The 144,179-nt window shown below is 33.3% G+C and overlaps 8 protein-coding genes and 5 long non-coding RNA genes across 18 annotated transcripts; 8 read left to right on the forward strand and 5 right to left on the reverse strand.

Annotated features, from left to right (window-relative positions):
- Window positions 1-31,879: 31,879 nt before the first annotated feature.
- On the forward strand, window positions 31,880-34,210 carry Tfb5 (transcription factor B5). Its single transcript, XM_075296526.1, has 2 exons — window positions 31,880-32,021; window positions 33,973-34,210. The coding sequence occupies exons 1-2, from the start codon at window positions 31,987-31,989 to the stop codon at window positions 34,157-34,159; spliced, it is 222 nt and encodes a 73-aa protein (XP_075152641.1). The 5' UTR covers window positions 31,880-31,986; the 3' UTR covers window positions 34,160-34,210.
- Window positions 31,950-35,392, reverse strand: LOC142226476 (meiotic nuclear division protein 1 homolog). Of its 2 annotated transcripts, none has more exons than XM_075296523.1 (4): window positions 35,312-35,392; window positions 33,705-33,928; window positions 32,710-32,965; window positions 31,950-32,235 (listed from the first exon to the last, which is right to left on the reverse strand). In XM_075296523.1, exons 2-4 carry the CDS (start codon window positions 33,926-33,928, stop codon window positions 32,092-32,094), a joined length of 624 nt encoding a protein of 207 aa, XP_075152638.1. In that variant the 5' UTR covers window positions 35,312-35,392; the 3' UTR covers window positions 31,950-32,091. The 2 variants fall into 2 exon arrangements, with proteins under 2 accessions (XP_075152638.1, XP_075152639.1); XM_075296524.1 differs by lacking the exon at window positions 35,312-35,392 and adding an exon at window positions 35,277-35,304.
- On the forward strand, window positions 34,252-34,799 carry LOC142226477 (zinc finger HIT domain-containing protein 1). Its single transcript, XM_075296525.1, has one exon. The coding sequence runs from the start codon at window positions 34,252-34,254 to the stop codon at window positions 34,717-34,719; it is 468 nt and encodes a 155-aa protein (XP_075152640.1). The 3' UTR covers window positions 34,720-34,799.
- A 3,075-nt stretch (window positions 35,393-38,467) lies between the features above and the next one.
- LOC142224195 (uncharacterized) lies at window positions 38,468-39,533 on the reverse strand. Its single transcript, XR_012719062.1, has 3 exons — window positions 39,198-39,533; window positions 38,769-39,132; window positions 38,468-38,704 (listed from the first exon to the last, which is right to left on the reverse strand). It is a non-coding gene; the product is annotated as an uncharacterized LOC142224195 (long non-coding RNA).
- A 1,615-nt stretch (window positions 39,534-41,148) lies between these two features.
- On the forward strand, window positions 41,149-41,750 carry LOC142224196 (uncharacterized). Its single transcript, XR_012719063.1, has 2 exons — window positions 41,149-41,496; window positions 41,554-41,750. It is a non-coding gene; the product is annotated as an uncharacterized LOC142224196 (long non-coding RNA).
- A 7,788-nt stretch (window positions 41,751-49,538) lies between these two features.
- Window positions 49,539-50,325, reverse strand: LOC142224197 (uncharacterized). The gene is made up of 2 exons (XR_012719064.1): window positions 49,816-50,325; window positions 49,539-49,748 (listed from the first exon to the last, which is right to left on the reverse strand). It is a non-coding gene; the product is annotated as an uncharacterized LOC142224197 (long non-coding RNA).
- A 1,291-nt stretch (window positions 50,326-51,616) lies between these two features.
- Window positions 51,617-62,860, forward strand: mAcon1 (Mitochondrial aconitase 1). The gene is made up of 5 exons (XM_075296527.1): window positions 51,617-51,793; window positions 58,674-60,133; window positions 61,008-61,179; window positions 61,246-61,749; window positions 61,824-62,860. Exons 1-5 carry the CDS (start codon window positions 51,761-51,763, stop codon window positions 62,013-62,015), a joined length of 2,361 nt encoding a protein of 786 aa, XP_075152642.1. The 5' UTR covers window positions 51,617-51,760; the 3' UTR covers window positions 62,016-62,860.
- A 4,746-nt stretch (window positions 62,861-67,606) lies between these two features.
- png (pan gu) lies at window positions 67,607-68,830 on the forward strand. The gene is made up of 2 exons (XM_075296528.1): window positions 67,607-67,851; window positions 67,938-68,830. The coding sequence occupies exons 1-2, from the start codon at window positions 67,693-67,695 to the stop codon at window positions 68,616-68,618; spliced, it is 840 nt and encodes a 279-aa protein (XP_075152643.1). The 5' UTR covers window positions 67,607-67,692; the 3' UTR covers window positions 68,619-68,830.
- Window positions 68,831-73,842: 5,012 nt separating this feature from the next.
- Window positions 73,843-95,306, reverse strand: bur (GMP synthase burgundy). Of its 5 annotated transcripts, none has more exons than XM_075296532.1 (11): window positions 95,114-95,306; window positions 94,935-94,980; window positions 83,571-83,678; window positions 83,188-83,492; window positions 82,446-82,746; window positions 81,904-82,370; window positions 81,652-81,844; window positions 81,405-81,576; window positions 81,095-81,324; window positions 80,625-80,816; window positions 73,843-75,408 (listed from the first exon to the last, which is right to left on the reverse strand). In XM_075296532.1, exons 3-11 carry the CDS (start codon window positions 83,658-83,660, stop codon window positions 75,307-75,309), a joined length of 2,052 nt encoding a protein of 683 aa, XP_075152647.1. In that variant the 5' UTR covers window positions 83,661-83,678; window positions 94,935-94,980; window positions 95,114-95,306; the 3' UTR covers window positions 73,843-75,306. The 5 variants fall into 5 exon arrangements, with proteins under 5 accessions (XP_075152647.1, XP_075152646.1, XP_075152648.1 ...); XM_075296531.1 differs by having other exon boundaries at window positions 94,935-95,056; XM_075296533.1 differs by lacking the exon at window positions 94,935-94,980.
- Window positions 85,769-86,141, forward strand: LOC142226482 (uncharacterized). Its single transcript, XR_012719684.1, has 2 exons — window positions 85,769-85,897; window positions 85,957-86,141. It is a non-coding gene; the product is annotated as an uncharacterized LOC142226482 (long non-coding RNA).
- Window positions 95,307-96,768: 1,462 nt separating the features above from the next.
- On the forward strand, window positions 96,769-97,152 carry LOC142224198 (uncharacterized). The gene is made up of 2 exons (XR_012719065.1): window positions 96,769-96,881; window positions 96,939-97,152. It is a non-coding gene; the product is annotated as an uncharacterized LOC142224198 (long non-coding RNA).
- A 493-nt stretch (window positions 97,153-97,645) lies between these two features.
- Mcm10 (minichromosome maintenance 10 homolog) lies at window positions 97,646-100,333 on the forward strand. Its single transcript, XM_075296535.1, has one exon. The coding sequence runs from the start codon at window positions 97,765-97,767 to the stop codon at window positions 100,168-100,170; it is 2,406 nt and encodes an 801-aa protein (XP_075152650.1). The 5' UTR covers window positions 97,646-97,764; the 3' UTR covers window positions 100,171-100,333.
- Window positions 100,334-104,739: 4,406 nt separating this feature from the next.
- On the reverse strand, window positions 104,740-115,824 carry Ret (protein kinase receptor Ret oncogene). The gene is made up of 8 exons (XM_075296534.1): window positions 115,085-115,824; window positions 114,415-114,580; window positions 114,240-114,337; window positions 108,545-108,933; window positions 106,990-108,283; window positions 106,761-106,901; window positions 105,622-105,812; window positions 104,740-105,557 (listed from the first exon to the last, which is right to left on the reverse strand). The coding sequence occupies exons 1-8, from the start codon at window positions 115,694-115,696 to the stop codon at window positions 104,945-104,947; spliced, it is 3,504 nt and encodes a 1,167-aa protein (XP_075152649.1). The 5' UTR covers window positions 115,697-115,824; the 3' UTR covers window positions 104,740-104,944.
- Window positions 115,825-144,179: the final 28,355 nt, after the last annotated feature.

The following is a 144,179-nucleotide window of genomic DNA, read 5'->3' on the forward strand; positions in this document are numbered from 1 at the left end:
TCGCTAAAGGGGTTAGGAGTTTCCAATGTGTGCTCGTTATTTTGCATGTGACCAAAAATATGGGTATGGGTGAAAAAGGGGTTGTGTGCCAAAAATTTGTATGAACTTCATATGATAAAGCACAGTGTTGTTAGATGTTTAGTAGAGAATTTAAAGAAGAGAAATTGTGCCCAAATGTGCATGAAGCAGCAACGTAACCTAGTGGATATATACCGATCCACACTATATTCGATGCACCTATTTAAGGACCTAACATGCCTTTAGATTTTGAATTTCAGGCAAATCGAATAACAATTAGGATGTTCAAAAGGTCAAATCGGGAGATCGGTGTATAAGGGAAATAGCAAACATGGACCGACACACACCATCTTGGCCACAATTATGTGTGGACTTAAAATTTCTTTAGATTTCCAATTTTAGGCAAATCAGATAAAAATTGCCGTTTCTAGAGGTCCAAGAAGAAGGCTACACCAAACCGTGGATCCATACACACCATCTACCGCACACAAGTTTATGAACCCAAAATACCTCTAGATTTTGAATTTTATGCAATTCGGATATCTAAACTCCCAAAAAGTCAAATCCGGAGATTGGTCTATATACGCACCATATTCGGCTTACGTATGTGTGGACCTAAAATACCCCTAGATTTTGAATTTTAGGCAAATCGGATAAAAATTTTGGTGTCTACAAGCTACGAAGTCAAATCGGGAGATCGGGCTGCATGGAGGCCATACCAAACCATAGACCGATATACACCTTACTGGACACACTTATTTATGCATTAAAAATACCTCTAGATCTTAAAATTTAGGCAATTAGGATAAAAATTGGGATGTCTAGACGCTCAAGACTCCAAATTGGGAGGGTCGGTTAGTATGGGGGTTATATCAAAATCTGGACCAATATAGCCGATCTTCGTACTTTACCTGTCTGAAGACAACACTGAAAAACAGTGAATCCACCAGAAAGAAAACTTTCGGTTTATTTTAGTAAATTTGTAATACTTTGAGAACATTTTAACTAAATAGTATTACAAACGCTGGCATCACGCCGATATCACAAAAATAAGTAAATATTTTTCGACAAATTTAAGAATTTTTTTTACTTGTTAAAGAAAATTTTGTAGTTTGAAAGAATTTGAGTTCAAAACTGCAAAAATATTGAACTATAGCGTGATTACAACAGACAGACAGACGAACGTGGTTTCGATGTGTTACAAACGGAATGACAAACTTGTTATACCCCCATCACCACTCTGTTCTCACATCACATGTCGTCCTTGGTTCTAAAAGCAGTGAATTCACTTTACATCGCGAAGCCCTTTCCGATCCTAAACAGGAAAAAGGACACAAATATCGCTCATAGGTTAGGAATAGTGACAGCCCTTTACTTCAGTCTCACTTAGGGTATGGTCAGCAAAAATGTTCACCAAAATGTTTCCAATTACAATTTTAATTGATTTTTCAAAATATTCAATCAAAAATTTAATTGATTCAACAATTTTTATACCCTCCACCATAGAGGTATATTAACTTTGTCAATCAGTTTGTAACACATCGAAACCACGTTCGTCTGTCTGTCTGTTGTAATCACGTAGTAGTGGTGAAATTCTGAGTCGATCTAAGCATGTCCGTCCGTCCAAACAAGCTATCGACTTGAAACTTGGCACAAGAAGTTGTTATTGATGTAGGTCGGATGGTATTGCAAATGGGCCATATCGGTGCACTTTTACGTATAGCCCCCATATAAACGGTCCACCAGATTTGGCTTGCGGAGCCTCTAAGAGTAGCGTATTTCATCCTATCTGGCTGAAATTTGGTGCATGGTGTTGGTATATAGTCTCTAACAACCATACAAAAATTGGTCCACATCGGTCCATAATTATATAGTCCCCATATAAACCGAGCCACAAATTTGGCTTGCGGAGCCTCAAAGAGAAGCAAATTTCATCTGATCTTGCTGAAATTTGGTACATAGTGTTGGTATATGGTCCCTAACAACCATGCAAAAATTGATCCACATCGGTCCATAATTATATATAGCCCCCATATAAACAGATCCCCAGATTTGGCTTGCGAAGCCTCTAAAAGAAGCAAATTTCATCCGATCCGGCTGAAATTTGGTACATGGTGTTGGTATATGGTCTCTAACAACCATGCAAAAATTGGTCCATTTCGGCCCATAATTATATATAGCCCCTATATAAACCGATCCCCAGATTTGGCTTGCGGAGCCTCAAAGAGAAACAAATTTCATCCTATCCGGCTGAAATTTGGTACATGATGTTGGTATATGGTCTCTAACAACCATGCAAAAATTGGTCTACATCGGTTCATAATTATATAGCCCCATTTTGGTAGGTTAGGTAGGTTAGGTGATACCACATTGGTGAACTTCTCTCTTATCACTGAGTGCTGCCATGTTAAGCTCAATGACAATAGCCCCCATATAAACCGATCCCCAGATTTGACCTCCGGAGCCTCTTGGAGGAGCAAAATTCATCCGATCCGTTTCAAATGTGGAACGTGGTGTTAGTATATGGTCTCTAACATCCTTGCAAAAATTGGTCCACATCAGTTCACAATTATATGTAGCCCCCATATAAACCGATCCCCAGATTTGACCTCCGGAGCCTCTTGGAGGAGCACAATTCATCCGATCCGATTCAAATTTGGAACGTGGTGCTAGTATATGGCCGCTAACAACCATACCAAAATTGGTCCATATCGGTCTATAGTTATATATAGCCGATCTCCAATCACACAAAAATTGGTCCATATCGGTTCATAATCACGGTTGCCACTCGAGCCAAAAATAATCTACCAAAATTTTATTTCTATAGAAACATTTGTCAAAATTTTATTTCCATAGAAAATTGTGTCAAAATTTTATTTTCATAGAAAATTGTGTCAAAATTTTATTTCTGTAGAAAAGTGTGTTAAAATGTTATTTCTATAGAATATTTTGTTTAAATTTCATTTCTATAGAAAATTTTGTCAAAACTTTATTTCTACAGAAAATTTTGTCAAAATTTTATTTCTATAGAAAATTTTGTTAAAATTTTATTTCTATAGAAAACTTTGCCAAACTGAATTATATACGTATTTAATCGGTATTTTTATACCCTCCACCATAGGATGGGGGGTATATTAACTTTGTCATTCCGTTTGTAACACATCGAAATATTGCTCTAAGACACCATAAAGTATATATTCTGGGTCGTGGTGAAATTCTGAGTCGATCTGAGCATGTCCGTCCGTCTGTTGAAATCACGCTAACTTCCGAACGAAAGAAGCTATCGACTTGAAACTTGGCACAAGTAGTTGTTATTGACGTAGGTCGGATGGTATTGCAAATGGGCCATATCGGTCCACTTTTACGTATAGCCCCCATATAAACGTATAAACGTAGCCCCCATATAAGAGAAGCAAATTTCATCCGATCCGGCTGAAATTTGGTACATGGTGTTAGTATATGGTCTCTAACAACCATGCAAAAATTGGTTGACATCGGTCCATAATTATATATAGCCCCCATATAAACCGATCCCCCGATTTGGCTTGCATGGCCTCTAAGAGAAGCAAATTCCATCCGATCCGGCTGAAATTTGGTACATAGTGTTAGTATATGGTCTCTAACAACCACGCAAAAATTGGTCCACATCGGTCCATAATTATATATAGCCCCCACATAAACCGATCCCCAGATTTGACCTCCAGAGCCCCTTGGAAGAGCAAAATTCTTCCCATTCGGTTGAAATTTGGTATGTGATGTTAGTATATGGTATCCAACAACCATGCAGGAATTGGTTCCTATCAGCCCATAATTATATATAGCTCCCATATAAACCGCTCCCCAGATTTGACCTCCGGTGCCTTTAGGAGGAGCAAAATTCATCCGATCTGCTTGAAATTTGGTACGTGGTGATCGTATATGATATTTAACAACCATGCCAAAAGTGGTCCATATCAGTCCATAATCATATATTGCCCCATATAAACCGATCCCGAGATTTGGTTTTGGAGCCTCTTGGAGGAGCAAATTTCATCCGAGCCAGTTGAAATTTGGTACATTGTGCTAGTATATGGTCGTTAACAACCATGCCATATCGGTCTATAGTTATATATATCCCTCAGATAAAGCGATTTCCAATCACACAAAAATTGCTCCATATCAAGTTCATAATTGTATATAGCCCCCATATAAGCGACCCACATATTTCAATTCTGGCTCTCTACGTACCGTGCAAAAAGTCCATATCGATTCGTAATTATTTGTAGACTTAACTATACATAACTTTTTTGTCTAATATATACCACGTATGGACTAACTCACAATTTAGAAAACGATTTAATATCCCACAACCCAAGTATTTCGATTGTGGATGACAGTCTTTCGTAGAAGTTTCTACGCAATCCATGGTGGAGGGTACATAAGATTCGGCCTGGCCGAACTTACGGCCATATACACTTGTTTGATTTAATATATACCACGTATGGACTTACTTACAATTTAGAAGTCGGTGTTAGGAGGTTTTAAGATATCTCGCGATCGGCAAGCGTTGCCGAAACTCAAGTAATTCGATTGTGGATGGCAATGTTTAGATGAAGTTTCTACACAGAAAAAAATTTCACCAAAAATTTTATAATTAAAATTTTAATTGAGTTTTAAAAAATATTCAATTAAAAATTTAATTGAATCACACACGGACCATAAAAATTGTATGAAACTGAAAGAAAAAGTTCCAGATTTTACCCCTCGTAATCATTTAAATAATGGTGGTAAAAATCTACAAATTTAATATTTCAAATCAAGGCTTTATTTCATCAATAATACGATATGTTTATGATTTCTCCAAAACTCAAACAAAATTGGTTCTAGAATCTGATCTAGTCTTCATACACACAAAAAATTTTTTTTCTGATTCAATCACGAAATTAATCGATCCAATTAATTTTTTAATTGAAATGTCTTCAATCACAGAATTGATAGTATCAATTAAAAAATTAATTGACAGTCAATTAAAAAATTAATTGACCCAATTAAAAATTTAATTGATACTATTAATTTGTGTGATTGATTTTTATTTCAATTAAAAAATTTGTAGATTCAATTAAATTTTTAATTGAATATTTTTTAAAACTCAATTAAAATTTTAATTGGAAAAATTTTCCTGAAATTTTTTTCTGTGTAGGTAGAATTTTGAAATATATCCTGAAATTCTATATATATATATTATCAAGTAACCCGATACGCCGAAGAATTTTCAAAGGAAACAATTATATTTGATTCATGGTGGTGGATATTTAAGATTCGGCCCGGCCGAACTTACTACTGTATATACTTGTTAAACACTCGGAAATGTCACCAGCATTACTGAGCGGGGAATTCACCGAGGAAAATCTTTTTGGTTTCCGGTCGAAACTGGGATCGAACCACTGCACTACGGTGACCCCCGTCTCATTCCACTCATGGAAAGGCACATAGAAATTCCTCTTTTTCAGAATGTTCAAACTTTATTTTTCTGTTTTCAATACATTTTAAAACACAGCCATATATTTAAGACAGCCCCTTCCTCAAATTCATATTCGGATTACGATGTAACCAGGGTCCTAACCAGAATTTGATTTTGAGGAAGGGGCTGTCTTAAAATGTATTGAAAACACTGTGCTTATCCAGCAATTGAATGTTCGCAGCATCTTTGGGTGATTTTTCCTTTGTTTGCCCACCAAGTGTCACATGTGTCATACCACAGACATCCGGTATACCCTGACGAACCCCTTTTTTTGTTGTCGGAAACGGTTGGTTTTTGAAAATCACATAAAAAATCACTCAGCCAGTCAAGCTATCAACAGTCACAATCATTACTGTCTATCTTTCCGTTTTGGCCATAAAATGGCAAATCCTTCCATATGGCGAACGTAATATGAATATCATTGGTGGTTTGGATTTGTGACTTTTTAACCACTCTTTGAGGGTAATTTTTATTAGAAATCAGCATACTCATGAAAGGTGTTTGGAATTGTCCTTTTGATTTCTTTCCAACTAAGACCTTTGTAGATTTGATGATAAGACAAACAAAAAAATTGAAAAAGTCAACCAGGTAACTGTAACAAATGGAAACTTTGCAGGGTTTTGGAGGATGGATGTAGACTTTTTTATTTCTTTGGGTGTCAATATTTTAAGATGGCCTTACTTATATATCTTATCTCTGGATATTATGTATCCAACTCTTTGCATGACAAATGAGATTTAGAATTGTATACACTCATACCCTGGTCGAGGTATTGATTAAGATTCAAAAACAGGAAGAGTCCATGTATAAAGAAGTAAATATATGGATCATACGCTTCGGCAATAACCATCGGAAACACGAATCCACAAGAAAGTAGAATAATAGTTGGCTAAAAGCTACATTGAGATGAAGTCAAAGTCTCAGGGTAGTTTATAGAAACAATCCTAAGAAAGGTGCTAGATTTCCTTTTTGGCTTTTGGAACACATATGAGTATAGAAAGAGGAAGAAAAGAGCTCTTGAGAAATTAAATGTCATTAAGGTAGTCGATATCAAGAAAAAGAGCTGCCTCGACTGAATGTGTACATAGTTGTCAAATCTGTATGATGAAATGGCATGTGAAGAGATGACAAGTGATGTGAGGTGAGTCACTGCCTTTTTGGACAGTAACTCTTAATTGCCGAAAGTTTCTTGAAACGGAGATGGCTGCTAAGGTACCATATCGGGTAAGGTACCATTACGACGAGCTGCCTCGACTGAATGTGTCCATAGGTGTCAAATGGCATGTGAAGAGCTGGGATAGCTCCGACCTTGTCTCTCTGGGAAATATTCTCTCGTGTCCATTTATGAGTGTTGATCTTACACCAACGACACAAATTCATAGGAGTTGGAACGCTTCCGTCTGAACCAGTCTCAGTGCCGTCTGTATACCCCCAATGCTTCGGTCGTCCATCCGATGAACAAAAGAGCACAATTTTTTCTAAAGTCTAACCTCTTCGAATAACAACCTATCACGGTTCGCAGCGCGGTGTTCTGGGTCATCTGCAGGTTTCATTACATGTCACTGACGGTCGGAGTACTGATGTGTGCTGGGTATCATCTCAAAGAATGTCTTATTGACAGATATATCGTCAAGGTCATCTTTGTCAGCAAGTGCTTTCAGGATTTTGTTGCTGCATCCAAAGATCTTATCGACCAATTCCAGATGCTTTTATATTTAAAGGACTGCCAATCTAACGACACTCCAAGAGTTTTAGGATTCCTGGCAGTTGTTACCTTTTGGCACAAATGTGGATTTCTGTGTCTTCTGACACAAATGTGGATATCGAAGTCCATGTTCACATCTTTAGACCAAGATAAAAAGATTAGCCGAGGAAAGGGGGATGGCTCTCATATCACTGAAGGCCGGAGTCCTTATGTGTACAGCGTATTCCGCCAAAGAACTCCCTATTGGCACATATATCGTGTGGATATGTAGATATGACCTCATCGCCTCCGTCGCCTATCTTGGCCAATTCTTTACTAAAGTCTACTCTGATGGAAGTGAATCCCTCCTAATTTTGGCAGGCTTAGAATGTTCTATTCTTCCATACAAGGAGCTAGAAGGTCAGGAGATTTAATGGTCACATTTGTCGCCTGGATAATAATGTCTTTGCCTCACGCGTTGCAAGCCAACGACTTCAGGATTTGTTGCTGCACCCAACCTTCTTGGCGACCAATTCCGCATGCTTGCTATAAAGGAACTGCCAATCGAACGGCACTTCAAGAATCTTAGGATTCTTTGTAGTCGCTATTCTCTGCAACAAATGTGGATATCGACAAGGTCAATGTTCACCACTTTAGTCCAAAATTAAAGGGTCAATGAGAACATTTCGGCAGATAAAAACATCTTGTTGCCGATAAAAATGTTCCAAGTTCTGAAAAAAAACCTTGATTTTTATCTTGCTCTTGATCTCTAACTTCACAGCCTGAGGTATGCGGAGATGAAATAGGAGATGGGTGTTAAGGTACCATACCTAAGCTAGAAATCTTGTATTTCTCTGGGTAACCTTCTGTCGCCTTCATTGGACAGCGTTGCTTCCTGGACCATTGCCGTCAGTACCTGTCTCAGTACCTGTTGAATCCCCTCACCACTTCTGTCGCCCATAAGATGATAATCTGAATTAAATTCAGTATAATTCTCTCCTAACGTCTACTTTGATAGTGGCGGATTTTTTATACGTTTGGCATGATTGGGAAGTTTTATGCTTCGGCAGAGTTCTGAAGTGTGAAGAGTATTTTCTAATAGAATGCCCCATAGACACATATGCTGCCAGATTTGTACTATCAGTCAACCCCTTCAGGATTTTATCACTATATCCAACGTTCTTGGCGACTAATTCTGCATGCTTGATATAAAGGAACTACCAATCCAACGGCACCCAAGAATCTTAGGTATCTTGGCGGATGGTACCTTTTGGCAATAATATGGATTTGGAGGATCGCTTCCTTAGGCTAAGATAAAAAGGTACATAGAGGATAACCCCATGTTCTACCAGCCAGAGCTTATGGATTTGGATTTTGTTGCTGCATATAAAAGACTCCCAAACAAACGGCACTCTCAGTGAGTATCCTCTGGCACAAATCTGGATAACCATTGGTTGTTAGAGACCATATACAACAAAAATTGGTCCACATCGGTCCATATTTATATATAGCCTCCACATAAACCGATCCCCAGATTTCGCTTTGCGGAACCTCTAAGAGAAGCAAATTTCATCCGATCCGGCTGAAATTTGGGGCATGGTGTTAGTATATGGTCTCTAACAACTATGCAAAAATTGGTCCACATGGGTCCATAATTATATATATATATATATATATATATATATATATATATATATATATATATATATATATATATATATATATATATATATATATATATATATATATATATATATATATATATATATATATATATATATATATATATATATATATATATATATATATATATATATATATATATATATATATATATATATATATATATATATATATATATATATATATATATATATATATATATATATATATATATATATATATATATATATATATCCCCCATATAAACCGATCCCCAGATTTGACTTCCGGAGCCTCATGCAAGAGCAAAATTCATCCGATTCGGTTGAAATTTGGTACGTGGTGTTAGTATATGGTCTCTAACAACCATGCAGGAATCGGTCCATAATTATATGTAGCCCCATATAAACCGATCCGGTTGAAATTTGGTACGTGGTGAAATTTGGTACATTGCGGCAGTATATGGCCGCTTAGAACCATGCCAAAATAGGTCCATATCGGTCTATAGCTATATATAGCCGATCCCCAAAAATAATCTACCAAAACTTTAATAACTAATTTATTTTTTTAATAATTTTTAATTTATTATTAAGCGGTAGTCTGTAAGGATTTATATCCATAGACTTAAATAAATAAAAAAAAAAAAAAAAACTTTATTTCTATAGAAAATTTTGCCAAAATTTTATTACTATACAAAATTTTGTCAAGATTTTATTTCTATAGAAAATTTTGTCAAAATTTTATTTCTATAGAAATTATATATAGTCCCCATATAAACCGATCACCAGATTTGACCTCCGGAGCCTCTTGGAAGACCAAAATTCTTCTGATTCAGTTGAAATTTGGTACGTGGTGTTAATATATGGCCTGAAACACCCATGCAAAAATTGGTCCACATCGGTCCATAATTATATATAGCCCCCATATAAACCGATTTCCCGATTTGGCATGCGGAGCCTCTAAGAGAAGCAAATTTCATCCGATCTGGTTGAAATTTGGTACGTGGTGGTAGTATATGTACGATACTTAACAACCATGCCAAAAGTGGTCCATATCAGTCTATAATCATATATAGCCCCCATATAAACCGATCCCGAGATTTGGTTTTGGAGCCTCTTTGAGGAGCAAATTTCGTCCGAGTCAGTTAAAATTTGGTACATTGTGCTAGTATATGGCCGTTAACAACCATGCCTAACTAGGTCCATATCGGTCTATAGTTATATATAGCCCTCAGATAAATCGATCACCAATCACACAAAAATTGGTCTATATCAAGTTCATAATTCTATATAGCCCCCATACAAGCGACCCCCATATTTCAATTCTGGCTCTCTACGTACCGTGCAAATGTCCATATCGATTCGTAATTATTTGTAGACTTACCTATACATAACTTTTTTGTCTATTATATACCACATATGGACTAACTCACAATTTAGAAAACGATGTTAAGAAGTTTTAAGATACCACAACCCAAGTAATTCGATTGTTGACGACAGTCTTTCGTAGAAGTTTCTACGCAATCCATGATGGGGTACATAAGATTTGGCCTGGCCGAACTTACGGCCGCACCCTAAAAAAAATCGCTTCTCTAACATATGTTCCAAACATATTTTGCAGAAGCACATATATTATTGGATACTGCCGAAACATTAATATGTTTGTTTTATGTGAACATATTATATTATATGTTTGGACGCATTTTGAGCCCAAAAATATTATATGCTTGGAAGATTTTTCCCCAAAGAAGATTGTGCTCATTCCCTAACATAATTTTCACTTCCACGAAATTTTTAGTTCTTGGTACCTTTTTATACCCACCACCATAGAATGGTGACGGGGTATAATAAGTTTGTCATTCCGTTTGTAACGCATCGAAATATCGATTTCCGACTATATAAAGTATATATATTCTTGATCAGGGAGAAATTCTAAGACGATATAAGCATGTCCGTCTGTCCGTCTGTCTGGCTGTCTGTTGTAATCACGCTACAGCATTCAATAATGGAGCTATCGTCCTGAAATTTGGCACAGCATCGTCCTTTGTCTGCGCGCAGGTCAAGTTCGAAGATGGGCTATATCGGGCCATGTTTTGGTATAGCCCCCATATAAACCGACCTCCCGATTTGGGGTCTTTCGCTTATAGAAACCGTAGTTTTCATCCAATTTGCGCGAAATTGAAAATCTAGAGATATTTTGGGACCTTGAAGAGGTGTGCCAAAAATGGTGAGTGTCGGTCCATGTTTTGGTATAGCCCCCATATAAACCGACCTCCCGATTTGGGGTCTTTCGCTTATAGAAACCGTAGTTTTCATCCAATTTGCGCGAAATTGAAAATCTAGAGGTATTTTGGGACCTTGAAGAGGTGTGCCAAAAATGGTGAGTGTCGGTCCATGGTTTGGTATAGCCCCCATATAAACCGACCTCCCGATTTGGGGTCTTTCGCTTATAGAAACCGTAGTTTTCATCCAATTTGCGCGAAATTGAAAATCTAGAGTTATTTTGGGACCTTGAAGAGGTGTGCCAAAAATGGTGAGTGTCGGTCCATGTTTTGGTATAGCCCCCATATAAACCGACCTCCCGATTTTACTTCTTTTGCTTATAGAAACCGTAGTTTTTATCCAATTTGCCTGAAATTGGAAATCTAGAGGTATTTTTGGGCCATAAAGAGGTGTGCCGAAACGGTTAGTATCGGTCGGTATTTTAGTATAGCCCCCATAAGAACGATTTCCCGATTTAACTCTTTAGGTTTCTAGAAACCGTAGTTTTTATCCGATTTGCCTGAAATTGTAAATATTCTCGTATTTAAGGCTCACAAAAACGTGTTTTTATCGGTCCATTTGGTAATGCCTCCATATAGACCAATTTCACTTCTTGTGAGTATAGAAGGCGCACTGATCATGAAAATTGCTTGAAACTCAATGTAAAATTTCCAGATTTTATTTTTCGGGTGAAATTCTACAGATTTAAAATTTCAAATCAAGACGTTATTTTATAATTTTCTTGCACACTTACAAGAGATGTTAATGATTCCTCTAAAACTCAAACAAAAATGGTTCTTATAAATCCAGAATCTGATATAGTCCTCATAGGTGAAATCTTTAAATGTATCTTCGGGAAGTGTCCTCAAGTCCTCAAGCCCTCCTGAAATTTCAAAGGAAATCCTAATATTTGGTTCATGGTGGTGGGTATTTAAGATTCGGCCCGGCCGAACTTACTGCTGTATATACTTGTTCTGTAATAATGTTGAAGAAATTATTCAATTTTATAAATTTTTCAAATTTTACCTTTCGTCTGGACGGAGAATCGAACCGAGGACCATACAGTTTGTAAGCCAACACATGATCCACTGGGCTACGTAGCAGTTATAGTCACCAGTAGACAATTATCGTTATAAGTTACATTTATATAGCATAGTTTGCAGCGCCCACGAGCCCATGCAAACATAACATTATTTAAAAGAAACATACATTTGTTGGCCACGTGGAGCAGTGGTTAGCATGTCTGCCTTGCATGCAAAGGGTCGTGGGTTCAAATCCTGCTCCGACCAAACCAATTTTTTTTTTGTAATTTAGACATTTATACTATATTAAATTTTTATAATGAAACCACGAAATGTGGTTATTAAAGATTTACAGTCAGAAACAGTGCTTGATATAAACGAAATGGCTTTTGACTAAAATGTTATTTTTTTTTTTTTGCAAAAATAAAAATTTTATAACAAAAAACTGTTTTTGGTGTAAAAGTTTCAAATTTTGGAAGAAAATCAAAAACTCTAACAAAAGAAGTGTATAAACATACATAAATAATTTTATAATGTACACTGTTAGAAAAATATGTTTTTCATATGTTCCGATATAAACAAAATGTGTTTCGGGCACAATTTTTAAACACAATATATTTAAGTGCAAACATGTAATGTTCCTAAACTAACACTAAATGTTTGGGACACATATGTTAATATGTTAGAATATATTATGTTTGGGGCATGAATGTTTTATAAAAATAATATGTGTGAATTTAAACATATATAAATTTACAAATTTCGAGTAAACATATATATGTTGTGATATTTTATTCAGAGAGCGACAGAGAGAGAGAGTATAGAGAAAGAGAGATGGAAACCGGGAGGGTTGACGAAAGATATCAACATAACACAGCGAGAGAATCAAAAGAGAGCAATTTCTGTGAAACTGCGTATGTTGTTTCGGAAAAATGTTTTATAAGGCCAAACATTTGATATGCTTAAGTCTGAATATTATTTAATTTGAATATTAGGATGAGTATTCGGAGTAAAGAGAATAGACATTCGGAACGAAGAGAATGGACATTTGAAAAAGAAACAGCGTGTGTTTTCGTCTTGAGAGCAGCATTTTATGTATGTGTGGACATGTGCTTTGTTTATCATTTTGGCATTATGGTCACAATTTTTTTTCTTGGTTCGTTAAAAGAAATCGGAACGTATGCTAATAATATAATGTTAAATAATGTTATGTTTGCATGGGCTGGAGGGCGCTGCAAACTATCCCTGCAAAAAAATTTGGAAGTTCTTCTTAAGGCACAACTTTAAAAGCACTTCCAAAATTGTCCTCCCAAAGATGTTCTTTATTTTAACTGCACAGGAAGTTCATTTGAGTCACTTTTTTATAACTCGATTTTTTCATATTTTTAATGGGAAATTTAAAATTTTATTGTTTCAAATGGGTTAGAAACAGATTAAAAATTAATAAAATAGTGCATATTATTTAGGTTAGGTTAGGTTAGGTTAGGTGGCAGCCCGATGTATCAGGCTCACTTAGACTATTCAGTCCATTGTGATACCACATTGGTGAACTTCTCTCTTATCACTGAGTGCTGCCCGATTCCATGTTAAGCTCAATGACAAGGGACCTCCTTTTTATAGCCGAGTCCGAACGGCGTTCCACATTGCAGTGGAACCACTTAGAGAAGTTTTGAAACCCTCAGAAATGTCACCAGCATTACTGAGGTGGGATAATCCACCGCTGAAAAACTTTTTGGTGTTCGGTCGAAGCAGGAATCGAACCCACGACCTTGTGTATGCAAGGCGAGCATGCTAACCATTGCACCACGGTGCATATTATTTAAATTTTGTCGAAAAAAATGCTAAATCCTTTCTAGAAAAATTGCGAATTTTTAAAAATATTTGATGTCAAACGTTCTAGACAAGCGTTATAATGCGTTAAAAATCATACAAAAATTGTAAAAATTATTTATTTGTCAAAATATCACAAAATTTCTTTATTCACATCCAAATCACTGGATGCGCATCACACGTTAGGAAGTGATGCAAATTCAGTGCAACGGCAGTTGAAATGGAGGACTTCCATCCTATGACAAGCCCATGTTAAAATCATCGCTTCTGCGCCAATTTTGCACCACTTCCGAATCCAAAAAGAAAATTTTCACTACTTTTCTGGCGACGCCTTTTTTGCTGGGATGCTATATAAATGTAACTTATAACGATAATTGTCTATTGGTGTCTATAACAGCTACGTAGCCCAGTGGTAGTGTGTTGGCTTACAAATTGCATGGTTCCCGGTTCGATTCTCCGTCCAGGCGAAAGGTAAAATTTAAAAAAAAATATAAAATTAAATAATTTCTTCAACATTATTTATATTACAGAAAAAGGTGCCAAGAATTAAAAATTTCGTGGAAGTGAAAATTATGTGAGGGAATGAGCACAATCTTCTTGGGGAGAAAATTCTTCAAGCATATAATATTTTTGCGCTCAAAATGCTTCCAAACATATAATATGTTCACATAAAACAAACATAATAATGTTTCGGCAATATCCAATAATATATGTGCTTCCTGCAAAATATGTTTGGAACATATGTTAGAAAAGCGATTTTTTTTGAGGGTGTATACATAAATTTATTTAGGCGTGAACCGTTTTTTAGTAGCATTTAATACAATTTTAAATGCCTTTAAAACTTATCGTGTTGTGTACTTAATTTCATTTTTACCTTTAAGGCCGTTAAAACATGTGTGTCCATAATGCCATAATAATAAACAAAACACTTGTCCCCACATATTCATAGAATTCTCCTCTCAAGGCGAAAACACATGATGTTTTTTTTTAATCCCTATGCTCTTGGTTCCGAATGTCTATTCTCTTTACTCCGAATACTCATTCTAATATTCAAATTAGATAATATTTAGACTTAAGCATATCAAATTTTTGGCCTTATCATAACAACCGTTTCACAGAAATAGTAAACATATATATGTTTACTCGAAATTTGTAAATTTATATATGTTTACATTCACACATATTATTTTTACGAAACATTCATGCCCCAAACATAATATATTTTAACATATTAACATATGTGTCCCAAACATTTAGAGTTAGTTTAGGAACGTTACATGTTGGCACTTAAATATATTGTGTTTAAAAATTGTGCCCAAACACATTTTGTTTATATCGGAACATATGAAACACACATTTTTCTAACAGTGCGTATATACTTGTTTTGTTTAATATATACCCCGTATGGACTAACTTACAATTGAGAAGACGGTGTTAAGAAGTTTTAGGATACATTGCCATCGGCAAGTGTTACCGCAACCCAAGTAATTCGATTGTGGATGACAGTCTTTAGTACAAGTTTCTATGCAATCCATAGTGGAGGGTACATAAGATTCGGCCTGGCCGAACTTACGCCCGGATATACTTGTTTTTTTTTTTATTTATTTTTTTTTAATTTTGGTAGATTAGTTTTGCCCCGAGTTGCAACCGTGAGGATAATACCCTTTCTTCAGGCATGCCTTTTTTACTACTTCGAGAACGGAGAGTTTGTACGGTCTCTTGCTACTCATTCCCTGACATAGCAGTCCATCCAGTATGGAACCCTTCATATGTTACATTATGGGGTCGTCTACAACCAATATTTCTGGTACACATATTTTCACGAAAATCAAGGCCATTATACACATTATAACCCAAGAAAGCCATCACCACATCCTTCGAAAATCTATAAAGTGGTATAAATTCCTCGCTTTTATTTCACTACGAAATTATACTTGTACATTCAACAACTCTAAAACAATCTGGTATATTCTCTCACTGTTATGCAACCTTTATTAAAAATTGTAACTCTTCTTATCCTTATCTTAAACTTTCCTGTTAATGTTTATGTGGTCAATTGCCTGTGGTAATTTTTATTGCTGTTCGCTAAGCAGTTGGACCTTTATCAAAAACTCAACAGGCTTTCGACAACAATTGGACAACATTGTATTTGTTGGCTTCTTGGAAATACAGAATAGAATAGAAAAAACCCACAACAAAAAACAAACACGAACATAAATCTTCAGAATAAAAGGACATTATGTAGCCCCCCCACCTTCTGCAAATAAGGGAACAATTTATAGTACGAAAAAGCAAGAGGAAGGAAGGAAATCTTTAACTTGTACTTAAATACCTACAAAGACATTTTTGTCGATTAATTTAACTTTCTCCTGGCAAGAACAAAATAAAATAATTAGAGTTGTCCAGATAATGGTGGAAACAATTACCAATGTAACTCATTAAAGCATCCCAATAAGAATTTTGGGCATAACATAAATGCTTCGTACATTTACTACAAGTTTGCTATAAAAAACAAGTATATACAGCAGTAAGTTCGGCCGGGCCGAATCTTAAATACCCACCACCATGAACCAAATATTAGGATTTCCTTTGAAATTTCAGGAGGGCTTGAGGACTTGAGGACACTTCCCGAAGATACATTTAAAGATTTCACCTATGAGGACTATATCAGATTCTGGATTTATAAGAACCATTTTTGTTTGAGTTTTAGAGGAATCATTAACATCTCTTGTAAGTGTGCAAGAAAATTATAAAATAACGTCTTGATTTGAAATTTTAAATCTGTAGAATTTCACCCGAAAAATAAAATCTGGAAATTTTACATTGAGTTTCAAGCAATTTTCATGATCAGTGCGCCTTCTATACTCACAAGAAGTGAAATTGGTCTATATGGAGGCATTACCAAATGGACCGATAAAAACACGTTTTTGTGAGCCTTAAATACGAGAATATTTACAATTTCAGGCAAATCGGATAAAAACTACGGTTTCTAGAAACCTAAAGAGTTAAATCGGGAAATCGTTCTTATGGGGGCTATACTAAAATACCGACCGATACTAACCGTTTCGGCACACCTCTTTATGGCCCAAAAATACCTCTAGATTTCCAATTTCAGGCAAATTGGATAAAAACTACGGTTTCTATAAGCAAAAGAAGTAAAATCGGGAGGTCGGTTTATATGGGGGCTATACCAAAACATGGACCGACACTCACCATTTTTGGCACACCTCTTCAAGGTCCCAAAATAACTCTAGATTTTCAATTTCGCGCAAATTGGATGAAAACTACGGTTTCTATAAGCGAAAGACCCCAAATCGGGAGGTCGGTTTATATGGGGGCTATACCAAACCATGGACCGACACTCACCATTTTTGGCACACCTCTTCAAGGTCCCAAAATACCTCTAGATTTTCAATTTCGCGCAAATTGGATGAAAACTACGGTTTCTATAAGCGAAAGACCCCAAATCGGGAGGTCGGTTTATATGGGGGCTATACCAAAACATGGACCGACACTCACCATTTTTGGCACACCTCTTCAAGGTCCCAAAATATCTCTAGATTTTCAATTTCGCGCAAATTGGATGAAAACTACGGTTTCTATAAGCGAAAGACCCCAAATCGGGAGGTCGGTTTATATGGGGGCTATACCAAAACATGGCCCGATATAGCCCATCTTCGAACTTGACCTGCGCGCAGACAAAGGACGATTCTGTGCCAAATTTCAGGACGATAGCTCCATTATTGAATGCTGTAGTGTGATTACAACAGACAGCCAGACAGACAGACAGACAGACGGACAGACGGACATGCTTATATCGTCTTAGAATTTCTCCCTGATCAAGAATATATATACTTTATATAGTCGGAAATCGATATTTCGATGCGTTACAAACGGAATGACAAACTTATTATACCCCGTCACCATTCTATGGTGGTGGGTATAAAAACTTGGGAAATTTCATTTGTTTTCTTCCTACTTTGTGATGTTGTACTGTCCTGAATAGGGTGACCAAATGCAGAGATTTTAGCATCCAATCACTTTGCTCGGATTTCATTACCACATTGAAGAGCCACTGGCCAACCTCTAGGAAAGAAACCTTGGACACACATTTTTGTGGAAATCAAACGGTTTAAACATCTTCAATAATAGAGGAAGTAAGTGACCCTACTTCCAAGAACAAGGATAATAAACAGAATGGTTAAAATTGTTTTAAATTGCCTCCAGTGTACTACGTCGATTAGCCGATTAAATCCCCCGGACCTGTCGGAATTTACTTCGGCGGAAATTTAAATAGTGACTGAGATAATTATCTTCTGGTTATCAGCGATATACCAAGGCACTATCAACTGTTCATATTCACTTCAGTTTCAGGTGGAAATATTACCAACAAAAGAAATAGTAAGAGGTCATTTGGTCTGAAAAATCTTACTTATCGTTGAACAACTCAAAAACAGCCCTAAACTTGTCTACTAATCTCTCTGCAAAATGGCTGAACAGTTTAATATTGAAGTGAACCACAGAAACATATCAGTGAACTGCAAAGTGGATGAATTATTAAAATAGGAACTACTTAAAATCTTCCAGGGCAACTAGAATCGGTTCATATGCCTGTGGCGACCTACAAGCTCATACTGCCTTAAAAGGCTACGATGATGGCTAATGACAAATGGGAGAAATTTGAAAATTGCGAAAACATCAGGTTTCAGTCATTGGTCGCCGATGTGTATTAGCTGATCCATATTTCATCGACTGTCACGAAACTATTCCAAAACTCCTCGCATTGCACTGAAACAACTTCATCTCCTTCTCTAAAATAATTTCAAAGTTCCGCTTGCTGTTTAAACACGGCACTCATAGCACTGACAACTTAGTGATACCTAAATTTTTATGAAGGACATGTTAGGTTAAGTTAGGGTAGGTGGCAGCCCGATGTATCAGGCTCCCTAAGACTATTCACTCCATTGTGATACCACATTGGTGAAATTCTGAGTGCTGCCCGATTCCATGTTAAGATCAATGACAAGGGACCTCCTTTTTATAGCCGAGTCCGAACGGCGTTCCACATTGCAGTGAAACCACTTAGAGAAGCATTGAAACCCTCAGAAATGTCACCACCATTACTGAGGTGGGATAATCCACCGCTGAAAAACTTTTTTTTTGTGTTCGGTCGAAGCAGGAATCGAACCCACGACATTGTGTATGCAAGGCGGGCGTGCCAACCATTGCACCATGGTGGAATATGAAGAACATTGAGTACCTACTTTTTATACCCACCACCATAGGATGGGGGGTATAGTAACTTTGTCATTCCGTTTGTAACACATCGAAATATTGCTCTAAGACCCCATAAAGTATATATATATTCTGGGTCGTGGTGAAATTCTGAGTCGATCTGAGCATGTCCGTCCGTCCGTCCGTCCGTCCGTCCGTCTGTTGAAATCACGCTAACTTCCGAACGAAACAAGCTATCGACTTGAAACTTGGCACAAGTAGTTGTTATTGATGTAGGTCGGATGGTATTGCAAATGGGCCATATCGGTCCACTTTTACGTATATCCCCCATATAAACGGACCCCAAAATTTGGCTTGCGAGGCCTCTAAGAGAAGCAAATTTCATCCGATCCGGATGAAATTTGGTACATGGTGTTAGTATATGGTCTCTAACAACCATGCAAAAATTGGTCCACATCGGTCCATAATTATATATAGCCCCCATATAAACCGATCCCCCGATTTGGCTTGCGAGGCCCCTAAGAGAAGCAAATTTCATCCGATCCGGCTGAAATTTGGTACATGGTGTTAGTATATGGTCTCTAACAACCATGCAAAAATTGGTCCACATCGGTCCATAATTATATATAGCCCCCATATAAACCGATCCCCCGATTTGGCTTGCGAGGCCTCTAAGAGAAGGAAATTTCATCCGATCCGGCTGAAATTTGGTACATGGTGTTAGTATATGGTCTCTAACAACCATGCAAAAATTGGTCGACATCGGTCCATAATTATATATAGCCCCCATAGAAACCGATCCCCCGATTTGGCTTGCGAGGCCGCTAAGAGAAGCAAATTTCATCCGATCCGGCTGAAATTTTGTACGTGATGTTAGTATATGGTCTATAACAACCATGCAAAAATTGGTCCACATCGGTTCATAATTATATATAACCCCCATATAAACCGATCATCAGATTTGACTTCCGGAACCTATTGGAAGACCAAAATTCATCTGATTCAGTTGAAATTTGGTATGTGGTGTTAATATATGGCCTCAAACTCCCATGCAAAAATTGGTCCATATCGGTCCATAATTATATATAGGCCCCATATAAACCGATCCCCAGATTTGACCTCCAGAGCCCCTTGGAAGAGCAAAATTCTTGCCATTCGGTTGAAATTTGGTACGTGATGTTAGTATATGGTATCCAACAACCATGCAGGAATTGGTTCCTATCAGTCCATAATTATATATAGCTCCCATATAAACCGATCCCCAGATTTGACCTCCGGTGCCTTTTGGAGAAGCAAAATTCATCCGATCTGCTTGAAATTTGGTACGTGGTGGTAGTATATGATATTTAACAACCATGCCAAAAGTGGTCCATATCAGTCCATAATCGTACATAGCCCCATATAAACCGATCCCGAGATTTATTTTTGGAACCTCTTGGAGGAGCAAATTTCATCCGAGTGAGTTGAAATTTGGTACATTGTGCTAGTATATGGTCGTTATCAACCATGCCTAACTAGGTCCATATCGGTCTATAGTTATATATGGCCCTCAGATAAATCGATCCCCAATCACACAAAAATTGGTCCATATCAAGTTCATAATTGTATATAGCCCCCATATAAGCGACCCCCATATTTCAATTCTTGCTCTCTACGTACAAAAAGTCCATATCGATTCGTAATTATTTGTAGACTTAAATATACATAACTTTATTGTCTAATATATACCATGTATGGACTAAATCACAGTCTTTCGTAGAAGTTTCTACGCAATCCATGGTGGTGGGTACATAAGATTCGGCCTGGCCGAACTTGCGGCCGTATGTACTTGTTTTAAAATGCCTCAGCTATGTCACTCACCTTTAATAGCCACTCGGTCAAAACGAGCTCGTGGATGTTTATCATTTTATCCTTTGAGGTAGACGTATTCGGGAAAAGTGTCCATGGGGACACTTAATAGTATTATTTACATGAGCCGCGGTGGTGGTTAACATGCCTACCTTATATACAAACGGTCATGTATTCAATTCTAGTTTCGAGCGAACATCCTTCTCAGTAATGCTGACGACATTTCTGAGGTTGTCAAAGTTTGGCTAAGTACATTCACCGTAATGTGAAACGCCATTCAGACTCGGTTATAAAATGCACGACCCTTGCTACTAAGCTAAAAATAGAATCTGGTAGCACTTATTGATAAGAGAAAAATTCGCCACTCTGCGCTATCACAATGAATTGTATAGTCTAAGTGAAGTTATATACAGACGCAAGTTCGGCCGTGCCGAATTTTAAATACCCACCACCATGAAAGCCCCTCGTCATAGTGTCAAATCGGAAGATCGATTTGTATTTGGAGCTATATCAAAACCTGGACCGATATAGCCCATCTTCGAACTTGACCTGTATGCATTAGTGTTGTACTCGGTACTTTTGAATTGAGTACTCGTTACTTTAACAAAAAAAGTAAAAATACATTTTTGGTACTTTTCATATTTTCTTCTTTTCAATGTTTAGAAAAGCGGATTCCACCTTCTAGATTTATTTTAGTGTTATAAATTTTTAATTAGAATTTTCTAAAATAAATCTACATTTACTTTGATGGTGGATTTATGTTTTTTTTTTTTTTGGTTCACATATTACAGTAGGTTAGGTTAGGTTAGGTGGCAGCCCTATGTATCAGGCTCACTTAGACTATTCAGTTCATTGTGATACCACATTGGTGAACTTCTCTCTTATGACTGAGTGCTGCCCGATTCCATGTTAAGCTCAATGACAAGGGACCTCCTTTTTATAGCCGAGTCCGAACGGCGTTCCACATTGCAGTGAAACCACTTAGAAAAGCTTTGAAACCCTCAGAAATGTCATCAGCATTACTGAGGTGGGATAATCCACCGCTGAAAAACTTTTTTGGTGTTCGGTCGAAGCAGGAATCGAACACACGACCTTGTGTATGCAAGGCGGGCATGCTAACCATTGCATCACGGTGGCTCCCATATTGCAGTAGAAATATTTGCATTATATTTTTCTTATAACCCAACGACTTTTCGTTAAATATCGATTTTGGTCAACATCTAAAGTCTATTAGACGATTTTCAAAAACATCAAAGCTCGATTAACCGAATTTGAAGATGACAAAGATCGACTTCGATTTTCGACAACAAGTCAATTTTCGACTATTGTAACCCAATATTGCTTATATTGTCATTTATTCGAAGCCTCTACCACACGCGAAAAAAGATACAAAAATTCTAGTCCGATCTCGCTGAAATGTCGGCAGTAGCAAGGAAGCCACATTTCTGAGGGTGCGGTGGATTACCCCTCTCAGTAATGCTGGTAACATTTCTGAATGTACCCAAGTGGTTTCACTGCCATTCGTACTCGGCTATAAAAGGAGATCCCTAGGCATTGAACTTAACATAGAATCGGGCAGCACTCAGTGATAAGAGAGAAGTTCACTACTGCGGTATCACAATGGACTGAATGTGAGTCTGGAATATCGGGCTGCCACCATACTTAAATTAACCAAATACTCTAGCTTCAGGCGATGAGGCTAAGTATTTGTCCGGTCACTATCGTATATCATTGCATTTAACCACTCATATGCACACACAATTTTTTGATGCAATAACAAAATTAATTGATCCAATAAAATTTTTAATTGAAATTTCTTCAATCGCGAAAATGATAGTAGTAACCTGAAACTTTTAATTGATTACGTTTTCAACTTCAAGCTTCTTTTTAATTTGGAAATATTTTGGTGCTATTTTTTTCTGTGTACGTATTTCACGTCCACCCATCCCTATAGAAACATTTTACGTACTACAAGATGATGGTCACCTGAAGGGCAATATAATATTAAAACTTTTCCCAGGCAATTTCATTTTGCTTCAATACCAGTAAAACTAGTGAGCAACAACAAGTCCACATCCACACATTGGTCATAAGTGTTAAATGGAATGGAGGGTGCGTGCGTGTGAATTGCTTAAATCGAATACGACTGCAAGGATATTTTATATGTGTACTGTATAACAATTACATAAGACCCCACACAAAGGATACACTAAGCTCCAATTCTGGTTGCCCATTCGGTTAGCATCAGAGGCACATAATCAAAAAGATAATATAACCAGAAAAACGAAATCATGGATAGAAAATTATATAGTTAATTTACTTTTTATTAGGAAACATTCACAGACACCAAGAGATATGTACGAATAGAGCAGCCTGAAGGGTGTCTGCAGTTACAGGACCAGTAGTTTTCCGTTCCCCTGCATAGTAACGCAAGCAGAAAAATCATCCCATAATTTATGTGGTCAATTTAGTTAAATACGACGTACATAAATGCTGCATAGGAAGATTTATTTGTTATCAATATACACTTGCCACTCGGTGGGATACCGAACGGACGGACAATGCCCCAGCAAGGAATAATAAAAGATTTTGCAGGTTGCCCCATACATGGAAAATCGCTTTTATAGAAGAGGCCGTATATAATAATTAAATATATTTCGCATAGAAGGAAAAAAATCTCTTTGGCAAACAAAATTCAAGAGAAAATTTCACTTCAAACCAGAGGCTGTTGTATTATACTCGTATTCCTATTAATGCTTCTTTAATTAAATTTCAATCAATGTTGATGATACCAAGAAGTATTTTTCAATATGGAATGTTATTTAAAATGGGCGGATTATAGAAATTTTAATTACCAATGCCTGAAACGAAGGCTTACTTTTTATAAAACCTGCACCACACTGTAGAACAGGATATTATAAGTTAATGCATATATTTGCAACATACAGAAGGAGACGAGATAGACACAGGGTGTCTTTGGCAGTAATGCTCAATATTCTATTTCTATAAACAAGTAATACGGCCGTAAGTTTGGCCAGGTGGAATCTTATGTACCCTCCACCATGGATTGCATAGAAACTTGTATGTTACTAAAGACTGTCATCCACAATCGAATTACTTGGGTTGCGGTAACACTTGCCGATGGCAAGGTATCTTAAAACTTCTTAACACCGTGTTCTCAATTGTAAGTTAGTCCATACATGGCCGATTAAATACGTAAATAATTCAGTTTGACAAAATCTATATATATAAAATTCAATCTACACAGAAAAAAAGTGTCTTGTAAATTTAAGGGTCATTTTAACTTCCACATAGTTCAACAAATTTACTGTAATATAGTTCATTTTTCGTAACCACAACGAAAATTAACTTAGCTGAAGGAAAACATAAAAATTCAGTAAATGTTTTTTAGTTCACTAACTAGGAAGTGGGAAGGATTTTTCCTTAAATAAATTTCCAACACAGTAGTTAATGCATCGTTGATTCTATTATAAAAATACATGGGCAATATAAAAATCTTACTACGAAATGTGGACAATTTATTAAGAAAAAATTTTGTATGGAAATTTTTTTTGTAGTAAAAATTAACTTAACGACATTACCGATTCGTATGATGGCTACCTATAGATTATTTCCCTTTTTATTATAAGTTGGAGTGTTTTTCCTCACATTGAAAATTTTAGATAAAGTAGAATAAAGAGTAGTTAATATAATCCTTGACGGGTGCATATCACTTTTTATGGATTCCTCATAAATTTGGTATATATTTTACCTTAACTTATAGATAGAATTCCAACTAATCAATAAACGTGCTACTGGAAAATAAGAATAGCCCAAACCAAGTTTTTTATAAAGATTATTTATAATGGATTATTAAAGAAAACTTATCATGAAAATTCCGATTTTAGCCTCTAAACTCGAACTTAATATCCTCCTTAAATACTAAATGCTCTACTGACAAGTGGAAATTATGTATAATTTTATAGTATTTTTTATTTCAAATATATTCTGAGAATAATTCCATGGATATGACTAATAATGTACCTACTGGATGGATTTTTCAATGTGGTAGGTTTTTCTATAAACGGTATTTTGTCCCTTTTTGATAAAACCAAAATTTCAATTTATTAAAGATAATTATTTTCACTTGCAGGTAGACAGGCCTTGCAATGGTAATTTTTTGGAATATTCTTACTGTTTAATGCTAACTAAGCTCATATCCTTATTGGCTCTAGGAAATACTCTTGAAAACCGTAAGTTTAAAATCAATATGTACGATAGAATTTGATAATATTTTTCTTATATTTTGTATAACTTTGCAATTTCAGATGCTTATAAGACAAATCCGCCCAACAAAAGTTAGCCAAAATCGACGAAATTGGACAACAATTCAATGAATATAGCAACTTGTGCCACATATATCTTTCATATGGATAGAAAACATGGAAATTTAAATTAATTAGTTTAGTCCTAATAACATAGAATATTACTCGTTTGAAGAAGCAATTACTAACTACCGACAAGTAACTGCATCCAACGTACGAATAAAAATATTTTCTTTATTTATATCATAAGCCATAGCTTTGTGCAATATAATAATAATTTTTTGAAATAAAATACTCGTGGTTATAGAAAATTGAATTGACCGAATCGGCTGAACCGATTTACTTGAAACTTTCAGAGATCGTAGGGGGCGTTCATGTGGTGAAAATAGGGTACCTCATTTTTGGACTCCTGGTCGCGGAGGGGGACCTCCCCTTTGTTGGACTTTTTGAAAATTGAACCAAAGTTGACCGATTTGCTTGAAATTTTCATTGAAGGTTGGGGTTGGCATCTAGATAAAGATCCGCTACTTTATATTTAGATATTTGGTGGCGGAGGGGGATCTCCCCTTTGTTCGACTTTTTTTAATGTACAGTGAAAAAACTAAAATTCTCTAAATTATTTGAGATTTACAGAGAACATGCGGTGAAGTTATGGAATTAATATGGGGTACCTGATGATTTCATATGTGGACGGGGAGGGGGACCTCCCCCTTGCCCTACTTTTTGAAACTTGGAACAAAATTATGCGATTTGCTTGAAATTTTCATTGAATGTTGGGGTTGCCATCTAGACAAAAATCCGCTACATTCTTTTTCGATATTTGGTCGGGGAGGGGGACCACCCCTTTGCCCGAATTTTTTTGTTTGAAAGTACAAACAAAACTAAACTCCCCCGACTGAAATTTTACCGAAAAAATTGGTTATGAAATTTATATCAGTTTCTCGATTTTTTAATAAAAATAAAAGGGCATAGGGAGACATCCGCTTCTCTTAAGTACATACAGAGAAACAATTAAACTTTTACCGAGTTACTTAAAATTTACAGAGGGCTGGGGAGAGGTTACGATATTAATAGTTGATACCTGATTTTGTGATATTTGGACGGAAGAGAGGCCGCCCTTTTAGGCTTATAATTTGCTTGACATTTTCTGGGAAGTTTACAAAAGATACGCTACATCACTTTTCGATATTTAGTCGGGGAGGAGGTCCTCCTCTAAAACTGCAAAAAAAACAACAATTCTTAAGTTTTCTTGAAATTTACATAGACAGTGGGGGAAGGTTATGAACGAAGAGGCAACCTTCCTTGCCCCACACTTGAAACAAAGTTTAAAGCATTTTCAGGGAAGGTTAGGGGTGCTATTCACTACGGTGTTTGTCGATATTGTATCGGGGAAAGTGACGTCCCTTTAAAACAATAGAGCAAAATTTAAACATCGCCGATCTACTTGAAATTTACAGGGAACGTGGGAGGAGGTGATTAAATTTATACATGATTTTTAAATTAGTATATGATTTTTCGATATCTGCACCCTCACAAAAAATCGCTTCTGTAACATATACTCCCAAATATATTTTGCTTCAAGCATATACATTTTTGGGTATTGCCCAAACCTTTATATGTTTGATCTCTTCCAATATATAATATGTTTGAAAGCATATTGGTCTAAACAATATATGTTTGGGTAGTCTAAGTTCCAAACATTTTGTATTTTTGCATCCAAATTCAATAATGTTGTCTTCCAAAAAACTATATGTTATTATGTGAACATATAATATGTTTGGAAGCATTTTGCACCCAAAAATGCTTAAAAAAAATTCTCCCAAACAATATTGTGCTCAAAATTTTATTTATTTATTTATATATTTACAATCATAATGAATTATGAAAATAAACAGGTAATATAGGTGCTAACAACATAGGTTTTCGACCTGAATGCTCAAAATTTTGTTTCTGCCTAATTGTATATTCCCCCACATCTTTCTCACTTCCACGAGATTTTTTAGTTCTTAGCACCTTTTTCTGTAATACAAACATTGTAGAAGAAATTATTCAATTTTATGATTTTTTTTATTTTAATTTTACCTTTTGCCGGACGGGGATTCGAACAGCGGACCACACAGTTTGTAAGGATCAAAGAAGTAGCTGATCAATTGCCCAAGGAAAAATAAAATGTTAATTTTGTAATAACAAGCAACAACCACTAACTTAATTCAATATCGCTCCCTGTTAAATAGCGCTCCAAGCTACTAAACACATATATGTTTATAGGCTATTTCTAAATTAATATATGTTTGCATCCAAGCATATTATATTTACAAACATTTTATGTCCCAAACATAATATGTTCTAACATATTAACATATATGTCCCAAACATGTTATGCTAGTTTATGAACATTATATGCTTGCACTCAAAAATATTGTGTTTAAAAATTTGTGTTCCAAACATATAATGTTTATAGCCAAACATATGAAAAACAGTCTTTTTCATCCGTGTGGTTGGGGAAGGGGAAAATTTGAATAAACTATGTCGATTTACTTCGATAGAATTTATAGGGACCATTGAGTAGTTGTGAAATTAATATAGGGGTACGTCATAGTCCGATATCAGGTCGGAGTAGAGCGAAGGTGGGGAGAGGGTTCCCTTTTGTCCGTTTTTTTTTTCTTAAATTGAAAGTAGAGGGTTGTCCGTAAATGGGAACTCGGTACATAATTTTATGATTTTTGAACAAGCTTCTGCCAGACTTCTTTTTAGTAAAGAACTTAAATTTACATGAAATTGGCAGCCAACGTAGAGGGTGCATCATTTTCCAACATTTTAGCTAATGTTAATGTGGTAAAATTTTTTACTACTTTTGCTTTTCCGATTTATTGAATTGGAAACAGTAATTCTTTGTATGTTATGTTATTATAATATAGTGCTTAATTTTCAGATATGTTGAGGAGAAGGATACATTTCCACACTTAAAATTCACAAGAAATATAGAAGATTGTCCAACTACTTGAATACAGAACATTATTTAAAAAATTTGGAGGAAAGGGGACACCCTCTCCCCGACATTTTTTAAGACGAACCGTTTTACATATGCATATCCGCCGTATTTGTACCTATAAACGAAAAAGCAAGTAGTCCGATTTGTTTGAAAGAATTCAAATCTTTTCGAATTTGTTTTCAGCACGAAGGATATGGTTGACTAAGTTAACGCAAAATGTTCCTACAAAAACACTTCGGCGCAGCGAAGCGGGCCGGGTTACGCTAGTTTTCTATAAAAATAAAATTTTGACAAAATTTTCTATAGAAATAAAATCTTGACAAAATTTTGTATAGTAGTAAAATTTTGACAAAATTTTCTATAGAAATAACTGATATGGACGTCCAGTGGGCATATTCCCATTAATACCTCCAGGGCGGCAGTGGCCGTTTAAGATACCTTGCCATCGGCAAGTGTTACCGCAATCCAAGTAATTCGATTGTGGATGACAGTCTTCAGTAGAAGTTTCTACGCAATCCATGGTGGAGGGTACATAAGATTCGACCTGGCCGAACTGACGGCCGTATATAAATACTTGTTTTATTTCAGCTTAAAACATGCGTCCATCCAACCATCTTGCAGTCTATAGGGCTTTGCCCAAATAAATTTGACAAACATTCTTTTCCTCTGTTGGTTAAGCTACACTTGTAGTTTAGTCAATGTATGGTTTTAAGCTGAAGTAATAAAATTTTGACAAAATTTTCTATAGAAATAAAACTTTGGTAGATTATTTTTGGGGATCGGCTATATATAACTATAGACCTAGATGGACCAATTTTGGTATGGTTGTTAGCGGCCATATACTAGCGCAATGTACCAAATTTCAACCGGGTCGGATGAATTTTGCTCCTCCAATAGCTCCGGAGGTCAAATCTGGGATCGGTTTAAATGGGGGTTATATATAATTAAGGCCGGTATGGACCAATTTTTGCATGGTTGTTAGATACCATATACTAACACCACGTACCAAATTTCAGCCTCGTCGGATGAAATTTGCTTCCCTTAGATGCTCCGCAAGCCAAATCTGGGGATCGGTTTATATGGGGGCTATATATAATTATGGACCTATTTGGAGCAATTTTTGCATGGTTGTGAGAGACCATATACTAACACCATGTAGCAAATTTCAACCGGATCGGATGAATTTTGCTCCTCCAAGAGGCTCCGCAAGCCAAATCTGAGCGTCGGTTTATATGGGGGCTAAAAGTAGTCCGATATGGTATAAAAACGATGTCAAAATTTTGTTTCTATAGAAAACTTCCGAAATGTTTGTCAAAATTTTATTTCTGTAGAAAATTTTGTAAAAATATTTCTATAGAAAATGTTGTCAATATTTTATTTCTGTAGAAAATTTTGTCAAAATTTTATTTCTGTAGAAAAATTTTTTTTAAAAATTTTATTTCTGTAGAAAATTTTGTCAAAATTTTATTTCTGTAGAAAATTTTGTCCAAATTTTATTTCTGTAGAAAATTTTGTCAAAATTTTGTTTCTATTGAAAATGTTGCAAAATTTTGTAAAAATTTTATTTTTATAGAAAATTTTGTAAAAATATTATTTCTATAGAATATTTTGTCAACATTTTATTTCTATACAAAATTTTTTCATAATTTTAGATCTATAGAAGTATTTGTCAAACTTTATTTCTATAGAACATTTTGTCAAAATTTTATTTCTATAGAACATTTTGTCAAAACTTTATTTCTATAGAAAATTTTCTCGAAATTTTATTTTTATAAAAAATTTTATTCTACAAAAAATTTTGTCAAAATTTTATTTCGGAAGAAAATTTTCTCAAAATTTTATTTCTGTTGAAAATTTTCGCAAAATTTTATTTCCACAGAAAATTTTGCCAAAATTTTATTTCTATAGAAAATTTTGCCAAAATATTATTTCTATAGAAAATTTTCTTAAATGTTTCTTTGTATAGAAAATTTTCTCAAAATTTTATTTGTATAGAAAATTTTCTCAAGTTTTGTATAGAAAATTTGGTCAAAATTTTATTTCTATAGAAAATTTTGTTAAAATTTTATTTTTTCAGAACATGTCAAAATTTTATTTCTATAAAAATTTTTTAAAATTTTATTTCTATAAAAAATTCTGTCAAAATTGTATTTCTACAGAAAATTTTGTCAAAATTTTATTTCTACAGAAAATTTTGTCAAAATTTTTGAAATACGGTGTACGGTGAATTGCGAAACAAACAGCAGCACAAGAACTCAAATACAAAATCCCAGAAGATGGTTAGTGGCACTAACCGAAATATTGGAAATAAATATTAAAACAACTCAATAATCGATTGTTTCTATGACCTCAAGCCGAACAAAATTAATAATCAGAATAAAAATTTTATTTCTATAGAAAATTTTGTCCAAATTTTAATTATATTGAAAATTTTGTCAACATTTTATTTCTATAGAAAATTTTGTCAAAATGTTATTTCTATATAAAATTTTGTCAAAATTTTATTTCTATAGAAAATTTTGTCAAAATTTCATTTCTATAGAGAATGTTCTCAAAATTTTATTTCTATAGAAATTTTGTCAAAATTTTATTTCTATAAAAAATGTTCGTAAGATTTTATTTCTATAGAAACTTTTGTAAAAATTTTATTTCTCCAGAAAGTGTTCTCAAAATTTTATTTCTCAAGAAAATTTTTTTCAAATTTTTTTTCTATATAAAATTTTCTCAAAACCGTAGTTTTTATACGATTTGTTTGAAAGTGGATTTATTTTAGGGCCACAAATATTTGTGCCGAATATGATGTGTATTGTTCATGTTTTGGTATAACCCCATTGTAGCGATCTCCCGATTTGACGTTTTGAAGGCTAGGCGCCACAAGATTTAACTGATTTGCCTGAAATTAGAAATCTGTAGGTATTTTAGGTCTACAAACAATATGTTGTGTATCGGCCCATATTTTGGTATAGCCCCATATACTATTAAAAACAGAAATTAGAATAAAAATATCAGTACATAATTTTTTGCACTTTTCGAAGCACTGTATGCCGCCGACAAAAATGGATTGGCTTTTTTATGTGTAAGATAGTTTTACCACTAATAATCCTCCAAGTAAATGTCACCCCTAAAAATCGGCCTAAACCTTAAATAACCAAATTATTTTTTTAATAATTAAAAATATAAATGAGAACAAATATATGCCTGTTGAATCTTAAAAAATATAGTAAACAATTGAGTTTTATGCTCTTTAAAATTAGTTATTTTAAGTCAGTAACCGCGAAAACCGAAAAGCGTAACGGTTCTTTGAGAAGTGTTTTATTCCCACATGCTTTCAAATCACAAAGTTTGAATGCTCATTCATTCACAGAATGGTTTTATTGGAATTTTAATATACGAGTCACCCTGTAGGCAATTCACAATAATCTATTCCTTATTGTGAACTACCCTACTACTTCACCGATAAATTTGTTATCGAAAATCGACAAGCAACCAGTTTGACGGATGTCACATTTGTCCAAAACATTTTAGCCGACAAAATAACAAGAATATATTGGAATAAATTAATAAACAACTAGTTCCATTTTCATCCCTAATGTTTTTTATTGGGTAATCATGGTGAATGTTATGAAAGGAGTGCTCGTTGAATGGTAAGTAAATATTGTACATATTTGTCTTAAATAAATGAGTTAATAGCGGCAGAGGCAAACAAGCGTTTCCTCAAGTGGTACTAATATAGTCCATATCCTCAGGAATACCAAAAGCCTTATTTAGTTCGCGATCTTGTTTATCGAAATTCCGTTTACACCAAGTTTTTATCATAAAAATATTATCGGTCCAACGATTGGCAGCTTCCAGAATTTTCTGTGTAAAAATATTGTAAATACAGAATGTGTGTGTGTGTATGTTGCCTCAAACCTAATAAATGTATTCTCCACCATTATCCTATTTGAGTGACTTTACTCTTTGAAAGAAATTAAATACTATGTACAGACCAATTTATTTAAAGCAGACAGACATGGTTGTGACACTGATAAAGTTGGTCAATTGGTGATTTCCAGTCCCAAATTTTAAACTATGTGTGTCATATTAGCGTAATAAGTCTTTTTACATCGTAGACTGAGACTTGTTTTATATTCGGACAAAATTATCCCATTCAAACCTACCATCATTATTTTAGACAAAACAAGGCGAGCGTTGTGGCTTTGTCCTCCACCTCAGTGAATAGGAACCACTTATACACCAATACCAAAGTATTCATACCACCACTCCCTACCGTTTGTATTAAGTTTATCATCGGTGGAGTATACATATTCATAGAGAAGAAATGTCACATACCTTGGAGTCTCTATCCTTCGCCTTTATTTCTTCGTAGTCCACTTTTTCACCATATTTCGATTCTTGTTTGATTAGATTTTCTTTTTCCTCCTGCAAATCTTCAATTTCTTTCGTCAATGATTCGATAGTTGACTGGTCTTCTAAAGCTTCATTGGCTCTTTGTGCCCGCATTTGTGCCTTTTCAATACGATCTTGTATTTGAGATGTTTTTCGTTCTACCTCGGATAGTTCCCTTTGAAGTTGTATGAGAGCTTGGCTGGAGGGAATAAAAAAAATTAAATGTTTTCTCAAAAATTCAAATATTTGATATCTTTTCGCGGATTTAAAAAAATTTTTTGTGTTGAGAATTTTTTACAAAACCCAAGTTAATTCAAACTTCTAATAATTCGAACCTGCTTTAAGATCACTAATTTAGGATTGTCTTAGCTCTCTGCCTGAGAAATTTTATTAAACAAATTTTTATATGAAACATTTGAATTTGTGTTTAAATCTAACAAGGGTTGATTCGAATTCCAACGACCCAATTTTTTAGAAAAAAAATTCTTTTTCTTTCAAAATTATTCTTGTAGGATTATTTGTTAAAAAGTTTTCATCCAACTACAACAAACTTCGCATAATCAACATCAAAAAATATAATCGGTATAAGTTTAGCTTAGAGATGCAAAATTCTACTTTTCTGCTAACCGAGTTGAAATCAAGTCAAATCGCCCAATCCAACTTTGATGTTGTTCATAATCGACTTTTAACAGTAACCGACATTTTCAAAATTTTCTTAGTTCGGAAAATTTTCCTGAATTGATAAATAAATAAAAAAAATCGAAAGGTCGAAAATCTACTTTTTGCTTCTCATTAAATCCCTACTTTAGCTGCAATATAAATCTACCTCCATTGTCAACCAAATGGCCATAACAATAATAACCAGCTAACGATATTATCTATATAATCCGATCTCGAATGAAACACATAACCTTGAATAAAATAAAATTGCATCTTACCTTGGAAACGACCAATAATACAGACTACCGGCAACTTTCTCACATTGTACTTGACCATTGTCAACCAATTCTTGTAGAGTTAGCTTTACAGCTTGCATAACGATACCCTTTTCTTGGGTAGCCAAACGTTCCAAATCTTTCAGTTGATAAACATCGCCGGTTTCATGGAATAGTTCCAAAAGTTTTATACGTTTCTCTTCAGCCGATAACTTCTTTTTGGACATCTGAAAGATTTTAAAACAAAATGTTTTTTTCTACTTATTTACAGCGATCCTGCTATGAAACAATTTCTATTACATTTGGATGAGAAACTAGCTTTGGGACGTAAATTCATCATACAAGATTTGGATGAAAGTCATCTTTTTATATCAACAGATATTGTGGAGACACTACAAGCACGAGTTGATGAATTAATGGATCGTATTAGTTTTCCATTACATGAAAAAGATCCATAAATATATACATATAAAAGACGAAAATAATCCCAATCATCTCTCAAAACAGAAGTACATACAGAAATTTCTTTACAAATCTAAATTATTCAAATATGACTGGCCGAGAATCGAATCGCATTAAAGATGCCGAAAAGAAACGTGTCCTCGACGAAGCAGCCCGTCAAAGACGAGCCCGTAAAGCTCTTGAAGCCCTTGAACAAGACAATTTTCACGACGATCCTCATGCAGATTTGGTAATGTCGAAAAAAGTTCCCAAATTCCAGGATAATCTTAAGAATCCCAAAGAAAATCGCAAATCAAAACGTAAAGGACCCGAATACTATCGTGCAAAGTATCGTAAGAATTTTGTCCAACTTTTGGACGAAGAAAAACAATTTAATCCAGATCCACCTAATTATATGAGTGCCTTAGCACCACCACCCTCTAAGCCGCCAAGACATTTCTGTGCAGTTTGTGGTAATTTTTCGAAGTATACTTGCACAGCCTGTGGCACTCGCTACTGTTGCATAAGATGCTTGGGAACGCATCAGGATACGCGATGTTTGAAATGGACAGCTTAAGAAATACCAATATATCACATTTCATTTAGAATTCATATGGTAAATTTTAGAATTATCAAATAAATCATCATTCAACACAATTTATCGACAGTTTATTCAAGGAATGGAACAAATCTACTTCAGCATAAGTTGTTAAAAATAAACGATATATCGACATCTGAAAATCTCTAGCGGCCCGTAATTACGGAAATAGGTCTTTCCGACAAAAAGTGGTATATTACATTTTGTGTTTAGAATCGAAAAGTCTACACGCTGGCCAAAAATTGGACCAATCGGACCACTTGTACTAAAGTATATATAAGTCCAAGGAATTTTTATTGTAAAAATGGATTTAGTGTACGCTTTTTTGGAATATGGGTGTAAACACTCCAGATCTAAGTATCGGTAAAGATTCGAAAAGTCTAAAAGCTATCCAAAGCAGGAAATAATGTAGTAGCAATAAACACGAAATGTGCAGATTCATAGAAATACACGGAAATAGAAAGACCCAAGAAACCTAAATTATGTAATAAAATCTTAAAGCTCAGATATGAGGAAATGCTAATAGATCATTTCACTATTCAAAATATAAATGTGAACAAAAACTACGTACCGCGAATTATTTACAGTAGTAACATCCCTGTTTTAATATTTAATATCGATAATAAATATTATCGATAACGGAGAGCCATAGTACAGGAAAATGGGTAATAAAGGGCACCCTGCGACACAACACGTTGCGTCGCCAAATCTGCTAGTATAATGCGCCTTGCAGACTATCAGCCGTATTCATAAAAAAGTTGATTGACGTTTATGAACGATTGATAAATTATTTCGTGAAAAATAGCATTCATAAACGATTAATAGCATACCAAACCTTTAACAAGTCTTTGGTAAATTGTAAAAATTTATTGTAGGATGTACCCTTCTTTAACACTTTGATAAAATTGCAAAATGCTTTTTTTGGGCAATACCTATAAATTTATCGCTGTTTTATGCTATTTTGTATATCATTATATGCCAATGCGTATAAAATGGGCGATCTTTTCTTATAAAAACCCTATTTTGATGCCATTTTTCAAAATACTAATCCAAATAAATACCAACCAATATTATGTAAATTTAACGTCATCTTAAACTTCCTTTTGTTACTTTAGTGAAAAATGCGTCGAAAATTAGCTCGAGAAATTAAATAGATGAATTCCAATATATTTGTGATGTGTTTTTAATAACAATAGACTTTATATTCGAATACAATCCGGTTCGATTAATACTAATATTGATACTAACATATTGACTAATTATAAAATGATTGTATATTGTGAGTAATGCATTCTGTATAAATTAATTTAGCCTGAAAAAATATGTTTCGCCACAAAATCATTAAAATGTTGAGACTTTATTTTTATTAAGATCAACCGGTTATAATTGGATCTTCATCACTACGATGAAAATGACAAGATGTAACGACATGTGTTGCCACCTGATCACTAAAAACGCATGATAACTATAATAGTGTTATTAATGATTAATGAATACAAATTTTTATATAAGGCTTATAGAATAAAAAGAGCGTGATAGCTATCACTGGTTTAGAGTGCACGTTAATGATCCGGACGATAGTGGTCGCGTCGAACATATCCCATATATTGGCCACATTATAAGTAAGTCCGAAGGCATAATCGATACTGTTACGAAATCTCGTTATTTTGCCAGTGTCAAAAACTTGAGATTATTAAAGAGATTTTGTTTCTAAATAGCGTTTCTGATTTAAGCCTAGTACTAAGATCACGTTTTCGCACGAAAAACTGTTATACTCCATATAAAAAAAGTTAGCTCAGAATAAATGCAAAATCTTTGTTTTAAGCATTTTCAGACATATATTTATGCAACCCTGGATTTTTCGCACAAAAAATAGGCAGGTATATAATTTCGCATAAATAAGTTAACATCCCTGGGTTTGAGACCCTATTTACAGAGATAGATGAAGCTATTCGTTTTTCCCAGAAACGAAATTAGTACTAAGCATTACGAATTCGCAAAATTTTCTTCTATCGCTAGTTCCCGAACCACAATGATATATGATACGAAATTTTTACATACTATTCCTATGTATAAAGGTGAGTATTAAGTTCGAGTTTAGCCGCTAAAATCGCTAAAGTGAAAACTAAATCAGTAAGAAAAATGCATGAAATTATACATATTTGTTGCAACTTTTATTATAACTTAAAGGTGGGTATTGAGTTCAAGTTTTTTCACTAAAGTGAAAACTAAATCAGTAAAAACAGGCATAAAATTATACATATTTGTTGCATATTTTATTATAACTTGATGGGGAATAGCCCAAAGCAAGTTTTCACAAAGTTTGTATTCCTTAAAAAGTATTATTAAAGAAAAGTAATCGTGAGAAAATGGCGATTTTAGCGGCTAAACTCGAACTTAATACCCACCTTAATGGGGAAAAGCCCAAAGCAAATGTTCACAAAGGTTGTATTCCTTAAAATGAATTATTAAAGAAAAGTAATCGTGAAAAAATGAAGTTTTTAGCGGCTAAACTCGAACTTAATACCCACCTTAAGGTAATTAAATGGAAAAAAATTCTTGGCAAAATATGAAGTGGTTCAGAATTTATTTACAGATAAAAAATTTTACGTTTTGCGAATTCGTAAACCGGAACATGGGGGATATTTTTGAGTTGGGGGCTTGGTGCAGTAATTCCATAAATTTGTGGATTTTCGTTTGTTTTCAAGGCATATTAAAGAGGTAAAGTCATGCAATCAGGTGACTAATATCGACATTCATCTTGTCAAAGGCTTTGTTTACGTTTAGTTGGTTTGTTTACATTCTTTGTGTACATAAATATTACAATACAACAACACTACACCTACACGGATGAAAAAGACTGTTTTTCATATGTTTGGCTATAAACATTATATGTTTGGAACACACATTTTTAAACACAATATTTTTGAGTGCAAGCATATAATGTTCATAAACTAGCATAACATGTTTGGGACATATATGTTAATATGTTAGAACATATTATGTTTGGGACATAAAATGTTTGTAAATATAATATGCTTGGATGCAAACATATATTAATTTAGAAATAGCCTATAAACATATATGTGTTTAGTAGCTTGGAGCGCTATTTAACAGGGAGCGATATTGAATTAAGTTGGTGGTTGTTGCTTCCCAATAAACACAAACGTTTGAAAAATACTAAAATTCAATAATTTTTCAAACATTTTTTCAAAGGATTAGGGTAATATTCAAGTTGAGAAATTGTTGAGAAAATCGCGTTCTCAACAAAAAACAGACATTACCCTCAACAGTAAAATTCAACACAATAGCAATAATTTCTCAATTGTAATCCTCAAATTGAAATGCATCGCTACTCAATAATTTCTCAAAGAGTTTTCAATGTGAGAAAAATAAAAAATTACCATTGTTGCGAATACTTTCAAACCACAATTTGTATGAAAGTCAATCCTAGTTCTAACTGAAAGTCAATACTAAATTTCTAGGGATTTTGTAAATTTTATTATTTTTTCGTTAACAAATATAATAATCTTAAAAATAACATTAATAATATATGAAAATAATAATATTATACCAATCAAAATGTAATTATCTTATTAAACATATTAATAAATAAAACTATGAATACAACTTTAAATATCTTAAACATTTTTACATGTATAATTCCATTTCCTCCATAATTATATGCTGGCAATTTGAAATAATTGCTATCGAGGAACTTGCTGGCTTGTGTGTTAGAATAGATTCCAGCAAGAGGAAATCACAAAATATCAAACTGATGACGGGATGTAAATTGATGTAATGCACATTTTCATCCAGAAGTTCTTGATATAGGAATTGTTGCACTTTGTTTTAATTGGTTGCACTTTGTAAGTTTTCTGAAAACTTTTCTTTGTTGTTTCCTTCATCGGTTTTTCATCGGCCAACATCTTCCAAGAATATACCATTCAATGATTTTAGTTTTCTGCAAAACAATCGAGTTTTGTGATTTCCATTAAGTTTTCATTTCACTTTTTATTTTGACTTACCAATTTGTATTTCTTCCAACTGACCAGGTACTTCGTGATTTCCTCAAGAACGTTGGTATTACAAAATTGTTGTTATTAAAATACTGGCAATTTTCAGGAACTTGATGGCCAGATAATTGGAATAAATTTCCAGCAATTTCAATTCACAAAATAACAAATTAAACCGATGATGCGATATAAATTAAACTATCGATGTGATGCGAATTATCATCCAGTAGTTGTTGATATGGAAAAGCATAAATACCAAGTTTTTTTGGTTGCACTTTGATTTATGGAAACTTTCTCTTCTCGATAAGCCACTACCATTTTTCATCGGCCAGCCTCTTAATGTGTCCAAGAATCAGCATCCAAATATTTTAGTTGTCTGCAAAGGGATTTGAGTTTAGTGACTTCCTTCAAGTTTTCATTTCGTGTTTTAGTTTTACTTACCAATTATTATAAGCAATTTCAATTGATTATTAAAAAATTTCCACATTTTTGTATTTCTTCCACGAACTTTGTTGTCCAAAGTAGTATTGAAAACCATGTGGTTTTTTCGTTGCATTTCAGGGTAGTGTTTTGTCAAAGTTTTCTCCAATTATCTTCAACACATTTTCAAAGTTTTCGTCAACATTTTGCCAAATTGGTTGTAATTCGCAAACAATTTGAAGATGAATTGAAGATGAGCTTTTTCAAGTCAAGTTGAATTTATGTTGAAAATGATATTTACCCTCAAACTGAAGAGGTGTTGCATTTGAAAAACGCTCATCCTGTGTTTATTGGGTTGTTATTACAAAATTAACATTTTATTTTTCCTTGGGCAATTGATCAGCTACTTCTTTGATCCTTACAAACTGTGTGGTCCGCTGTTCGAATCCCCGTCCGGCAAAAGGTAAAATTAAAATAAAAAAAATCATAAAATTGAATAATTTCTTCTACAATGTTTGTATTACAGAAAAAGGTGCTAAGAACTAAAAAATCTCGTGGAAGTGAGAAAGATATGGGGGAATATACAATTAGGCAGAAACAACATTTTGAGCATTCAGGTCGAAAACCTATGTTGTTAGCACCTATATTACCTGTTTATTTTCATAATTAATTATGATTGTAAATAAATAAATAAATTTTTGAGCACAATATTGTTTGGGAGAATTTTTTTTAAGCATATAATATTTTTGGGTGCAAAATGCTTCCAAACATATTATATGTTCACATAATAACATATTGTTTTTTGGAAGACAACATTATTGAATTTGGATGCAAAAATACAAAATGCTTGGAACTTAGACAACCCAAACATATACGGCCTTATTCATAAAAAATCATTAACGCGCACTCTAAACCAGTGATAGCTATCACGCTCTTTTTATTCCATAAGCCTTATATAAAAATGGGTATTCATTAATCATTAATAACAATACCCAATAAACACAAACGTTTGAAAAATGCTACATTTCAACAATTTTTCAAACATTTTTTCAAAGGATTAGGGTAATATTCAAGTTGAGAAATTGTTGAGAAAATCGCGTTCTCAACAAAAAACAGACATTACCCTCAACAGTGAAATTCAACACATTAGCAATAATATCTCAAGTGTTATCCTCAAATTGAAATGCATCGCTACTCAATAATTTGTCAAACAATTTTCGATGCGAGTCAAATTCAAAATTAACATCGTTGCAAATACTTTTCAACCTGAATTTGTATGAATGATATCCCCACTTCAAATTGAAAGTCAAAGCCAAAAGTCTATGCATTTTGTATAATCCCAATAAACACAGGATGAGCGTTTTTCAAATGCAACAACTTTTCAGTTTGAGGGTAAATATAATTTCCAACATAAATTCAACTTGACTTGAAATAGCTCATCTTCAATACACCTTCAAATTGCTTGCGAATTACTTCCAACTTGCCAAAATGTTGACGAAATCTTTGAAAAGGTGTTGAAGATAATATGAGAAAACTTTGACAAAACACTACCCTAAAATGCAACGAAAAAACCATGTGGTTTTCAATACTTATTTGTGCAACGAAGTTCGTGGTCAATTGCAAGAAATAAAAAAATGGAACATTTTAGACAAATAACCAAATAGTTTATTAAAATAGGTAAGTGAAAATAAAAAATGAAATAAAACTTTAAGGAAGTCACTAAATGTATATCTCTTTGCAGAAAACTAAAATTATGGATTCCACGTTCTTGAAAACATTAAAAAGCTGACCGATGAAAAAATGGTGGACAATTAACTGGAACTGCTTCAAATAGTTTATAATAATTGGTACGTCAATATGAAAAATGAAATCAACACTTTAGAGAAGTCACTAAATTTAAATCTCTTTGCAGAAAACTAAAATCTTCGGATGCTACATTCTTGCAAACATTAAGAAGCTGACCAATGAAAAATGAGTGGCTTATCGACAAGAAAAAGTTTCCAGAAACATTACAAGTGCAACCAATTAAAATTGTTAAAAACAACAAATTGTTGAAATCAACAACTTCTGAATGAAAACCCTGCCAGCATTTCAAAGTTCCATTTCAACCTCATCGTTACCACAGACTCGTAAATGTCACTTCAACCATCATGAAAAGGTACATCAAAAAGTACATGCAAGTAATTTGCCATCCCTACTGTTAAAAAAGCCATTTTTTTTTTTGTGAAACGCCAAGCGCAACCAGCTTGTTATATTTTAATTAAATAAAAACGAAAATAAAGTTCTGAAAACATAGATTATACGCTTAAAATTGTGAAAGGTATATTGGTGAACAATTTGGTGATTTTCCAAATGGAATAAAGTGATTGTTTTTCAGATAGTTTACAGACACGCTGCCTCCATGGAATAAAAACACTGGTTGATAGACGCAGCAATATGTAACTCGCTACTTGTAACTCAACATCATCATTAATGCCAAAAATTATGTTAAATGTAATGTGATAGTGGTATAAATGTTATATTTTTAAGAATTTGTAAATGTTTAATCAAATTAATAAATATCTAAACAAACGTGTTTTACTCGACCACAATGATTCTTTTACAACTATCTTAAAATGCACTTTTTCTGATTGTTTGGAGGGTCCCTTATTGGCGTCGTTCTAAATTGATCTATAAAGGCACCTAATAATTGCACTCATGCGAAACATTTTTGTAGTAACTTGGCGTGGTACAACTTCTCAATAGTGACGGCGCTTTTCCGACGAGTTTTTGATGTCGTATATGATTGTTTTCGACGTAGTGGGGATTCTCAAAAGAGTCCCCAAATTCAAAAAATGTTGGCAGGGAATGTGCATCACATCGTCAGTTTAATTCATATGCTATTATCAGTTTAAAATGGATATTTTGTGAATTCGTTCTGCTGGAAATCAATTCTAACACGCGGTCCAGTACGTTCCTAATTTCAAATTGCCCGCATGTTAATAAATTTTAATGCTGTTTTATGACACCAAAAGGAAGGAAAACGAATTATCAATGCAAAAGTGTTTACTAATAATGTTTAAGATATTTAAAGTTTTGTTGTGTTTTTTATTTTGTTCTTATTTGTTGATATGTTTAATAAGATTATTATTTATCAATTGATATTGTAGTGTATTATGTAGTGTAGTGTATTATTATATATTTTATTTTGATGAAAATGAATAAATTATACAAAATTCATAGAATTTTGGCTTTGACTTTCAATTTGAAGTGGGGATATCATTCATACAAATTTAGGTTGAAAAGTATTTGCAACGATGTTAATTTTGAATTTGACTCGCATCGAAAATTGTTTGACAAATTATTGAGTAGCGATGCATTTCAATTTGAGGATAACACTTGAGATATTATTGCTAATGTGTTGAATTTCACTGTTGAGGGTAATGTCTGTTTTTTGTTGAGAACGGGATTTTCTCAACAATTTCTCAACTTGAATATTACCCTAATCCTTTGAAAAAATGTTTGAAAAATTGTTGAAATTTTGCATTTTTCAAACGTTTGTGTTTATTGGGATTTATTCATTTTCATCAAAATAAAATATATAATAATACGCTACACTACATAATACACTACAATACCAATTGATATAAAGGGTGATTTGTTAAGAGCTTGATAACTTTTTTTTAAAAAAAAACGCATAAAATTTGCAAAATCTCATCGGTTCTTTATTTGAAACGTTAGATTGGTCCATGACATTTACTTTTTGAAAATAATTTCATTTAAATGTTGACCGCGGCTGCGTCTTAGGTGGTCCATTCGGAAAGTCCAATTTTGGGCAACTTTTTCGAGCATTTCGGCCGGAATAGCCCGAATTTCTTCGGAAATGTTGTCTTCCAAAGCTGGAATAGTTGCTGGCTTATTTCTGTAGACTTTAGACTTGACGTAGCCCCACAAAAAATAGTCTAAAGGCGTCAAATCGCATGATCTTGGTGGCCAACTTACCGGTCCATTTCTTGAGATGAATTGTTCTCCGAAATTTTCCCTCAAAATGGCCATGGAATCGCGAGCTGTGTGGCATGTAGCGCCATCTTGTTGAAACCACATGTCAACCAAGTTCAGTTCTTCCATTTTTGGCAACAAAAAGTTTGTTAGCATCGAACGATAGCGATCGCCATTCACCGTAACGTTGCGTCCAACAGCATCTTTGAAAAAATACGGTCCAATGATTCCACCAGCGTACAAACCACACCAAACAGTGCATTTTTCGGGATGCATGGGCAGTTCTTGAACGGCTTCTGGTTGCTCTTCACTCCAAATGCGGCAATTTTGCTTATTTACGTAGCCATTCAACCAGAAATGAGCCTCATCGCTGAACAAAATTTGTCGATAAAAAAGCGGATTTTCTGCCACTGATTTTGGTAATAAAATTCAATGATTTGCAAGCGTTGCTCGTTAGTAAGTCTATTCATGATGAAATGTCAAAGCATACTGAGCATCTTTCTCTTTGACACCATGTCTGAAATCCCACGTGATCTGTCAAATACTAATGCATGAAAATCCTAACCTCAAAAGAATCACCCTTTATAATAATCTTATTAAATATATCAACAAATAAGAACAAAAAAAAAAAAAAAACAAACAACAAAACTCTAAATATCTTAAACATTATTAGTAAACACTTTTGCATTGATAATTCGATTTCCTTCCTATTGGTTCCTTCCTTTTATTAACATGCGGGCAATTTGAAATTAGGAACGTACTGGACCGCTTGTTAGAATTGATTTCCAGCAGAAGGAATTCACAAAATATCCATTTTAAACCAAAGATTTTAGTTTTCTGGAAAGAGATTTAAATTTAGTGACTTCTTTAAAGTGTTGATTTAATTTTTCATATTGGCGTACCAATTATTATAAACTATTTGAAGCAGTTCCAGTTAATTGCCCACCATTTTTTCATTGGTCAGCTTTTTAATGTTTTCAAGAACGTAGAATCCATAATTTTAGTTTTCTGCAAAGAGATATACATTTAGTGACTTCCTTAAAGTTTTATTTCATTTTTTATTTTCACTTACTTATTTTTATAAACTATTTGGTTATTTGCTTAAATTTTCCATTTTTTTATTTGTTGCAATTGACCACGAACTTTGTTGCACAAATAAGTATTGAAAACCACATGGTTTTTTCGTTGCATTTTAGGGTAGTGTTTTGTCAAAATTTTCTCATATTATCTTCAACACCTTTTCAAAGATTTCGTCAACAGTTTGGCAAATTGGAAGTAATTCGCAAACAATTTGAATATGTATTAAAGATGAGCTATTTCAAGTCAAGTTGAATTTATGTTGAAAATTATATTTACCCTCAAACTGAAAAGTTGTTGCATTTGAAAAACGCTCATCCTGTGTTTATTGGGTATTATAGTTATCATGCGTTTTTAGTGATCAGGTGGCAACACATGTCGTTACATCTTGTCATTTTCATCGTAGTGATGAAGATCGAATTATAACCGGTTGATCTTAATAAAAATAAAGTCTCAACATTTTAATGATTTTGTGGCGAAACATAATTTTCCAGGCTAAATTAATTTATACAGAATGCATTACTCACAATATACAATCATTTTATAATTAGTCACTATGTTAGTATCAATATTAGTATTAATCGAACAGGATTGTATTCGAATATAAAGTCTATTGTTATTAAAAACACATCACTAATCTAATGGAATTCATCTATTTAATTTCTCGAGCTAATTTTCGACGCATTTTTCATTAAAGTAACAAAAGGAAGTTTAAGATGACGTTAAATTTACATAATATTAGTAGGAATGCATTTTGTACGTCTATTTCTGCAGTTCTCTTATTTGGATTAGTATTTTGAAAAATGGTATAAAAATAGGGTTTTTATAAGAAAAGATCGCCCATTTTATACGCATTGGCATATAATGATATACAAAATAGCATAAAACAGCGATACATTAATAGGTATTGCCCAAAAAAGCATTTTGCAATTTTATCAAAGAGTTGAAGAAGGGTACATCCTACAATAAATTTTTACAATTTACCAAAGACTTGTTAAAGGTTTGGTAAGCTATTAATCGTTTATGAATGCTATTTTTCACGAAATAATTTATCAATCGTTCATAAACGTCAATTAACTTTTTATGAATATGGCTGATATTGTTTAGATCAATATGCTTTCAAACATATTATATATTGGAAGAAATCAAACATATAAATGTTTGGGCAATACCCAAAAATGTATATGCTTGAAGCAAAATATGTTTGGGAGTATATGTTACAGAAGCGATTTTTTATGAGGGTGTACACAAAATGTCAACTTAAGTGACCTGCCATTTTAGTTTGACTTTCTAAATATCATGGGGTGTACACACGTTTGCTCGTGACTTTACCTTTAATTATCGAAATCTGTTCAGTATAATAAAATAGGTTCAAATGAAATTCTTTTTATTTCTACATTAAGGTAAGTACTATGTTCACTTTTCGCGTTGAAATTTTCGTGGTTACTTTATTAAAACAGTTCAATATCCCTGCCAACATTTTTTGAATTTGGGGGCGCTTCTGAGAATCCCCACTACGTCGAAAACAATCATATACGACATCAAAAACTCGTGGGAAAAGCGCCGTCACTATTGAGAAGTTGTACCACGCCAAGTTACTACGAAAAAGTTTCTCATCAGTGCAATTATTAGGTGCCTATTTAGATCAATTTCGAAGGACGCCAATAAGAACCCCTGCAAACCAGGGCTGTGGAGTCGGAGTCGGAGTCTGAAGATTTGGCTGGAGTCGGAGTCGGAGTCGTAAAAATTTTGCTCGACTCCGACTCCGGCTAAACCAAATTTTTTAAAACACTTCACATTTTTGTAACTAAAAAAGTTTTTACGCAAATTAGTTTCCAATGCGTTATGCATTCGATCAATGTACACCACGATTGGAAATAAAAATCAACTTCCAATTACGGCTATCATTTTATGTTTCCTAGAATGTTAGACTAGCAAATGGGCTGGATCGATCCATTTTAATCCCCATATCAATTTATTTGAAATAATTCGAACAATAATTCGAATTTATTGTTTTTAATTTTATTTTAAGGCTATATACCTACACACATATGACAGAAAAAATTGTCAAAGCTGTTTTTTATAGAAAATTTTGTCACTATTGTATTTATATGGAATGTTTTGTCAAAATTTAATTTCTATAAAAAAATTATTCGAAATATTATTACTATAGAAAATTTTTTTCCTATAGAAAATTAAGTCAACATTTATTTCTATAGAAAATAAAAAATAAAACAAGTATATACAGCAGTATGTTCGTCCGGGCCAAATCATAAATACCCACCACCATGAATCAAATATACTAATTTCCTTAGAAAATTTCATGGGGGTTTGATGACAGATCAGTTTAACCAGTACGCATCCCGAAAATAAATGCAAAGATTTTACCTATCAGATTCCGGATTTATAAGAACTATTTTTGTTTGAGTTTTAAAGGAATCATAAACATATCCTGTAAATGTGCAAGAAAATTAAGAAAAAATACCTTGATTTGAAATCTAAAATCTATAGTACACCAACTGTTTTATGATTACGAGAAGTAATATCTGGCAAATTTACATTTATAGTAAATGCACCTTCTGTATCCTCAATATCTGAAATCGGTCTATATGGAGGCCTTACCAGCGTTGCAACAACGAATTTTTATTTTGGACCAAATTTTTCCAAAATTCGTACCAGGGGACCAGTTTTCTAATTTAAATTAAAATAATTTAAAAGTTACAATTTTTCTAAAATTTTTCTTCGAAAGAAAATTTTTTCAAAATTTTATTTCTATATAAAATGTTGACCTCATTCTATCTCTATCGAAAATTTTGTCCATGTTTTATTTCTATAGAAAACTTGGTCCAAATTTTATTTAAATAGATTTCATTTTAGCCAAAATTTCAATTTGGCCAAAATTTAATTTCTATAGAAAATGTAGCCAAAGTTTAATTCTATTGAAAATTTAGCCAAAATTTAATTTCTGTAAAAAATTTAGCCAAAATTTTATTTCTATTTCATATTTAGCAGAAATTTGTACAAAATTTTTGCATAATATTGTATCCCAAAATTTTTTAAGAAGCTTATTTCTATACAAAATTTTGTTAAAATTTTATTTCTATGAAAAATTTGTTAAAATTTTATTTCTATGAAAATTTTGTTAAAATTTTATTTCTATAGAAATTTTTGTCCAAATGTTATTTCTGCAGAAAAATTCCATTTGGTCTGACCATCGGACCAACTTCAATAATTTTTGGGGTCTATTTTGATCAATCGGACTAATGGGGCTAAGCCAAAAACATGGAAGGATACGTACAGTATTCAGCACATCTATTGTAGTTCTAGAATATAGACTCCAAAACGGAGGGCCGGTTTATAAGGGGACTATATCAAAAACTGGACCGATACACAATATATTCGGCACACCTCTTAATGGTCCTAGAATACCTCCAGATTTCAAATTTCAGGCAAATTGGATAAAAACTACGGATTGTAGAAGTCCAAGAAGTAAACTCGTAACATCGGTCTAAAAGGGGGCTATATCAAAACTTCGTCCGATAGTGACCATCTTCGGCACGCCTTGTAATGGTCCTATAATACCTCCAGATTTCCAACTTCAGACAAATTGGATAAAAACTACGGATTCTAGAAGCTCAAGAAATAAAATCGGGAGTTCTGTCTATATGGGAGCTATATTAAAACATGGTCCGATAATCACCATTTTCAGCACTCCTCCTTATAGCCCTAGAATACCTCTAGGTTTCCAATTTCTGGCAAATTGGATAAAAACTACGGTTTTTATAAGCCCAAGACCCCAAATCGGGCGATCGGTTGATATGGGAGCTATATCAAAACCTGGACCGATCTAGCTCATCTTCGACATGACAAACTTATTATACCCCTGTCACCATTCTATGGTGTTGGGTATAAAAATATTTTTATGTAGAAAATTTTGTCAAAAATTTATTTCTATAGAAAATTTAGCCAAAATTTTGCTTCTATAGAAAATTGTGCAAAATTTTATTTACACAAAAAATTTTCCAAAATTTCTATTAATAATTTTTTCAAATTTTTTTCTATAGAAAATTGTGCCAAAATTTTGTTAATATAGATTTTTTTTATACAAAATTTATACAACATTTTATGTCGATAGAAAATTTAGTCAACATTTTATTTTTATAGAAAATGTAGTCTAAATTTCCTTTCTATAGAAAATTTTGCAGCATTTTATTTCTTTAGAAAATTTTGCAAAATTTTATTTACTACACAAAAAATTTTCCAAAAATTTCTATTGATATTTTTTTAAAAATTTTATTTCTATAGAAAATTTTGTCAAAATTTGTTTAATATAGTCTTTTTATAGAAAATTTGGTAAAAATTTATTTATATAGAAAATTTTCTCAAACATTTATTTATATAGAGAATTTAGTTCAAATTTTGTTTCTATAGAAAATTTTGCAAACTTTTATTTACTACACAAAATTTTTTCCAAAATTTCTATTTATATTTTTTTTCAAAATTTTATTTCTATAAAACAATTTGTCAAAATTTTATTTATGTAGCAAATTTTCTCAAATTTTTTTCTTACTGATACTCACTGCTAAGTCGAAAACAGGTAAAAGTGACTCAAAGTTTGCTATATAAAAAATTATGAATGTTTCCCAAATATTGCACGAGATTTTGTAGAAGTCTGATTTCAGATTTTATCAAAATGTTGATCTAAATACAAAGTTGTGCAGAGTATGTTACAATCGGCCCGCCCGACTTTAGACTTTCTTTGCATTTTTATTTTTTGCTTTAATTGTGTTACGTCCCATAACGTTAGATTTAAATTTTAGGTACAGAGATTTTCTAGAAGTATATACAATTTTGTCTAAATCGATTCAGATTCAAATTCATGCATATGGGAATATAACCCTTTATAATAATTTTCGTCCACAAATACATATACTGTCGGTATCTTCTCATATTATGATGGGTATTTATATCATTATTTTATTTATTAAACATTGCCCTAAATTTGAAATAAAGAGTTTAATTGGTAAATATAAATGCGAAATTAAGACCTTTCTTGCACACATAAATAAATACGATACTTTATATCGATCCATATATATACCCCATATATATCCCCTCAATAGAACTACAAATTAGTGGTACTAAAATGAGATTTAGTTATATTACCCGGAGTCGACTCCGGAGTCGGAGTCGAGCTGATGAAAAATGCTGGAGTCGGAGTCGGAGTCGAGCAAAATTGGCTCGACTCCACAGCCCTGCTGCAAACTATCAGAAATAGTGAATTTTAAGGTAATTGTAGAAGAATCATTGTGGTCAAATAAAACACGATTGTGTAGATGTTTATTGATTTGATTAAACATTTATAATTTCTTATAAATATAACATTTTTCGTTTTATCTCATCACATTTAACATAATTTTTTGCATTAATAAAAGAATGATGTTGAGTTTTAAGTAGCAAGTTACATATTGCAGCGTCTATCAGCCAGTTTGTTTATTTTCGATGGAGACAGCGTGCCTGGAAAAATATTTGAAAAACGATCATTTTATTCTATTTGGAAAGTCGAAAATTGTTCACCATATACCTTTCACAATTTTAAGCGTAATATCTATGTTTTCAGAACTTTATTTTCGTTTTTATTTAAATAAAATATAACAAGCTGGTTGCGCTTGGCGTTTCACAAAAAATAAAATGGTCTTCTAACAGTAGTGATGGCAAAATACTTTCATGTACATTTTGTACTTTTTGATATGCTTCCCCCATCACAGTTCGCGATGGTTGTGGTGACATTTACGAGTCTGTGGTAGCAATGAGGATGAAATGGAACTTTGAAATGCTGGATAAAGCAGATAAATTAACTTAATTGATGCGATGTTTCTTCTTTCTCTAGATTTCGACAAGACTTTACAGGAATAAGTTTGGTTTCTTTTATAATTTCGATTATTTAAGGAAAAGTAATCGCGAAAATAAAGTGGTTTTCAACTCGAAACCCGAACGTAGTACCCACCTTTATAAAAAACAGTATCACACCGAATCATCGAAATTTAAAAAAGGAAAATTTTGCTTTCATTTCTCACCTTCATTTTTTTGAATTTGACAGCACATCTGAGAATCCTCACCACGTCGAAAACAGTCGTATACGATATCCAAAACTCGTCGCACAAGTGCCGACACTATTGAGAAGTTGTACCAAGTTATACGCTTTACAGACTATCAGTTATTCCGGACGGAATGTCGGTGTTTGTAAAGAATCTTAGAGTGTGTCGGATCGATACGACTTGTCGGCGATGACTAAATAATCGGTAAATGTGTTATCGATCCCATAAACATGCAGCAGTATCGATTATGCCTTCGGACGGTCGGATAAACACTCCGACAGAGGTTCGTCTATTTGTTGTGTGTTCGTTCAAGTTTTGCCCTTACACTGCACGAACAAATGTGATGACAACATGAAAAAATAAGAAGAAGCATAAACAAACAATGAAGTTGTACGAAGATCTATGGGTGAAACCATTTTTTACTGAAAAAATGGAAGAAAATAATTAAAAAATCCTGGTATATGTGTCAAAACATTCCTGAAGTAATCCACATTTAATATATTACAAATTACTTGATGAATTTAAAATACTTGTCGCCTGGTTTCCCATTGATTGGAAGTGGAATTTTTCCACGTTTTTGCCACAACACTGGTTTAGATTTATATATTTCTTTAATTTTCAACCAGAATTGGCGATCCATAATTAATTTCATTGCAGAAATGCCTGTTTTTAATGTAAAAATAAATTTGTCTTTAATAATGTTTGTCGAACATCCCCTTACACTCAATGATTTGTACCACCCAACCAGAAAAAATCAAAGTTGTTTTGATTTTATGCCAACACATTCCCGCGACAGCCGAACACGACCTTATACAATCGGATTTGTAGCCGCAACGTGTTGTGTCGCAGGGTTTATCCGACCGTCTAAGGTCCGCTTTATAATGTGCACAATACATGGGATATGTTCGACACGAGCACTGTCGTCCGGAATAACTGATATTCTGTAAAGCGCATTAATAGTGACGGCGCTTTTCCGATAAAATTTGGATATCGTATACCACTGTTTTCGATTTGGTGGAAATTCTAAGAAATGTCGTCAAATTAAAAAATTGTTGGCAAGGAATAATTAATAAAGAATTATAGAATTAATAATTCATTCCATAAAAACGACCCATTAGAAAACCGGCGGTTGCAACTGCACTTCGTTAGTTCTTGGCTCTCATCTCCAATTGGTACTAGTAATAATTATATTTCCATCACTGTTTCAATCAACGTCATTCTCGGGATAACTATTAAACGCCGTCATTTATTTGTCGACGGCGTCTGTTTATTTATCGACAAGTCTGTTGTCACTTGTGCAGTCAGTCGTCGTCAGTCAATTCTTCCAACTTGAGAAAGGTTGAAGAATTTTACGATTGGTCGAGAATAAAAGTCGGGAAAGGTTTTTAATTTATTTTCAAATCGAAAAGTCAATTGTGTTCTGGTAACATAATGGCAGCATCACTAAGATTACTTCAAACACAGGTAAGATATTTACACCGGCCGGAAAAATAGAATAGAAAGAAGTTCGTTCAAGGAATTTTTTAGCCAGTGCGCGTTGTTCAAGTGAAGTACTCGAAAGATATCAAATTGACAATCGACAGCTAAAAGTATTTGATAACAATATGAGATTAAAATGCAATAGTGGTGTTTATTAGAAATAGGCCTATCCTTCGACACACATCCAGTGCTGCTGGTTGTGCAATTATTTTCTTTAGAGCATTTGCATAAATCATATTCTAACCTCAATTTGATGTTACCTAACCAGTAAGTAAAGTTCTTCCTCTTCGACGTTGTTCGGTTCACTTGGTCTCGTTAAGAGGCCTTTTTTATTGACATCTTTGCTCTACATGTTGTTGTTGTTAGTAGCGGGTGGAAATTAGGGGAGAAGAGGTAAATGAACTTTGGTGTTTTTACTTTCATTTTTAGCATGTAAAAGACATGTGATAGAAGCACCGCCAATCGGTGCATATTTCATTCTCTGCTTTTGACCTTACCTCTTTAGATTTTATACTATTTGACGTTTTTTTGCTTATTCTTTTTATCTTGTTTGTCATTCAATGCGAATACACAATATAATGTTTATGCCATTTTTTAAACAAACACATATATTTTATTCTATTATTATCACACTTGCAGTACTTTCAACGGGCATTTATTGTATATATTTAAATAGTTTATTTATTTGCTCAGTAAACAAATAAGAGAATTTTACAACCGGCATATTAATGGATACCTTTTGTTATCGATAACAAGACGATTACAATTACAACGTATTTTTTAAGTGCGAGGGCACTAATTTTTTTTATAAATCAATATTAAAGGGCGATATGTACTTGTTATTTTAATTTAGCTAATTAGGTCTAACTTGTTTTTGAAATAAAACTCTTTTATTTCATATTCTCACAACGTTTCTCCACTATTTGGCGGCGTTTTTAAGGGATTCGTCTATTTAAACAAAGATTATTTACAAATTAAATTACAATTTTTTTCTAACAAATATTTTGCATGCAAATAAATTGTTTTGCCATGTATTTAAGGCCGGTATGCACCTTTAGCGGAAATTTCGTTTGCGTGACAATAACACAGTTTTGTTATGTATTTCTTATTGGAACAAAATGTAAACAATCGATAATAACGCTTTCTTAAGCCTGTTGCATGCCAATAATACAGTTTTGCTATGTATTTTTTATGGGATAACAACGCCTCACAAAATTTTTGGTAGCAAAAATACCAATGTATTTCTTATGAGTAGTTTCGTTAGAGATGCATTAAAAGTTCCATATATTTCGCATAAATTCATGTTTAGTTTTGAAAATAAAACTTTGGCATCTTTTATTTTTTTTGAAATCATAAAGTTAGTATAGGCCAAAAAATGTTAGTAATAGATCCTTTGTGTCTTTTTTACTAAAAGGTCGTGAAAATTGGGTGATCCAATTTCCAAAACGCTCCATCTTGGGTTCTCTTATGACATTGGGAAGGGGAAATTTTCATCCGAGGCTTAGATTAAAAAAAAGTTTAGTTTCCGATTTATACCATACATATGATCTGAGATCGATTTTCTTCCATTTTACAACAAAATTTGTGAAGATCATTATTAAAATTGGCAACTTTGCAAACCAACATATTACCGATATAACTTTTAATGCATTACAATTTCTTCATTTTTTGTTGAAATTTTGTTAAAATTAAGATTTAGTTTAAATTTTCAAAAAGAAACGTTAGAAGTCAATTCCAAAAATGTAATCTAGGGTCGACTATTTGCCTCAAATATTTATTTCGTAAAAGTTGTCTTTGTATCTGTATATATTTATAGAATAGTGATAGCAAAGATAATTAGAAAATTGTCATTTTCTTAACAAGCCCATATAAATCGACTACTCGCCAATGTGTTTATTTGATCCTTGTACAAAAAATGAACTTAGTACCTACCTTAACAAACAAAATAAACTTTGACAACAATTTACAAAGTTCAGTTGATAAGTTTTCCAAATTGATAAGAATCTCATCTTTGAATGAAAATGGATGAGAGTGAATTTTTGCGATCGATGAAAAGAAAATAATTGGACTTTGTTCAGGTGAGAATTAGTTCGTATTAACTTGTCGATTAAATGAATATGATAAGAGCCACTGTCTAGATGATTTGTTTACCGACCGACCGTATCTGTAAATATTAGCAAAGTTGAATTTTATATATAAAAAGGAACCTCAGAGGTATAATTCTGATTGGCATAACAACAACAACATAACAACAGACAAAAATATAAAAATATGTTGGGTGCCGCGAACGGTCAATGTTGTTATTATACAGGGTGTATATTTTGTTTCTTAGAATGTTGAATGCTACCGTCCCTTTTATTCATAGCTAATAATTATAGCTGTAGCTGGTCAAAATGTGAACTCTGCATTGTAGATTATGCAATCCACTGAAAATTTGTTGACAACATTTCATTTTAACGTGACACCAAAACTTATTGGTGTTCAATCAATAAATCGTAAAATAATCGCTTCTATAAATTAACCATGACTTCTTTAGACCGAAACAAATTGATCTTAGTATCCACATACATCATTAAAGGGAGCCACCCTGGTGCAATGTTTAGCATGCCCGCCTTGCATACACAAGGTCGTGGGTTCGATTCCTGCTTCGACCGAACACCAAAAAAGTTTTTCAGCGGTGGATTATCCCACCTCAGTAATGCTGGTGACATTTCTGAGGGTTTCAAAGCTTCTCTAAGTGGATTCACTGCAATGTGGAACACCGTTCGGACTCGGCTATAAAAAGGAGGTCCCTTGTCATTGAGCTTAATAGGGAATCGGGCAGCACTCAGTGATAAGAGAGAAGTTCACCAATGTGGTATCACAATGGACTGAATAGTCTAAGTGAGCCTGATACATCGGGCTGCCACCTAACCTAACCTACATCATTAAAGTATTTAAAATTCGATAAGTAACTACCATATTGAATATATATATTTAAACAAAAATATAGAAATATTAGATTTTGTATGCAACTCATCTTCCAATTTCTCCCGACATTTAGTTGAGCAAAAACAATTTAGGTTGGCGAAAACAACATTTAAAAATATATATGTATTCCAAATCCATCTATAAATAAATATTTTGCATAATAAAAAATCATGACCCATATAAAAAAAACAACTGAGTATAGCACGTAATTCTGGTCATAAGATTAAATGGAGGCGAAGACCGACCAAATCGTAGATAAGAAACTGCTTCATAATCATACCTTTTTGGGGGGATGTATTATAAATCAAAACTCAACAGTTCATACTTACCTGGGTGCTACAGGGTTTATCATTTTTAGGAATTTCTTTGGCGTATTCTCGTTTTGAGTGTTTAGCAATGATTGATAAGAAAACTGAGTAGTGTCTGGAAAAACAAAAAATAAGGCAATATGAATTTTATAAATATACATTGAATGTGTTAAGGACGTAATAGTTTTCAAGTATTTCTACTTTGCATTAATTTAGAACTAAAGTGCGGCATATCGTCTCTTATCGCACAATGGCTTCATTACTAGCAAATTTTTAGCCTTGAAAATATGTGTTGCATATTAGGTGTTTACCTTTGCTTTTAGGAAAGAATTTCATAGTTGTTTTAAAGATGCTCCGTAATGTAGGGAACGGTGATGCAATGATTAGTATAGCACAAAATGACCATGAATTTAACCATGGTTGCCACAAGGGTTAAAAAATTATTTCCGCAAAAGTGAGATGGACTCTTGATAGTCTTTGTTTTTATAAAATAAGAGTAAAAAATACATAGCACCGAAAATTAAGATAAATAGTAAATATTGCCTTAATTCAGAAGACCCTTAAGATAATTTAAGCATTGACATGTCCAAATAATTACAGTGTGAATATATCACGAATGGTCTGTATCATCCTGGCAGCCTTGGTACTAACACAGTCTCTGCCAAGCATCATGTTGAGGTTCCATTTATTTCGTAATACAAAGCCAATGAGGCCAAATAAAAATGTATTATGGCTAAAGCCTAAGTGAAGATATATAAAATAACACTTGTTATTAAGTAAATTTAAAATTGTATAACAGTTTTTTACATGAGTAGCTCATATAGGGCTCCCCCCGCCAAGTAAGTATAATGTAAGGGAATACGAATTCAAAAGACAAACTAACAGACAGGGTCCAGCTATTAGCACCAAGAATATAGAGCATTATAGAATATCAATATCACCTTCAACCAAGAGTCACACCTGAAATCAATCGTTCGTCTGACAATAGGTACAAAAGCAAATAGATCTGCAATAAGAGAAGATACATGTAAATAAATTTCTGGAGATTGAAATTTTATAGATTTATTTTAATTTGATAGGCTTAGCCCCCAGCACCCACCATTGTACCTGCATGCTGACAGTCCAAACTCAAGAAAATGTTTGCTTTTTCCGTTATTCTTTTCTAATTTGGTCCTACGATAAACTTAAACAGCATCGTCTGAATTAAAGTAGTTCCTAAAGTTAATAGATGTACTAGAAAATAATTCCTTGAAAGAAATTTCGCATGTTGGTAAATATTCCTTTTTGAAGGAAAAAAGCCATGCTGGCTGAGACATACATTCCACGGATCCACTTTTCGCTTACCGATGAATGTTGACCGATTCCATGTTAAACTCTTTTATAAGGGATCTCCTCTTTATAGCCAAGTTACAACGATGTGTCATGTTTGGAAAGTACTTAAAGGGTGATACGGTCAAAATTTGGTCAAGGGAAAACGCGTGTAAATCGGTGAAATCGTTTATTTAAAAAATCAAATTAAATTTCTTTTTCAAGTTCAATTAGTATAAAATTCAGGAAAAATATTCAGTTAGGCTTTCGCTTTTCCAAATCCGAATTGCTGGGCCTCACGCTTGACACCTGCCATCAGATTTTGTACAGCCACCTTATCCACCTTCTTCGCCGCAGAAAGCCAGTTTGCCTTGCTTTGCCTTGGCAGTTTTTTTGGTCTTCTTTAGGTTCCGCTTGACAATAACCCAGTATTTCTCAATTGGGAGGAGCTCTGGCGTGTTGGGAGGGTTCTTGTCCTTGGGAACCACCTGCACATTGTTGGCGGCGCACCACTCCATGGCCTTTTTACCGTAATGGCAAGATGCCAAATCCGGCCAAAACAGTACGGAACAACCGTGTTTCTTCAGGAAAGGCAGCAGACGTTTATTCAAACACTCTTTCACGTAAATTTCTTGGTTGACAGTCCCGGAATCTATGAAAATGCTGCTTTTCAAGCCACAGGTACAGATGGCTTGCCAAACCAGATATTTCTTTGCGAACTTTGACAGTTTTATGTGCTTGAAAATATCTGCTACCTTTCCCCTTCCTTTTGCCGTATAAAACTCCTGTCCCGGAAGCTGCTTGTAGTCGGCTTTGACGTAGGTTTCGTCGTCCATTACCACGCAGTCAAACTTCGTCCGCATCGTCGTGTACAGCCTCCGGGATCGCGCTTTGGCCGTCGTATTTTGTTTATCATCGCGATTTGGAGTCACTACCTTCTTGTAAGTCGATAGTCCGGCTCGTTTTTTGGCTCGATGCACGGTTGTAGATGATACACCCAGCTTATTTGCGGCATCTCGGAGAGAGAGGTTAGGGATTCGCTTGAAACTACCGGCAACTCTCTTTGTCGTCTCAGCGGCTTCCGGTTTTCGATTTCCCCCCGATCCAGACTTCCTGGCTGTCGACAAACGTTCCCCAAACACTTTAATTACATTTGTAACGGTTGATTTGGCAACTTTTAGCGATTTTGCCAGCTTTGCGTGTGAGTAGCTCGGATTTTCGCGATGCGCGAGCAAACTTTTGATACGCTGCCCTTTTTGCTTGGACGGCATTTTGACAACTGAAGAGTGAATTCCAAAATCAAAATAGGAGCAACATTGTACACACACACACACCTTCAAAATGAGGGGTGTTCAGGTCTTTTAAATGCAAAATTGAAAGAAATACGTCAAGTTTATATTGACCAAATTTTGACCGTATCACCCTTTAGGAAAGCTTTGAAATGTCAAAAGCAGCGCTGACAAACTGGGGTTCAATCCCATGCTCTACTGGAGAATTTTATGCCTTCTTCTTGTAATATCTACTGATGGGATTAAAAACTTTGCTTGCTAGTATACCAAACAAAATTTGATAAAGGCTATTCTCTTCTCTAGTTGGTATAAAATATTCATATAAAGGGATATTTATTTATTAAAGTCTTTCCCCAACATTTATTAGATTTCTTCCACCTGCAGTTTCATATCTTGATGCTTTGTATTAACAAAAAGTGATATAAGGCTACGTAATTTCTTGAAGCCATTCGAAAAAAAACCGTGTCAAAAAAAACAACTGCGCTAACATCAACCTCGTGATTAAGAAAAAAAGACTTTTGCTTCAAATTCATAAATCAAACATTTGTGTATGACGTATTATTAGCAGTAGGCATTGGGGTCTTATTTACTGTCGTTTCGATTACAAAAGATAAGAACCTCAGTGAACATTTGCATTATACCTCCTCTTCTACTTAAAAAAGGCTGAAAAATATCTATAACTAAAACGCTTGGTATCAATATTTTTAAATTTATTAAAATTAATTCATCAAAGCGAGTTTTATTAGGAAAATTAACACTTGCAGTTGTTGTTGGTATAATTGAGGGCAATTTATATTAGAAATATTTGTATTGAATATTACCTTAAGGTGGGTACTAATTTTCATATTCGAGGTTATAATACTGGTTTAAAATGTAATTTTTGGAATCAAAGCTTTATATTTACGATTTTGACATCTTTATTTTATAAAAATATACTCACCTTATGTGCTTTGAAGATTTTCATAACATTCAATTATTTTCTTTTTCTAGGTACGCAAAGCCGGCCAATATGGTTTCGATTTGCAGGCCCGTCAATTCCATGCCTCTACTTATACAGCCTCGAAGGTGGCTCTTTCCAAATTTGACACTGATGTCTTCATGCCCTACGATAAATTGACAAAAAATGTGGAAATTGTCAAAAGTCGTTTGAATCGTCCCTTGACTTTGTCCGAGAAGATTTTATACTCTCACTTGGATGATCCCAAGAATCAGGATATTGAACGTGGCACATCTTATTTGCGTTTGCGTCCCGATCGTGTTGCTATGCAAGATGCCACCGCTCAAATGGCCTTGTTGCAATTCATTTCATCTGGTTTGAAGAAGGTTGCTGTACCATCCACCGTACACTGTGATCACTTGATTGAAGCCCAAATTGGTGGCGCTAAGGATTTGGCCCGTGCCAAGGATTTGAATAAGGAAGTCTACGATTTCTTGGCTAGTGCCTGTGCCAAATACGGTCTTGGTTTCTGGAAACCAGGCAGTGGTATTATCCATCAAATTATTTTGGAAAATTATGCTTTCCCCGGTCTATTGATGATTGGTACTGATTCCCATACTCCCAATGGTGGTGGTCTTGGCGGTTTGTGCATTGGTGTCGGTGGTGCTGATGCTGTTGATGTAATGGCCAACATTCCCTGGGAATTGAAGTGTCCCAAGGTTATTGGTGTCAAATTGAATGGTAAAATCAGTGGCTGGACCTCACCCAAGGATGTCATCTTGAAGGTTGCTGATATTCTTACTGTTAAGGGTGGTACTGGTGCCATCATTGAATATCACGGCAAGGGTGTAGATTCCATCTCTTGTACTGGTATGGCTACTATCTGTAACATGGGTGCTGAAATTGGTGCTACCACCTCTGTGTTCCCCTTCAATGATCGCATGGCTGCCTACTTGAAATCCACTGGTCGCTCTGGCATTGCTGACGAAGCCAAGAAGGCACAAGCTAAGTTGTTGTCTCCCGACAGCAACTGCCAATACGATGAATTGATTGAAATCGATTTGAATACATTGGAACCCCATGTCAATGGTCCCTTCACTCCCGATTTGGCCCATCCTATTAGCAAATTGGGTGCTAATGCCAAGAAGAACGGTTATCCCGTTGACATTAAAGTTGGTTTGATTGGTTCCTGCACCAACTCTTCCTATGAAGATATGGGTCGTTGTGCCAGTATTGCCAAGAATGCCATGAAACATGGTTTGAAATCCAAGATTCCCTTCAATGTTACCCCCGGCTCTGAACAAATTCGTGCTACCATTGAACGCGATGGCATCTCCAAAGTATTCGATGATTTCGGTGGTACTGTTTTGGCTAATGCCTGTGGTCCCTGCATTGGTCAATGGGATCGTAAGGATATCAAGAAGGGTGACAAGAATACCATTGTTACATCCTACAATCGTAACTTCACTGGCCGTAATGACGCCAATCCCGCCACTCATGCTTTTGTAACAAGGTAAGTGAAAGTCAAAATAGCAAAACAAAAAACCCATTTTTGATGCAGTTCTCATTGAGGTATCAGCTAATACAATGAATAGTAGCATGATGAATGGAGGTTAATAATAATAATACGGAAGATGTTATTTAGGAGTTTGTATCTGAAAATGTTGCACTACTACATATACGGGTTCAAAAATTCGGTGTCGATTTTTGTAATCGTCAATTAAACTAATCGATCTTCGACTTTATTTCCAAAATCTACCATAGGTATAACTAGAATTGGAAATTCCTCGGGAAATTAGAAAATACAGTGAATGTAAGGTGAGACGGATAGCCAGGCATATATCAATCTAAATTTTATATTAGAGTTTTTTATCGATTATTTTTTATATCGAATTAAATCGAACTTCGAATCGTTAGCCAAGCAATCTAAGGTCGCGACATATCCGGGAAATTAGAACATATGGTGGATGTAAGGTGATCACACGGACGGACGGCTAGTCAGGCATGTATCAACTTCAGAGTAGGATTTCAAAAGTTGAAAAATGTAAAGTTGCGACATTCCTGTTGAAATTAGAACATATGGCGATGTAAGGCGTTCAGACGGACGAACGGGTATGACAACAAAAGTCAATAAAATCGAATAATCGACTTACAATGAAAGAATTGAGAATCTGACGTTGAATCGCGTAGATCTTTTAAACTTGAAACGATATCAAAAAATCTAATGTCACGCCTTAAAAGTTTTTAAAAAGTTGAAAAAATTTAATTTTAAAAAAGCGACAAATTCAAATGAAAATAAAATGTCTTCTTATATCAGAACATTTTCATTGTATTGCAACCTGCAATCAACTTTAATGTTTTTTTTTTTTAATTTTTTCTATCTTCAGTCCTGAATTGGTCACAGCTCTTTCCATTGCCGGTCGTTTGGATTTCAATCCTCTTACCGATGAATTGACTGGTGCCGATGGCAAAAAATTCAAATTGGATTCACCATACGGTGATGAATTGCCATCTAAAGGATTCGATCCTGGTATGGATACTTATGATGCTCCTCCAGCTGTAAGTTTTTACTCAGAAAATACTGAAAAGTTATGCAATCATTTTCAAATTCAAAATTTCTAATAGAACGGTGAAAGTGTCAGAGTTGCTGTTGATCCCAAGAGTCAACGTCTGCAACTTTTGGCTCCCTTCGATAAATGGGACGGCAAAGATCTTGTTGATATGACTGTCCTCATTAAGGTTAAGGGTAAGTGCACAACAGATCACATCTCCGCTGCTGGTCCCTGGTTGAAATACCGTGGTCATTTGGATAACATCTCTAACAATATGTTCATCGGTGCCACCAACTATGAAAACAATGAAATGAATAACATCAAGAACCAACGTACTGGCAAATTCGGTGCTGTACCCGATGTTGCTCGTGACTACAAAGCCAATGGCATTAATTGGGTTGCTGTCGGTGACGATAACTACGGTGAAGGTTCTTCTCGCGAACATGCCGCTTTGGAACCCCGCCATTTGGGTGGACGTGCCATTATTGTTAAATCCTTTGCCCGTATCCATGAAACAAATTTGAAGAAGCAAGGTCTTTTGCCCTTGACTTTCGCCAATCCCGCTGATTATGATAAGGTGAGATGAGGATTTTCTGTCACTCATGTTGCAGGGTTTAAAGCTGGTTTGTTTGTTTTTTTTTTTTTTTTTAGGTTGAACCCACTAGTAAAATCTCCTTGTTAGGCTTGGCCAATTTGGCCCCTGGCAAACAAGTCGATTGTGAAATCAAGAATGGCGACAAGGTACATAAAATCAAATTGAACCACACCATGAACGATCAACAAATCACCTGGTTCAAGGCCGGTAGTGCCCTTAACCGCATGAAGGAAATTTCTGGCAATTAAATTCTCCCAAGAGAATTGTTCTTGCCTATTTCTCAATACTTTTGGGATATTCTCCTATCATTTCAAGCCTCTATGTCTGAATGAAAAAAAATTTTTCTTTACATTGTTATCTCTGCAAATGATTTTCGCTTTTCAAACCCATTTTTAGTTTAGATCAATTGTCCTCGTTAGTATTTTAGTTTGTATGCCATGCTGCTATTACATCATGGTTGTCTCTCCCTTTTTTTTTTTGCTTGCATGGTATTTTAAATATATTAATGTCTCTGTAAAAATTTTGTTTATAAATTATTTTATATAAAAAAAAATTAATCGAAAAGAAACTCGATACAAAATTGTTATTACATATAATACAAGAAACCTATTTATACATACATACCTACATCAATACTACTTACGATATTGTATTTTTAATTCTACTCTTCGAAATAATTTAATTATTATGAAATGCAACAACATCAAGAAAGCAGCAATAAATTGCTAGTTATTTCTTTTTTTCTTAAATCATTCATTAAACGATGCACCATACCAATATAATTCAATACTGTCTCAAAGATAATTAAACAACATTTTAGTCGAAATAAAATAATTTTCTATAAAATATAATAATGTCTCTTAAAAATCACTTCCCCCCTGTATATGATCCCCCGCCGACCATCAAAAGAGCGGATCTTGTGTTTGCGCGCGTATGTTATAACTTTTTATATATATTGCCAGGACAATAAACATCCAATGCTGATGTTCGTTCCAATCGATCGAAATCATAAAGGCCCGTACATATTTATTATATAAATAAAGTTCGAAACAATTATTTGTGAATAAAATTCAAGTTATAAAGAAAACTCAAATATTGAAGATTTTGAATCGTCTGTTAAGTTCGTAAGTATCTGGAAAAGAAATCTGCGACAATAAAATTTTCCTTAGTGAGATGCAGACACTTCTTTTTGTTAATGTCGCTAACATGCAATTTCTTGGGGGAATTATTGGGAATTATAATGCGCTCAGAAGAGACTTTCACTAAAGCCCATTGTGTTAAATGGATCTTTAATTATTATAGGTTCAATTCCGTTCCTCTTAATGATAAGTTTTGGAGAGATCACACGAATTGCTACCTATTCGAAAACTTATAACAATCCAACTTGTTTACTTATTAACTATGTAAATATTTTAAAACAATATGTTAGCTTACAAACGGCAATTTGCCGGTCGTAATAAAGAGAAGTGTTTATTTAAGCAATGACAATAGCGAATTGAAAATAACTGTGTAATAGTCTATTATACGGTCTGAAAGATGTGTAAATATGTAAACTTAATATATGTAAGTACTAGAGATGTGCACGTGACACGAAATTGTAACTCACGAAAATTTTCGTGATTCGTGCGTCGTGAGTCACGCTCATGACAACAGCGTGAGTGTGCGTGAGCGTGATTAACAAATCGAGATGTCATGCGTGAGCGTGAGTCACGAAAATAATATCTTCGTGAGTGTGCGTGAGTAAAGAATTACACTCACGAAAATATTCCTGCTCACCAACATAAAACGCTTAAGAGTTAAATTCAATTACAATTTTAGTGACACCTAGGATGTTAAGAGTTTAATAAAACTCTCGATTTTAATAATGCTCATGTTTTCAGACACTTCGGTAAGGTAAATTAATCATAAAATTATTCGTGAGTCACGATATTTTTCGTGAGTCACGGTATTTTTCGTGAGTCCGACGTTTTCGTGCGTGAGTACAAATTTTCTTTTCGTGAGTGTGCGTGAGTATGATTTTTCAGTTGTGAGTGTGCGCGAGTAAACTATTACTCACGGGCACACCTCTAGTAAGTACATACCAACCAAAGACAATATACTTTTGAAGATGGGAAATTGGCTTGCGTCATACCAAATGTTGCATTGACGGCGCTAGCTGGGTCCATACATGTTTGTAATTTTTTATTTGCATTTTTTTAATGAAAAACTTTAATTTTTCAATTGAACAATGTTAAATTTTGAGCAATAAATTAAAAGTTATATTTTCCCGTTTGTTCCAAGATATTTCCAACTCTTAATTTCTTTTTATTTGTATTTTAATGTGTCGAACCAAACGCGTAATCGACAAGTAGGGACTTAGCGCCGTCAATGGTTTGATGTTCTCAGCAGCTAATTTTTTAAAGTGTATTGTCTTAGGTATCAACGTCTATTGAAAAACAAAATGGGGAAATTAGGTGCCATTTATATTATTAGAAACCTAAGATTAGAACCTCGTAGACATATCGGCTAAATTTATGGGATTGACGGTTTATATCTACTCTAAAAACAGCTAAATTCACGTTAACTAGATTTCAACTGTCATTTGTATTATCAAAAAGGGATTTCAAATCCACTTTTAGTAGATTTCGAGTAGAGGTGTGAGCGTGACACGAAATTCTCGTGTCACACGTGAATCGTGAACGAAATCTGAAGCAACTCTCGTGAATGGGACTGAAACAAATGTGTCGTGCGTGAGGAAAAAAAAACGGTTCGTGAATGTGCGTGAATAAAATTTCTCACGAAAAAAATTAAGATTTAATTCTTACTCGTATGTTAACTGAAATTAATTTAGCTGTCGAACTATATTCGATTCATGAATTTTGTTACCTTTGCCCATTCCCGGTTGGAAAATATCGAGAGTCTAATGTGAATGGGCTATTACGTCAGTTTAAAGCCCGTCAGTTTAAAGCAAATTTCCGCTAGAGGTACATACCGGGTTTTAAGGAACAAATCGAATTCTGCGAACGTGCGATCCTCATCCCCATAACGTAGGGACAGGGTACACACCATGAAGCAGAGGGATATAATGCAGTTCTTGTGAAAATTTGTTACATGCCGATAAGGCAGTTGTCTCAAGATGCGGTCTCAAACGAACACCAGACTTTAATGTTGTTGTTCGACTCCGACTCCAGCATTTTTCATCAGCTCGACTCCGACTCCGGAGTCGACTCCGGGTAATATAACTAAATCTCATTTTAATACCACTAATTTGTAGTTCTATTGTGGGGGTACCGTAAGTGGATCGATATAAAGTATCGTATTTATTTATGTGTGCAAAAATTAATTTCTTAATTGAACTCAATATTTCAAATTTAGGGCAATGTTTAGTAAATAAAATAATGATATAAATACCCATCATAATATGAGAAGATACCAACAGTATATGTATTTGTGGACCAAAATTATTTATACTATCTCAAATCCTTTAAATTTGGTGCTACCTATAACATATAAAGGTTTATATTCCCATATGCATGAATTTGAATCTGAATCGATTTAGACAAAATTGTATATACTTCTACAAAACCTATGTACTTAAAATTTAAATCTAACGTTATGGGACGTAACACAATTTTAACAAAAAATAAAAATGCAAGGAAAGTCTAAAGTAGGGCGGGCCGATTATAATATACTATGCACAACTTTGTATTTAGATCTACATTTTGATCAAATCGCAAATCAGACTTCAACAAAATCTCGGGCAATATTAGGGAAATATTTATAATTGTTTAGACAATTTCGCAAAAATGCATTTATGATTCATTCATTGAAAAATTTGAAAATTTGAGTCATTTCTACAAGTTTTCGACTTAGCAGTGAGTATCAGTGAGCATACAATTTTGGAAAAATTTTTGTCTAGTAAATAAAATTTTGCAAAATTTTATTTCTATATAAAATTTTGCAAAATTTTCTACAGAAACATAATTTTGACTAAATTTTCTATAGGAATAAAATTTCGGCAAAATTTTCTATAGAAATCAAATTTTGACCAAATATATAGGAATAAAATTTTGAATAAAATTTTTATAGAAATAAAATTTGGCAAAACTTTTTATAGAAATAAAAGTTTGAAAAATTATCAATAGAAATATAATTAAAAAAAATTGTGTAGCAAACAAAAAATATTCTATAGAAAAAAATTTTTACTAAATTTTCTATAGAAATAAAATTTGGACTAAATTTTATATAGAAAAAAATATTTCTATAGTAATAAAAAAATACAGTAAGAAAAAAAATTTGAGAAAATTTGCTATAGAAATAAAATTTGACAATTTTTTCTTATAGAAATAAACAAATTTATCAATAAAAATACAATTTTAGAAAAATTTTTGTGTAGTAAATAAAATTCTGCAAAATATTCTACAGAAACAAAATTTTGACTAAATTTTCTTTAGAAATAAAATTTTGAGCAAATTTTCTAATAAAAAAATCTATTACTATAAATTTTTGGCAAAATTTTCTATAGAAATAAAATTTTGATCAAATTTTCTAATAAAAAAAAATCTATTACTATAAAATTTTGGCAAAATGTTCTATACAAATACAATTTTGACTTAAATTTTTATAGAAATAAAATTATCAATAGAAATAAAATTTTAAAAAAATTTTTGTGTAACAAACAAAATTTTCTATAGAAATAAAATTTTGCAAAATATTCTATAGAAACAAAATTTTGACTCAATTTTCTATAGAAATAAAATTTTGCCTAAATTTTGTATAGAAAAAAATATTTCTATAGTAATAAAATTTTGAATAAATTTTTTAGAAATAAAATTTCGACAAAATTTGCTATAGAAATAAAATTTTGACAAAACTTTTTATAGAAATAACATTTTGCAAAATTTTCTATAAAAAAACAACTTTGAAAAAATTTTCTGTCAATATTCCTTAAAATAAAATAAAAAAAAATAATTTCGATTGTTCGAAATATTTCAAATAAATTGATATGTACATTAAAATGGATCGATTCAGCCCATCTGCTAGTCTAACATTCTAGGAAACATAAAAAGATAGCCGTAATTGGAAGTTGATTTTCATTTACAATCATGCTGTACATTGATCGAATGAATAACGCAATGGAAACTAATTTGCGTAAAAACTTGCTTAGTTACAAAAATGTGAAGTGTTTTAAAAAATTTGGTTTAGCCGGAGTCGGAGTCGAGCAAAATTTTTACGACTCCGACTCCGGCTCCATAGCCCTGGTTGTAACAGTTTATTGTGATTTCATCCATTTTTATGTTATACGCTTTGGTACTTAAGCTTGCGTCCAGAGTGACGTGGCGGTAAGTCGGGTTGGTTTAGCTGGGCAAGAGAAAAGATGACGCGTGTCGTGTGGCCCTTGGTTGCAAATTGGACATACGTCAGCTACGCTGCTATCAATCACTGATATATAGGAATTGAGGCGGCTGCACTTGCCTGATCTTAACTGCGCTTGTTTCGACCAGACTTTAATCAAAGGCGTTGCTTGCTGTCTTTCAATAACACAGTTTGCCATGTATTCTTATAAGCAAAGTGTAAACAATCGATAGCAACGCCTCTTCTTATGGGTCCCGGAAATTTCGTTAGAGGTGCATACCGGCCTCTATAAGAGAAAATGTGAACAGCCGATAACACTGTCGTCATCTCTCGCTGTCAACAAAGTCCATTCATTTCTTGTGGGTTTCGAAAATTTCACTACCCATAAGAAATGGAAATCAATAGTAGACCATGCAAATAGACAACACTTTTGTGAACCGTTATGTCTAAAATGTCCCTTAGTCATTACAAAAACAATTACAATGATTTGTCCCATTATTTTCGGAATTGTCATTTTTCATACAAGCTTGGCCACAAACGAGAAGAACTACATTGAAACAAGTACACGAAGAGAATCTTAAATTTACAAAAATGGATTTGGGGGATCCCGCTTTGAAACCGATCAAAGTATTGGGAGCTGGCTCCTTTGGGCGGGTGTTCCTCTGCAACTATCGCAACACTCAAAAAGTGTGTGTCAAGCGAATATTTGTAATAAATCCAAAAGTTGAAATGAATATGATAATGGAAGAGGTACGTATGTATGTGTGTTCATATGTTTGTAGATGAATTTATGGATACTTACCCTTTTCTACCCCCCACCTTTCGTCTTTGCATAGGTTTATATTATATCACAATTACGCCATCCCAATGTAATACAATTTATAAAATCATTTGTCCATGCCGGTACAGTCAATATAATCATGGAACATGCACCGAATGGTACCCTAAATGATCTCATTTATCAAGCACGTCCCAATGGTCTAAAGGACAGTGAAATTTTGCGTTATTTCTGTGACACTCTAATGGGTTTGGAATATCTACATATTCGCCATGTAATCCATCGTGATCTTAAACCAGCAAATTTATTACTGGATGCTAACCATAATTTGAAAATAGCTGATTTTGGGATTTCGTCTGTCTGTGGCCCCAAAAGTTATAATTCGACTACACTGGGTACACCCTATTATACACCACCGGAAATTTTACGTGGCGATCGTTATGATTATAAATCGGACATTTGGTCTTTAGGCTGTATTTTATATGAAATGTGTGTGGGCCATGGTCCATTTTCACGGGCTGCAACTTTGGACGAGCTGCGATATTTGATACGTGTACTTACACGCCACAAACTGGATTGCAGTAATATTCGTAAACTGCACGGACCCTTGTGGGCCCATCTGTGTGAAAGAATGATTGTGAGCAGTATACAATTGCGCATTTCATTGTCCGATATTATATCTTTGGAACCCACCTTGACTATAGCCTACTATAATAAGTATTTCGACTATAAGTATTAATGTTTCTAGATAGTAGTAGTAATGTCTTGAAAAAAAAGAGACCTTTTTTGTGTTATTTTCCCCCCTAAATTAGAATATAAATGTATTATTAGTTGTCATTGCTATTTATGTATGTTTGTCTAACGAAATTTGATTGTGTTAATTTCCCCTTGTGATTATTATGTTTCCATTTGTAATATGTTTATAATAAAATATTGTGTGGTCAGCCAAAAGTGCAATGTTTTCATGGGTTTATGGTTAAGTTTTCAGTTACAAACATTTCACAAAATAGAAGAGACTTGTTTGTAGCATTATGTAGTATGTGGATATTTAATGATTCGACATGCGTATTCTCATTAATTCTGTTCTGACCTCTTTGGTACGTTGCCTGATATTGAGGCTCTCTTTTTAAACGCTGGATCTCTCTCTTCAGATAATGAACACTAATACTGATATACATAGATAGAAATTAATGAAAAATTTCTTTTTTTTCATCGAACGGTCCCATCGCCCACTTTCCTGCCCCTTCCGACCGTGAGGGCCTCGTCCGCATGACGTAGGGACAGAGTACACACCATGATCCGGACCATGGCGGGGTGGAGGCAGAGGGATTTGACCAGTTATAATCTATAATGAATTTTTGCAAAATTTCTTTTCTATATAAAATTTTTTAACCCGTTCGACCCCGAATTTTCATAGGTATAGCTATTTTTTTTTTTACTTTTAATCATGTTGGAGTCATTTAAGAAGCGTCTAGCCACGCCCATTCGTTTAGGCGGTAGTGAATGTTGCCTGTGGGCAACTTTGGGCATTTGTAACTACAAAATAGTTTGTTTTGTAATGATAGACGAATTACGTTTTATTCGATTTTTAAGTTTTTTGTTATTTTAGAGTAAATATATACTTAGGTACGCGTGTGAGAGGAATTTCGCTCACGCTAATTCACGAAATGAAAAGTCATACTCGCGCACGCTCACACATGAACAACGTTTATGCCTCACGCTTTCGCACGATTCACAACAATTTTCGTAATTCACGACAAATCTCGTGATTCACGAATATTTTGGGAACACGACAATTTTCTTGGCTCAATAAAATTCTCGTCATTCACGAAATTTCTCGTGACTCACGCTATTGATATCTTAAGCGTGATTAAATAAGTAAAGGTGATTAAACTCGGTGAACTTGAATTTAATCGCAAACGTGAATTTGTTCGTAATTGTGACTTTTTGTGTCTCTGTTTTACCGTGAGTGTGAATTTTATTGTGAACATGAATTTTATCTTGAGAGTGAGTTGGATCACGAACACCATTTGATTTTTACTCACGCTCACGCGCCACACATTTTTGTTTAGTCGCGTGAACGGGATTTCGTTTAAATTTCTTTCACGGCTTCGCGAAAATGTTTTTTTTTTTTTTGTTTTGAATCCATGTCAATTTAACTGGTGGTTTAAAAAACCTAAGTATTATAAAGCGCCAATATTCGTGCTAATCCACTAGTATGTTGTCACGAAGGTCGATACCTATGGCTTCCTCCCTTTTTACGATTTCTTCCAAATTCCCGTCTGCACTGCACACATCAGTGCATTTGTCGTCACTGGGACATCCTAATAGAAGTTCAAAATTGGTTCAAAATCATTGTTTTTCAAACCTTTTTTCTCTAGGTCTTATGTCCAAAAATATGTAATTTTACTACCACAATTGCCCACAGACAACTTTTCAATTTTAAAAATTTCTCATCTGTTGTTTTTTGCAATTCTAAAATTTGACTTCCATAACAACATGTACTACAACAGATTTAATAAAAACTTTCAACATTTTAGTTGTAATTTTTGAAAAAGTCTATACATGTGACTTTAAAAAAAAAACTCTTTTTAAATTCGCAAATATTTTTTTTTGTCTTGAGGGACGTGCGTATTAATGAAAAAATTTTTGCTAATTGACAACCAAATTGATTTTTTTTCATTCAACTTTAAGAAAACACTTGTAGCTTTCGATACCGTTACAGTTCTATGAACAAAAACAACGCTGACAGTGAGTCTCAAAACACAAAATGTTGCCTACAGGGAACTTTACGGTCGAAAGGGTTAAAAAATCATTTCTATAGAAAATTTTGTCAAAATTTCAATTCCATAGGAAATTTTGTCAAAGTTTCATTTCTATAGGAAATTTTGTCAAAATTTCATTTCTATAGGAAATTTTGTCAAAATTTCATTTCATTTTGTCAAAATTTCATTTCTATAGGAAATTTTGTCAAAATTTCATTTCCATAGGAAATTTTGTCAAAATTTCATTTCCATAGGAAATTTTGTCAAAATTTCATTTCTATAGGAAATTTTCGCAAAATTTCATTTCTATAGGAAATTTTCGCAAAATTTCATTTCTATAGGAAATTTTGTCAAAATTTCATTTCTATAGGAAATTTTCGCAAAATTTCATTTCTATAGGAAATTTTCGCAAAATTTCATTACTATAGGAAATTTTCGCAAAATTTCATTTCTATAGGAAATTTTCGCAAAATGTCATTTCTATAGGAAATTTTCGCAAAATTTCATTTCTACGAGTATAGGAAATTTTTCCGAAATTTCATTTCTATAGAAAATTTTTGCCACATTTAATTTTTATAGGAAATTTTTGCAAAATTTAATTTCCATAGGAAATTTTCGCAAAATTTAATTTCCATAGGAAATTTTTGCTAAATTTCATCTCTTATAGGAAAATTTTGGCAAATTTCATTTCTATAGGAAATTTTGCTAAAATTTCATTTCTATAGGAAATTTTGTTAAAATTTCATTTCTATAGGAAATTTTGTCAAAATTTCATTTCTATAGGAAATTTTGTCAAAATTTCATTTCTATAGGAAATTTTGTCAAAATTTCATTTCTATAGGAAATTTTGTCAAAATTTCATTTCTATAGAAAATATTTGCCAAATTTAATGTCTATAGGAAATTTTTCCAAAATTTAATTTTCATAGGAAATTTTCGCAAATTTTAATTTCCATAGGAAATATAATTTTCCTATAAGGTGAGTATTAAGTTCGAGTTTAGCCGCTAAAAACTTCATTTTTTCACGATTACTTTTCTTTAATAATTCATTTTAAGGAATACAACCTTTGTGAACATTTGCTTTGGGCTTTTCCCCATTGTTATAATAAAAGTTGCAACAAATATGTATAATTTCATGCATTTTTCTTACTGATTTAGTTTTCACTTTAGCGATTTTAGCGGCTAAACTCGAACTTAATACTCACCTTATAGGAAAATTATATTTTATAAGAAGTTTTTCAAAATTTCATTTCCATAGAAAATAGTCCATAGAAAATAGTTGCAAAATTTTGGCAAAATTTCATTTCTACGAGTATAAGAAATTTTTGCGAAATTTCATTTCTATACAAAATTTTTGCCAAACTTAATTTTTATAGGAAATTTTTGCAAAATTTAATTTCCATAGGAAATTTTCGCAAAATTTCTTTGCAATAGGAAATTATTGCAAAATTTCATTTCTATAGGAAATTATTGCAAAATTTCATTGCGATAGGAACTTTTTGCGAAATTTCATTTCTATAGGAAAGTTTGTCGAAATTTAATTTCTATAGGAAAGTTTGCCGAAATTTAATTTTTATAGGTTATGTTTGCAAATTTTAATTTTTATAAGAAATGTTCGCAAAATATTATTTCTATAGAAAATGTTTGCAAAAATTCATGTCCGTAGAAAATTTTTTCAAATTTCTTTTCCTTCCGAATATTTCTTTTCCTTTCATTTCCATAGGAAGTCATTTTTATAGGAAAATTTGTAAAAATTTCATTTCTACAAGAAATTTTTGCAAAATTTAATTTTTAAAGGAAATTTCATTTCTATAGGAAATTTTTGCACAATTTAATTTCTATAGATTTTTTTTTGCAAAATTTCATTTCTATAGGAAATTTTCGCAAAATCCATAGGAATTTTTTGTAAAATTTCATTTCTATAAGAAAATTTGTCAAAATTTCTATTTTGTCAAAATTTCACTTCTATAGGATTTTTTTTTTTGCAAAATTTGATTTCTATAGGATTTTTTATGCAAAATTTCATTTCAATAAGAAATTTTGTCGAAATTTCATTTCTATAGGAAATTTTTGCAAAATTTCATTTCTATAGCAAATTTTTGTCAAAATTTCATTTCTATAGGAAATTTTGTCAAAATTTCATTTCTATAGAAAATTTTTGCCAAATTTAATTTCTATAGAAATTTTTTGCCAAATTTCATTTTTATAGGAAATCTTTGCAAAATTTCAATGCATTTTGTCGAAATTTTATCTCTATAAGAAATTTTGTCAAAATTTCATTTCTATAGGAAATTTTGTCAAAATTTCATTTCTATAGAAAATGTTGTCAAAATTTCATTTTTATAGGAAATTTTGTCAAAATTTCATTTTTATAGGAAATTTTGTCAAAATTTCATTTCTGTAGGAAATTTTGTCGAAATTTCATTTCTATATAGGAAATTTTGTCGAAATTTTATCTCTATAAGAAATTTTGTCAAAATTTCATTTCTATAGGAAATTTTGTCAAAATTTCATTTCTATAGGAAATTTTGTCAAAATTTCATTTCTATAGGAAATTTTGTCAAAATTTCATTTCTATAGGAAATTTTGTCAAAATTTCATTTCTGTAGGAAATTTTGTCAAAATTTCATTTCTATAGGAAATTTTGTCAAAATTTCATTTCTATAGGAAATTTTGTCACAATTTTATTTCTATAGGAAATTTTGTCAAAATTTCATTTCTATAGGAAATTTTGTCAAAATTTCATTTCTATAGGAAATTTTGTCAAAATTTCATTTCTATAGGAAATTTTGTCAAAATTTCATTTCTATAGGAAATTTTGTCAAAATTTTAATTCTATAGGAAATTTTGTCAAAATTTTAATTCTATAGGAAATTTTGTCAAAATTTCATTTCTATAGAAAGTATTTGCAAAATTTCATTTCTCTAGGAAATTTTTCTCAAATTTTATTTCCATAATATCAAAATTTCTTTTCTATAGGATTTCTTTATCGAAATTTCATTTCTATAGGATTTTTTTATCAAAATTTTATTTCTATAAAAAATTTTTGACAAATTTTATTTTATAGAAATTTAATTTCTACAGTAAATTTTCGCAAAATTTGTTGCTATAGAAAATTTTTGCAGGATTTATGTTTAGTAGATAAGCTTCAATTGAGCGTTTGTTTAGCCTATTTATAAAATGTCTACAACAAGCACGATTTTATATCTGATTCTGTATTATTTATTTCATTTTTAAAATACACTTGTTATTACTGAGGCTTTGATTTTTTTACTTATATTTTATTTAAAATGCAGCACATCGATTAATACATTATTTTCTGTGTATCATAATCTTCAAAATTCATTTATCGGAATCTGCATCATCATTTGCTTTTGCATTATAACATTTTGGGAAAGTTGAATCGTTTTTAGTTCTTTGTTTAATAATAATATCCGTATATATATTTATAATATATAAATTTATATGTTTATTAATCAATTTATGTATATGTATTTGCATTCATTAATAAACTTTTTTATGATTTTATAACAATTTGTTTGTTTTGAATTTTGTTGTGTTTCACAAATTATATATAGATAATAATATTGTAGTTTAGTTATTAGTTTTGTTATCATATGAGTGTAATTCTTTCTCTTTTAATACATTCGCAATTTCATTGTCGGACTTAATTTCATGAAAATTTTGTTGCAGCCTTTTTTCCATCATACATTTTATAAAATTTTGTTGGTTTAGGAATTTATTTTACAAAAAGAATAGTTATATTATAACATACTATAAATAAGATATTAATCATACAACGTAACTATTGTTATTTTTAAAGAAATTACAAGGAAGAAAAAAATATAAAACAATATTTTATGCCGCGGTCAGAAAATCAAAATCAACGAATATCTACAGTCTCCTATAATTTGTTTATTCGGATGGCAGAAAAAATTTGTTAGAGGAACCGGAGGAAGCCTTTGGCGAGTTGGGCCCGAAGAACAAAGTTGGTATTTATTTTTTGGCCTTTTAAAATTTTTATTAAATTGTTTTATTATCATATGTAATTACGGTCACTCTATGAATAAACTTCTTTAGATTATACATAGCAATTTTCCCATTTTGAAATTTTCCACTACACTGTGCAACAACAAAAATAGTTTCGCACATTGTTGCTTGTAATGTTCAATTTCAATTTTACCCCAATTTATCTAGCATTTTCATGACATGTATGTATGTTTTTAGTTAATTATTACCACATCACTATGTTCATATCATAGTATTATTAGTCGAAATAAAACTTATATTGACAAGGCGAAATATATAAACTACGTTATCGAAGGCAATATCGATTTTCGATAGCATATTTGTCCATCCATTTTTTAGGGGCAATTTTTAAGAATTGAAACATAACTGCCATAAACAAATACAAATCTCATTAAAACCTGTACATATGCAAATCATTTGGTGAAGAGTGAATTGTTGAAGTTCATACACATGCTTATATATTTGGTTCCCATCCTGGACAATCATCTCACACATGTATTGTAATGAGCTGGTATTAAATGCTAATGTTGGTTTTTTATTGCGATTATATGGTGGAGAATGTTGTTGTAGTTGTAGTGACGGTGGTAGTGGCGACGGCGGCAACGAGGTTGTGTATAAAACACATTCTACTTAATCATTCCCATTCTGTGGTACCTGGAGGTTTTGATGTTAAATCGTATAGAACACGAGAGATTCCATCTAATTTTGAAATTTCTTGGACCATACTGTGCAGAACCTGCAATGTATTAAAATTTCAAAATTTTACATTATACATTATAAAATTTAAAAATAAACCATTATAAATCCAATATGTTGTAAATACGGCACAAAGATTGCTATTGATTGTGTATAAAATAAATATGTGAATAATATAATAAATATTAGACAAAAAATAATAAATCAATGAATAGATCATCGACGATTTTCAGGCAAATTCCGAAACAGCTGTCCATCCAACCGTCTTGCAGTCTATAGGGCTTTGTCCAAATAAATTTGACAAGTATACTTTTCCTCTGTTGGTTAAGCTACACTTGTAGTTTAGTCAATGCATGGTTTTAAGCTAAAATCAAAAACAATTAAATAAAGTAGAAAGTCGGGCGGGGCCGACTATATCATACCCTAAACCAACCCTACTGAATTAGTAAACATTGTTTTTTGGGGTATTTTTGGTATAGGTTAGGGAAATAAATCGCATTCCCATATTTAAGAACATTAAAGGATGCATGTTTATGGGAGTTTTATCAAAGTCTGAACAAAAATTTCTGATATTGGGAGCTATAGTTGATTCTGCAACTACGAGTACAGAGTTAGTATGCCACTAATATTGAGTCCATTATTAAAAAAGAGGAAATCGATATATTAGTGTGGGTAATAAATCCAAATAGGTGAATCTTGGGATATATATGTATGTAAAAACTACATGTAAGTCTAGTAACGATCGGCTAATACTTCAAAATTTGAAATTTGAGTAACATTGGTTAGTAAATAAAAGTATTAGGACCAAATTAGGGAAAATCGAGCGATGCATATATATGGGAGCTATATCTATATCTGAAACGATTTGAATGATATTTTACAGGCTAAGTTTAAGTAAAATCAGTTAATAAATGAGGCCACTATGGTCAAAAATAAGGTTATTAGGACAATTTTTCAAAATCTGGCGCCACATACCATACATGGTATATATGGGAGCTATATCTAAATCTGAATCGTTTTGTATGATATTTTGCATGTTCAGTTGATACCACAGAAGGTTAATTTGTGCTAAATTTGAGTAAGATTGGTTAATAAATAAGGCTATTATGGTCAGAAATAAAGTAGGGATACATTTTTGAAAATCGGGCGCTACATATATATGGGAGCTATATATAAATCTGAACCGATTTGGACAATATTTTGCAGGTTTGGTCGATAGCAGGGAAGATTACTTTGTGCTAAATTTGAGTAAGATCGGTTTTGGAAAATCGGGTGATGTATACATATATATGGGAGCTATATTTAAATCTGAACCGATTTCCATGATTGTTTGCACATATAGTTGGTACCAGGGATGGAAAATACAATTTTTTGAGCGAAAAAGTACTTTTCACTAAATTTTAACAAAAATTCCATTGGAAGATTATTGTCAACAGCTCCCTCAAATTGAATTTTAAAGAAAATAAAATTTTGTTTGCCAACTCCTAAATTTTAAATATTTTCTTTTTTTAGTCTTATATTCGCTTACAAAGACTACCGTGGTATTGTAATGGCGGCTGCCACAGCTCTACTTTATGGTACTACATAAATTTTCTCTGGATAAATAAAAATACATTTTTGACAAACTTTTCTATAGAAATAAAATTTTGACAAAATTTTCTAAAGAAATAAAATTTTGACAATAGTTTTTTTTTATTTTTGCAAAATAAAAAAAATTGTTAAATTTTTCTCCAAATTTGGTAGATTACTTTTGTCTCAAGTTTCGACATTAATTGTAATGTTTTGCATTATTTTAGAACGCAATCGATAACTTCTTATCTAGATAGTGTCCGTGTGGAAGCGTAATAAAGAATCACGTGCTTTTTCGACTAAAACACTATTAAAATTCAACCAAATCGTATTTGTGACTACCCAGCAAAAACTAGGTAACCACATCTCATTACAAGTTACATTACCAGGAGTAAAGCTGTCATTACACATTGCATTACATTGCGGTGAGTTATAATGACTAACTTGTAATGGCAATAATAAATACTTCTCGGTAATTTTTGAATTGATATTCTCAAAATGTAATGCATTTGGCCGTTAATGACTTAATAAAATAGAATAAATGACGGTGCCATTAGGTATAATTATTCACATAATTGAACATTTACTTAAAAAAACTCAAAAAGAATATGTTATGTAACGGTAATTCTGAAGATTTTTCCGTTAAGGTGGGTATTAAGTTCGAGTTTAGCCGCTAAAATCGTCATTTTTTCACGATTACTTTTCTTTAATAATCCATTTTAAGGAATACAATGAAAAATGAAAATTTGCTTTTGGATATTCCCCCATCAAGTTATAATGAAATCTGCAACAAATATGTTGCAGATTTCAAATTAGCGGCTAAACTCGAACTTAATACTCACCTTTAAGGAATATTCTTCACGAATATTTCATAATACTTGTGTTTTAAATTAATGATATTACCATTTTAAATAAATGCTTTATTATACCTCATTCACATCACAGTTTCAAAATCGACTTCAACTGTCATTTGCCTTATAAAAAAGGATATATAAAATCCACTTTTAGTAGATTTCGAACAAATTGTGAATCTAACTCCCTTAAACGACAACATTTGTTTATATTTTAACTGTGAAAATAATTTGCCTGTAATCTTATTTAGATGATTTGTTAAATTTTTGTTATACCCTCCACCATAGGATGAGGGTATATTAACTTTGTCATTCCGTTTGTAACACATCGAAATATTGTTCTAAGACCCCATAAAGTATATATATTCTGGGTCGTGGTGAAATTCTGAGTCGATTTGAGCATGTTCGTCCGTCCGTCCGTCTGTTGAAATCACGCTAACTTCCGAACGAAACAAGCTATCGACTTGAAACTTGTCACAAGTAGTTGTTATTGATGTAGGTCGGATGGTATTGTAAATGGGCCATAATGGCCCACTTTTACGTATAGCCCCCATATAAACGGACCCCCAAATTTGGTTTGCGGGGACTCTAAGAGAAGGAAATTTCATCCGATCCGGCCGAAATTTGGTACATGGTGTCAGCATATGACCTCTAACAACCATGCAAAAATTGGTCCACATCGGTCCATAATTATATGTAGTTCCCATATAAACCGATCCCCAGATTTGGCTTGTGGAGCCTCTAAGAGAAGCAAATTTCATCCGATCCGGCTGAAATTTGGTACATAGTGTTAGTATATGGTCTCTAATGACCATGCAAAAATTGGTCGAAATCGGTCCATAATTATATATAGCCCCCATATAAACCGGTTACCAGATTTGACCTCCGGAGCCTCTTGGAAGACCAAAATTCATCCGATTCGGTTGAAATTTGGTACGTGATGTTAGTATATGTTATCCAACAACCATGCAGGAATTGGTTCATATCAGTCCATAATTAGATATAGTCCCCATATAAACCGATCCCCAGATTTGACCTCCGGAGCCTTTTGGAGAAACAAAATTCATCCGATCTGGTTGAAATTTGGTACGTGGTGGTAGTATATGATATTTAACAGCCATGCCAAAAGTGGTCCATATCAGTCCATAATCATATATAGCCCCGATCCCGAGATTTGGTTTTGGAGCCTCATGGAGGAGCAAATTTCATCCGAGTCAGATGAAATTTGGTACATTGTGCTAGTATATGGCCGTTAACAACCATGCCTAACTAGGTCCGTATCGGTCTATAGTTATATATAGCCCTCAGATAAATCAATCCCCAATCACAAAAAATTGGTCCATATAAAGTTCATAATTGTATATAGCCCCCATATAAGCGACCCCCATATTTCAATTCTGGCTCTCTACCACGTATGGACTAATTCACAATTTAGAAAACGATATTAAGAAGTTTTAAGATACCACAAGCCAAGTAATTCGATTGTGGATGACAGTCTTTCGTAGAAGTTTCTACGTAATCCATGGTGGAGGGTACATAAGATTCGGCTTGGCCGAACTTACGGCCGTATATACTTGTTTATTTCTACAATATTCGTTTCTATTCTAGTAATGTTCATATTACATCATTACTCGCCATATTTTGATCCATTGTAATCGGCTAGAGAAGTCAATATTTTCGAGATTTGGTTGCCTGAGACAATAAGTGGTTATTTTGCAAACTTTGGTATATCTACGAATAAGTGATTACATATTAGGTGATTATATGCTTTAAAAGCACTAATTATTTCATGGTCAAAGGTATGCCTGGGGAGAAGTACTTTCCTCCTAGGACATGCGTATGTAAATGTAATCCGGAGCGATGACCATTAATAAGTGGTTATTAATTTTTAAACAGGCTTACCTACAAGATTACCGGGTAATGAGAGTTTTTGCTGGGTATGGCTTTTACAATATCGAGATTTTCTTCCCGCATGCACTTGTCTGTTTTGCCAAATTTGTAAGACTATTAGCAAATAAGTTTGTTAAAGACTTTCTCAAAATATTATCTGATATCGGCTCAAAAATGTCAACACAAAAGGTACTAAATCATTCGCGGGGGTACTACGGTACTGACCAGGGTGAAAAAGTATTGAAAAAAGTACTATAGTACTGCATTTTCCATCTATATCTAAATCTGAACCGATTTCAATGAAATCTTGCACACATAAAGGGTAAATTAGATTACTTTGTGGCAAATTTGACGACGATCAGTTAGTAAATGAGCGCAATCTGACCCCATTTATCGAAATCGTGCGATACATATATATGGCAGCTATATCTAAATTTGATCCGATTTTCAATAGCGAAATTCAATAGCGTTCGTCCTTGTGCGAAAAGAACGACATATACCAAATTTCATCAAAATCGGTTAATTGCGACCGAAATCCTGCGAACAACAATTACATGAACAGACGGACGGACAACAAGGGCTAGATCGACTCAGGAGGTGATTCTGAGTTGATCGGTATAAATTTTATGGGGTCTTAATTTAATATTTTTGGTAGGCACATTTTTTTTTTTTGGCAGATTTATACCCTGACCACTATGTGATTTGGGATATAACAACAATAATAATTGAAGAATAAACCAACAATAACAAACAAAACAAACTATTTTATTGCCATACGTTTTTTCACAAATAGGTGGCGCTATATATGAATTTATTTTCTCTCCCATTCATTACTGAAGTTTGTAGAGTATTAAAAACACACCGTACGTTCAAAAATAACAAGTCAATTGTAATGTCTCTCGACCTGCTACATATATAGAATTAAATCCATAGGGGTTTTACTTACTGTTAGTGGCAGTTGTTCAGAACCTGGAATAGCCGGCACTCCAGTCATAAAATCGCTGGTGATAAATGGTCTCAAAACAATTGATCGACTACATGATGGTGTTCGATTAATTGGATCTCTATCAAAGTGTACGGGTATAAGGACAACAGGCATTTGGGATATTTTGCGGTTAAGGCCAGCTTGCATAATGATCTGAAATTAGACAGTTAAAGTATTTACAATATATATCTCAATATTTGAGCTGTCGCACATGTAATCGGCATGTGGAAGACAGCCAAAAGCAAAATCTAGTTCTAATACAGTCAACTAGACACTTCTCCCTTTTAAATAGGTAACAGCGGAGTTTAAATTTGAGGTATACATCAAAAGTATGAGGAGACTGCTAAATGCAGTCAACACATATATATGTTGTCTTTTTTCATATTGAAGCTATCAATTTAATTTTTTAGAGCAATTGCAATACTACTTACCTCATTTGCTATAGCATCAGCTTGTCGCAATTGCTTGATTACATAATTATTAAGCGTTGTATGGGTTATATCTGTTATTTGATATAGAATCGGTTCACCAAAAACATAACACACCCGATTGACATTATGTAGGATCCGAGGTATTAGTTTTGCTAAAAATAATAAATCATCCCAATTGGGATCATTTGAGCTAGAGAGCGCTACCACATAGCTGTAGGTACGTTTATCTCCTATAAAAAGAAAATGCAAATAAAACAAAATCAATATTGCAATAACCCAATAAATATAAAATAATGTTTTTTTCAATTACCCTGAACTCCCACTGAACGTATGGGCAGAACTGTGGCTTGAATTTGGGAAAATGAAGAAATGCGTATAAGTTCTCTTTGTTCCATTTCGGAAGTAGCGCCAGTTACGCGATTTATTAGAGCATGGTTTTTCTCCAATTTGTTTTTATAGTCTACAATGACACGGGCAATAACCTAAGAGAAATGTAGAATAAAAATAAGTAAAGTTAAGTAAATAAATAAATAAAGTTCCTTGTGAAATCTATTTACCTGGGTTTCAGAGTAATCCTTTTCCATGAAAGCCTCTTCGGCACACAATATACGTATGGCCAAACCTGGGCCTGGGAATGGTTGTCTTTCCACCAACTCAGCGGGTAGACCCAAACCATTACCCAATTCTCGAACTTCGTCTTTGTGAAAGTCACTTAGTGGTTCCACAACACGACCAGCATTGCGAAGCTCTCTAAAAAAATATTTATATTAGGAAACCGTCTTAAAATTTCATTTCCTATGACAGCAAACCTTATTAGATCCGTATCATTGTGGTGTGTCTTGATTGTTTCGGCATTTTTGCTAACCATATTCGAGGCAGACTCTATTAAATCAGGCCTTAAGGTACCCTGGGCCAACATTACCTCCTCCGGTTTTAGTTTCATTTCGGCCACAATTTCATTTGTTATTTTGACAAAAATGTCACCAATAATTTTCCGTTTCTCCTCAGGATTTATAGTTTGACACAACATCGGTGTCTCGACAATGGAAAATTGGCCTGGACGTTTGATTTGTGTAGTACCCTTGAGAAATGTATAGGCTTCTTTACGTACTATCAAGTCTATACCAATGTCCCTAAGGGATTTCTCAACCTTCTCACTTTCATCCTTACGCATGAAACCATTATCCACATGTACAGCAATTATTTGACTGGGATGCAAAGCATAACGCAGTAAAACAGCACATACTGTTGAATCGACCCCACCGCTAACAAGAAGCTTCATTTATAGAGAATAAAAGGCATCATAAATTCAATGTATATTCATTTGGAATATCGCTATAGGCCAACTTACCAAAACTTTGTTGTTACCAACTTTTTCTTTGATATACTTGACGCACTCCTCTTTACGGCTGCCCATTGTGAAATTTGGTGTTAGACCACAAATGTCGAAAAGGAAATTTGTGAATATCTGTTTACCCGATACAGTTAAATCCACTTCGGGATGAAATTGAACACCGTATATCCTCAGAACTTCATTATAAACGGCAGTGACAATGTTACTTGAAGACCGTCCACCAACTTTAAGTTTGTCTCCAACGCGCTCAACACTATCACCATGAGTTAGAAGAACTGTTTGGGTACGACCTAAACGGCTGGAAATGAAAAAAAGCAATTAGAAATTGTATAATTATGCATATAACTCTTGAAGACAGAGAGAACTACTAATACATATTTTTGAAATGTCAAACCACGTGTAGCCCAATGTGAGAACTTCAACAACTATGGATTGTTCATGGTCTGTTATGGATTTATTCTAGAAGGATTGTATCAGCACTTTTTTGGGTTTATAGAAAAATGCCTTCTTTTCCTTCACATCATTATCTCTAGTTAGTCCTATAATATTAATGATTCGTAATCAATAATTTATCTAGAAGGATCGTTATCGACCTTATACTCAAATTTATAAGTAAAGGCCTTCGTATCTTCGTATATTTTGACAAAAGCACACACGCACACACATAAATAACATTCACAAAATTGTTCTCCCACAGAATACGAAAACGATTTAACATAATAACACAAAATTGTCTTACTTAAACAATGGACACGCTGGCTCAATCTCTATTGTCTGCTGACCATCTTCTCGTATATTCTTCTTCAGTACAGTTCCACCAAATTCCTTGTTAATCAATTGCATGCCATAACAAATACCTAAAACTGGTATTTTTAATTTGAAAATATCAGGATCATAACTGGGAGCATCTTCGGCATAAACGGAGTTGGGACCTCCGGAGATTATTATGCCACCATAACCATTAGCTCTAATGGTAGCCGCTGATGTATCCAATGGCAATATATCCGATTCGACCAATAATTCACGGACTTTACGATCAATTACCTAGGAAATGGAACATCAAATGATTCCAATACATTGACAATGTGGCATGCAAATCGTGTTTTTTTTGTTATACAATACCTTTCCATATTGAGCACCTGCATCTAATATGGCAATTTTTTCATGCCGTAAACTATTTTCAGAGGATAAAAATTTATTGGATGCACTCATGTCTTTCTTTTTGCAGCACTGAAAAAATAAATATGTCGATATCTTTAGAGAAGCACGAAGATAACCTAGGCATACATTATTCTAGAGTTTTTGTATTATTTTCTAATTACAATAATGATAAAAACTAAAGTCCCTTTCCTCCATGACTCACTATTTATCTGTCCAATTCAAACCTGCTTACAATGCGGAGAGCTAATATTTATCTATATATCTTAATGAAACGTGATTGTAGGCCCGCATTGCATACGGAGTGTGATGGTTGCAACTCCCAATAATAGCAAACACATAAGAGTACAGTGGTCATCACAGCATGGAAATGGTTATATTCGTCTGAAATTCAATAAAATATATCGATGTCTCCATTCCAGATGACACTAAGGGCCATTTTCATGTAGCTCCGTTAGGATTTAACTGCCAGTTAGCAGAAAGAAAAATGGAAATATATTTTCTCCGGTTAACTTTAACTGAAAAATTTTCGGCAGTTATGTTTCTAACAGGCGTTTGGAATATATACCCAAAATCACAGATATGTTGATATCACGGTTTAAAAGTTCGTTAGCTAACGTAGCACTAACGGAGCTTCATGAAAATGGCCGTAAGTCTAAAAAGTGAATTTTACAGGAAACAAGTTCAAAGTTTGTTTTTATGGAATTTCTCAAAAACCGTGTAATATGAGATTTCCCGTTTTTTTGGTCTTAAAATAATATTTATTATAGATTTTACTTTAGTATGTACGAACTCAAAATAGTGGTAATAGAACATGGCTAAAAATGACTTAGACCACTTTAGACCGAACAAAGCTTTTTGGCTTTTTTGGATTAGAAATTTTTTAAAACGTTAGTCACAAGCTAATATTCCAACCCAATATTATTCCAATAAATTCCAACTTTTGACAGGATGTAATTCACATCAATCCGAATAAAAACAACGAACTCCATCAAAACATGCTAAGTCGACTTAGCGTGCTCTGGGGCCAAATCACCGCATTCGTCATCGAGTTCTGTTTCGTATCGAGAAACATTTCGATCGCTGTAAAATTTTGGATCACCGCATTCGATCGTAATTTATTTTGTCTACTACTTTTTTTTACATTGCTGTAAACATATGGTAATAAGAAATTGGAAGCAAAAGATGATTTCAAAATAACTTTTTGTGATCAAAATATGTAAAGGGTGATTTGTTAAGAGCTTGATAACTTTTTTTTAAAAAAAAACGCATAAAATTTGCAAAATCTCATCGGTTCTTTATTTGAAACGTTAGATTGGTCCATGACATTTACTTTTTGAAGATAATTTCATTTAAATGTTGACCGCGGCTGCGTCTTAGGTGGTCCATTCGGAAAGTCCAATTTTGGGCAACTTTTTCGAGCATTTCGGCCAGAATAGCCCGAATTTCTTCGGAAATGTTGTCTTCCAAAGCTGGAATAGTTGCTGGCTTATTTCTGTAGACTTTAGACTTGACGTAGCCCCACAAAAAATAGTCTAAAGGCGTCAAATCGCATGATCTTGGTGGCCAACTTACCGGTCCATTTCTTGAGATGAATTGTTCTCCGAAGTTTTCCCTCAAAATGGCCATAGAATCGCGAGCTGTGTGGCATGTAGCGCCATCTTGTTGAAACCACATGTCAACCAAGTTCAGTTCTTCCATTTTTGGCAACAAAAAGTTTGTTAGCATCGAACGATAGCGATCGCCATTCACCGTAACGTTTCGTCCAACAGCATCTTTGAAAAAATACGGTCCAATGATTCCACCAGCGTACAAACCACACCAAACAGTGCATTTTTCGGGATGCATGGGCAGTTCTTGAACGGCTTCTGGTTGCTCTTCACTCCAAATGCGGCAATTTTGCTTATTTACGTAGCCATTCAACCAGAAATGAACCTCATCGCTGAACAAAATTTGTCGATAAACACATTTCGAACCGAACACTGATTTTGGTAATAAAATTCAATGATTTGCAAGCGTTGCTCGTTAGTAAGTCTATTCATGATGAAATGTCAAAGCATACTGAGCATCTTTCTCTTTGACACCATGTCTGAAATCCCACGTGATCTGTCAAATACTAATGCATGAAAATCCTAACCTCAAAAGAATCACCCTTTATATGTGTAAAAATTATTATGAATCCATGTGTTTTTGTTTTCCTCGTCTTCGGATTCAGAGGATGAGCACAAAGTGGCATTAGTAAGGAAAAATATTCGAGACAAAATCAGTCGTTTGCCTGAGGTGCATTACCTGTAAGTGATTCTATTTTGAAGTGAGTGCTTTTAACTAATTGTGTTTTTAACATCCATAGATTTAAAAGACTCTTTCGTCTGTCAAAAGAAGCTTTTAAATATGTTCTTGAAAAATGAGTTTTTTTTTCAAGCGGCTACTGAGCATTCCTTTCTTTGTTCCGTTTCCCTAAATGCAAGTAATATTATATTTTCTTAAATGTATTTTGCCAAAATATATAAATAATACATCCATTTTCACCAACTACTTGTTTCTTTTTGTTTACCTTTTTTCTGCTCAAAAATCACTACATATTTCGTTTTCGATAGCATGCTACCTATCGTGTTCAACTTCGAGTAGAAACAATTCGATAACGACTGCGGTGATTCGCGTAAACTACATTACGACGACGAAGTACTCGATTTCGACTGCGGTGATTTGGCCCCTGGAATGAGGGCATCGATTTATTCTTGTCTTATCATGTAGGCTTGTTTTTCTCTCGAACCGCCTGAAATAGGGTACGTGGTGTTACAATTCACCTTCGAGTATCCACCCAAACTCAAATTACCTCCTAAGGGTCAGTAGTCGAATAAAGCCAGATTTGATACTTAGAACATCGTAAATACTTGTTTTTCATTCGATTCAGTTGAAGTTCGTTATGTGATGTGTAGGGACTTTCGTACTTGCTACAATTTTTAATTCATTCTTTATCTTAACAATATAGCATTACAAATTGTTAAATTGTTTTTTCCTGTCTCTAGATTTTTTCTCTATTCCAAAAAAAAAAAACAATTTTGTTGTATGAAAATCTGTTCTAGAATTTTTATTCAATAAAATTTAATTTTTTATTAAACTTGAGTAACTTATTCTACATGACGTTATACGAGTCATCGAACAATCACACAAAATTTTGCCATATGTATTTAGAATTAGCCCAATAAAGACCGATCCCAACATTTGAATTCGTGACTGGACTCACTTGAAATTCTTCACGTGGCATCCCTTTTCGTCAATATATGTCCAACATTATTAGCATTATGGACTGGGACTATCTTTGGCAAAACTTTGTACTAAATCCATGGTTCTGGTTCCAAAACATTCAGTACGTCCTAAATTTCAGTCCTATGGTATTAATGTGCGTGTGTTAATTTCTTTATATTTCTGTTGTTTTGTGTATATTTTTATTATATGTAAATAAAGTATGTCGCAAAATTTGGGAGCCATGGTTAGCATGGCTGTGGGTTCAATCCCTGCTTCAATCAAAATCCAAAAAGTTTTCATTGGTGGTTTATCTCGACTCAGTAATGGTGGTGACATTTCGAAGTGTATCAGACTTCTCTCAAGTGGTTTCACAGTAATGTGAAATTCCGTTCGCATTCTGGTATAAAAAGGAGGTCCTCTGTCAGTGATCTTAACTTATAGTCAAGCGGTACTTATTACTAAGAGAAAATTTCACCACTTGTGGTATCACAAGGGATTGAATAGTCTATTAGCCCAATTCTCAATAACAACTCCCTGGGAATTTTTTCCCTATACCTACGCCCTTTTTGGTAGCCACCTTCGACAAAGAAGCGTAGCACCTAATCTTACTAGTGAAGATAATCCAAAAGACTTGCTTTGAGGTGGAATGTGGGCTGCTAATACATCCAACAGGTATTTGAAGGCTGGATTATTTACCCTATAATATTGTATCACAATGGACTGAATGGTCTAAGTGAGTCCGAATCAAATCGGGCTGCCACTTTAACCCTATAAATCCAATGAACTAAGTAACAACCTCTTCATTTACAAGTATGTAGCTACGACGTTTAAGGCAACTCAAGTGGGTTAATGGCATCGCGTAGCTTTCTCCTTTCTATCCTTTAGACATTGCCACGTTGATACGCCTCTCCTCAGCTACTACCATAAACACGGCACTAAACATTTTTGACGTTTTTCGCGTTTAACTCAACTTTTACATCAATTTAATACAATTTCAATTCAAAATTTTAATATTAAAAATTTATTAAAATAAAACAGTTGAAGTAAAACAGCTGACTTCGAATACTCTGAATTATTTCTCCCATGTTATTCCCTTCCCCTACTGTTTAGAATAGGAGGATTTTATTCCCGAGGAAAATGAATTCCCAGGGAACACATTCCCTAGGGAATATTCAGAATTGGGCTATATGTGAGCCTGAAACAACGGGCGTACACTTTGGTTCTAATCTTCATGAATTTTGAATTTCAAATTACAATGGTAACGGTACGGTCAAACTGGGCAAATATTTGACAGAAATAAAAAAGACACTTTTAGCCCATATTGGGTGTATATCATCATGATAGGAATATTTTCCAAAAATGCTATCCAGATATTTAGAAATGTTTGAAACTCATTTTCGTCAAAAAATTGCCTTGTGTGACCAAACCATGTCTTTTTCATATGTTATACGGCTTTTTATATTTCTTACAAACCGCAGAAACAAATTGAAAGCTGTTCCAAAAACAGTTCTTTTTAAGTGCATCCCGGTATCCTCCATCAATTTTTAGTTCACTTTCAATGAAGTTTCTTTGGTTCTTTGGTCTTGGAAATACGTTATTTGGCCATTTAAAGTCGACACTTTGACAATTAAATGTCATAAAAAAAAAAAACTAGAATATCTATAAAAAGTGAACAAAAAACAATATAATTAAAAATTTTTATCCCCGCAGGGATTTAGGTCCAAATCCAGTTGACTTTTTCATTTTTATGGAAGTTGAAAAGGTTTTGCAATTATGCGAATTTTTATTTTTTGTTAATCTACGCCGAAAATAACACACTAAAAACTATGTAAAATTTTTGAAAAAAATATGCTTTAAAAAAATTATCACTGGTGAGATTTGAAATTGTGTTGTTTACGTTTTCATTCATACTAATAAGGAACATCTCGAGAAGCCTTGGTGTCATATTACGATTCTATCACTACCATTAACAATTAGCGTTTCGATGCATCGTGTTCAATGGCGTCTGTGTCTGAGAGTGCTAAGACATTCTGTTATGGTGCCAAGAGGCACAGATTCAACCCCGGTGGTAGCGAAGAAGTTTTTTAAATTGTAAAACTTAGATATTAAGAAAATAAAATTGTAATAAAAAATATTGTTAAAAATAAAAACTGAATTAGGTGAACAATTTTGTTTTTTAAATTTCTTCATTCAATTGAACTTGTAAGGCGCAACATGTACAGCAATGCAAAGGAACCAAAAACGAAGTACTTTGATGATCCAAGTTTGCACTACTTCCGGATCACAAATTGGGCATCCAAACTAACCTACTTTTTTGGGAAATTTATTTTGAAACACTACAAAGGCTTTCAGCGACGCTACCGGTATCAACTCAACGATTTATGGTACGGCACACAAATATTGTAACCTCATTGAAATGAGCCGGCTATAAAACTAAATATCATGTATTGCCACTGTAACCTAACCTAACCACAATGGACTGAATTGAACCTGAAAAAATGGGACTTCTACTTTATGTGTTAACTTGGTAAGCCTTCGCGTCAACTACCCCGTATGCAATATGGTCATTGTACCATGGGCACTCCAAAATTGTATCCAATACTTCATCATTATTCATTTAAATAGGTTTATAGCATATCAAATTGAGTTTTTTAGAGCGATATTGCTTCATAATCTGTCGGCAAATAGACATTTCGGCATAAATACGAACCGGCAGTACTTTAAGAATCACTCTAAGGAACATTCAATGAAGAATACAGCAGCGTAAATAAATATGATACGAAATAAATAAATTGGGTCACCACAACAAAAAAAAACCAAAGACACAGTTCATCAATAGTAGAGCAAAACTAATATATATTCTCCCCGATAAGCATATCCAAACACAAAACCACTTCAAGAATATTTGAAAATGAAGATATTTAGACAAATTTAAAACACTCCGTGTTACTTCATTTCAAACACATTTACTCTAAGGCAATTTTGGAATTATATTTCCACTTCACTATGACGGATGAAACTTTTGGAGGACACTGTCACAAATTTTTGTATGTGATTTTTTTTTTTGCAACTTCTTTTGTTGTTTCACAATGTTACACCATCACTCTATTTTCCTCAGCCATAGCCAATATGATTTATTTTGGGCACATAAACATTTTACTTCCAAAAGAAGATTGACGACAATGAAAGTGAATTTGCTTAGTTTACTATAATCTATAAATTGACTGTTTGCTTCTATATCACGATTAAGACCAAAATAAAGAAAACAAATGTCATCATCTATAGGCGAAGGCAAATTTTGTTTTGTGTTGTGCGGCGTTGCGCGTAGAGCAAAAAGTGTACTAATGTATATTTGATCGAATTGTTTGTGCACATAAAAGGTGCAAATGTTTATGAGATAATATAAATGTATAAACGAAATTTCATACAAATCATATGTTTGGGTGGCCGACCACCAAAGAAGAGTTTCCAGATGACAAATGAATTGATTAGAACTGAAGAGAATGAAAGAAGAAGCAAGTAAACAAAATAACATCTGATGGTGATGACACAATGGGGGCACTACTATAGCCGCTCTCAAATTGACATGCATTGCACCCACCCTCTTAATAATGGAATAAGCATTGTGCGAAATTAGCAAATCATCATCAAGGCATAGGAAAATGGGTAAACCATAAAATCATAATTCAGATAAAAGTCAAACTGAAATCCATGACCAAACAAAGAGTGTAGGGAACCAACATTTATTAAATATTAAATTATACAGAACACTCTAAAAATAAATTTTTAAAAATATACATTAATGGCAAAATATAATTAAAAGTTGTTTTTTTCTATTTCCATGCGGTTAATTTCGTGTGGTAAAATATTTAGAATCCAAAAGAAAGAAATGTTTCAAGTGTAAACCAACTCACATTAACAATTATCCCTACTATTATGGCGAAGGTAAATCGAAAGCCTTCCATTTATTGAGTATATTATTTTGCTCGGTTATTTCGACATCAAAAATATGGCCCGAAGAGACTTATGTGATATCTAGTTTTGTAATTTCGATATATTATTGTTTATATACAAATCAAGTGGGAAAGATGTGAATATATGATACTCTATACTAACTGTAGCGACTAAGTAGTAATATGAGTTTTTATGCTTTTATTTTTTTTAGGTTTTATGAATTGATATGGAAAATCCAAGATTAAGCGAGGTACTATGCATTATCTTTTTCATCTAGATTTGGTCAAGATTTAAAAGGAATATATCTGTTTTCATTTATAATTCTGATTGTTATAGAAAAAGTAATCGTCAAAAAAAGTAATTTTCTTTATGCAGGAATTTTTATAAAGGATTTTTTATGTGATAAGAGAGAAGTTCGCCACTGTGGTATCACAATGGACGGAATAGTCTAAGTGGGCCTGATCAATCGGGCTGCCACCTAATCTAACCTATCACTTCTGCGGTGGAAGATATTTCAATTAAAAATTAATAGGATCAATTAATTTTATGATTGAAGAAAAAATAATTTTTTGTATATGGATACACTTCCAGAATTCCAATGTTTTAAATATTCTACTTGTTGATCCATGTTGCAATTTGACTGAGAATCAAAATGGCGATATTGCAGCTGACATTGTTGCTTTTGTAATAATGAGAGTACATGTAGGTTATAGGTTAGGTTAAGTTAAAGTGACAGGCCGATTAAATTTCAGACTCACTTAGACTATTCAAGTACCTATTACATATGGACACTTCTAGAAAGGTTTTCCCAATCGTAATAGTTTAATTATTTAGAGAAAAGTTTTTTTTGTGGCGAATTTATTGACAGAATGTATTCAAAATGAAAATTTACCTACTTTCCCAAACATTCCTAAAAACCATCCTTGAAAGTTATAAGGCAAAATTAATATCGATTGGTATCATATGGAAGGTGTTTTCAAGGTATCTGATTACTGCTAGCTCTCAACCCATAGGACGTTACTAGCTAGCCAATGATTAGCTGACAACTCTAACAAATAATAATAAAAATTCAAAAAATTATTGTATACCAAAAATATTGAAGTTTTTATATTGCTTCAAAAAGAATGACAGAAAATTGCGAAAAAATTGTCCTCATTATTGATGGTAGGAATTACTATAATAATATAATTCCCCATATTTCGAAGCAAACATGCACAGAAAAAAATAACACGAAAATTGTTCCAATTAAAATTTTAATTAAGTTAAAAAAAAATATTCAATTAAAAATTTAATAGCTTTAACAAAATTTTTACTTGAAACAAAAACCAATCACAAAAATGGTTCAATTGATTTTTTAACTGACTTTGCTGATATCACATTCCGCTACAATGTTGAACGCCGTTCGGATTCGGCTATAAAAAGGAGGACCCTTGTCATTGAGCTTAACATGGTATCGGGCAGCACTCAGTGATAAGAGAGAAGTTCGCCACTGTGGTATCACAATTGACTGAATAGTCTAAGTGGGCCTGATACATCGGGCTGCCACCTAATCTAACCTATCACTTCTGCAGTGAAAGATATTTCAATTAAAAATTAATAGGATCAATTAATTTTATGATTGAAGACAAAAAATATTTTTTGTATGTGGATACATTTCCAGAATTCCAATGTTTTAAATATTCTACTTGTTGATCCATGTTGCAATTTGACTGAGAATCATAATGGCGATATTGCAGCTGACATTGTTGCTTTTGTAATAATGAGAGTACATGTAGGTTATAGGTTAGATTAAGTTAAAGTGGCAGGCCGATTAAATTTTAGACTCACTTAGACTATTCAGTCTATTATGATACCACATTAACTAAAAGTACCTATTACATATGGGCACTTCTAGTTTTAACCGTTTAACCTTCTCGATTATTTTCTTCTGTTGAACTAACCAAATTGTTCCAGAAACAATAGCAAACTACTTAACCCTTTCACTACCGATGTCCACTTAGAAGGACATTCGAAAAAGACACCAAATTCTATTTTCCCACTTAGTTTCGATTTATTTCTCAATGTTATTTTAAAGTAGAGGCTTTAATCTAAATAAGCGATGAATATTTTCAATATTGGTGAGCTATGAAATACATTTTTATAAACTTCTTTAACAATGAACGAAAAATACGAAAATTTGAGAAAAATTTTCTACTGTATGTTTCTAGTAAATGGACATTCATACAAAAACTATAGCTGATACTGTTTCGGATTCTTTTTTGTATTTTTGTTCACACTGTGATAGATATCATAGGCTTTATTTTCGTAAGGCCATTTGGTCACAATTCAAGAATCAACTTTTCAGAACAAGCTCATATAGCACTTGAAGTAATTGAGGTAGGTTCTCAAAATGAAAATTTTTGTTCTACATGCTGTTAGTACAAGTAAAAATAGAAGAAAAATCAAAGTTTTATTTCGGTAGTGAAGGGGTTAAGTGAACGTTTCCGCCAGTAATCTAAAGCTATATGTCTCTAAAATTCGCTTACGCTTTCACAAAATGCAGGACACTCACACAGGAGGTTTTTAATTGATTCCTTTTCCACCGCATCATGACAGCTCATACAATAGTCATTATACTTCGCGCCAATAATTTTTGCAAACTCGCCTATAAGGCAGCGACCCGTTATATCAAATATCAGGAGTGATACCTGACGTCTTGAGAACACTAGCATATCTAATGTGCAGTTTAAATGGGCCATATTTGCTTGGTGTCGTTACAACCCTTGCAGTTCTCCCTTCGAACATTTGCCATCATAACAGCCTTCTCATGCAGGTAGTCAGAGGCATACCAACAGATTCTAGTTCCCCTTGCTAATTAATCCGCTTTGCAGTTCCCCGGTATGTTCCTACGGCCAGAAACCCATATTAGGTGAATATTGTGCTGCTCAGCCATCTCATTTCCGTTTTCGTGTAAGGAACACAGAGTCCAAGGATGGAGGCAGTAATATCCAGTGCCAATTACATTATGTCATACAAGTTGGTCTTATGAAGGTTGCGGCAGCTAACCAGAAAATTCTGAACAGTATTCGTGGGGATGTTTAAGCCGTAGCGGCGATGTTAATTTTGTTCATGGTGTCCGTCCAATGTCCACAGCACCATAGAAAAAGAGCTTCCGCCGAATACTTGAATAGTTTTGGCCCATTTAAAATCATATACAAGCGGCTCCTATTAATCTGGTATTAATAGCAGCGTATTGACGTTTGTTCCATATGGAATCAAGCGTTGGCAGGCGTCATCTGTCTGTTTGCATTAACACACCTATCCGAATCAACAATAGATAAATTTGGACGCGCCATACCCATAGTGCAACACAAAATTGGTATTAATCACAACACTCTGTTACAACAGTCAGTTCTACGTCGTTAGAGTGACACAGTGTTGTTCACGGACTGCAAATCCCCAATTAGAGTATGTTGGTTTCCTGAAACAAACATACTCCAAATTGTAAATGTATATCGCAAAAGTCAGTTTGCGACACACCAAACTTGGACGTCATATCTGTGTTTTGCGTTTATAGAGCCATTATCTATGACCTGATCTTGTTGCAATAGAAAGAAGGCCTACGACAGATGAATACTTGCTTCGATGTATAGAAACAGATAAAGAGAATGAATGTAAAAACTAAGTTTTGGAAAAATCAATATATAAAGAGTAAATATTTTACTATAAATGCAGGTATTTATTCAATCTATATGTCCTCGATTTTTTCTACCACAAAACTATTTGAGATAACCTTACTATGTAAAGGTCTCTAAATGTAAAATGAAACCCCTTATCATTGTAAGGCTAGGCTTCGTAGTGATTTCGGTATTGCTCTATATTCTCCAAAGTGCATTATTGAACACCACTACACAAAATAGAGCTTAGGTATACAAACAAACACGTGTAGATGAATGGTACTGTGTTTGCCAATTTTGATTATTCGACATTTTTCTATTAAAAAGAAAACTTCAACATTTCAAGCTACCTGCATTGGTGCGTTCAAGAATACTAGACCGGCAACATAAATAGTTAGCCGGCTCGGAATTGAACCCAATTAAAGATCCGTTCACATACATCCGTCCTTGATAATGGGACACCACTCACCTTAATGGTTTTATAAGATGTTCCTTTGAAATTCCTTTGATGAAATCTTTGTTTTTCAAAAAATACAAAGCAAAAATTTCTTTATCGCCAATGATAATTAAAAATTTGCACAGAAAATTTGCCTGAAACAATGACTATTTCTGTATTTATATGTATGTGTGATGGTAATCCTTTTTCACCTGGTTGTTTATTTCATCTCACACCGAGCACTCATATGTATTACGAGATATAATTTCTATGCGAAATACTACCGACTTCATATATGAAGTGAAATTGATGCTCGAATTTTTTTATTTTTATTAATTCTTTTTGCAACAGTTCACACTTTTTCACACACAATACACGATTTCATGTGTGTGTCGGCTTGAATGAATCGATTTTGGTTTTTATGGAAAAGTCATAGACGATAATTTAAACGATAACCAAATTCTACTTTATCGATTGTAAACTTTTAAATGTTGATTGCAACATAATTGAGAATTGCTTGAATTCGATTTGGTTTCACGCATCTTTTCAATATATATGAACCCATCTCGGTGTATAAACACAACCATAGCGATTGCGGTAGGTATATACTTCCCTGCCAATATATTTTGAATTTGACCACACGTTTTATCTTCCGCACGTCGAAGCAGTCGTATTTATTTTATCCAACATATATAATACAAAAAGCCTTATTCCATGGATCGTTTCCATCAATTGTTCCATACAATAGGTTATTAAAGAAAAGTAATCGTGAAAAATGATGATTTTAGCAGCATAAGCAAAGTACTATGTTCAGTTTTCAAGCTGAAAGCCAGCTTGTTTTCACGGTTACTTTTTAATTAATTAAATTAGAAATATAAAATTATTTGCAATCAATTCCTTAGATCTTTTTCACTCATTATTTGGTAAGACTTGTGCAAAATATAAACGTCTTCACAAATATATTTGTACTTTTACTTTATGGTGTTTTCTTTTCTAAAAAAAAGTGCTTTGCCTTCATTTTGTCTGTACAGAATGTGCATTTTTAATAATGTTACCAGCAACCTAAAAAAATGCTATCATTTCAGCGGGCAGAAAAGAATTCAAAGAAGGAAACAGGGCAATCGCAGCACTCTCGTTTGTTGGCAGTGCTGAAAATGCCCATAATTTGCCTCTATGCGTGGCGCTATTTTCACAACAGAATTCGAAGCCTTTTCGCACTTTCGCCTGTTTTTTAGAAAAGAACCTAAAAAGTACATTTCCGGGCAAAATGCAAAAAAGTGAGCATTTTTTATAAGTGTTTTGGTGAAAACCCCGAACATAGTACTCACCTTAAACTCGTGTTTTTCACCAAAACACTAAATTGAAAGTACTAAAATATATATGAAAACGATTATATTTTTATTATGCGCTTCACAGACTATCAGTTATTCCGGACGGAATGTCGGTGTTTGTAAAGAATCTTACAGTGTGTCGTATCGATACGACTTGTCGGCGATGACTAAATAATTGGTAAATGTGTTATCGATCCCATAAACATGCAGCAGTATTGATTATGCCTTCGGACTTAACTTATAATGTGTCCAATATATGGGATATGTTCGACACGAGCACTGTCGTCCGGAATAACTGATAGTCTGTAAAGCGCATAAGTAACACTAGAATACATGGTTTTAAAAAAATGAATTGTTGCTTTGAATCTTCAAAATTTTGTGCAAATAAAATTACAATATGACGGGGGCATTACCCTGCCAGCATTTCAAAGTTCCATTTCAACCTCATCGTTACCACAGACTCGTAAATGTCACTTCAACCATCATGAAAAGGTACATCAAAAAGTACATGCAAGTAATTTGCCATCCCTACTGGTAAAAAAGCCATTTTTTGTGAAACGCCAAGCGCAACCAGCTTGTTATATTTTAATTAAATAAAAACGAAAATAAAGTTCTGAAAACATAGATTATACGCTTAAAATTGTGAAAGGTATATTGGTGAACAATTTGGTGATTTTCCAAATGGAATAAAGTGATTGTTTTTCAGATATTTTACAGACACGCTGCCTCCATGGAATAAAAACACTGGTTGATAGACGCAGCAACATGTAACTCGCTACTTGTAACTCAATATCATCATTAATGCCAAAAATTATGTTAAATGTAATGTGATAGTGGTATAAATGTTATATTTTTAAGAATTTGTAAATGTTTAATCAAATTAATAAATATCTAAACAAACGTGTTTTACTCGACCACAATGATTCTTTTACAACTATCTTAAAATGCACTTTTTCTGATTGTTTGGAGGGTCCCTTATTGGCGTCGTTCTAAATTGATCTATAAAGGCACCTAATAATTGCACTCATGCGAAACATTTTTGTAGTAACTTGGCGTGGTACAACTTCTTAATAGTGACGGCGCTTTTCCGACGAGTTTTTGATGTCGTATATGATTGTTTTCGACGTAGTGGGGATTCTCAAAAGAGTCCCCAAATTCAAAAAATGTTGGCAGGGTAATATTAGAAAATAATTATTTCACCATCTTTTTATGTGGAGTTTCACTGGTGAAATTAACTTAGTACCTTTATATTTCACAAAGTGAGCAACATTGCTTATTTTTGTGCTGATACTGTGGTTTTCAAAACAAAAACTGCAACTTTAAGAGCACAGGAATGGCATCACTGCCATATATGTCAGATATGAATTAATCGATCTTTCTTACATATCGATAACAAAATTCTGTTCTACATCTCAAAATATATCATCACTATGGAAAAATAGCGCCAATTTTCACGTACTATTTCCCAGCCAACTCCTGCTTCATAATAAATCTCATAAAAGCTGAATAAAATTTATAAAAAGTACTCTAAGATGAGTCCACAAGAAAAAGCAAATAATGATTCAATTGATGATGACGCTGAGTTATTGGCCTTGGAGAAGATACTGGCCGAAGCTGAAGATCAGGAACAAAAATCTACACCAGCATCTAAAGAATTAAAGAAAGATGATAACCAAAGTAAGCAATCCAGCGTGCCTCGTCTACGGGAGGATAGCACATTTGCTGATGCTTTCAGCTATGAAGTAGATACACAGCTGGCCAAGAAAGCTGCCAAAGAAGCTGAAACACGTATGGAAGACGTAGACTCTTCGGATGATGAGGAAATAAGAAATTTTCTTGAGAGAAAATACAATGAATATGGATCTGATGTCAACAAAAAACTAAAACAGAAAAGTGAAGCTGCCAAAGAATCTCGGATTGAGAGAGAAGTGGATGCAGCAATAAAGAAAAACGAGGTAGAGTCAAAATCGAATGATTCCTTAGGCATGCATGTAAAGAATCCTCATAATCCTGTAAAAAGACAATCACTTATAACGAATTCCTTCAAAGCAACACCTAAAACTCAAGAAACTGCAAGTGTTACTTCAGTAACTTCAAAGACACCATCTATATTCGCCAGTACTGAAAGTTCGGTGTATGTGGATCCTATCTTTGGTTTGCGCATGCGCAATCCATTGATTTCGAGTACACTGTTGAAAGAACGAATGTCAGGTCGTCAACCTGTTGCTTTCTCTGCCATAGCCTTTCACATTGAAAGAGGCGATCTTACCAAAGATTGGGTAATAGGCGGTGTAATTACTCGTAAGGGTACCACTCAAATGACTAAAAAGAGTAAACCATACTGTATATGGCAATTGTCCGATTTGAGAGGCGAAATGAAGACAATATCTCTATTCCTTTTCAGTGGAGCCTATAAAGAACTATGGAAAACTGCACAAGGTACATGCATAGCAGTTCTCAATCCTACCATATTTGAAAAACGAGCCGATAGTAAAGATATTGCTTGTTTGTCTATAGATACGGCCGCCAAGGTTATGATATTGGGCCAGTCTAAGGATTTAGGGGCTTGTAAGTCATTGAAACGTAATGGTGAAGTATGCAATGCATTAGTCAACTTGAGTGAATGTGACACTTGCATTTTTCACATGAAATCGGAATTCTCAAAAATGTCAAAACGTTCTGAATTGCAATCGGCCAATGCGGGTAGAGGTTTGCAGGATTTACGCAATAAAGTACTTGGTAAATCTGAAGTTTTCTACGGTGGCCAGTCGTTTACAGCTGTACCGGCACGAAAAAGCGCTAAATTGACTTCGAAAGACAATCAGAGGATAAGCAGTTTGTCTGAGTATGCCGTCTCGCCTTTTGCCGGTTCCGTAAATCACACATCGAAACCCAAAACTGATGTAGCCAGTATTCCTTATGCTGCAAGGGAGGGTCCAGTCTCCAAAATCGCCGGTAATGTCGAATTATCAAGAAAACAACGCTTAAAAGATTTGGAACGATTGCAGATTCTGCAGGCGGAATCGGCAAAAAGTGGAATGTCTGCACCTTCTAGCCCTGTAGCTAGTCAATTGGAAAAAAGTAAAAATAATGATTCCTTGTGCAGTCAAAAGCAATCACCGCCTCCTACACCAGCCTCATCAGGATCATTCTCCTCGCCACTCACATCTGTTCCGGAGAAATTTAAAAATCGAGAATTTTCATTTACTGCCAAATCACCCACTCTATCAAAGGACAATTTCTGTTTGGAGGTGAATATAGGCGAGAGAAGGGCTTCACTGGCCAAACAAAAAGCTTTAGATATTCTCAAAAATAAACCAATAAAGAAAATCGATCCAAATTCAACCCGCGGTACAAAGGATGGCAAACGAAGAGCCATCGATGAACTCAACGAAAAATTTATGAGTCATGAGGCCAAGAAACAAAAAGTGGACGAAGAACAAAAAGAACAAGAACGTAAAAGTCGAATCCAACGTATTATGGATGCCTCATCATCACACAGCAATCTAATTGATATGCGTGAACGTGAAGAACAGGAGAAATACTTTAGCAAATTGGAGAAGAAAGAGGCTTTGGAAGAGAAAATGTTACAGACCTATAAAATGCCTTGTAAAGCGGTTATATGTAAAACATGCAAATATACAGCCTTTTCGGCTGCGGATCGTTGCAAAAAGGAACGACATACTTTGAAGGTTGTCGATGCTGAGAAACGATTCTTCCAATGTAAAGATTGTGGAAATCGAACGGCCTCTGTCTTTAGACTTCCAAAAACATGCTGTTCAAACTGCCAAAGTTCTAGATGGGAAAGATGTGCAATGATACGTGAACGCAAGGTAGCGAATGGTCCTGAGGCACTATCATTGCGTGGCGATGAAGAAATGTTCATTGGTACAGTATCTGGTAAAGCAAATCTAAACTTGGCTGTTCCCGATGATTAGGTAATATATTTTTACTATAACTTTTAGCACCGTTTTTTGTTCAAATAGAAAAAAATTAGTTTTAATTTTAATACGTTCTTCAAATATTTCAACATTAGTTACTAAGGCGTTTTAATGTTTTTCAATTATACGACAATAAATCTATATAGATAATATTATGAAAGTTTAATTTTTCTTTAGAAAGCTTTCAAAGATTTTCCTTCTAATCTTTGATATTTTCTTTGCTCTCTGCAGATAATGATGCTATAATGGCAACAATAGGGTTGTTATGATTTTGTCTAAAATAATACAAAAAGAATTTCGCAAATTTGATCTTTTGAAAAGCCATTTGCAACTACATAAGGAATGGAACATTCAAGAATTGATGTAAGTTTTTGTTGTATCTTAGATATGCTAACTATTATATATCTTAAAAAAAAAAACTATCATAAAGTCTGTGCTCTGTTTCTATCGCGGAGCTTGTCACAAATTGCAGTGGCATGAACAGATGACTTGAAAAGGCTGTCGAATGTTATCCCGAAAATCTTGGGTAATTATTTACCTGATCGAAATTTCCTCATTCACACCATTAACTACATGGACGGATAAGCATCTGTGGAGTCGAAGTAAAGTGCGTAACTTGGCTTTTTCCTCTTTAGTGTACAAGTGCTTTATGTGATTGTGTCTTTTTCATAAGTCCATAGAATATGACTGAATTATTTGCGTGTCCATGCAGATCAAAAGTTTTCTCTACAATATGTTACATTTTTTACACCATCGGCGGTCTCACACAGATATCCATACACACACAAAAAATGTTTTTCGGATTCAATCACGAAAATAATTGATCCAATTAATTTTTTAATTGAAATGTTTTCAATCACGAAAATGATAATATCAATCACAGATTTAATTGGACATTTAAAAATACTTGAGTTTGATTAAAAAGTTAATTGTATCAATTAATTTATTAATTGAACATTTTTCTACTTTAGTCGACTTTTTAATTGGAAATATTTTAGTGATATTTTTTTCTGTGTATCATTGCTTGGGACAGAAAATTTCTTCGGCTGCTCTCAAATTCTCGTCAGGAAATACAATATTCGGAAATTTTCTACTTTCGCGAGAAATCACCTCTTTGCTGTTCGACCAAATGCAACACAATCACACTATTACGCTTGATCTCTACCACAATTTTTTTTATTCAACACTGGCACATATACCCTTCGAGTCTTGTGAACAATACACCCGAAAAAAATTGTCTGTAGGTACAGCAGAAAAATCTGTTAAAGAGCAGAAACTATGGTGAAAAAAGCAAACATTGTGGATTTGCAAAAGAAAGGTTTCGCTCTAGGTTTCGCTTTAGGAGATATAAGCAAAATAAGTTTTTCATACATACATTTCGAATTTTTCGGGATTTGGTTGGAATTTTTGATTTTCTAGGGGTGATCACGAATTAGGCTACCTTTCGCTCTAGGACGCATAGTTAAGGAGATACGAGCAAAAGAAATCGTATAACAATTTCGAAGTTTTCAGAAATTGGGTGCAATTTGGATTTCCGAGGGGTGATCACGAATTAAGCTCCTTTTCGCTCTATGACACACAGTTCAGGAGATGTTTTTCATCTAAAAATTTAGAATTTTTAAAGATTTGGGTGGAATTTGGATTTTCTAGGAGTGATCACGAATTAAGATCATTTTTCGCTCAGGGACGCATCGTTAAGGAGATATGAGAAATAGAAGTTTTTAACCCTGCTACTATGTTAGAAAAAACTTACAGGTTTTATGTTGGGGTCATATCATGACCCACACTTAATTTTGTAAAATAAAATGAAATGTGTATCTAATTAAAAGGTTTTTTATAGTTTGGGATCATCGGAATAGGTTGTTACTGGAATTTTCTGTCGTTGAGACGAACATACCGTTTATTTTGCCAGTTATGCTTTTATTGAAAGTTTTTCTTTAATGAAAAAATTTACACTTTTTTAATTTACTCGCGCCTTTTGGTTGTAAAAAAGTTGTATGTAGGTGGTAATGGGAGCTACCGTGGCGCAATGGTTAGCATGCCCGTTTTACAAAGGGTCATGGGTTCAACCCCAGTTTCGACCAAACACCAAAGTATTTTTTCAGCGGGTGGAATAATATACCTTCTGCTGGTGACATTTCTGAGTTTCAAAGCTTCTCTATGTGGTTTCACCGAAATGTGGAACCACGTGCAGATTTGGATTCATCGCCCCAAATAACTATAAAAACAATATTCAGTTCTTCATCAACAGAACCATAAAAAAACTAACTTATTACATACAAACATTCACCCATTAGAAAATGTAATTTTTATACGGAAATCGCGATTTACATATATCAATTCAGTAAATCGTGAACAATATTAAAAGTCGTGCACCGATTGTAATGAAATAAAGCTCATTTTATTCGAAATATATTAACCTAACTATTTCTGAACCAAAACTGTGATTTTCGACCCATTTTTATTTTGTAGGAATTTTTAAAGAACAAATTTTTTTTTGTTAAAAATTTCAATTTTTTTTTTTCAAAACTTAAACGATATCTCTAAAACTACTTAGAAAATTGAAAAGCAATGTAAAGACGGCTTAAAGATAATATTCTTTGGGATTTTCGGTTTGTTTTTATTTAAAATGGTGAACCGTTTTCAAAATTTTCCAATATATGTAGTGAAGTGCCTTAATTATGAAAATAACGGTATATCTCGAAAAGTCAAACTGATGGATAAAAACCAAGTGTATATTTGGATTCAGCGACCTCAAATTACTAAAATTTGCTATAAATTTCAAATCAACACAAAAAAGTTCGTGTTTGTTCCCCTGTGTAATATATGGGGTCATAAAATGACCCCAACCTGTTATGTGTATACACCAAGAATAAAAAGCCCTACGAACATAAAATTTTAACAAACCCTATTGAATTAAGTACATTTCACCAATTCATGCACTGAGTAGTAAGATCTTTTAATTATATTCCACCACAAAGAAATGGGGTAATAATAAATTCGATTTGGGTCATCAAATGACCCCAACATAATAGCAGGGTTAATATAAATAGTTAAGGAGATATGAGCAAACGAAGTTTTTAATATAAGTAGTTAAGGAGATATGAGCAAAAGAAGTTTTTAAAAAATTTTGAATTTTTCAGGATTTGGGGGAATTTTAAATTTCCTAAGGTGCATAGTTTAGGAGATATGAGCAACAGAAGTTTTTTGGGTGCATATACAAATTTTCGAATTTTTCTAGATATGGGTGGAATTTTGGATTTTCTAGGGGTGATCACGAATTAAGCTTCATATCGCTCTAGCAAGGATTGGTTAAGAGACATGAGCAAAAGAAGTTTTTCATATTAAAACATTCATACAAAATTGGGTGGAATTTTGGATAACTCGATAAGAATTTTAGTTTGACAAACAAACAGAATATGTCTCAAATTAAGAAAAAAAAAATATTGCATTCAAAAGTTGTTAAGAATATTATAGTGCAGGAATGTACAAAAAGCTAATTTTAGTTCTTGAAAATGTATTAGTCAATATTTTAGAACCTAAATATTTTTGCGGAAATATAACACCAAAACCCGACTTTTTCTATGAGTGTATTATTAGCACTCATTAACATCAAGTTGCTGTTATTTCTATTTTTTTTCTCTCACGAATATTTGGCACGAACGCTACAATTCTTGGTATATTCCCTATTGCGTGGTCTTCTGATATTACAAAATTGAGCAACTAAATGAAAATGAAATGAAAATTCCCTTGACGTCACAACTCGTTAAAAAGTTCCCCATAGTCTCGCGCAGGCGCAGGCTATATGCCATGCGCCTTTGGCTGCCGGGGACGTCACGACCATTAGCCTTATTTGATTAAACGATTTATGGTGCTTTCGAAAAATATCAATACCAAACATTTCGGGAGTTCTTCCTAACACATTACTTTTAATGTACATCCAAAAATGATCCTCTAATAATGAAGTTAATTTTCACTTCACATGAAGTGTTTTTGTAAATTTGCAAAAAAAAAAAAGAAAGTTGTACCGATCTATTTCTGGGCAAATGTTGAATTTATGATGAAATATTATTCTTCAAAACGTCTTCGCGTAGAGATAAAATGGAAAGAGTTTAGAAAAATTTTATTTTTTAAACGTTTCCCTTATTTTTTTTAAATGAAATGCGAAATGCTGAAATAATATCATGTCTAAAAAACTACTGCGACATTAATGCAGCGGATGCTTAAAAAGATGGCTTCCTCCTTATGACAAGCCTAACATATGTAAAATGTATTGCTTTTCAGCCAAATTTGCTCCACTTTCGGATCCAAACAGAACATTGCTTTTGCTTTTTGGGCTACGATTTTGTTTACTGGGAGTCAATTGGAAATTTCGACATTTATATTTCTAACAATGACAACAGTAAATGATTCCACAAATACACATACTTTAGTATTCTTTATTCGATTTTATATTTTATATAATTTTACAAAAAGAAATCGATTTTTTTTCTTAATTTCGAAAGAATTTTATTTTTATTATTTGACTATATTATATAATAATATCTAAATACTCGTATGTCGATATTTGATTATCTCAATGGCCACACCGGAAAAACTCTAACCAGGACCTTATATTTGTAGAGCACATGAAACGAAGATAATAAATAAATAAATAAAAATTAATAAATAAAATAAAGCAATTTTAACTAAATCGATATATAAAACACTTGGGCCATAAAACTTAGATAAAATCAGTCTATCAATCTAAACAAAGACTCTTTCCTACCATTTAAGCTGAACTTTCATTTTGTTCATTCACGTTAAGTATACTTGAGAACTTAAAAGATATAGTTTTAGATATTTCAATTTTGTCACAATTTTCCGTCATATTTGCTCTGGCTGTCATGTCCATGTAAGAACGCCCTCTTTTTACTGGTACCGAATACACTTCTCTGGAAGGTGTTCCAAGTGACGATTTACGTAAAGTCATAGGGAATCTTAGATCATTTTCGTAACGTGAACCTAAAGTCGCAGTCCTTGAATCGTTGAAAGGTCTGGGCATATCATAACCAGGTGGTGGTATAAAACTACTGGAGAAGGAGAATGTATCGCGGCTGGAACAATCCTGTATGTCATATAATACTTTCGGCGGCTTCCATAAATGATCCAATATATCCGGTTCCTCCGAATCAAAATCAATTTCATCTTCCTTTGCTACTGCATTATCTGCTTCTTGAATGGTTTCTTGTTCACGACAATAGGTCGGATTGGAGAATGATTTTGTTTCGTTTTCCAAAAATTTTATATTGTTCCCCAATAATTTTTCGAATTCTGAAGCTAAATATTTAAACGATGGTCTGGCATTTGGATCATCCATCCAGCATGTCCTTACTACCGAGTATCTGAAATTTCGAAGATTTTGGTTGGTAGGTTAAGTTGAACAAACCTATAAAGGTAATCTCTTACATTTCATCAGAACAGTTTTCCGGTTTCTCCATACGGTATCCACTTTTAAGTAAATGATATAAATTTTGAACTGGTATGCCTGGATATGGGGATGCTCCCAACGTAATCAATTCCCAACATAAAACACCAAAGGCCCAAACATCAGATTTCGATGTATACACATTATCGGCCAAGGATTCCGGAGCCATCCACTGGAAATTAAAATTATTAGAATTAGAATAATACAAATACAAATTTTGTATAGAATAAAAATTAAATAATAAAAATTTTGACGAAATTTTCTATAAAATAAAAAATTCGGCAAAATTATCTATGAAATAAATATTTCGAGAACATTTTCTACATAATAAAAATTTCAATTAAATTTTCGATAGAATCAAAATTTAAATAAAAATTGTATAGAATAAAAATTTCGACGAAATTTTTTATTGAATAAACGTCTCGACAACATTTTCTATAGAATTAAAAATTTCGACAAAATTTTTTGTAGACTAAAAATTTCTACGAAATTTTCTATAGAATAAAAGTTTCGACGAAATTTTTTATAGAACATTTTCGGCGAAATATTCTATAGTATTAAAATTTCGAGAAATTTTAGAATACATTTTTTAAAGAATAAAAATTTCAAAAAAATTTTCCATAGACTAAAAATTTCGACAAAATTTTCTATAAAATAAAAATTTTCTAAAGAATAAACATTTCAAGAAAATTTTCTATAGAATAAAAATTTCGACGAAATTTTCTATAGAAAAAAACCGACAAAATTTTCTATAGAATAAAAAGTTCGACGTAATTTTCTAAAGATAAAATATTTCGATGAAATTTTCTACAGATTAAATTTTCGAAGAACTTTTCTATAGATTAATATTTAGAATAAATGTTCTATAGCATAAAATTTCGACGAAATTTTCTATAGAATAAAAATTTCAATAAGTTTTTTTTTCGTAAATAATAAAAATTTCGATGAAATTTTCTATAGGTCGAAACTCTGATTTCGTTGAGAATTTGATTCTCCACAAAATACCGTCTTTTATAGAAATAAAAAAAAATTTGATAATAATTTGACTGTAGAATGGAATCTACAGTAAATTAATTCTTTACTCTGAATTTGTAATTAATGATAATTTTGCAAAATATACCTTAACTGGAACTCGTTCCCTTGATCTCTTCAAATAGGCATCATCTTCATAGACATCTCGAGTTAAACCAAAATCTGATATTTTACATATATGCCCATCGGCCAAAAGAACATTGCGAGCGGCCAAATCGCGATGGACCAGCTAAAATTGAAATGAATTAGGAAAAGAGTTATTGATAAAAAAATGAAGTTTTACAAACTTCTATCCTTTTTTAGTAATTGACATTTACCTTAATGTCCGTTAGATAGGTCATTCCCTTGCAAATCTGCCAAGCAAATGATAAAATGCTGCGTACAGTCATGGGCTCCATGCCATCGGTGAATTCTGCTCCGGTATATTCAATTTTCCGGCATAATCTCAAGTAACTACGTAAAGCACCAAAGCGAGCATACTCTATAATCAATAAGGGAGTATCACCTTTAGTACAGGCTCCCAAAAGCTTAATAACATTCGGGTGGGAGACTTCTTGCAGTAGTTGAAATTCCGATAGAAGAGCCATATATTCCATAGAATTTGCTCCCTTCTTTAGCATCTTAACTGCGACGGTGGTTACACCTGGATTCCCGCCTATGTCCGTGGCATAGCCTTTCATAACTTTACCAAATTCACCTTCACCCAGTAGAGAATCTAAGACCAAAGATTCTCTTGGAAACTCCCACTTTGAATCCACCACCGAGCTGTGGAAAGTATAACTATTTTCCAGTTGAACCAAAGGTAGAGTTCCACAATGAGTTTCACAATTGTCCAAAAGATCTTTCCTCATTCCATCGCCTCCAGCCTCATTGGCTTTCCTACGTTCTCGTGCAGCTTTAAGAGCCCCTGCCCGAAATACCAGCAAACAGAGGCAAGTGAGCAGCAATAGAGTTGGACATGCAATGGCTAAGACCAAACATGTTTGATTGCATTCAAAACCTTTCAACAAAATCGGTGCTTCGGTTCCGATCTTCTGTGGTTCTTCTTTGGCAGTTGTGTTCGATAGAGATGAGTTTTCCGTAACCACTGGCGGTTCGGATCTAAATGCATTTTGTTCAACTTTGGTTTCTGTTTTCTGTTGTTTACGCCTTTTTGGTTTTGGCTCATCGTCGTCCATGGGAGCACATGCACAATTTCCATTATCTTCACATGTACATGTTCCTGAAGCGGAGGAGATACCTTTACGTTTATCATTAGTCGCCAGGGGGCTTAAAATTCGATTACCACCAGTACAATCCTGTGGACAAGCAAATGTGTTAATCTCTTCCAGTGGATCACATATATTGTCCGGGCAGAAAGTGGCATTTGGTACACAAGATGCATAATTGGAACTAAATCGAGCATTATTCGTACCACGCCACACACAACTTCCTCCATTTGTGGCCAATCCACAGAATGACAGACATTGTTTACGGTATTTGATTTGGGCGCAAGTTTGACTTTTCGACTTGACTTTGTGTTCACATGTGACATTCGAGGGACGCCCTTCTATCAGATGGACATTGATGACAAAAGACCGTTGGTGTATATCGTACCAGGTGACATTAAGGCTAGATAACAAAGAATCAAATAATTGACAAACATTAAACATAAAATAAATTGTGAATTAATTTTTTTATAAAATTTAAAAAAACAAAGGAATTTATTCGTTTCAAAAAGATCAAACTTAATTTTTTGTAATTAATTCAATTATTATTTCATTTGAATAATTTATGTTAATTACTTCGTTTATTCTTAATTAATACATAATTTCGTGATCAAAACTGCTTGGTGTTATCAGACAAAAATACAAATAATTCTATTGTACTTACAAATAAATTGTTTCCGGAGCAAATTTTAATGCCACAATATCCTTAACGTAAATGATACCGGCAGCTGTGGTTATTCCAAAAGCATCACTACGATCTTCGACCAAAGTAAATTTCAACTGAGGCAATCTAATGAGATTTCGAAAATCAGCCGGTTGTGTCACTCGATACATTGGCTGAGCAGTACGATAGACAAATACATCCTTTGGATATGTATTTGGTATACTCCGTGTTAAGGTTCGACCATAACTATCTGAACTCATAAGTTCTGTATCTTCTGTGTTCACGACATTCATTTTGCGATTCTGTCTTGAACGCATAGGCAAAGCCTGTGGATGATGAGCTTCGATTATAAGCTCAGGGTCAGTTTTTAAGCAAATCTTTGCAGTAGTCTGAAAAGAGAGAGGGACAAAGTGAGTAGGAATTATTTATTCTCTATATGTTTTTGAGCTCTGCCCCCAAAATTATTGAGAATCTGTTGAATGAATTTGAAATATCGAGAATTAAAAATGTTCGAGGTCATTTGTTAAGGTTTTTATGCAGTGTCATGGTGACTAAAAGAAAAAAAGGCACAAAGAATGTTCCCTTGTCCAATCACTGGTAACCATCCAGAAATAATATTTTGCTCTTGAAACATGTTTGAGGTGACCAAATTTATTATCTGGGTGTGTTTCTGCGCGAACAATTTTTGTTGGATTTAAATCATCTTGAAACACCCATACAGTCGACTGCTGTTTACATTCGAGCTCATAGGAGTAGATCCACGATTTATCACCTGCCACGATATCATTAACGTGTTTCGAAGTAAGGCGAGGGTATTTTTGAAGCATTTCTTTCAACGAGCTTTTTTTTGAGCGATTGACAAATTTTATGGGCTCAAATAAAGGGTGATACGGTCAAAATTTGGTCAAGGGAAAACGCGTGTAAATCGGTGAAATCGTTTATTTAAAAAATCTAATTAAATTTCTTTTTCAAGTTCAATTAGTATAAAATACAGGAAAAATATTCAGTTAGGCTTTCGCTTTTCCAAATCCGAATTGCCGGGCCTCACGCTTGACACCTGCCATCAGATTTTGTACAGCCACCTTGTCCACCTTCTTCGCCGCAGAAAGCAAGTTTTCCTTGAACTGCTGCTCGTCCTTAGCAGTTTTTTTGGTCTTCTTTAGGTTCCGCTTGACAATAGCCCAGTATTTCTCAATTGGGCGCAGCGTTGCCAATTTAGCTTTTTTCCCGCTAGATTTGGCTTTTTTTGAAGACGTTTAGCGGGAAAAAAATGCATTTAGCTTTTAGCTTTTTTTCTGGCTTTTTTTCATGACCCTTTTAGCTATTTTTGGCTTTTTTTATTTTCGACATGTTTCTATTGAAATATGGATAAATCGTCGTTTTTATCTAAGCCTTGCTGCAAGTATAAGGGTTTTCACATATTTCAAAGCACAGTTGAAACATTAATAATGAGTCCAGCCATTATGCGGGCATTTTTGTAGCAAATACACCTAGTTGTAAAGTTTTTTCGTTATATACATAAAAGTTATCGTAAACTTTAAATCTACTATTACCATACAAATTTGTTAGATAAACTGTCAGTAAATTATTGGGAATATTATCATTTGACTCGTTTATCCTTTTTATGTTATTATAATATTCTAAAGTTATTACGATATTACTAAATTAAAATAGTAGATGTGAATAGCTTTGTGCACTGAAAAATATTGTCGTCTCCTTAAAATACGAACGCGAATTTTGGTTATAATAGCATTTGTGAATTTCTTTTATGTTTTCCTTGTCCAAAAGACGACAAAGTCGTTTTGTCCTTATAATTAAGCGATTCAACTTAAAAATGGGTATGTTTTCATGAAAGAAGGAAGAATTAATGAAATAGTCTTTAAATGTGAGGAGTTTTTGCATCTTAACCACAAACCAAAATAGCGTTCAAAAATAGAAGATGTTTTTCAACACTTTATTTTAAAAACGTATATATACAATAATTTCTACTTGAAGTCGAGTCTGAATTTGGAAATTTAAGTTGGCGTTAGCACGTTTTTAAAGCACTTTGATAGGCACTTTGATAGTATTTTCTACAATTTAAATAAAAGTAATGTATTTCGAATTTTTCACAATTTCAAATCCAAACTAAAATTTTATTTAAAAAAATGACAAATCATTTTTTTACCAAATCCAAAGCATTTATTTATTCATTTATTATTTTAAAATAACAAGTAAATAAAATAGAGGTGTTGGGAAGGTAGCTCCCACAAAACGAAGGACTTCCAGTAAAAAATTTGTGATAGTAATCAAAATGTATCGAATACGCAAACAGAGCTAATATGCCTTAGATATTGTTACAGTCTCACAGAAGTGGAACTAAAATGAAAATAATATGCATTGTAAGTGAAATAAAGCCTTTAAGTTTGTTAAATTTCAATCAAAAATGTGACTTTTGATACAAAAAAATTTAGCTTTTTTTCTAGCTATTTTTTAGCATTTTTTAGCTTTTTTAGCTATTTTTTTTGGCAAATCTAGCGGTTTTTGGTGAAACAATTCTGGCAACGCTGATTGGGCGGATCTCTGGCGTGTTGGGAGGGTTCTTGTCCTTGGGAACCACCTGCACGTTGTTGGCGGCGTACCACTCCATGGCCTTTTTACCGTAATGGCAAGAAGAAGAAATGCGGCCAAAACAGTACGGAACAACCGTGTTTCTTCAGGAAAGGCAGTAGACGTTTATTCAAACACTCTTTCACTTAAATTTCTTGGTTGACAGTCCCGGAAGCTATGAAAATGTTGCTTTTCAAGCCACAGGTACAGATGGCTTGCCAAACCAGATATTTCTTTGCGAACTTTGACAGTTTTATGTGCTTGAAAATATCTGCTTCCTTTCCCCTTCCTTTTGCCGTATAAAACTCCTGTCCCGGAAGCTGCTTGTAGTCGGCTTTGACGTAGGTTTCGTCGTCCATTACCACGCAGTCAAACTTCGTCAGCATCGTCGTGTACAGCCTCCGGGATCGCGCTTTGGCCGTCGTATTTTGTTTATCATCGCGATTTGGAGTCACTACCTTCTTGTAAGTCGATAGTCCGGCTCGTTTTTTGGCTCGATGCACGGTTGTAGACGATACACCTTATTTGCTGCATCTCGGAGTGAGAGGTTAGGGTTTCGCTTGAAACTACCGGGGTGTTCAGGTTTTTTAAATGCAAAGTTGAAAGAAATACGTCAAGTTTATATTGACCAAATTTTGACCTTATCACCCTTTACAAATTATTTTTTTTATGCAATATTGAATTTATGCCGGACCCACTAATGCCTAAGATTCTTTCAGTCTCACGAAAGGTCACATGACGATCTTGCGATATCAATTGTCGCACAGCATCAATGGTTTGCGAAACATCAACCATCACGAAATTCGTCTTGGAGTGAACTACGACCTCTGTTGAATTCACCACACCATCCTAAACACTGGAGTTTCATCGCGTTAGATTAATCCAAATTTTTACGATTTGATTCCTTTTTTTGCGAGTAAATAAAAAGATTTATAATTTACTGTAAACAACAGCAATATGTCAAAAGGTTCTGAGTAAGTATAACCTCAAAAAAATTGAAGATTTAGGATAGAGCTGTCAGTAGGGAGATTGCTTAATACCGAAATATAAAAGGCAACCGTCGTAATAAATATTATGGAGGAATCCCATATAAAATTCTCTTCGAAGTCATAAGCGTAGGAAGGCCTCTGGGGAGGGGGCTTAGACCCCCCCAGAAAAATTTTAGCCCCCCCCCAGAATTTGAAGCTCTATTTATGATTTTCCATTTTTCAATAAATGTCAATAGTTTTTTTTTTAATTTTTATAAAAATTAAACAAGTATATACAATCGCACAAAGTGCCGCTAAAGGCTTTCTTTTTGGGTCTAAAAGTGGTGCAAAATTGGCGGAGAAGCAATGAATGTAATATGAGCTTGTCATAGGACAAATGTCCACCGTTTCAACTGCCGTTGCAATGAATTTGCATCACTTCTTAAGGTGAGATCCGAATTCAGTGTTTTGAATGTGAATTAAAAAATTTTGTGATATTTTCCCAAATAAATAATTTTTATATTGTTTTTATGATTTTTAATGCATTCTGACGCTTGTTTGAAACGTTTTTCCTCGAACAATTTCTAAAATTATCGATTTTTCTATAATGGATTTAGCAGTTTTGTGGCAAAATTTGAATAATTTGTACCAAATTATTTATTCTTACTCTTTTTTTAAACTATTTGAAAAAAAAGAAAACAAAAAATTACACATTAAAATATGAAAAAAATCAAGTAAAAAACTTCCTGTGTAGTTAAAATAATTGAGGACATTTTTGGAAGTTCTTTTAAAGTTGTGCCTTTAGAACAACTCACAATTTTTTTTGCTGGGAAAAGTGTGGAACTACTTTTAGTTGCTTTATTATAAATTAATTGACGAGTTATTTTGATGTCTAATTTTTTATTCAATTTTATGAAATAAAACATTAATTGAACCTATAACTTCAGTCTATAAATTTTTAGCTAGGGGGGCTATAGCCCCCCTTAGGAAAATTGTCTAGCTACGCTAATGTTCGAAGTACTAGACTATAGTTAAGTGCATCAGGAAGCATAAGACAAATGAAGGAATGCACTGGTGAGTTTGGGATACTCAGGGTCAAGCACATATGGTAATACTGCAGTACAACGATAATACTGGAAGACAACGTGATGAAAATTGCATGTTTCTCCTCTCAGTAATGGCCGCGACGTATTTAACTTTTCATTCTAAATACTTGTGCAAGATCCCTTAGAATCGTTGATTATAGAAATACGTTCTGAGATAGTAAAATATTTTCGTACTCCTATGAAGTATTGCCAGTATTTTTCTGGTTCTGGTCCCAAAAACTCCCTAATTAAATTAAAATTCTTTACGAAAATCCCCAATAAATGTTCGACAAGTTTTTATGAAAAAAAATATATAGAAATAGGCTCTGCTGTAGAAAATCAGTAATAATTAATCATTTATAGAATATATTCCGTGAGGAACAATGATGAAGGGCACCCTGAGAACGATGGCAAAAATTCATGGATTGGGTTTCGAATTGCTTCCCCACCCACCGTATTCTCCAGATCTGGCCCAGCGACTTTTTCATGTTCTCAAAAGGATGCTCGCAGGGAAAAAATTTGGCTGCAATGAAGAGTGATCGCCGAAACTGAGGCCTATTTTGTGGCAAAACCGAAGGAGTACTACCAAAATGGTATCAAAAATTGGAAGGTCGTTATAATCGTTGTATCGCCCTTGAAGGGAACTATGTTGAATAATAAAAACGAAACAAAAAAATGTGCTTTTCTTTGTTAGAACGGGGTCTTATCAGCCAACCTGTTATTTGTGGTCATAAAATACTTCAAGATTTCAAATTTCAGGCAAATGGAATAGGAAATACAGTTTCTAGAAGCCCAAGAACAAAAATCGGGAGATCGGTCTTTAAGGGGGCTGTACCATAACATGGACCCATACGGACCATTTTCGATACACCTCTTTATGGCCCCAAAATACCTCTAGATTTCCAATTTCAGGCAAATCGGATAGTAAATACAGTTTCTAGAAGCCCAAGAGAGACAGAAAGAAAGCGAATGCCTTTTGGAAGCCATAGTATATTACGAACAAGTGTAGTGGATTATTCCCTATTTCACTTAAATCATGGTTGGATAAATTACCGTGTTCTTAGCTGGTCCATCGATCGTTTTATCACTGGCTTGTAAAGCAAAACAATACGAAGGTTGACTTGCTATTCCATTACGAGCAAATCGAATTTCTGTAAAAGAAAAATACATTTATAATTTAATAGCTTATTTTGATTTAAAAAAAAAATGATTTCCAAAAAAAACTTACGGCAACTTATTATGGTATTCTTTTTCCTTGGATATTCTCCTTCATAGACATTGCAAACAGCACGTACCAAATCATTTGTGTCGTTCACAATTTTATATGTCTGATGAACATTTGTGGCAACTGAATCCTTATCCATGAATATTATTCTTTCGCCAATATTGTCATTCTGGAATAATGAAGGTAAATATTAATCAAGAAAAATTAAAATAAAGGATAAAATCAAGACAATACGCCCGAAAATTCAATCGGTCATAATGTCAAGTAACCTTCACCAAGGATCACATATAGACAAGGAAATTTTGTTGCCTTAGCAAAAAAGTCTGCTAGAACAGCTTTTTGGTTTGGCTATCGTAACAAAAAAAAAAAAAACAATATATATTTGGAATATGTCTTGTATTTGCCCAAAAAATCGAAAGGCATAAAAGTTATCAAAATATTTCTGATCTTTTTTAAAAGCTTTTAAGGGTATTGGAGAGCGGGAATATACACATAACTATTTTGGGTTCCTAAATATGCTTTAAATAACATTTTAAAGCTAAAATTGTTACAATTTGTTGTTCCCGACCCCGAAGTACAAAAATGTAATGTATACCGACTGCTGTTTTTAGCAAATTTTTTTCTATGAGTGTATAAATAAGCCAAAATCTAATTGTATGTATATATCACTTACCGCATTAAAGTAGGCACTTTCCACATCGAAATTTATTACCGCCGACTCATTTAATAACACCGGACCATTATCGTTACGATCGATTATTTGAATATTGATAAGCTTACGAAATTGTTCCGTACGATTTGTAGTCACTTTAACTAGACAATTTATATCCACCGATAAATTTGTCTGTTGTGCCATATCCAATGATTCAAAATCCAAAAGTTGACGTGTTATCAGCAAATTATTTCTTAATGAGAATAGATTTGAGGCATTTAGCAATTGATATTTCAAATCTAAATATGGGCAAAGATATTTAGCACCCCTTGGATTTAGGGATCCAACAAGAACGGGGTTAAAATTTAAATTTCCCTTTTTTTCGGACAACTGTATATCTTCCATAATAATGTAATGAGCCGAAGACCAAAAGCATATATTTTCCAAATCTTCACAATATTCTTTCTCCGACATAGGATTCACTTCCAAGGACATGTGTGACAATTTGCTGATATTCCGAACGTCAGTGGCCGTTATTATATATTTAGTGGATTCTTTTGGTGGTCTATAGTCGTCGCGTAAAAAGACTTCACCGCTGCTCCCGTTTATCCTTAGTAGGTCATTGTCTTCCATGGTGTATTTGTAATTCAGGGCAGGAGTATTTTCGCTAACCGATAAAACTTGAAATTGTCCAATAGGTATTTTTGAGAAAATACTTTGAGATTTTTCATTAAAAGGTAAATTCAATTCAATGTCAGTCATAGGGAAGTAGACCTCAAAACCTACAAGAAAAAGAAAATGAAAATAAGGCTTTACAAAAATACTGAACAAATTTTTATAAAAATATTTTACTTGAAACAAAGTAAACAGCAAAAAAATCTGCTGAAACAATAAAATATAGTTTCTAGTCTTCAATCACGAAATTAATTGAGCCAATTAATTTTTAATTGAAATGTGTTCAATCAAAGAAGTGATAGTATCAATTGAAATATTAATTGAAAGCCAATTAAAAAATAATTGCTAGCCAATTCAAAAATTAATTGATACTATTAATTTTTGTGATTGATTTTTGTTCTAATTAAAAATTTTTTGAATCAATTAAATTTTTAATTGAATATTTTTTAAAACTCAATTAAGACTTTAATTGAAACAATTTTCGTGAAATTTTTTTTGTGTGCTTTTGTTAAAACTTTTAAAATAACATTCTTTAAAATACATTGAATTTAAGACAGTTAAAATTTTTTTATTAAAATATTGAATTTAGCCCATTTTCAACAGAGAACGAACATATGTTCTTTCGGATTTCGAAATAATAGCCTTTTTTTAATAATTTTATAAACTTAAATATTGAACCCCAAATCAACCTCAAGCCTTTGCCCATGTTCACAGATACAAATGTCCTGATTCAATAACGAAATTAACCGATATAATAATTTTAATTAAAATTCCATCAAACACGAAAATCACAGAATTAATTAGAAATAAAAAGTATTCTTGATTTAAAAAACAAGTATATAAAGCAGTAAGTTCGGCCGGGCCGAATCTTAAATACCCACCACCATGAATCAAATATTATAGTGTTACGAATTTGATAATTATAGATATAAGTTTATTTAAATTAGTTTCCGTTAATTTAAAATTTCAAATTGTAACGATAAAATTTTGCTATCACTTGTTGGAATCATCTATTCATTTTCTAGTATTTTCCTGAATTTCTTTTATGTTCTTTTGTTTGCTTACCGAAATGTTAGTTCTTACTCTCTCATAGAATAGCAACCCCTTTGCTTTGTTATTCTGCGTTCTCATTTTATCTCATTGTCTATTGTCATTGTTGTTGTAGTAATGCGAGCATATATCTATGTGAGTGTGTATGTGTTTGGCAGCCACCAGACGAATAACTTAATGGTCGTAGATCCCTCTAGCATTGTCTAAGAATGTTCTGGCGTTGCCAGAATATTGTAGTGCTACCAGAATGTTCTCGTATTGCCACACCGTCATATATAAAAGCGCTCGCATGCTGCTAACGAGTCAGTCTTAATTAAAGCGTCAAACGAATAACTTCAGTGTGAACGAATTGTAAAGTGTGAAGTCATAGTAAATAAATTGTAGATTGTCGTTATTTAAAAGAACTGTGTTTTAATTGTCGGGTAATTAAAAACGCCTAAATATAAAAACGTAACAATTGGTGTCGGAAGTGAAATAACGAAAAAAAATCTACAATGAATTTTAATGAGCTTCGTGTGGAAGACTTAAAAAAGGAATTGAGCAAACTGGAGCTGCCGACAACAGGCAATAAGGCCCAGCTTCAAAAGCGTCTACTGGAAGAGTTTGAACGGCGTAATATGGACATTGCGACGCATGAGTTTGATTATAAGGAAGACATTGATGAATCAATACTCGTCAATACAAGCAGTGTAGAAACTCCATCTGTGGCTTCGAGTGTTGTGGATTACACATCAATGCTCAATGTTTTGAGCAAAATGATGGAAGAAAACTCTAGAAAAATCATGGATGAGAATTCTAGAAAAATGGAAGAAAATTCTAGAAAAATGGAAGCAAGTTCTAGAAAATTGGAAGAAAAATTCGACGAAAATTCTAGAATTCTCAACGAAAAATTACAACAAATTTCTGAAGGCATGGAGAAACGTGTGGACCATATAGAAAATCAAATTGTGGAATTGGATAAGAAAGTTCTTTCCGTGGATGAGAAAATTATGGTTCATGATGAGAAGTTTCTGCACATCGAGAAAAAAATGTCAGAGCTGGAAATTAAAGGTGGTCCAGTGCGCGTCATCGAGGGCTCAAAAATCAAAACTCCTGTTTTCGATGGCTCAACGTCATTTGATGTCTTCAAATTCCAATTCGAAATGGTTGCTTGTAGAAATTTGTGGAATGACGATGATAAAGCAATTGAACTTCTATTGGCATTAAAGGGCAATGCTGCTGATGTGATACAAAGCATTCCCGCTGCTTCTAGAAATAACTATAATGAAGTAATAGCGGCACTTCAACGCAAGTATGGTGGAGAGCACAAGCAGGACATCTTCAGAATGGAATTGAGAGGAAGAATCCAGAAATCGAATGAAACCCTACAAGATTTCGCAACAGAAGTTGAGCGGCTAGTGCTTTTGACATACCCAGGTGAGAGTCATCCTCTTGTGGACCGCATCAAGATTGAAACCTTCGTCAATGGAATTCGAGACCCAGATATAAAATGTGCAACATATGCGTCACAAAAGGCTACATTCGCTGAAACAGTAACATTCGCACTTGCACAGGAGACTGCGAGATTACTAGCGCGGCCTCAAATTCACAAGGTACGTAAAGTAGAGACAGAGTGTGATGAATCAAAGTCCGTTATTGAGTCGATGAAAGAGGCCATGAAGCAGGCAATGCAAGAAATGAAGCAAGAGGCAAATAAATCCCGGATCAAATGCTATAACTGTGATAAGCCGGGACATCTAGCTCGAGAATGCAAAGCACGACGCAAACGGTCAAGGTCCACATCACCATCTCCATTAAACAATAGCCATAAGAAGGTGACCCCACAGTCAAGTGAGTCACCTTTAAACTAAATCGAGCTAGTTCAGCGGGGCAAGAGCTGGCTCCCACAGACGATGGCCCCACCATCTCCATAGCAATAGTTCAACAGAAAAATAACAATTTAACTATTGCGGGTATTATTAATGGCGACAAGCGTACTTTGACGTTGGATACTGGTGCATCAAAGTCTATCATTAGATCTGATTTAGTAAAAGGAAAAGTTACACCACTGATTGGAGTCAAGCTACGCACGGCTACAGGGGAACCCGCAACCGTATATGGAAAGGTCACCGTAAAATTAACTATTGCTAACAAATCCGTTACTTATGATTTCATTGTGGCCGATATAGTAGACGAAGTTATAATTGGAGCGGATTTCATGATTGCTTTTGGCCTCAATCTGGATATGAAGCGTCGTGTAATGACATGGTGCGATGCCGAAATAACGGTAAACGTGGGATACGACGAGAATACACCTGTCAGACGTTTGACAACGAGCCAGTCAGAGTCTATACCACCGAATGCCGAAGCAATTATATGGGTTTCTATGAATGGAGATTGTGAAGTCGGCCAATTGTGGGTTGTTGAACCAGCAGAAAACAAAAGCAACAACATCTTGATAGCAAATGCCCTGGTAACAACGAACGAAGAGAGACTAATACCAGTTCGTGTCTTGAACATGTCTGACAATCATGAGCAAATTGCAAAATTTTCTGATATTGGAAAATGTACACCAGCCGAGGCAATAGTCAATTTGGAAGGCAACTCATCAAAGACACATGGAGCAGTGAGAAAACATCTAGAAGGGTATTTTGAGGCTTGGACACGTCATCTATCGCCGTCAGAGAGAAATAAAGCCAAGCAATTGTTGCGGAAAAACGCCTCTGCTTTTGCTTCTGAAAAGGGAAATCAAGGAAGAACATCTGTAGTGAAACATGAAATTAAAACCGCAGAAGAAAGGCCCATAAAACAGGCACCACGAAGTGTTCCCCTGGCAAAAAGAGACGAAGTTCAAAAGCTCATAAAGGAAATGGCGGAGAGTGGAGTGATCGAGCCATCATCAAGTCCTTGGTGTTCCCCAGTTGTGCTGGTCAAAAAGAAAGATGGAAGTACCCGATTCTGCGTGGACTACAGAAAACTGAATGATGTCACCAAAAAGGACAGTTATCCGCTTCCACGCATTGATGACACGTTGGACACACTAGCCGGAACAACATGGTTTTCTACGCTTGATTTGCAGAGTGGATATTGGCAAGTAGAGATCGCCGAGAAAGACAAGGAAAAGACGGCTTTTGGCGTTAATGGCGGTCTCTGGCAATTCAATGTAATGCCGTTCGGGCTCTGCAACGCTCCGGCTACCTTCGAAAGATTGATGGAGCGGGTACTGAAGGGGTTGCACTGGAAGTCGTGCTTGATATACTTGGACGACATCATAGTGATGGGCAAAACATTTGACGAGCACCTTAAGAACTTGAAAGACGTTATCCAGCAATTGTCAGCCGCTGGTCTACGCCTTAACGCAAAGAAATGCTCCCTTTTCCAGCGGGAAGTGAAATACCTGGGTCATCATGTGACTGCAGAGGGCATATCCACCGATGAAGACAAAATCCAAGCTGTCAGAGATTGGCCACGACCCCGAAATCTCCACGAATTAAGAAGTTTCCTTGGGTTATGTACATATTACCGACGATTCGTCCCAAACTTCGCCAGCATCGCCGCTAGTCTCCATAAATTGACGCAAAAAGGTCAGAAGTTCCAGTGGAGCGACGAACAGGAGGATTCATTCCAACATTTAAAAGAACTTTTATGTTCAGCTCCTGTTCTAGCGTATCCTATTCCGGGCGAAAAATTTGTTTTGGATACAGATGCTAGCGCGCATGGTATTGGAGGTGTGCTATCCCAACAGATAGACGACAAGGAGAAGGTCATCGGATATTTCAGCCGAACGTTGTCCAAGCCCGAAAAGAACTACTGTGTAACGCGACGAGAGCTGCTAGCCGTCATAGAGGGTGTAAAACATTATCATAAATATTTGTATGGACAACACTTCTTGCTCAGGACTGATCACTCAGCTCTACGATGGTTGCTCCAATTCAAGAATCCGGAAGCTCAACTGGCACGTTGGATCGAGAGGCTCCAAAGCTATGATTTCAGTATCGAGCATAGAAAAGGTGGAAAACACGGTAACGCTGATGCTTTGTCACGTCGACCTTGCAGTATAGAATGCAAGCACTGCTCGAAAGCTGAACATAAGGAGGAGATTGTTGATATTCGGCTGTTACACATCGAATCTGGGGTGGACTGGCCAACAGAACAGCGTAAAGATCCCATTTTGAACAAAATTATTTCGGCAAAGGAAGAGAACAAGAAACCCAGCAAGAAAGACATCGCAGCCGAAAGTCCACTTATGAAAGCATACTGGGCTCAATGGGATAGTTTAGTTCTAGTCAATGGATCCCTGCAACGTAAATGGGAAAGCGAAGATGGCAAGAGCAGCCGAAATTTGATCATCGTGCCGGATTCCAAAATAAGAGAAGTTTTGGCGGAGTTCCATAATGGTCCCAGTGGAGGTCATCTGGGAATAACCAAAACAGCCGAGAAAGTGAAGCAACGATTCTACTGGGTTGGATGCCAGAAATCAATTGCTGAATGGGTAGCCAATTGCGAGAAGTGCATGAAGGCGAAAGGTCCAACAAGGAAAAGTCGAGGTCCTATGCAAGAATATAGACCAGGAGCCCCGTTTGAAAGAATAGCAATGGACGTGGCAGGCCCTTTCCCAGTAAGTGATTCTGGAAACCGTTATGTCCTTGTGGTCATGGATTACTTCAGCAAATGGCCGGAGGTGTATGCAATTCCAAACCAAGAGGCAAAAACGATTGTGGATGTTGTCAACAAAAACTGGATATGTCGCTACGGTGTGCCGTCCGAGATTCACTCAGACCAGGGAAGAAATTTTGAATCGGCCATATTCAAAGAGATGTGTGAATCCCTTGGTATCAAGAAAACGAGGACTACACCATTACATCCACAATCCGATGGCATGGTAGAAAGGTTTAATCGCACTCTGGAGGAACATCTTCGAAAAGTAGTGGACAACGGCCAGAGGGACTGGGACGAGCATATACCAAAGTTTTTGCTGTCGTATAGATCTGCCATTCATGATTCCACCTCTCGAACACCGGCCAATGTTCTATTCGGAACTGAGTTGAAGTTGCCTGGAGATCTGATATTCGGCGCTAAACCTAATGAGCTCGCCATGGAAAAAAACAGAAACGACATCCCGAACACTTTCGGTGAAGTTCACGAATCAGTGCGCAACAAAATAAAAATGGTCAGCAACAGAATGAAGGCGAGATACGATCGTGCTGTAAATACTGAGGGCTTCCAAGAAGAAGAATTGGTTCTGCTGTTTAACCCGCAACGAAAGAAAGGATTGTGTCCTAAACTGCAAACACAGTGGGAAGGCCCATACAAAGTCATCAAGAAGATCAATGATGTTGTATACCGGATTCAGAAGGACGACAGCCCTAGATCAAAGATGAAAGTTGTACATCTGGAACGATTGGCTCCTTACGGAACAGGTTCTGTGCCTGTTCGGGACGAACAGGCTTAAGCGGGAGGCAGTGTTACGAATTTGATAATTATAGATATAAGTTTATTTAAATTAGTTTCCGTTAATTTAAAATTTCAAATTGTAACGATAAAATTTTGCTATCACTTGTTGGAATCATCTATTCATTTTCTAGTATTTTCCTGAATTTCTTTTATGTTCTTTTGTTTGCTTACCGAAATGTTAGTTCTTACTCTCTCATAGAATAGCAACCCCTTTGCTTTGTTATTCTGCGTTCTCATTTTATCTCATTGTCTATTGTCATTGTTGTTGTAGTAATGCGAGCATATATCTATGTGAGTGTGTATGTGTTTGGCAGCCACCAGACGAATAACTTAATGGTCGTAGATCCCTCTAGCATTGTCTAAGAATGTTCTGGCGTTGCCAGAATATTGTAGTGCTACCAGAATGTTCTCGTATTGCCACACCGTCATATATAAAAGCGCTCGCATGCTGCTAACGAGTCAGTCTTAATTAAAGCGTCAAACGAATAACTTCAGTGTGAACGAATTGTAAAGTGTGAAGTCATAGTAAATAAATTGTAGATTGTCGTTATTTAAAAGAACTGTGTTTTAATTGTCGGGTAATTAAAAACGCCTAAATATAAAAACGTAACAATAGTTTCCTGTGAAAATTTCAGGGGGATTTAGTGACAAGCAGATCAGTTCAACCAGTACACTTTCCGAAGATAAATTCAAAGATTTTACCTATGAAGACTAGTTCAGATTCTGGATTTATAAGAACCATATTTGTTTGAGTTTTAGAGGAATCATAAACATCGTGTGTAAGTGTGCAAGAAAATGAAATAACGCCTTGATTTAAAATCTAACATCTGTAGATTTTTAACCCCATTATTTAAATGATTACCAGAAGTAAAATCTGGAAACTATAATTCAGTTTCAAGCAATTTTCATTATCACTGCACATGGACCGACATTCACCATTTCCTGCACACCTTTTTATGTTCCTAAAATATTTCCAGATTTAAAATTTTATGCAAATTTGATAAAAAACTATGGTTTCTAAAAGCCCAAGAAGTAAAATCGGGAGATCGGTCTATTTGGGAGTTAACCAGAACATGGACCAATACACGCCATTTTCGGCTCTCATATTTAAGGTCCAAATTGGATAAAAACTACGGATTCTAGAAGCCTAAAAAATAAAATCATTTCTTGCACACCTATTTGTATTCCTAAAAACCTCCAGATTTTCGATTTCAGGCAAAGTGGACAACAATTACGGTTTCTAGAAGCCCAAAAAGTAATATCGGGAGATCGGTCTATCTGATGGCTATATCAAAACATGGACCTATACTCACCATTTTCGGCATACCTTTTTATGGTCCTAAAATACCTCTAGATTTCCAATTTGAGGCAAGTTGGATAAAAACTACGGTTTCTATAATCCCAGGAATAAAATCTGGAGATCGGTCTATATGAGGGCTATATAAAAACATGGTCCGATACTCGTCATTTTCAGCACACCTCTTTAGGGTGTTAAAATACCTCTAGATTTCTAATTTCAGGCAAATTGGATAAAAACTACAGATTTTAGACGCCCAAGAAGTAAAACCTGGAGATCGGTCTATATGGGGGATATACCAAAACATGGACCGATACTCACCTTTTTTAGCACACCTCTTTATGGTCCTAAAATACCTCTAGATTTCAAATTTCAACCAAATTGGATAATAACTACGGATTCTAGAAGCCCAAGAAGTAAAATTGGGAAATCGGTCTATATGGGGGCTATACCTAAACATCAACCGATAGTCACCATTTTTGGCACACCTCTTTATGGTGCTAAAATACCTCTAGATTTCCAATTTCAGGCGAATTGGATAGAAACTATCGATTCCAGAAGCCCTAGAAATATAATCGGGAGATCGGTCTATGTGGGGGCTATACCAAAACATGGACCGATACTCACCATTTTTGGCACACCTCTTTGTGGTCATAAAATACCCCTAGATTTCCAATTTCAGGCAAATTGGATAGAAACTAAGGTTTTTATAAGCCCAAGACCCCAAATCGGGAGGTCGGTTTATATGGGGACTATATCAAAATTTGGACCGATCTTCGGACTTGACCTGCCTGCAGACAAAAGACGAGTTTGTGCGAAATTTCAGCACGATTGCTTTATTATTGAAGACTGTAGCGTGATTACAACAGACAGCCACACAGACAGCCACACAGACAGACAGGCAGACAGACGGACAGGCGGACATGGCTATATCGTCTTAGAATTTCTATATAGTCGGAAATCGATATTTCGATGTGTTACAAACGGAATGACAAACTTATTATACCCCCGTCACCATTCTATGGTGGTGGGTATAACAATAGATTTTTTTCGACACTTTCAATAATTTTTTTTGTGTAATTTAATTGCTTTAAATTAAAAAATGTAATTGCTTTCTCCAATTAATTTTTTAAATGAGGTAATAAATTTATTTATTAATAATTATTTTACCATTAAACGAGTAATTTTCATACGATTTTGGCGTTTTTTATATTTTTCTTTGGATTTGAGCCAAAATTTGCATATAGACTCTAATTTATTTTCCATCATTTCCGTGAATGTTCAATTATATATGTTTTTATTTGGAATTAGTTTTTAATTTAGTTAAAATTGGGATACATAATATTTTAATTGAAAACACGTAAACATTTTCAATTGTTTTCTTAATTGACTTTTTTTTAATTGCTTTAAAAAGTTAATGTATCAGTTAATTTTTTATTTGATTACGTTTTCAACTTCAATAAATTTTTAATTGGAAATATTTTGGTGATATTTTTTTCTGCGTTTGAATCTAGTTATGTTTAATACAAAGATATCTCGGCTAATTTAAAGCTTATTTGTTTAAATCAAAAATGGTTGTTTTTATGTTAAAAATTGATTATGTTATGTTACAACATAACATTGATAATGTTATGTTGCTTACAGACATACGACTTTAACGGAGATACGGGAAGATTCGTGTTCAAAATCCTAAAATTTAGGTTGCATAATCTTAGCATACAGCCTGTTTCTGTATGTCGAACGATCGATTGAAATGGAGACAAACATCTGAATTTATAATGAAAAATCAGCTGTTTCTGTGCATTTCAGTCGATCGATAGAGCTCGTTCCACATACAGAAACATGCTGTTAATAATTTTTTAGAGCCTAGATTTTGGCTTTGAATCTAGCTACCTACGCACAAATATTTTTTTTCTGATTCAATTACAAAATTAATTGATCCAATTAAAAAATCAATTCATAATATTAATTTTTGTGATTGATTTTTGTTTCAATTAAAAACTTTGTTGATTCAATTAAATTTTTATTTGAATAGTTTTTAAAACTCAATTAAAATTTTAATTGAAAAAATTTTTATGATTTTTTTTCTGTGTAAAATATGTTATTTAACGCTTTATTTTGAATTTGGTCAATAGCATTTCCTTAAATTTATATGCACTTGAAATGGGTGCCACCTTAATGTTCAATTCCCGATTTCATTACATTTACATTTTTATGTTGTCCCCATTAAGTAGCATGAAGATATTGTCATTATTTGTAATCCTATACAGATATGCTAGTGACAAAGAAAATATCATCACATGATATCACAATGATATGCTCGCATGAAACATTATGACAATTTTGATAGAGGTGATCTAAATAGACACAACACTTTACATTATAGCCACTGACCACTTACTTTCTAACACCTATACAAATGGAAAATTCACATACATATGTATTTAGGTTATTAAAATCAGGTAGTATAAAAAATGAAACGAATAGGAAAGACGCTAAATTCGCACATGCAAAACAACACATTCGTCTGTTGGAATCACGCTAATTTCCGAACGAAACAAGCTATCGGATTGAAACTAGACACAAGTCGCATGGGTCATATCGGATAACTTTTAGATATAGTCGCCATATAAACCGATCCGCGGTCTGGAGCCTCCTTAAGAAGTAAATTGCATCCGATACCCGATCTGGTGCCTTCTGAAGGAGCAAATTTCATCCGATCCGGTTGAAATTTGATACGTGATGTTATTGTATGTCTTGTATATAAACCTATCGCCAGATTTGTCTTCCAAAACCTCCTGGCGGAGCACACGTCATCCAACCCCGTTGAAATTTTTGTGTATGGACCCTATAACAACCACGGAAATATTGGTTCACAATTTAATTTGATTTTATACATTTTTAAAATTTTACCTTCACCTGGACCGAGAATTGAACCGCGGACCATACAGTATGTAGGTTAGGTGGCACCCCAAAGTATCAGGCTCACTTAGACTATTCAGTCCATTGTGATACCACAACTTCTCTCTTATCACTGAGTACTGCCCGATTCGATGTTGACAAGGGACCTCCTTTTTATAGCCGAGTCCGAACAGAGTTCCACATTGCAGTGAAACCACTTAGAGAAGCTTTGAAACCCTCAGAAATGGCACCAGCATTACTGAGGTGGGATAATCTACCGCTGAACAACTTTTTGGTGTTCGGTCGAAGCAGGAATCGAACCCACGACCTTGTGTATGCAAGGCGGCCATGCTAACCATTGCACCACGGTGTAAGCCCACTGGGCTACGTAGCTGTTATTGTCATCAACAGACAATTATCACTATGACCACCAACGTATACAGACAGCCAAACATTTATTTTTATAGAGCATAGATTTGGGCGCCCACAAACCGATGTAAAGAATCTTCGTTTAACAGAAACACGCCTTTAGTTGGTCACTTTCTTTCAAATACAACCCTTGGAAATGGCAACAATGTAATTTTACATATATTTCAAAAATGTTCGCAAGATTTCGTAATTTTCGGCATTATTATATTAAATTTTTACTAAGATACTTTAAAATGTGTCTTATTAAGGACTTAAAGTCTGAAAAGAAAAGTGCTTGATATAAACGAAATGGACTGTGATTTTAATAATTAATGTTAAATTACTATCAGAACTACAATAACAATATACCATAAACATTTACGAATTAAAAATTAAATTGACGCTCAAATTCAAATCGAGCCTTTACAATGTAATCCAGTAAATCTTCACAATCCTTTTATTACAATTTCTTAATAGGGGATAATAACTATTATATTTGTACTAATAGCTTCATTCCTTTTGTAGACATTTAAAGGACCATTGTTTTCCATTGCCATCAACTATTCGTAAGATATTTGCTAACTCTTTAGGGACTGTTGCACAAACGGAAAAATTAATAACCACATACTTGGACTATAAATAATGTTGGAAGTCCCTTCCGTACATCCCTTACTAATGCCTTCGCAAGTGCGACAAGTATGCCATACTTGTTATGAAAGAAAGAAAAACAACTTGAAGTTGAACCAAAACGCAAGGGCTAAAATATGCGGATATACACACACACACACTAAGCTTGTGGTATTTTAGAACTGTCATAAATTAAATAATTTAAAAATCTATCATAGATAGATTAAATATTTTGCCATATGGTTGGCAAAATATTTATTCATTATACCCTCCACCATAATATATTAACCTTGCCATTCCGTCTGTAATTCATTGAAATATTGGTCTCAGAATTGGTCCATATCGGTCCATAATTATATATAGTCCATGGTTGCCACTCGTGCCAAAAATAATCTACCAAAATTTTAAGAAAATTTTATCAAAGATCTACCATATTTAAACAAATTTTATTTAGACATTTTTGTGGGTAGCATGACAAAAATGTTTTTCTTCGAAAGAAATGTTTTATTTTAGCAGTTTACTGAAATTATTATAATCCAATATTTTGGGTGTATAAATATCCCTTGAATTGTGTGTCGAATTTTAAATGTTTTAGCGATTTTAGCTTTTACCAACAAGGGAAAGTTACTACTTCTACTAAAAGGGAGAACTTACAATGGAATTTGATAGTGTGACCGAATTTTAATTGAATTCTATTTCTATAAAAAATTTTGTCAATATTTTATTTCTATAGAAAATTTTGTCAAAATTTTATTTCTATACAAAATTTTGTCAAAATTTTACTTCTATAGAAAATTTTGTCAAAATTTTACTTCTATAGAAAATTTTGTCAAAATTTTATTTCTATAGAAAATTTTGTCAAAATTTTATTTCTATAGAAAATTTTCTCAAAATTTTATTTCTATAGAAAATTTTGTCAAAATTTTATTTCTATAGAAAAATTTCTCAAAATTTTATTTCTGTAGAAAATTTTGTCACAATTTTATTTCTATAGAAAATTTTGTCAAAATTTTATTGCTATAGAAAATTTTGTCAAAATTGTATTTCTATAGAAAATGTTGTCAAAATTTTATTTTATATTATAGAGAATTAATGTACCTCTTAATTGGAGAGATATATTTTGCATATCTAGCTAAACATGAAGAATTCTACCAATCTACCAAAAAAACTACCGTTCTACCATTTTTGGTAAAATTCTACCAACTGTGGCAACCGTGAGCTTTCTGGAAGTGCAAATTTCATCCGATCTGGTTAATAATCATGTACAAATTGGTCCATATCGGCCGATAGTTATATATATCCTTCACATAAACCGATACCCAGATTTGATTTCCAGAGAATCCTGGTGGCTTCCTAATTACCCGTGCGAAAATTGGATCGTATCGGTTCATAATTATTTTTACATTTCTCTATATAAACCGATAAAGAACTAAATCGGTTATGTGGGAATTTAATCTGCCTTTTTATTTAACATAGACTCCATGTGGAATAAATTACAATTTAGAACACAATGTTAAGAAGATTTAAGATACATTGTCATCGGCAAGTGCTACCACAACCCAAGTAATTCGAGTGTACATGACTGTCTGGTATAACTTTCTTCATGTGCAATCAAAGCCCTTTAAAAATGTATTATTATTTATTAAATTAACAAGGATAAAAAACTTTATATCAGAAAAATGCGTCTTCTAAAAATTTGAATTTTTCAAAGAGACACACAAAACTGCAACAAAAGAACAACGATTGCTACATCCGTTATTCAAACATTTTATTTTTTGCGTGTAGCATAATCATTTTTTTTTTTCTGAATGTTCAATTTCAAATTATGCTACTCTTGTACGAAACATACGATAGTTTGTGCGTAATTGCGAGAGGAATGCGTGGATTTTTTTGTATAAAAAATAAATTTGCTCGTTTATAAATCCCTTAGGTTGGAAAGTGGATCAAAAGGAAACAAGGATAAATGTGGTGTATGCGATGACATTCTAGCATAAGAAAGGCGACAGATTGGCGCCAAAAACATTGTATATTTAGTTAGTTACTTCGTTTGGGATTTCCTTTCTCTTAAATTTTACAATGGACTTACAATCATATATCCGGAATAAATTTCGCTAGTAGAATACAATTTCTTGGATTTAAAACAAACTTTAAATGACGTAGTTTGGCAATAGATTAAGAAACTATTTAAATAGTTAAAAAAAAACACTATTTAAATAGTTTAAAAAAATTATTTAAAACCAAAAATCGATTGTAGCCAATATAATTAAGAGTTAATCTGATATTTAGTTATTAAAAAATCAAAACGATAATAAATAATGATTTTAAATGGACATTTATTTTTACATTATTTTAATACAACGAAACTTGCATAAATACAAAGAACACAAGTTTTGTATTAACTTGCAACCTGCCGAGCAAAAGTCATTGGGATTTAGATTTCGTTTAAAAATAATGTTTTACTTCAAAAATAGGGATCGGCTGCAATGGTAAAATTTCGTCTCACCTACCCTGTATATAAAAGAATCTACAAAATATGATTTCTACAGATTCATAGTTAAAATATTGCCTAATATGTTTGTAATGTTTGCAAATACTAATGCACGTAAAAAATTTATATGAGGTTCTTCCATCACCAGTATAGATGTGACCTACATGAATTTCTAATTGGTTATTAGAATGACTCTAATTAATGACTTCAATTAATCATCTCATTATCCAGGATTTTGTTACTGTTCCCGAGTTATGTTACACCTTGTGACGTTGTTGGTACTAAAGAATGTTTTTTCCTACAGATAAATGTAAGGATAGCAAGGCAGGCGATACCTTGGATTTGTTGCTTTTTAATGGTTTTCCTATGTCCTGTACCTATTATTTTCCAATGAGTCATTTCATAGATAAGGATGATACATAATAAGATTTGCAAAAATGTCCACATCTGAGTCATACAAGGAAACCCATAATTCAAGTTAAAGGATGCTAAAGATATTCTATTAAATAAGTAATGCAAAATAAATTTGTTCAATTACCTCATATTGTCCAAATTTCGGAAAATATTGCAAAAATTCATTTCTATAAGCTAAATTTAATTTCTATAGGAAATATTCTACAAATTTCATTTCTAAAGGAAATTTTCTAAAAATGTCGCAATTCTATAGGAAATTTATTAAACATTTCATTTTTTTTTTTGTAAAAATATCTTTTCTTTGGGAAACTTTCCAAAAATTTCATTTCTATAGGAAATTTTGTCAAAATTTAATTTCTATAGGAAAATTTGTCAAAATATCATTTCTATAAAATTTTTGTCAAAATTTCATTTCTATCGATAAATTTGTCAAAATTTCGTTTCTATCTAAAATTTTGTCAAAATTCCATTACTATTGAAAATTTTGACAAAATTTCATTCTATATGAAAATTTTGTTAAAATTTCATTTCTATAAGAAATTTTGTCAAAATTTCATTTCTATAGGAAATTTTGTAAAATTTCATTTCTATAGGATATTTTATCAAAATTTCATTTTATAAAGGAAATTTAGTCAACATTTTATTTTTTATAGCAAATTGAGCCAAAATTTCATTTCAATAGAAAATTTTCTAAAAATTTAATTCTATAGTTTCCTATCAAAATTTTGTAATTTCAAATTTCATTTCAATTTCTTAAAATTTTATTTCTATACGAAATTTTTTCAAAATTTCATTTCTATGGGAAATTTTGTAAATTTTTATACCCTCCACCATAGGATGGGGGTATATTAACTTTGTCATTCCGTTTGTAACACATCGAAATATTGCTCTAAGACCCCATAAAGTATATATATTCTGGGTCGTGGTGAAATTCAGAGTCGATCTAAGCATGTCCGTCCGTCCGTCCGAACGTCCGTCTGTCCGGCTGTCCGTCCGTCTGTGGAAATCACGCTAACTTCCGAACGAAACAAGCTATCGACTTGAAACTTGGCACAAGTAGTTGTTATTGATGTAGGTCGGATGGTATTGAAAATCGGCCATATCGGACCACGTTTACGTATAGCCCCCATATAAACCGATCCCCAAATTTGGCTTGGGGAGCCTCCCGGAGCAGCAAAATTCATCCGATCCGGTTGAAATTTGGTACCTGATGTTAGTATACGGCCTCTAACAACCATGCAAAAATTGGTCCATATCGGTCCATAATTATATATAGCTCCCATATAAACCGATCCCCAGATTTGACCTCCGGAGCCTCTTGGAGGAGCAAAATTCATCCGATCCGGTTGAAATTTAGTACGTGGTCTTAGTATACGGTCTCTAACACCCATGCAAAAATTGGTCCATGTCGGTCCATTATTATATATAGCCCCCATATAAACCGATCCCCAGATTTGACCTCCGTAGCCTCTTGGAGGAGCAAAATTCATCCGATCCGGTTGAAATTTAGTACGTGGTCTTAGTATACGGTCTCTAACACCCATGCAAAAATTGGTTCATGTCGGTCCATAATTATATATAGCCCCCATATAAACCGATCCCCAGATTTGACCTCCGGAGCCTCTTGGAGGGGCAAAATTCATCCGATCCTGTTGAAATTTGGTACCTGATGTTAGTATACGGCCTCTAACAACCATGCAAAAATTGGTCCATATCGGTTCATAATTATATATAGCTCCCATATAAACCGATCCCCAGATTTGACCTCAGGAGCCTCTTGGAGGAGCGAAATTCATCCGATCCAGTTGAAATTTGGTACATGGTGTTAGTATATGGTATCTAACAACCATGCAAAAATTGGTCCATATCGGTCCATTATTATATATAGCAAAAGTCATCCGATGCGGTTGAAATTTGGAACATTTTGTCAATATATGGCCTCTAACAGCCATGTAAAAATTGGTCAATATCGGTCTTTAGTTATATATAGCCGATGACTTATTACACAAAAATTGGTCCATATCGCCAAAAATAATCTACCAAAACTTTGTTTCCATAGAAAATTTTGTCAAATTTTATTACTATAGAAAGTTGTGTCAAAATTTCATTTCTATAGAAAGTTTTGTCAAACGTTTATTTCTATAGAAATGTTTGTCAAAATTTTATATCCATAGAAAGTTTTGTCAAAATTTTATTTTTATAGAAAATTTTGTAAAAAATTTATTTCTGTAGAAAATTTTGTCAACATTTTATTTCTATACAAAATTTTGTCAACATTTTACTTCCATAGAAAATTTTGTCAACATTTTATTTCTATAGAAAATTTTGTCAAGTTTTTATTTCTATAGAAAATTTTGTCAAGTGTTATCGCAACCCAAGTAATTCGATTGTGGATGACAGCCTTTAGTAGAAGTTCCAACGCAATCCATGGTGGAGGGTACATAAGATTCGGCCTGGCCGAACTTACGGCCGTATATACTTGTTTTTCTATAAGTTGTTTTGTCAAACTTTCATTTCTATAGGAAACTTTGTCAAAATTTCATTTCTATAGGACACTTTGTCAAAATTTGATATCTAAAGGAAATTTTATCAAAATTTGATATCTATCGGAAATTTTATCAAAATTTCATTTCTATAGGAAATTTTATCAAAATTTAATTTCTATAGGAAATTTTATCAAAATTTCATTTCTACAAGAATTTTTTGCACAATTTCATTTCTACAGGAATTTTTGTCAAAATTTCAGTTCTATAAGAATTTTTGCACAATTTCATTTCTACAGGAATTTTTTTTCAAAATTTCATTACTATTGAAAATTTTGTAAATTTTTTTTTCTACCGAAAATTTTGTCAAAGTATCATTTTTATCGATTTTTTTTTTAATTTCTTTTATATCGAAAATTTTGTCAAAGTATCATTTTTATCGAAAAGTTTGCCAACATTTCATTTCTATTGAAAATTTTGTCAATGGTAAAAACGGATAATTAAGAACTGACCACCATTTATGTATACAAAGTCCTGTCTTTAACACTTATTAAATTGTTACACAAAAATTTCTAGCATATTTGAAGTAGGTAACATAAATTACGACATTTATAAATCCATAAAATTCGGCATGGTTTTGCTTCAATTTACACCTAATCGTAACTACATTGCATTCCATTAAGATTTATATGACAGACTTATGACGTGTAGTTTTCTTACTATCACACATAAAAATGAAAAATTATAAAAACAACATAGAGGGTATGGGCATAATTCAATTTCAATATTTTTGGGTTTCTTATTAAAACCAATGATAGGCTTGCCCAAAATTTTCAAAATTCGAAATGGTTTGAGGTTCTTTACAGTTAGGGATGTCCTATGAGATTTTCCCACAAATAGTGGGATTTATAGAAAATTTGGCTAAAATTTCAATTTATACACTCAAAAAAAAAAAAAAAAGAGTTTACTTGAATCCAAAGATTTTGACCTTCCCTTAAGGATTTTGGTATTGATTCCGAGCCAAAGATGCGGCTTATTTAAAATAAAGAATTTTTTAGCGACCTATCTGGCTTTAAATCTAGGATCTATAAAATTAAAATTAGGATACAGATCTCATTTATCGAATTTTCATTCTATTTTTCCGGTATATTAATAAAGCTATTCACATACAAACAATTGCCAGTTTAAAAATCAAAATTATAATGGATACTTCAAAGTAAGAAATGTTTTCTTAATTCAAAAAAAAAAACTTTAAACCAAAGACGATAAATCTTCAAAATAAGTCTTAGCCTATATTTGAAGCGTTTTTATCTTAAATCTAAAGTTTCAATATTTCAGTTAATTTAAGGACAATTTCTTCAAATCAAAAATCTGTTTCTTTACTTTAAGGAAAATTAGCCTTAGTTCAAAGACATGGGACTTTAATGGATGAACGCAAATTTACAAAATTTGTGTCCTAAATTAATGCAAAAAGTTTTTGAAGCAAAGATTATAAACTTTATTTTAATTAAAATTTCATTATTTTAAAGAAATTTGTCCTTAATATTTTGTAAATTTTGCGTCCTAAAATTTAGGCTGCGTAGTCTTTAATATCACGTTAATATTTTTTTCAATGTATAAAACATTTCTTTAAAGCAAATAAAAAAGATTAGAGGCAATCGCATTACATACTCGATTGCCAAAGTTGGTAGAATTCTACCAAAAATGGTATACTTTTGACTGTTTGGTAGATGGTTTTGTAAAATTTCCATAAATTCATAACTTTAAAAGTTTTAATTTTCTTCTTAGGTCAATTTTCTAAAATAAAAAAAATGAAATATACTTTCGAAGAAAAAAAGTATTTTTTTGTAGGAACATGGGAGTACTGACGGGCCATATTGAGTTGAAGTCTCATTGATGTTGAATAGGAATGGCAAAAAAGTTAAAGTCTCAAAAGAGTGACAAAAATTTGTCTTCTTTAAATATTTTTTGTTTAAATTGTATTTCTATACAAATACAATAACAAAAATTCGTTTCTACGAATGGCATCTCTAAGCAGTAATCAACCACCGTGTATGTTAAGTAAATCGTGTTAGTGTTAACAATGGTGGTTACATTACCAGTGTGATAAGAAAGAGTATGCAGTTCAATTTTGGAGAAGGGAGTGGGGCGCTCTACCCTTCTGAATAAATAGATGGCGGGGTTTTTAGGGAGTGCCATCAAAAATTGTCTGACCATACCAGAAAGGGGAATATAAATAATATTTATTCGCTTCTGGTTTTACGCGTAACTAGCGGTGTTTGCTATTACCGCGGTTAACAAAACTACACTAGGTTGGGGAATTCTCGTCCATATACAGTGGGGGATAGAAGGACGCTCCTTCCCAGGGGCATTCTCTGTTAAACTATTTAAAAGAAAATATCATGTATGGGAATGCAAACCATTAAGTTGAGTATGTGTTTTGGCAATTCTACACGCGAAAGAACTACTTCTTTATTAAATCCGAATACCTATGGAGACTTATAGTATATCAGAATTTTGTAGTATTTTATACACACAGACCAAATTAACTTTTTAAACTTTAGGTTTTTTATACAAATATTATGAAAAACATATTGGCCTAATATATAAGAACTGGAACTTAAATTTTATGACACGCTATTTACACAATATTTAGTACATATTTCTTTAAAACAACAAAAGTAATTAGTCTTTGAAGTAAGGCAAATTGCTCTTAATGTAAAGGAAAACATTTTGGTTTTAAAGAAATCGCCTTCAAATTAATTTAAATACTGAATCTTGAAATTTAAGAAAAAAAAAACACTGCAAAAATGGGCTAAGACTTATGTTGAGGATTTCGCATCTTTGGTTCAAATTTCCTTTTTTATAATTAAGAAAACATTTTTTACCTTAAAGGGTTATAAAATGGATTTTTAGGTTTTATCTTTACGGAAAAAGAGAATAAAAATTTGTTAATTTTTCCCAAAAATTTACCAAATTTAGAAAAAGCGTCAGTAAAAATTTATTTCTAATTTTGCCAAATTTTATTTCTATAGAAAATTTTGTCAAAATTTTATTTCTATAGAAAATTTTGTCAAAATTTTATTTCTATAGAAAATTTTGTCAAAATTTTATATCTATAAAAAATTTTGTCAACATTTTATTTCTATAGAAAATTTTGTCAAAATTTGATTTCTATAGAAAATTTTGTCAAAATTTGATTCCTATAGAAAATTTTGTCAACATTTTAATTCTATAGAAAATTTTGTCAAAATTTGATTTCTATAGAAAATTTTGGCAAAATTTTATTTCTATAGAAAATTTTGTCAAAATTTGATTTCTATAGAAAATTTTGTCAAAATTTTATTTCTATAGAAAATTTTGTCAAAATTTTATTTCTATAGAAAATTTTGTCAAAATTTTATTTCTATAGAACATTTTGTCAAAATTTTATTTCTATAGAAAAATTTGTCAAAATTTTATTTTTATAGAAAATTTTGTCAAAATTTTATTTCTATAGAAAATTTTGTCAAAATTTTATTTCTATAGGAAATTTTGTCAAAATTTCTATAGAAAATTTTGTCAAAATTTGATTTCTATAGAAAATTTTGTCAAAATTTTATTTCTATAGAAAATTTTGTCAAAATTTTATTTCTATAGAAAATTTTGTCAAAATTTTATTTCTATAGAACATTTTGTCAAAATTTTATTTCTATAGAAAAATTTGTCAAAATTTTATTTTTATAGAAAATTTTGTCAAAATTTTATTTCTATAGAAAATTTTGTCAAAATTTTATTTCTATAGGAAATTTTGTCAAAATTTCTATAGAAAATTTTGTCAAAATTTTATTTCTATAGAAAATTTTGTCAAAATTTTATTTCTATAGAACATTTTGTCAAAATTTTATTTCTATAGAAAATTTTGTCAAAATTTTATATCTATAAAAAATTTTGTCAACATTTTATTTCTATAGAAAATTTTGTCAAAATTTGATTTCTATAGAAAATTTTGTCAAAATTTGATTCCTATAGAAAATTTTGTCAAAATTTTATTTCTATAGAAAATTTTGTCAAAATTTTATTTCTATAGAACATTTTGTCAAAATTTTATTTCTATAGAAAAATTTGTCAAAATTTTATTTTTATAGAAAATTTTGTCAAAATTTTATTTCTATAGAAAATTTTGTCAAAATTTTATTTCTATAGGAAATTTTGTCAAAATTTCTATAGAAAATTTTGTCAAAATTTTATTTCTATAGGAAATTTTGTCAAAATTTCATTTCTATAGAAAATTTTGTCAACATTTTATTTCTATAGAAAATTTTATCAAAATTGTATTTCTATTGAAATTTTTGTCAAAATTTTATTTCTATAAAAAAATTTGTCAAAATTTTATTTCTATAAAAAATTTTGTCAACATTTTATTTCTATAGAAAATTTTGTCAAAATTTTTTTCTATAGAAAATTTTGTCAAAATTTGATTTCTATAGAAAATTTTGTCAAGATTTTATTTCTATAGAATATTTTGTCAAAATTTTATTTCTATAGAAAACTTTGTCAAAATTTTATTTCTATAGGAAATTTTGTCCAAATTTTATTTCTATAGAAGATTTTGTCAATTTTTTTTATAGAAAATTTTTTCAAAATTTTATTTCTATAGAAAATTTTGTCAAAATTTTATTTCTATAAAAAATTTTGTCAATATTTTATTTCTATAGAAAACTTTATCAAAATTTTATTTTTATAGAAAATTTTGTCAAAATTTGATTCCTATAGAAAATTTTGTCAAAATTTTAATTCTATAGAAAATTTTGTCAACATTTTTTTTTCTATAGAAAATTTTGTCAAAATTTTATTTCTATAGAAAATTTTGTCAAAATTTGATTTTTATAGAAAATTTTGTCAAAATTTGATTTCTAAAGAAAATTTTGGCAAAATTTTATTTCTATAGAAAATTTTGTCAAAATTTGATTTCTATCGAAAATTTTGTCAAAATTTTATTTCTATAGAAAATTTTGTCAAAATTTTATTTTTATAGAAAATTTTGTCAAAATTTTATTTCTATAGAACATTTTGTCAAAATTTGATTTCTATAGAAAATTTTGTCAAAATTTTATTTCTATAGAAAATTTTGTTAAAATTTTAATTCTATATAAAATTTTGTAAAAATTTTTTTTCTATAGAAAATTTTGTCAAAATTTTATTCCTATAAAAAAATTTGTCAAAATTTTATTTCTATAAAAAATTTTGTCAACATTTTATTTCTATAGAAAATTTTGTCAAAATTTTATTTCTATAGAAAATTTTGTCAAAATTTTATTTCTATAGAATATTTTGTCAAAATTTTATTTCTATAGAAAACTTTGTCAAAATTTTATTTCTATAGGAAATTTTGTCCAAATTTTATTTCTATAGAGGATTTTGTCAATTTTTTTTTTATAGAAAATTTTTTCAAAATTTTATTTCTATAGAAAATTTTGTCAATATTTTATTTCTATAAAAATTTTTGTCAATATTTTATTTCTATAGAAAACTTTATCAAAATTTTATTTTTATAGAAAATTTTGTCAAAATTTGATTCCTATAGAAAATTTTGTCAACATTTTATTTCTATAGAAAATTTTGTCAACATTTTTTTTCTATAGAAAATTTTGTCAAAATTTTAATTCTATAGAAAATTTTGTCAAAATTTGATTTCTATAGAAAATGTCAAAATTTTATTTCTATAGAAAATTTTATTTCTATAGAAATTTTTGTCAATTTTTTTTTTCTATAGAAAATTTTGTCAAAATTTTATTTCTATAGAAAATTTTGTCAAAAATTTATTTCTATAGAAAATTTTGTCAAAATTTTATTTTTGTTATTATTTCTTTTATTTCAATCTACAAAACGTTAAAAAACTTTCAACTGTGGCAACCGTCTCTGTATCCCATTTTCAGAGCCTAGATTTAAATACCAGTAACAATAATTTTGGTTAATTTTACAAAGTTTGGATTAATTTTATATTTAATAATTTTCCCCTTTTTTAGTTCATTTAACTAACGCATGCAAAAAATTTGTGTAGGTCACTATGAAATGTCTTTATTTTAAAGAAGCCGATCAATGCCAAAATCCTTAAGGTAAGGTAAAAATCTTTCGATCGATAATGCTCATTTTTGTGGTCAAAGTCTAGATCGCAGTTTTACTCTCATCGACTTCAAATTTTGTACAAGAATGTGTTTTGGGTCAGGATAGAACCCTATTGATTTTGGATCTATATTGGATCACATATAGAATATTCAGATATAGGGCCCCAGAAGCCAGAGTTTTACCCAGATGTCCTTTAAATTTTGCACTAGGAGTACAATTGATAATGTCGTAAAGTGCTCCAAATTTGAGTGAAATCGGATCAGATTTAGATATATCTCCCAAATATATCTTTTTGTGCTCGTAACAGAACTATAAAATAACATTTCTGAATAAACAAAAATATTGCTGATTTTTAAGGCCATATTTTACTCATTTCTTTACCAATCATCTTCGAATATGTCACATTTTGCTTTTCGTTCATGAAGACTATTTATCTGCTCAGATTTGGAAATGTCTTGAAGAATCCGCCAGACTTTAACTCTTTAGCTTGGGGAGCCACCGTGGTGCAATGGTTAGCATGCCCGCCTTGCATACACAAGGTCGTGGGTTCGATTCCTGCTTCGACCGAACACCAAAAAGTTTTTCAGCGGTGGATTATCCCACCTCAGTAATGCTGGTGACATTTCTGAGGGTTTCAAAACTTCTCTAAGTGGTTTCACTGCAATGTGGAACGCCGTTCGGACTCGGCTATAAAAAGGAGGTCCCTTGTCATTGAGCTTAACATGAAATCGAGCAGCACTGATACATCGGGCTGCCACCTAACCTAACCTAACCTAGCTCTTTCCAACTTGGTTTTTATTATAAATTCAGAGTAAATGGTCAATGTTGTATAAGTCACTTCCCATACTTTTTGACCAGACCTCGTAAACGTAAAATATTTGCGACAAAGGTGTCTGTCTGCCTATTTGTGTATGTGTGAAAATAGGGCGTCACGTTAATAATATTTTCTAACTATCCTAAGTAGATGCTAATTTCAATTAGCATAACAATAACATACGTAAAATGAAATGAAAGTGCGCCATTTTAATATCAAGGTTATATTTCATGGGTTATATGACCCAAAAAAACAAAACGAAGAAAACTACGTACATAAATCCCAAAGTTTAATAATGTCCACAATGCAATAAAATAAACATGGGGTGTATTCCTATGAATATAAGGAGAGTATTAGATTGTTTTTGAAACATTTCATGTCGTCAATTATATTTGTAATGACCAATAACAACGAACACATATGAGAATGTTAACAATTAAATTTTTAATTGTATTTTTTAGTACAAACATTTTATAATTTTAAAACTAAAAATAATACATATAAAGTTAAAATTTTGTTTTGTGGTAATGTGCACTCAAAAAAAGTTTACTTGGATCCAAAGATTTTGACCTTCCCTTAAGGATTTTGGTATTGATTCAGAGCCAAAGATGCGGACATTTTTTAGCGACCTGCCTAGATTTAAATCTAGGATCAATAAAATTAAAATTAGAATACAGATCTAATTTATCGAATATTCATTCTTTTTTCGCGGTGTATTAATAAAGCACTTTATTTCAATAAAGCCAATTTAACTTTATTTTAGTTCATGGAATTATTACCTTTGGAGAAAGTTTCCTTTACTCCAATAATTTTTTGCGTACGTTAGTTAAATGAACTAAAAAACGGGACAAATTTTACACTAATGAAGCATAAAGATTTACTAAATTCGTACTTCTAACATGATAGTTCATTATTTCTTTAAATTTGTACATCTTACTACAAATGCGTCCATCGTGAACTTCGTATGGCACTAAAGACATTCTTGCAATTTTGAACTTCAATTTTTTCCTTAAAACTAAAAAAAATTATTTAACAAGTGAAAAAATTTAATAAATTTTCTTGAATTTGTCGAAAAATATTTACTTATTTTTATGATATCGGCGTGATGTCAGCGTTTATAATACTGTTTAGTTTAAATTTTCTAAAAATAATTTAAATTTTCTAAAATTAACCAACATTTTTCTTCCTGGTGGGTTCACTGTTTTTTTCAGTGTAGCTTATATTTGAAGCTTTTTTATCTTAAATCTAAATCTAAAAAATTTGGCTTGCGAGGCCTCTAAGAGAAGCAAATTTCATCCGATCCGGCTGAATTTTGGTACATGGTGTTAGTATATGGTCTCTAACAACCATGCAAAAATTGGTCCACATCGGTCCATAATTATATATAGCCCCCATATAAACCGATCCTCCGATTTGGCTTGCGAGGCCTCTAAGAGAAGCAAATTTCATCCGATCAGGCTGAAATTTGGTACGTGATGTTAGTATATGGTCTCTAACAACCATGCAAAAATTGGTCCACATCGGTTCATAATTATATAGCCCCATATAAACCGATCACCAGATTTGACCTCCGGAACCCCTTGGAAGACCAAAATTCATCTGATTCAGTTGAAATTTGGTATGTGGTGTTAATATATGGCCTCAAACTCCCATGCAAAAATTGGTCGATATCGGTCCATAATTATATATAGGCCCCATATAAACCGATCCCCAGATTTGACCTCCAGAGCCCCTTGGAAGGGCAAAATTCTTCCCATTCGGTTGGAATTTGGTACGTGATGTTGGTATATGGTATCCAACAACCATGCAGGAATTGGTTCCTATCAGTCCATAATTATATATAGCTCCCATATAAACCGATCCCCAGATTTGACCTCCGGTGCCTTTTGGAGAAGCAAAATTCATCCGATCTGCTTGAAATTTGGTACGTGGTGGTAGTATATGATATTTAACAACCATGCCAAAAGTGGTCCATATCAGTCCATAATCGTGCATAGCCCCATATAAACCGATCCCGAGATTTGGTTTTGGAACCTCTTGGAGGAGCAAATTTAATCCGAGTGAGTTGAAATTTGGTACATTGTGCTAGTATATAGTCGTTAACAACCATGCCTAACTAGGTCCATATCGGTCTATAGTTATATATGGCCCTCAGATGAATCGATCCCCAATCACACAAAAATTGGTCCATATCAAGTTCATAATTGTATATAGCCCCCATATAAGCGACCCCCATATTTCAATTCTGGCTCTCTACGTACAAAAAGTCCATATCGATTCGTAATTATTTGTAGACTTAACTATACATAACTTTTTTGTCTAATATATACAATGTATGGACTAAATCACAATTTAGAAAACGATGTTAAGAAGTTTTAAGATACCACAACCCAAGTAATTCGATTGTGGATGATAGTCTTTCGTAGAAGTTTCTACGCAATCCATGGTGGTGGGTACATAAGATTCGGCCTGGCCGAACTTGCAGCCTTATATACTTGTTTTTTTTTGGTATTGATTCCGATTCCATGTTAGCGACAACTTAAACCCATTAATAAAGACTCGACTTCAAGTATATATTATTATTATAGTGTGCTGCAAGTTGGACTTATTCCATCAAAATATTCTTTCACATAAATATACCCATTTTTAAGTCGAATAACTCATTTGCACTCCAAAAAATAGCGAACCCACTAGGAAACTTTAGAAAAGTTAGTTTCACTTCAGAAAGTTTTAACTAAATTGTATTACAACCGCAGATGCTGTGCCGTTTCACAAAAGTAAGTAAATATTTTTCGACAAATTCAAGAAAATTTATTAGAGATAATTATTTTTATCTAATTATACAATTATTCTTCACTTTTTTCACTTGTTAAAGAAAATTTTGTAGTTTGAAGCAAAAAAATTGGAGTTTAAAATTGCAAAAATTTCTTTAGTGCCATACGAATTTCAAGATGGGAAACACGAATTTGGTAAATTTTTATGCTTTATTTAATTTTCCCCCATTTTTAGTTCATTTAACTAACGTACGAAATAAATTATTAAAGTCAACGAAAATTTGTCAAAACTTAATAATTCTATGAACAACAAGTATATACAGTAGTAAGTTCGGCCGGGCCGAATCTTAAATACCCACCACCATGAATCAAATATAATAGTTTACTTTGAAAACTCTTCGCCGTAGCGGGTTACTTAATAATATATAGAATTTCAGGGGATTTGATAACAGATTTTCTCCCAAGCAGATCAGTTCAACCAGTACGCTTCCCGAAGATAAATTTTAAGATTCTACCTATGAAGACTAGATCGGATTCTGGATTTATAAGAAACAACTTTGTTTGAGTTTTAGAGAAATCATAAACATATCGTGCAGTTTCTAGACGTCCAAGAAGCAAAATCGGGAAATCTGTCCATATGAGGCCTATATCAAAACATGGACCGATACTGACCATTTTCGACACATCTCTTTATGGTCCCAAAATACCTCTAGATTTCCAATTTCAGGTAAATCAGATTGTAAATATAGTTTCCAGACGGGAGATCGGTCTATATGGGGGCTATACCAAAATATGGACCGATACCCCCATTTTCGACACATCACTTTGTAGTCTTAAAATACCTCTAGATTTTCAATTTCAGGCAAATCGGATAGAAAATACACTTTCTAGACGACCAAGAAGCGAAATCGGGAAATCGGTCCATATGGGGGCTATACCTAAGCATGGACCGATAAGCACCATTTTCGGTACACTTTTTGATGGTCCTAAAATACCTCTAGATTTCAAATTTCAGGCAAATTGGATAGAAACTGCGGTTTTTATAAGCCCAAGGCCCCAAATCGGGAGGTCGGTTTATATGGGGATTATATCAAAACTTGGACCGATATAGCCCATCTTCGAAAACCGAATATGTGCCAAATTTCAGGACTGAAATATTGAATCTTTAGATTTAAGATAAAAACTCTTCAAATATAGGCTAATACTTATTTTGAGGATTTAGTATCTTTGGTTTAAAGTTTTTTTTTGAATAAAGAAAACATGTTTTTTGCTTTGAAGTATCCGTTATAATTTGGATTTTTAAAGTGGCATTTGTTTGTCCGTGAATAGCTTAATTAATATACGGCGAAAAGAGAATGAAAATTTGATAAATGAGATCCGTATCCTAATTTTAATTTTATTGATCCTATATTTAAAGCCAGATATGTCGCTAAAAAATTTCTTTATTTTAATGAAGCCGCATCTTTGGCTCGGGATCAATACCAAAATCCTTAAAGGGAAGGTCAAAATCTTTGGATCCAAATAAACTTTTTTTCTGAGTGTAAAAAAGTTGCGAATTTTTGAAAGTATTTAAGTCAACGCTTCTCTGGAATATGAGCGTTAGAATGTGTTAAAAATCCCTATCTTTGGCTAATTTTCCTTAAA

This window comes from Haematobia irritans, chromosome 2 (genome assembly GCF_050003625.1).
Source record: "Haematobia irritans isolate KBUSLIRL chromosome 2, ASM5000362v1, whole genome shotgun sequence".
In the NCBI taxonomy this organism is placed as follows: Eukaryota; Metazoa; Arthropoda; class Insecta; order Diptera; family Muscidae; genus Haematobia; species Haematobia irritans.

What these genes read in the sequence shown, in the direction of transcription:
- Tfb5 (XM_075296526.1), top strand. Translation starts at nt 31,987, where the DNA reads ATGGTGAATGTTATGAAAGGAGTGCTCGTTGAATG. An exon ending in AAAGGAGTGCTCGTTGAATG is followed by an intron (nt 32,022 to 33,972) that starts GTAAGTAAATAT and finishes ACTTATTTACAG; the next exon opens with CGATCCTGCTATGAAACAAT.
- LOC142226476 (XM_075296523.1), bottom strand. Translation starts at nt 33,928, where the DNA reads ATGTCCAAAAAGAAGTTATCGGCTGAAGAGAAACGTATAAAACTTTTG. An exon ending in TATTATTGGTCGTTTCCAAG is followed by an intron (nt 32,966 to 33,704) that starts GTAAGATGCAAT and finishes TATTCCCTCCAG; the next exon opens with CCAAGCTCTCATACAACTTC. An exon ending in CGAAGGATAGAGACTCCAAG is followed by an intron (nt 32,236 to 32,709) that starts GTATGTGACATT and finishes ATTTTTACACAG; the next exon opens with AAAATTCTGGAAGCTGCCAA.
- LOC142226477 (XM_075296525.1), top strand. Translation starts at nt 34,252, where the DNA reads ATGACTGGCCGAGAATCGAATCGCATTAAAGATGCCGAAAAGAAACGT.
- mAcon1 (XM_075296527.1), top strand. Translation starts at nt 51,761, where the DNA reads ATGGCAGCATCACTAAGATTACTTCAAACACAG. An exon ending in ACTCATGCTTTTGTAACAAG is followed by an intron (nt 60,134 to 61,007) that starts GTAAGTGAAAGT and finishes TTCTATCTTCAG; the next exon opens with TCCTGAATTGGTCACAGCTC. An exon ending in ATCCCGCTGATTATGATAAG is followed by an intron (nt 61,750 to 61,823) that starts GTGAGATGAGGA and finishes TTTTTTTTTTAG; the next exon opens with GTTGAACCCACTAGTAAAAT.
- png (XM_075296528.1), top strand. Translation starts at nt 67,693, where the DNA reads ATGGATTTGGGGGATCCCGCTTTGAAACCGATCAAAGTATTGGGAGCT. An exon ending in TGAATATGATAATGGAAGAG is followed by an intron (nt 67,852 to 67,937) that starts GTACGTATGTAT and finishes GTCTTTGCATAG; the next exon opens with GTTTATATTATATCACAATT.
- bur (XM_075296529.1), bottom strand. Translation starts at nt 89,598, where the DNA reads ATGTTCCTTAGAGTGATTCTTAAAGTACTGCCG. An exon ending in CAGGTGCTCAATATGGAAAG is followed by an intron (nt 83,493 to 83,570) that starts GTATTGTATAAC and finishes TCCATTTCCTAG; the next exon opens with GTAATTGATCGTAAAGTCCG. An exon ending in TTGGTAACAACAAAGTTTTG is followed by an intron (nt 82,371 to 82,445) that starts GTAAGTTGGCCT and finishes CTATAAATGAAG; the next exon opens with CTTCTTGTTAGCGGTGGGGT.
- Mcm10 (XM_075296535.1), top strand. Translation starts at nt 97,765, where the DNA reads ATGAGTCCACAAGAAAAAGCAAATAATGATTCAATTGATGATGACGCT.
- Ret (XM_075296534.1), bottom strand. Translation starts at nt 115,696, where the DNA reads ATGGAAGACAATGACCTACTAAGGATAAACGGGAGCAGCGGTGAAGTC. An exon ending in AAAGTGCCTACTTTAATGCG is followed by an intron (nt 114,581 to 115,084) that starts GTAAGTGATATA and finishes TCATTATTCCAG; the next exon opens with AATGACAATATTGGCGAAAG. An exon ending in ATGGACCAGCTAAGAACACG is followed by an intron (nt 108,934 to 114,239) that starts GTAATTTATCCA and finishes CTCTCTTTTCAG; the next exon opens with ACTACTGCAAAGATTTGCTT.